Source organism: Schistocerca piceifrons, chromosome 4 (assembly GCF_021461385.2).
Source record: "Schistocerca piceifrons isolate TAMUIC-IGC-003096 chromosome 4, iqSchPice1.1, whole genome shotgun sequence".
In the NCBI taxonomy this organism is placed as follows: Eukaryota; Metazoa; Arthropoda; class Insecta; order Orthoptera; family Acrididae; genus Schistocerca; species Schistocerca piceifrons.
In genome coordinates this window covers 159,987,946-160,132,124 of record NC_060141.1, presented here as the reverse complement: position 1 = coordinate 160,132,124, position 144,179 = coordinate 159,987,946, and the positions used below count along the sequence as shown (strand labels likewise).

Genomic DNA, 144,179 nt, shown 5'->3' with positions numbered 1-144,179 from the left:
CAACGCCCCAGACGGGAAAACACGCGGTCAGCTCCGAAAGTTCTAGAGAACCAGATATTCCTATGCGTCATGAATGACTATGTCATACCGAGTAGAAGCACCCCTTAAAAGTCTGACGCCCTCTATTACGGACACACAACAGCGTGATTCCAATACAACATTAATTTATTTCTCTCCAAGGAACGTACATCATGGAATATAAAACATTAATTCACGGATAATCAATATTTCCAGAGTATCTATAATTACAAATATCAACCCGCAACACCTTCCCCACCCTGGTCAACTTCTAGAGAAATGACCAGTTGAACGGGACGTGAGATTATGGATCCTTCTGAAGTTCGTAAGGTTATAGTTCGTATTTTCCAATCTCTTCCTTCATGAAGATATTCTATCCGCGCCTTGCTCCAGATGTGTCGTGACGAACATCCTATTGTAGAAGAACGACATCACCCAGCTGGAGTCATCCTGAACCTGGCCTTGGTTGATGAGTTTGATGGAAGTTTTTGAGCAGGATCAGATATTCTTTCTTCCACCTGTTCCAGAAGTGTTCTACCATCTTAAGCAGCCGCTGAAATTCCTTGGACACGTCCTTTCTAACTGGTGATTCTGGACCAGTAGATAGTGTTGTGAGTCGATCACCTACAAGGAAATGTGCGGGCGTTAGTGGCTCAGATTCCTCTCCCCCTTGCGTAACTGGTCTAGAGTTCAGTGCTGCTTCTATGCTGACCAGGATTGTGTTGAGACCTCCTTCGTCCAACTTTGACTGTCCTAAAACTTTTCTCAGGCAGCGTTTGATAGATCCCACCATCCGTTCCCAGAATCCTCCCAACCAAGGCGCCTGTGGGGCGATGAATTTCCAAGTGATGGCTTGCTGGGCGAGGCACTTGTGCGTCTTGCTTGCCATGAGAGCCTGCCAGAGCGCCTTCAGCTCTAAGTGCGTGGCATGGAAGGTAGTAGCATTATCAGTGTAAATTGTGCTGGGCACTCCTCGTCTTCCGACAAACCTTTATAGGGCTTGAAGAAATCTGTCTGTTGACATATCTGAGCATAGTTCCAGGTGTATGACTCGTGTTGTTGCGCATGTGAATAGAGCAATATACGCTTTCTTCTTAATATGTCATTGTCTGACATATAATGGACCAGCAAAGTCAATATCTGTTACTGTAAATGGTTTCAGTGGTGAGACTCGTTCAGCTGGTAATGGAGCCTCAGTTTGTTGAACAACGTGAGCTTTCACCATTTTAAAAGGTAGGCAACGGTGTAGAACTTGTTTAATTGCCGGTCGAGCTCTAAGAATTCTGTTTTCAGTTCAGATAACACTATGTTTACTCCAAGGTGATGCAAACGAATGTGAGTCTGCTGCATCAGTAAACGTGTGAAATGATGGTGTCCTTCAAGAAGAATCGGGTGGTGTTGATCTCTGGGTAATTCTGCAAACTGCAGCCGTCCACCGAGAAGAATAAGACCACTATCCAAGAATGGGTTGTAGCGAGCTATCTGAGAATTACGTGGTAGAGGCATGTTGTTGTATAGTGCATGCAGTTCGGGCGCAAAATGTTGCTGTTGAACAACTTGAATCCAGTAGGTGCGTGCTTCGCCCAAATCTGTTGCTGTTAGTTCTCCAGATGTTCTGTTTTCTTTCAATAAGTGCCGTTTAAAGCGAAGTACCAATCCTGTAACTCTTAACAGCTTGAAGTAGTTACTGTACAGTGTAGTTGTTAAAATAGGAATCGTTGTTTGTACCATGAAGACTTGGTCTGTTAATTTCTTCTTTTCTGGCAAGGAGTGCTCTTCCGTCTGTAAAATTCGAGGCCACTGTGTTCTGTTCTTTGTTAACCAAGCAGGTCCATGGTACCATACAGAAGCATGGTGAAGTTTATCTGCTGTGGTACCTGTGTAGGTTAGATCAGCTGGATTTTCGTCACCAGGGCAGTGCCTCCACTGTGACGGATTCGTTAGTCGTCGTATTTCCGTAACACGCTTTGACACAAAGGTTTTCCATCGATTAGGGTAATGTTGTATCCATCCTAAGGCCACAGTTGAGTCAGTCCACAACGTTGCACGACTTGCATTATAGCTCGTGGCCTTACAGAAATAATGAAGTAGTCTTGATCCAAGACATACTATCTTCAACAAGTAAAGCAGCTTGCGGAAAATTCGTTTTGCGCATTACAGCAAGTTCTTTCAGCGTGGCTGCAGGAAGAAACGGACTGCAGGTAAGTCCGAAAGGTAGTCGGGTGAAGCGGTATGTAATCCTTCTGTCAGTTGTAATATAGTTTCCTTGTTGATCTACGATTACTTTGTAGCAAAAAACCCTCGTGAGATCTCTATCTTTCCTGTGAAGAACTAACTGTAGAAATGCTTGTTTGATGTCGGCAATTAAGGCTACTTGATGTAGACGATTTCTCAGTTATATTGAAAGAATACCAGGAAGTAAATTAGGACCTATTTCTAAAGAGACATTCAATGAACGTGCATTCTGGTCGTGCGACGAACCATCAAATACAATCCTCCATTTAATGACACTTTTCTTTATTTACTGCATGATGTGGCAGATAAAATGTGTCATGCAATTTCTGTGCAGAAGGGGTGACTTCCACATGTTTCTTCTTTATGTGTTCTATCATTGGCACCTCGTAAATTTGTTTCAGTTTCTTGTCCTTCGTAAATTTTTTTCTCTAGTGAAGCAAATCTCTTCTCTGCTTGCTGAAGATTATTAGATAAAATAACGTTTGGTTTTCTGGCGAAAGACAACACTCTTCTTTTGTCTTAGATGCAGTAGGATTTTGAGAAATCTTGCAATAACGCCAATTCCTTCTGATTCAGAGTTGTTGTTTCATCTTCTGTGATCCCCATTGTTTCTAAATTCCAGAAACGTCGTAGAATATCGGCTGTTTTCGCTGTCTCTAAACTGATGTAGTTTGCCGTCACAAGCTTAGCCGTGGTGCTTGATTTGCTTCCACTAAGAATCCAACCTAGAATGGAAGGTACCAGAACAACTGATGACGTTAGTCGAATCGGGGGGAATCTTTAACGATTTTCCAATAATAATCTGCTCCGATAAGAATCTCTATGGGAAGATCTTCTGTGCCATCCCTTAGGTGCGCAAACTGAAGTCCCCGTGTGCGTATAAAGGAGTATGTGCTTTCAAACGCAGTCATAGACGTCTTGGAATTAGTCCATATACCCTGTAGTGTGAATTCTACGGCTCTACGATGCGTTGAAGTCGCGGATGGCATTTCAAAGGAGTTGACAGATAGGTCACAACGTTCTATAGTTCTTAAATCTAGCTCATCAATCAGGAACTTGGAAATGAAGCTTGACTGACTACCGCTATCCAGAACGCAGCAAGTAAATTTGCTTAATCCTGCGGGTCCACTGACCCAAACTCAAGCTGTCTGAAGATAAGTAAAACCTGCTGAACTTACATCGATTCTCCCAACAGATGTAGAGCTAATATGCTGAGAAGATGAATAAGAGGCAGCAATGTCAGTACAGATAGCTTTTTGATGACTTTTCTTGCACTTAGAACACGAGACCTTGCCCTTCTCACTGCAGTTTCTAGCATTATGACCTCGATTTAGACATATAAAACAGCGATTATCTTGCTTTAGTTTATCGATACGTTGTTGGCTGTCAGTTACTATGTTGCAGTCTTGGGCCCAATGAGAGTGAGCTTCGCAAAATACGCAATATTGTTGTACCGGTACTTCTCGTTTAGGCTTACGCGGATTTATCGCTTGCTTTGAATTTATGTGAATCACTGCTGCAGTGGGCGTGAAGCTAGGAGATGACTGATATTCTGTACGAATCTTTTGTGCAGTGAGAGCACCACGAACTTCTTCCAAAAAGTTAAGTAGTTTCAGTACATCTGTTTCCGCTACTTCGTTTCTTCTAGCATGAATGACCCATTTCTGGCACCAAAATATTACGGACACACAACACCGTGATTCCAATACAACATTATTTCTCTCCAAGGAACGTACATCTTGGAATATAAAACATTAATTCAAGGATAATCAATATTTCTATAATTACAAATATCAACCCGCAACACCCTCTACGTCATCTGCATGTACACTATACTCTGCAATTCACAATGATGTGCTTGGCAGAGGATTTATCGAACCACTTTTAAGCTTTTTTTTCCACTACTCCACACACTAACAGCGAGTGGGGAAAATGAGCACTTAAATCGTTTCGTGCGAGCTCTGATTCATTATATTATGTTGATTATTTCTTCCTACATAGGTGGGCACCATTGAAACATTTTCGCAATCTGATGAGAAATTTCATAATATGATTCGGCCGCAACGAAAAACGCCTTTGTTTTAGTGATTGTCATTCCAACTCACGTATCATAACCTAGCAATCTCTGCTCTGTCTTATGATAGTAAAAACCAGCTATAGTTCTTTGGACTTCTTTAATGTACTCTGTCAGTCCCATGTGATGCCGATCCTACACTTCACGCGGAGGGCGGACAAGCGAAATGTATGCTGTCTCTTTAGTAGCCATGTTGCATTTTCTTAGTGTTGTGCCAATAAATCGCAGTCTCTTTATTTTCTTTACCCACAACGTTATCTATGTGATCGTTCCAATTTAAGTTACTCGTAATTGTAATCCCCAAGTATTTAAATGAGTTAACAGCCTTTAGATTTGTGTAACCGAAATTTAGCGGATTTTCTTTAGTACTCGTGTACTATAACATACGTTTCACGATTTAGAGTCAATTGCTTCTTTTCACAACTTAAGGATAGCTTGTCTTCATAATTTTGCGATTGGTTTTGATTATCTGATGACTTTAAAATATGGTAAATCACATTATTATCTGCAAACACACTAACAAGCTGCTCAGATTGTCTCCTATCTGGTTTATGTAGATCGGGAACAGCAGAGCCCTTTAACACCTCCTTGGGGAACGGCAGATATTACTTCTGTTTTACTAGTCAACTTTCAATCAGTTACTACAAAGTGTAACCTTTCTGACAAGAAATCACGAATCAAAAATGGCTCTGAGCACTATGGGACTCAACTGCTGTGGTCATAAGTCCCCTAGAACTTAGAACTACTTAAACCTAACTAACCTAAGGACAGCACACAACACCCAGCCATCACGAGGCAGAGAAAATCCCTGACCCCAAGAAATCACGAATCCAGTCGCGCAACTGAGGCGACACTCCAAAGGCACGCTATTTCATTAGAGGTCGCTTGTGAGGAACGGTTTCAAAAGCCTTCTGGAAGTCTAAAAATATGGAATCAATTTCACATTCCTTGTCATCAGCATTCATTCATTATTTGGTGAGAATAAAGAGCTAAATGTGTTACAAAAGAAAGATGTTTTCTGAATACATATGGACTATTTTTTAATAAATCGTTTCCTTCGAGGTAATTCATAACGTCCAAACACGATATGTGCTCCAAAATCCAACTGCAGATGAAAGTAAGTAATGTGTGTCTGTAATTCAGTGCAGGCTTTCGGAATTCGGCAGTAACTGACAGTGTTTGTTAGGTGAGTCGTGCGTTTCTTTGCCGTAAAGGTATGTGTTTAATTGTGAGCAAAACTTGCAGAAAAGTGGAAATATGTGCAGAAAAACAAATTCTTCTTTCTAATAAAAACTGTCAAGATTTTCACACGATACATTTTTGGTGAGAGGGGAGTGAAGGGAAGAGGGGACGGTGGGGTAGGAGCAGGATAGTGGGACAGGAGGGGGGAAGAGTGGAGGTAAAAGGATGTGTGAGGGAGGGGTGTGTAGATGGTGAGAAAGGGGGGCACGTGAGGAAGCGGGCCTGCGTGAGGAGGAGGAGGATATTAGTGTTTAACGTCCCGTCGACAACGAGGTCATTAGAGACGGAGCACAAGCTCGGATTAAGGAAGGATGGGGAAGGAAATCGGCCGTCCCCTTTCAAAGGAACCATCCCGACATTCGCCTGAAGCGAGGTAGGGAAATCACGGAAAACCTAAATCAGGATGGCCGGAAACGGGATTGAACCGTCGTCCTCCCGAATGCGAGTCCAGTGTGCTAACCACTGCGCCACCTCGCTCGGTGGGCCTGCGTGAGGAAGCGGGGTAAGCGAGAAGCGGGGTAATTGAGAAGTGAGAAAGTAGTAGGTGGAAGAGGGGAGAGGCAGAGTTTCAGGTGTGATATATATGTGTGAGTTTGTGTGTGGGGGGAGAGGGAGAGAGGAGGAGGGGGGGGAGAGAGAGAGATAGATAGATAAATAGATAGATAGAGAGAGAGAGAGAGATAAGTGTGGGGGGGGGGGAAGGGCGGAGCTTTATAGCGACAGTACGGTGATTACTTAAAATTTGACTGCTCTGCAACTGAAGCTTCGTCATTCTGAATTGGCTGAGACTCTAGTAATTAAAGATGGAACGAGTTAAGTTAGACGCTTGACTTTTAGTGGCGCCGTTATAACTTAAGCCCGAATGTACCTCTGTATACGGTCCAATAGTTCACTGCATGCTTAACACCAGTGGAGACGAACCGCAGAAACATTCAGCACTGAGAGGTATTATAAGAAGGCAGAAGCTCTAGATACCAAATGCAACTCACTAAATTTTTACTGAAGGCAGACACTCTGTAAACGACGGAACCTATCCAGTTCCAATAAAAATCTCTTCCGTTAAACAATCTGAAGCGTCGTCAAGTAATAGAGTCCATAACACAGCCAAAGTTTGCTTTTGTGCATTGACCACTTAATCGTCGTCGTGAAGGTCGATGGTTTTGTCGACACCATTTAGCGGACTAGCAGCTTCCTGGATTCTATTTTTTCGTTTTTTATTTTACTTGTTTTTTACCGAACCTCTAAATTCTGAAGCTTTTAGAGATGCACAATGAGAGTAAGTAAGAAGATTAATCTTCCTTTGATGTCTTGACACCAGGTTCTTTAACCAGGTAGTAGGTAAAGCTGAAGCCATCACCTGTAATGCTGGTTTTCCCACAACTGCAGAATGCATTAATACAGCCGTTTAAAGAGGAGAGGGCGAGGTGGAGAGGGCTACGGTTAACGTAGTCTCAGTAACAACGGCGCAACTGGGTATTTTTTTTTACATTTAGAAACTTTATTGAAAATGAAACAAGTGCTGTTTGACGAATATCCCGCGGACTCATAGGAGACTGAGTCCTAAAGCTTTGTATACTCTTACAGTTCTGCAGTTGAACCACTGCGCCAGACACAATACACTTGGGAAACTATGACAGCTTCTAAAGTAAATACCACTATTAATAACTTAGTCTTTTAGAGAGCGCCGCTATTTTTACGTGCTTCAACATAGTCAAACTTAGTACTTCATATTTAATTTTCCGACCAGTCACATTCACGGAAACAGTACTATGGCCCAGAGCACTATGGGACTCAACTGCTGAGGCAATTAGTCACGGAAACAGTACTGGCGTGGTTTACGAAACATAAATGTAGACCACTCCATCTGACCAACCATGTACCCCGTTTCACTATTCGGCTTGGATAGGGAATAGGAGAGTAAAATTTCACGTCCCCTCAAAACCGTAAGCTACTTGATACGGAACGGTACCTCAGTTATATCAAGACAGTGAAGGATATCAGCAGTGCTCCTTTAAAAGATCCATGTCGGATTTTATTTCTAATGCCTTCTATACAGTCAGTGCTGCGATGTTACAATAAAAGATTTCTCACCTTTGTGAAGTGAGACTGTACTGCACAGAAATGCTTTTTGTAACAATATCTACTAAGACGATGTACCCTCAGCGTTACTGATTCACTTCAGAGAACCTTGCATGACAATATTCCACCTGGTATTAAAAGCATGTCACACAGGAGAAATACTCTCAGATTTTAAAAAGAAAGTAATAACTACGATTCCAAAGAAGACAATTGCTGGAAGGACTGGATATTACCAAACCACCACTTAAGTAAGTCTTGGTTGCAAAATACTGAGACGAGTTATTTAAAGAAAAATTAAAATACTGGCAGAATTCAACCTTACGTGAGATTTTTGAGAAATGTACGAACACGCTATGCAACTGACTTAGACTGAAGGAAGAGAAACCTACGTTTATAACATTTGTACATTTAGAGAAAGCTTTGACAATATTGCAGGTATCACAGATAATGTACGGAAAGCGAAAGGCTATCTATAATATGCACAGAAACCAGACTGCAATTATAAAAGCTTAAGTATATGAGAAGCAGGCAGTAGAGAAGGAAAGACAGACAGGACTGCAATCTCTCCCTCTTTTTTATTCAGTCTGTACTTGGAGCAAACAGTCAAGGAAGCGAAGGAGAAATTGGTAGAAGGATTTAATGTTTATGGGATAGAAACAAATACTTTGAGGTTTGCTAGTGACAAAGGATCTGTAAGATCAATTGAACTGAATGCGTAATGTCTTGAAAAGTGGTTGTAAAATGAATAACAACAAAAGCGAAATACAGTTAATGAATTGTAGTTGAGTTAAATCAGGTGATTCTGTGGGAATTGATCAGGAAAAAGTAGTAAATTAAATTTGTTTATGGGTCAGTGCAATAACCGACGATGGCAGAAGTAGGATACGAAATTCAGAGTGTAAACAGCAAGAAAAGAGTTTCAGAAATGAGAATTACTTTAACACGAATATAAATTTAAACATTAGGAACTGTTTGTCGGAAGTGCTGCCTTGTAAAGTGGTGAAAGGTGGATAACACAAACTTAGACAAGAAGAAAATACTAGTATTTAAAATGTAATGCTACAGGAGACATTAAGGTGTTAAGACGACCACCACCACCATCACCACCAAAACCACAACCGACAACTTCCAACAAGTAATTCTAAGGTTTTTTCTGCGTGTTCTCAATTTTCATCGATATAGATTCCCTACTTCGAGGACTACAAACAACATTCTTTCTCAGAAATAAAAAAGGTATGTGTTAACTAGCAGCAGCGAAATTTATATTATGTAAGGTTTTAAGACTATTGTGTGATAGTATAGAGTTCATTAAGGATGTTCGCCGTTGGTTCCAGCGCGACTGTAGAAAGAAAGAAAGAAAGAAAGAAAGAAAGAAACAAGAAAAAGTTTGCATCGAGCTCATTTGAATAGAGCAGCAGCTCAGTAGGGTTAGGTTAGTGCAGAAAACAAGTGGTTTTGTCTCAGGTAACTTTCTTGTACGCAAGAAATGACGGAAAAATTAGATAAAAAGAATAGCACGGCAGCGGTCATCCTTTTACAAATACGACTCCAGTTTTTAAGTTGTTTTTCCCTTGATTTATAAAGCATCAAAATACCCATGTAAGACGCATTTTAGTTCTAAAGACAAAGAAAATGTAACAGTGAAAGCAAAAATAATCTTCGATAGGAGCTAACATTATTTACATTATCCTTACAATAGAGCTAACAGCGCTCATTCTACGTAAAAGTCTTAAGAATGGGAAAACAATAAAAAAGTAATACATTCGTTGACATGCAAATGAGCTGAGTCACATGCAAACCTGCACTTGTGTCCAGTGTACGCGTCATGCCCCCACTGTTGGGCGGTGACACATTAATATATATAGAATAGCATAGACGCTAAGTTGAAAACGATTTATCTTACCACTAAAGGTGCAAAGAAACGTAGAGGATTAACTTCCATGGCTCACTGGACTTTTTCTGAAAAAAAAGAGTAAATATTCATTATATATTAAACTTCGTGCAACTTGTGACAATAGCGTAGAAAATAAGTCTTAAATACAAACGATATACATACCAGTGCCTACAAGCAATGTTCACTGTGGCACAGTACACACATTTATTTAACAACCACATGACAATATACAAGAAGCCCACTTATTCAAAATGTAAAATTATAATCTACAGCTCACCTCCAATTCGAGAATGAGATACTTAACTGTCAGGAGTACTATATTATCCTACCTCTAAGAATCCCCATTACAATTCATTTTCAAAACTCTGTTGATGTAACAATTTGTAAAGCCTCTTTTTTTCCATCAAGGTCATCGGTGGTTTCCGCTATGCGTTAATGTTGCTCCCAAAGCGTACTGAATTTTTTTCTTTTGTATGTATACAGGATATCGGAAGAACTGACCTAGCACGAAATCAACGCCCCATTTAAAACCTTCCCTAATATGTGACTGTAATGGAAAGTTGGTGGACCCATCATTCAGCCACTGTTGCAAGGGATCGTCATTAGAGTAATGTAAACGTACGTCATATTCGTAAATTTCGACTCCGATAGTGTGCGAAACTGTAGTCTACAGAGCAACATATCAGTCGCATGGCCGTGTAAGTTTTAAAATGGTTCAAATGCCTCTCAACAATATGGGACTTAACATCTGATATCATCAGTCCCCTAGACTTAGAACTACTTAAACGTAACTAACCTAAGGGTATCACACACATCCATACCCGAGGCAGGATTCGAACCTGCAACCGTAGCAGCAGCGCGGTTCCGGACTGAAGCGCCTAGAACCGGTCGGTCACTTCGGCCGGCGTGTAAGTTTTATTGAGGTCAACGGCCACGGGTGATTACGACGTAAATGATTCTAAAGATACCAGCCGAGATTTAATTGAGGCTTAAAATACTATTGTCAAACTAATCCACCTGCTTGTTCTTGAAAACATGATGCTGAGAGCTGTCCATTCTCCCACGCACGTAATAATGACTTACGTTGGGCGTACTGTATTAGTGTTATCTGTCAATATTGGATGAGTAACTTTACAGGTTGGAGGGGCCGGCCACTCAGTGCTCTAATCAAACAAAAGCAATGACTGGATCTAATGCTTTCTTGGCAATACCTTTTCATAATGGAAATAGCAACAGCGGACTTCATTCAACTGCTGTGCAATCTGTATGACAGAATGCTTCACCTCACTGTTCTCTGTAACCATGCTCTGTTCAAACCTAATCGCTTCTCTTACTCATTCTCACATTAATCTTCTATCGTCGTGGCTCATTTTTCCTGTTCTTGTTTACATTTAGATCCGCAATCCGACACGTTACAGAAAACGGACGTTGAAGCCATAGGCCTCTAAACCATTCCGTTCCACATGATACTGTGTTATAAAAATACGTACCTATCATTCATATAATTCTAAACAAATTAGACCTCAGGACGGCAGCGTAATTGAATTAATTAGAAGAGAAACGCGGGAAGATTAACGATTGAAAGAAACGTCATGCAAATTAATCGTGAATTAATCTTACTTTGTGGCAGAGTGCGTGCTGTTTCAAATATTTCAGAAATATGAAAGCTGTATTATGTGCCTAAATGTCAGACCTTATCTTGCCATCATAATAAAAGTATTACGCCTTACGGCCCACAAAACTTTACAAGCCTCCTCCACACCTTAAATTTCGTTGCCTGGCTCACAGTTTTAATCCGTGGGTAAGTTCCAAGGAATCGTATATTACCAAAGTGAAATGTTCCTTAGAAAATGGGTCTCTAAGAGTCGTTCATATGAAGTGTGACATAAATGTTAAAATACGTTAAAACCGCGATTTACCCCTTGGAGCCTAGCGCATCCGAGCACTCGAATGCAGCCGATGTAATACGACAACAGTTACCGATGGAATAGGGGTCCTGCCAGGTTCATATAGCATCGCAGATGGAATTAGCATCAAGTAAAATACTATTCTCAAAGATATTTTCTTCGTAACCTGATTCGCTTGTAGTGAACAGTCAATGTACGTGCTTGTCTCTCGTCTGCTTAACTTGTCATTTCGCTTTCTTTATATGAAGCAAAACATGAGAGCTTAAAAACTACAAACATTTCTATAGAAAAGCTTCGAAAGTAATCCCAATCGTGCAAAAAACGCTTCTATTAGGAAGCGGAAGCCAGTAAATTGACATAATTTCGTCAAAATGAGAGTGAAGCAAAGCTCTGGCATTGCCGATTGAACTGGTGTCTAGTTTCAATATTAAAGAACGCAGCCTGAAATTTTAAACGTTTGCTATTTCCAAACATTTTTTTCACATTGGCGGGAACTGTAACACATGCAGTTTTATTAAACGTTTTCGTAACTTCAGAGTCTGCGTTTTTTCTACTGTAATAGGTAGTACTTTGCGACATATTTTAACTTTAATTTTTGGTGCAAGTTTTTATAACGTCATTTTCGTGGCTAACTGACTTATTTCTGAGTGCCGCCATTTCGTTAAAAACTATTTTTTAATGTCCCTATGTATTAAATTAGAAATTATCATCATTTTCAAAGCAGTTTTTGAAATGTTGTCCTAGACTGGAAACAGTGGCGTTGAGAGATCCTACTAACAGCCCTCTCACTCCGCGAAGGCCTTTCGTCGAAGTCGTGTGGTGTCCTCTGGATGCAAGTTTTTTTTTTCTTTAAAGAATTCATAATACAATCGTAAGGGTGTACGATAAAGTTCTAAGGTCAGTTTTGTAAATTGTTTGTTATTTTGTTGAAAACTTCGTGAGTGTCGGTTCCAAAATAGAGCTTCACCCTGGTCTACCCTTTCAAACAAAACTTTGTTGAACAGACAACTGATATTAAATGGAAGTGGCAGATTGTGTTATTCAGTAACTCACAACCGCTGCGAAGTAATTTCTCTGAACTTGAGACTGCGTGACAGTAGAACTGCTTAACGAACAAAATGTTTAATTTTTGCATCAGTTCTGACCTCATACACGGAGTGCACGTTTCATTTTTAATACTGAAGCAAGTTACTATCGAAAAGAAACAAGATTGTAAGACAGAATAAATGATATACTGATGAAAGCAATGGCAAAAATATTGTAATATGAGTGCCCTAAGGCTGAATAGGTGTCATACTATAAATACAAAGGGTCGGAGCTCCTTTCTCCACCCGTTCCGCCACTACTTCGTCTGATAGTGAATGCGACAGGTAGACTTGCGACGCGCTTCAGTCCACGCCAAACTGCGTCCTCCGGTCCAGTCATATTTAACAGAAGTCAGTATTCTTGTCGCAGGAATGGAAGGTCATACGATTTCTAATAAGGGTCTGTGCTTTGTAAATCTTCGGGTAGAGGACGCCTTCAGTTAGGGAAATCCAAGAATATGACTGACTAAAAAAAAAAAAAAAAAAAAAAGTTGGCATAGTGAAATTAGACGAAAACTGCCATCGGTGGGCGATAGCGCGGTAATAACTGAAGCATTGGAACAGTTCTTCGAGCAACACTGAAATGCAGACGGACAACACCACCAACAACGCGGACATCACATCACAATGCTTTAAATACACTAAGAGAAGAGTGACAATAACATCTAGGGCTACTTTAGTACTTTGCAATGTCTGTTTTATAGTAAAGTGAGAGCACTAAAGCCTCTCACTTATTTGGTGCTAAAAGTGTGTGTCACTTATTTTGGAGCATAATATTGTCATCAGATACATTATTATTGATAAAAGGTTGTGGCGCTTTCATGTACTAGTCAGACTGTTTAGAATATTTACTCGCGAAACGCCTGGATTGATCTGAAAGTGACTTCCAATAAGTAGATCATTGCGGTAATGTTAATGTGCCCGTAACGTCTCGTGAAAACTGTTCTGTGCCAATAAGTCTAAGGCAGAAAATATGTGACAAGAGATTTTCATGCCGTTGTGGTTAATGAAATGATAATAAGAAATGAAATTGTTGCTATTTACTGTATATATCTATTAGTCCTGACAAGATTAGAGCCATTAAGCACGTTTCTTGCAAATAACAAGGCATCCTACAAATTTTACATATTGAAAGTGGTCTACATGTAATATAGAATCCAACATTTAGAATTAACTGCGACACAAATAGTGAGAACAATAGCAGGTCCAGGAGAGAAAAACAGTTTTTATTCTTTGTTGAAATTTAGAACAAAGAAATTACAGGTGAGCACATTTAAACTATGAGCGTTAGTGGCAATGGATGTAAGAGAAGGTTTGAAAGAGGGAGAGAAACAAGTAATGAAGCTTAGGAGAGCAGGACGTGGCATGACTGACTATAAAATGTGAACGGAAGGCAGCATGACTGGGAGGAGATGACAGTATTTGCTTTACTGTTTGACAGAGTAAAACTTCCCTTAGTTATTCAATTTTAGGGAAAAATGCTATGAAGCTGAAAGGAGAAAGTGCTTTGGATGCCTATTAAACAGAGTTGGGAATCGCATTGTGCACAGCGGGCGGGGTAGATTGTTCCAGGGGCAGAGAGCCGCAACGAACTAGGAGAATGAGATATGAGAATGTTCTTGTTTTAACTATGGGCTTAGCTAGGGTTCTAGGTTATTACAAGCAAAGCGAGCACATGACAAAAAAAAAACAGTTCTCAATTTATCGTTTTCTGGTTCGGTTCTCCCTGGTGCAGGAACCTCTCTCTCTTTTGTCAGGTGACTGTCAACAGCATCGATATACCTGAAAAAACGCATGATACACACTGCGCTGTCTTACAGTGTATTTATTCACATCCGGGAGGTTACGATCACGAACCATCTTCACAGTGGAGAAATATCTATTGTGTCAGCTTCACATGTTATACATGCTATTCAACCAGAACAGTATACCCCGTGGCTGACTTGAAAACGTCAGAAAATTAACTCTCATGGCGGCTGATGGTTTAAAGTCAGCTATGGTGTATACTTTTCTGATTCAGTAACATATGTGACAAATTGTCACAATATATATTTTTCCACTCTGGAGATGGTCCGTGATCGAAACCGTTTGGCAATAAATATGTTGTAATACAGCATAGTGTGTATCATTCACTTCTCTACGTCTTTAATGTTGCGAGCATTACGTGATGAATTAAGTGGACTACGATGTAAGGATGTAGACAATGTGGTATGCGGAAGTTTGGGTCGGTCGAGGTAGCGTGAACGGATAGCCTAAGTGATTACGGTGACCGCTCGCGAAAATCGGGATATCCGGGTTAGAGTCCCGGTCCGCCACAAGTTTTCACATGCCACTATTGGATAGTAGATCTATACCTAATACAGTTGAAGTCAAGCAGTCTTGTTAGTGAATTAATTTCGAAGTATTTCGCAGAACATTATTATTATTATTATTATTATTATTATTATTATTATTATTATTATTATTAGTAGTAGTAGTAGTAGTAGTAGTAGTAGTAGAAAATCAAATGCTAATATTAACACTAGAATGCAACACGCTCCCATTATAAACTTACATGGGATTCATTTTTCTGCATACTGCAGAGCAATGCGTATTTGCCAAAGGTAAATGACCACCAAAACAGTATTAACAGAAGATAATTAAATGTTTTGTTATGGTCTTCAGTCCGAAGACTGGTTTGATGCAGCTGTCCATCCTATTCTATCCGTGAAAACATCATCTCCGAATAACTACTGCAACCTACATCCTGCTGAATCTGCTTGCTGTATTCATTTCTACGTCTCCCTGTATGGCTTTTATCTGCCCCCCCCCCCCCCAAAAAAAAAAACACTTTGTCTCTGTCTCTCTCTAATACTAAACTGGTGATGCTTTGATGTCTAAGAATGTGTCCTAACAATCCATCCCGTCTTGTAGTCAGGTTGTGATAGAAATTTCTTTTCTCCCCAATTCCATTCAGTACCTCATTATCAGTTATGTGATCCACCCGTCATATCAGCATTCTTCCGTAGCACCACATTTTAAAAGCTTCTATTCTCTTCTTATGTAAATTGATTATCGTCCTTGTTTCACTTCCATACGTGGGTACTCTCCATATTAATACCTTCAGAAAATACTTCCTGACAAATTTATGTTCGATGTTAACGAATTTATCTTTCTCCGAAACATTTTTCTTGCGATTGCCAATCTACGTTTTATACCCTATCTACTTCGGCTATCATCAGTTATTTTTCTGCTCAAAAAGTAAAACGCATCCACTACTTCAAGTTTCTCATTTCCTAATCTAACTCCCTCGGCATCACCTGATTTAATTCGACTGCATCCCGTTATACTTGTTTTGATATCTGATCTGAAGTTACAAATACGCACGATCTCGCTCGACAAATAATCTTTAATCAAAGGCTAATCTTACCAGAACAACAGCTGACTTCCGTTCGCATGCTATCACCAGTGATAAACAGCTGACTGCACTAGCGCCCGTTTGTTTGGAAGACAAGGAACTTGGGCACTTATCGAATGCTGTTGTAAGACTGACTGGTGGTGTATCACGTGAGTGCTAGTTGGATTTCCTCCAGTAGGGGAAGTTCCATCCACATCAGGAAACGGCGGCCAGTACGAGTATACTAATGTATATCACGCGGAATTCGAAGATGGTCAAAAGCTGATTCTGAAATACGAAACTCTTATTTCCTCGTTCGCCACTAATTGTATAAGAGGCTATTTCGAATCAGAGTCATCCATACCTCTGAGAGCGAAACCGAAGTTTGATTTGTCAACCAATGAATTCTTCAGCTGTCCTTTATAAATGAAAATTACGAGTAACAACCTTTTCTTTTTACCTTATGAATTTTCAGGTGGTGTCAACATGGTTTGTTAACATATGTATTATTATTTCCCTATATCTGATAGCAGTATTCCTGTTTATCCCTTACGCGTTATATGGCCTACAAACACGTCTGAAGAGATCAAAAATAGGCCGACGTATGTAGTGGGAGAGCCTACAGTAACAGGAAAAGTGAAAACGAAATTTGTTCAGAAGTTTTACTGGTAGTGCCGTGTACATCTCACAAAAGAGCAGAAGTACAACTGAGGCATTTTTAACAATGAAACACTTATTCCTATAGTTTCTTAGTGAATAAAATACTTATTTTGTGAAGCAATATTGGTATTTATTACCACGGGCACGTTTTCGTTTAGCTATGAGAAGTTTCCAGTGGATGATTTGAAATATTGCACAGTTTCCTCATATTAATTATTTATTCAAACCTGTTCATACCTTGATGTTTGCATAAAATGCAATGGTACAAAGAGTTAATTTTACATTTCCTGACGATCTAGTTTAGCAGGCATTCAGTATTTTAAGACCTTAATTGTGAAATTGCTTCTGAGGCGCTGGACACTTTTTTGCAAGATCGGGGCTGAAATCCTCTCCTGTCAAGTAGGTTTCTATGTTCTCGGTTTTCTTAAATCGATTACAGTTAATGGCGGGACTAACCCTTTGAAATGAACACAACCGATGTTTTTCTCAATTCTTGTCCTATACAATGTAGTGCTATGATTATACTGACCTCGTCGTCCGCGGGACTTTGTATTAAAAAAATCCTCTTACATTTCGCTTGCGAACGTTTGTCATTGTAATTATTCGGTTCTGTGAAGACTGTGTGCCGTTTATACGTCACTGAAGATCTGTTCGCAAGTATAATTTCAAGTGCAGATCAGTTGGTCTGATCACTAGTACAGTTTCCTTTTCATCCGCTCACAGTACATAAGAAAACCTCTTGTTACAAGAAAAACTAACAATTTCAGCGCCAATGAAGCAATATAGATCACAAATTGGAAATGTATGGTAAGGACTATGGGACCAAAATGCTGAGGTCATCGGTCCCTAGGCTTACGCACTACTTCATCTAACTGAAACTAACTTACGCTAAGGACACCACACATACACACCCATGCCCGAGGGAGGACTCGAACTTCCGACGGAGGGAGCCGCGCGAACCGTGTCAAGACGCTATAGATCGCAAGTCAAGCGCAAAACGCGTTTTCTGTCCATTAAAACTTTCATGTAGCTACTGTGTAAAATGTTCACCACGACTAATTTGTTGTTTTGATGCAGTAGTTTCAGTGTTCACTGACATTGTGTTAAGGAGCATAGAATAGTTCACAGATGTGTGCCACTCAACTCCCATTGAGCAACAATTTCGCCTTGTATGTGCACTGGAAGCATTATTTACATACTGCAGTAAATACTGTTAAACAGTGACCGCCCGCAGCTGCCACTAAATCTATATCATTTTATAAAGTGAAGTCCCCAGTCGCGTTTTTATGTCTGTATCTTAGGGATAATATCAGGAACTACAGTAGAGATTTTGATAAGACTTTCACTAATAGGCTAATTTACACCTAAGGTTTGTGTGTATAATTTATTACCGCCGCGCCAGTCAATTCGTTCGGGCGTAATTCGTTAGAGCTACCGTTGCGAAGCCGCATTGCGCATATATGTGAAAACTCTCTCTCTGCTTTTGTGAAGGCTTATTTTTAACTTTTTTGGTTATTTTGATAACCCAGTCTTTTTAAACTTTAAAACTTTTTTGCCCTTTCCTCCTTTTTCTCAGTTTTTCTACTTGAATGAAAAACTGTGGTAAATGACTTGAAATAAAATTTATGATAGGCCCTTTGCAGATGTTATGTTGCACACATTTATTCCCGTAAAGTTTATGTTATCATGATGCAGTCTTATAGAAGACTTTGGTGTACATCCAGCAGGAACTACAGCGATGAAGAAAGAGATCACAGGATCTGAAAATGTGAGACTGGATTTATCCAGGAGCTGGATAAATGCAGCAATCTCTTCTTTCCTTCAGTTACGACATTTCAAGTTATCTCGAATTATGTTACAAATCCGTATGTAAAAAAGCCTTCATGTTGACCATTTACAGGTTGTGTTTCGTTTATTAATACATGTATGAATTCGTAATCCCTACCCATTACTATTTACGTACTACGTAAATTGAGATTCTTCTACGGAATAGAAGCTGTCAAAGAAAAACATTTTGAGTTTGTTTTCAAATTTAACTTTGCTATCTGTTAGACGTTTTATATCACTGGGTAAGTTATGAGAAATTTTGGTGGCAGCGTTGTACACTAGAGTCTGTGGTGATGGCAACCTTCAAGTGCAATAATGAATGCCACTTTTTCTTCTGGTATTGTAATTATGGACGCCATTGTTCCATTTCAGCTATAGTTGTTTATTTACAACGAACTTAATGAGGGAATAAATATATTTAAAAAAAAACAACCACCGTCCGAACAGGTCTTGAAGGCCCAACGGTACCAACCGGCCGCCATATCATAGCCAAAAGTCGTCACCGGATGCAGATGAGCATGTGGTCAGCACACCGCTCTCCCGACCGTTGTGTTTTCGTGACTTGTGCCTCTACTTCTCAGTCAAGTTGCTCATCAATTGGCCTGACAAGGGCTGAGTGCTTCCCGCTTGCCAACATAACCCGGCAGACCCGAACGGTGACCCATCAGAGTGCTAGCCAAACCCGACAACGCTTGACTTCAGTGATCTTACGGAAACCGTTGTTATTATTGCGGCGGGGCCGTTGACAAATATACTGGAAAGCAGTAGTGAAAAAGGCTAACTCCTTAAGCAGACGTCTACAAGATGATCTTGGGTGAATACCACATATTATTCTTGGAAAGGCGACATTTATGATGAGTTGGAGACAGCAGGGCACCGTTGTTTTGAGAATAATTTAATTATCCAGTACAATTACATTTATTTCTAACGAAATTACCGGCTTCGGTAGGCATCGACCCGCCTCAACTTGTAAAATACAGGCCACGATTCAGTTCCACTATTGCAAAAACAACTGATAAAACCAGTAATTTCGTTAGAAAGAAATGTGATTTTCCAGAATAGTTATTCTCAATCATACCGCTCTTTTTCCGGCAACGAATTCTTTCTTAAAGCTGAGATGTTCCTCCAGACTATTTTCTGCATCATGCAGAGAATCGGAAAACGGTACGTTGCTTGATTTTTTTTGTTGGTATATATGCTTATTTAGGCTTTATTGACTTCATCAGTACCTCTACAAATAATCGCATTTATGTATAATTTACATAATTTATAAAGACCTATTTAAATTTGATGTTCTACTCATCTCCTGACGTTGTAGAAGGATTATACCTACGATATACTACATGAACAAACCTATTTCAGGCGCACATAGTTTAAAAAATTATTGAAGTTTTGTGTACTGACAACGGATAAGAATTCCAGAGATTACAAACACATCAATAACAGTTCCAAAGATACACGGCCCACAACCACAAAAATATCTTTTAGTAAACAACTAGCTGTCAAGTATGAATTTCTAAAACTATCGGATAGAAAAAAAATTATTATAATGTAAGCGCAAAAGCAAATTTTCGCACAGCTTTAAAACGTTGCTTAAAATAGTATTACGGTCAACACTTACAGACAACAGTAATGGTGTACGCGAAGTTGACACACTCCATCTACAAAGTCAGGACGTGAATACATCAAATATAAAAAAATCTTTATAAATTATATATTATGTAAATTACAAAGAAATGCGATTGTTTGCATATGTATTGATGAAGGCAACAAAGCTGAAATAGCTTATATACCATAATAAAAATCAAGCAACATACTGTTTTCCAGTTCTCTGCATAATATCCGACTGTTACATGATATAAGCTGCAGGCCCCACAATAAACAAAATTCTATATATCAATGGATGAAAAAAGGCAAAGTAAGTTAACTTGCTGGTGTGTTGCGTGCAAAGATATGCGATAACTCGAAGTGGAAATGTTGAGTGAACCGAGTTACTTTAGAAGTCAGTTTTTTGGAAATGAACAGGACGACCATGAATGTCAGTTGATATGGAGATGTGCCATCTCTGAACTGCTGTGAAGCACCGAAAACCATCACATATGAAACTGTTTATCGAGCGAGGTGGTATACTGGGAACACACCGAACTCGTATTCGGGACCGAGCGAGATGGCGCAGTGGTAATCACACAGGACTCGCATTCAGGGGGACGGCGGTTCAAAGCCACACAAAACCATCTTGATTTAGGTTTCCCATGATTTCCCTAAATCGCTCCAGACAATTCTCGAAATGGTTCCTATGAAATGGCACAGCCGATTTCCCCGTCCTTGACTCAATTCGAGATTGTGCTCCGCCTCTAATGACCTCGATCTCGACGGGACGTTAAATCCAATCTTCCTTCCCTCTTCCGTATTTGGGAGGGCAGCGATTCAAACCTCATACGGCAATGAAAACTTAGGTTTTCCATGATTTTTCTTAAATCCCTTAAGGCGAATACAAGGATGATTCGTCTGAAATGAGGATCCGCTTGCCCTCACCACCCTTCCCTAAACCCCTAAACTGAACTTGTGCCACTTTTCTAATGACCTTGTCGTCGGCTGAACGCTAAACCGTGATCTCCCTGCTTCTGCTGCTGCTTTCCATTGCATACTTCGACTACAGGTAGTGTTTCCAGGTGTCCCGATTTTCGGAGGATGTCCCGCTTCTGCGGGTGTGATGACCCTACCACCGAAAGCATTGTGAGGGACACAAAATGCTCAACTTTGCGGCAGTGCTAGCAATTTGACATACACTACTGGCCATTACAATTGCTACACCACGAAGATGACGTGCTACAGACGCGAAATTTAACCGACAAGAAGAAGATGCTGTGATATGCAAATGATTAGCTTTTCAGAGCATTCACACAAGGCTGGCGCCGGTGCCGACACTTACAACGTGCTGGCATGAGGAAAATTTCCAAACGATTTCTCATACACGAACAGCAGTTGACCAGCGTTGCCTGGTGAAACGTTGTTGTGATGCCTCGTGTAAGAAGGAGAAATACGTACCATCACGTTTCCGATTTTGATAAATGTCGGATTGTAGCCTATCGCGATTGCGGTTTATCGTATCGCGACATTGCTGCTCGCGTTGGTCGACATCCAATGAGTGTTAGCAGAATATGGAATCGGTGGGTTCAGGAGGGCAATACGGAACGCTGTGCTGGATCCCAACGGCATCGTATCACCAGCAGTCGAGATGACAGGCATCTTATCCGCATGGCTATAACAGATCGAGCAGCCACTTCTCGATCACTGAGTCAACAGATGGGGACGTTTGCAAGACAGTAACCATCTACACGAACAGTTCGACGACGATTGCAGCAGCATGTACTATCAGCTCGGAGACCATGGCTGTGGTTACCCTTGACGCTGCATCACAGACAGGAGCGTGTGCGACGGTGCACTCAACGACGAACCTGGGTGCACGAATGGCAAAACGTCATTTTTCCGGATAAATCCAGGTTCTGTTTACAGCATCATGATGGTCGCATCCGTCTTTGGCGACATCGCGGAGAGCGCACATTAGAAGTGTGTATTCGTCATCGCCATACTGGCGTATCATCCGGCGAGATGGTGTGGGGTACCATTTGTTACACGTGTCGGACACCTCTTGTTCGCGTCGACGGCACTTTGAACAGTGGACGTTACATTTCAGATGTGTTACGACCCGTGGCTCTATCCTTCATTCGATCCCTGCGAAACCCTACAGTTCAGCAGGATAACACGACCGGATCTGGCAGGTCCTGTACGGGCCTTTCTTGATACAGAAAATGTTCGAATGCTGCCTTGGCCAGCACATTCTCCAGATCTCTCACCAATTGAAAACGTCTGGTAAATGGTGGCCGAGCAACTGGCTCGTCACAATACTCTAGTCACTACTCTTGATGAACAGTGGTATCGTGTTGAAGTTGCATGGGCAGCTGTAAACGTACGCGCCATCCAAGCTCTGTTTGACTCAATGCGCAGGCGTATCAAGGCCTGAGGTAGTTGTTCAAATGGTTCAAATGGTTCTGAGCACTATGGGACTCAACTGCTGAGGTCATTAGCCCCTAGAACGTAGAACTAGTTAAACCTACCTAACCTAAGGACACCACAAACATCCATGCCCGAGGCAGGATTCGAACCTGCGACCGTAGCGGTCTTGCGGTTCCAGACTGCAGCGCCTTTAACCGCACGGCCACTTCGGCCGGCGAGGTAGTTGTTCTGGGTACCGTTTTCTCAGGATCTATGCACCCAAATTGCTTGAAAATGTTATCACATGTAAGTTCTAGTATAATATATTTGTCCAATTAATACCCGTTTGTCATCTGCATTTCTTCCTGGTGTAGCAATTTTAATGTCCAGTAGTGTATCAGATTAAACCATACGATTCTAAACACCTTTCCAAGTTTTATATCATACATTTTTGGGACTTGAAAAGGTCTCTGGAACATAGTTTCATCCGATTAAAGCTCTTGTGCGTTGGTTTCAGGCAGGACCTCCCATTTAATTCTGTGCTGAGGTTCAATTCCAATACAGTTATTGATCCTTTGCAATGCTCTATATTCGCTTCGCCGTACCGGCAACGCGTCATATGACGACGCGAGAAGTTTATTGCGTCCCTCAAAGGGCTCGACCCATGAATTGACCGAGTCGAAAAATCCATATGTCCGATGGAAGGTCGTGTGGGAAAAGATAAGGACGGGCCTGAATGACATTGATGTTCAGTGCAAGTGGTATGTAACTATCAGTCGCAAACAGGTGACGCAATCACCGGATCAACATGGCAGACTCAACCACCTCCGGCGGAACACTAGACATGGATGCACATCATCTTTCCTGTGGTGAGGCCGGTGGTATCTGGCACCTGTTTCGAAAAATCCTGGCCTATTTTTTCCGAATGTCGCCGGTAAAGATTGATCCACAGGCCCTCCTTCTTCGTGATCAGACCTACTACCGTCGTACGAAAGCCAATGTAGTCGCATGGATCAAAGGACACGGGGTTCTTTACCTGTTTCGGAATGATACCAAAGACGTCTTGGATTTCTGGAATTACTCGAAAGAAAGGAATACCAAAACTGTTCGCATCCCGAAGTATCAACAGTTATTTTCAAATGACCTAGGTAGTGCTTTCCGCGACCCTCCGTGTAACTGGAACCTCCGAGGCAGTAGACGACACCCGTCCGCGAACTGAAGACTCCGAACATGCAGAACTCCATTCTGGGGAACTAATGCATCTCCCCCTGAAGACGTACCAGACAGATACCCCCTTGAGAGGCTTTGTTTATTTCTTGTTCCTTCCATTCTATTGTCGTCGTACTGAGCATTTCGCCGTTAAGAAGCACATAAATGGAAATAAAACAAAAAAGATACTATCTATCTGTATTTTCAATATGCTTCACCCTTCCTTCACCAAAGGTCAGACCCGGCAGTTGGAGATACCGGGGAAAAGGTGGCCAGGCCTCGAGTCCAAATTAAAAGAAAGTTAAGCAGTATATCCGCGTTCTAATCCCGCCCTTGGTATAAATTTTCATCCGTCGCTTCAGCCTGCTTATATGCTCATACATGTTTGAGACTCGAAAAGGTCTCTGGAACGATACAGTTTCATTTGATGTTTGCAGTTGTTAGCAGCCCGGAAAATTCGAGCATCTGGCGTATTGGTTAGCGTATCTGCTTAGTGAGCAGGAACATGGGATTGAATCAAGGCGTTGGTACAAATTTACATTCGTCTTTACAGCCTTCATATAAATATGTTATTTCAAAAATGGTAGCGTAAATTGCAGTTTAAAAAAGAGCGCATAGATGGCAAACAATTAAGAAGGAATACGGTGCGCTCGAACGTCTCATTCATAAAACTAGTGATTATCTACACACGCCAATGAACTGAAAGGACGAAACAGCGCATATCGCAGTTGTACTCTTCGAAGACACTTATCCGTGTGGCTTCCATTGCGGTGTTATTACCGCCGCGCCCCTCTTTTCTGAGCAGTGTTTCAACTTCTGCACCCCTCTGCCCATTGACTGCCCGCAACTTCTTTTGGAGCAACAATTAGTAACCCCATTCCATGGCTGTGATTACTCATCTCTCCCGCCCATTTGTTCGTTTCGTGCTTTTGTTTACAGCGGGAAACAAAACGCCGGAGGGTTTTAGATATGTGCACGATGTCCGTCGATGTTTCCAAGTCATTCGGTGGCAACGCGATTGGTAAGTAATTTATAGAACTTTTATATGTTTGGAAACACGATAAATACAAACTATTTTAAAGTAGCTACATGTTGGTTAAAGACACTAACCTTAACATCGACCCGTCTTACGTTTCACTGGAGTTCTTAGTAAACGCAAATCTTACAATTCTGTACAACGCGATTGTTTCTTTACATTTTATCTTTTTATGAGAGTTTCTTGTATTTCTTTTTTTTCTTCTTTTTGTAGATGAACTTGCCATAGATGTCAGGACGACAAATCTTTCATTTCCTGGTCTTTATCCCGTATCGGTAACTTCCGGATTTGGTATTGTTTGAAGCAGAGGGGGGTCTTCCAGCTCATGGTACGTAATTTTGTGTACTCCAAGTACGTCTCCGTCTAGTGCAAATGTTTTCCAAAAGTTTCCGCATCGCGGGACCATTATTCACCTAATCGGACAACTCTCAAAATATCCATCCTAGCTGGCACACCGACCCTTCTCGTCGGACAGATTCCACCCGGAATCGGCGCACCTCCCTGAATCACGGAAGTGTCATGCTATCGCGCGAACCTGTCCGGGCGCGTGTCTGGAAGACTAATCATAGGTCTACTTTTCACATTTTTACAAAATATCTTTTATTACCAGCTAAAAGTTGATATTTTTGATGACCAAAAAATTCAAATGGCTCTGAGCACTATGGGACTTAATATCTGTGGTCATCAGTCCCCTAGAACTTAGAACTACTTAAACCTAACTAACCTAAGGAAATTACACACATCCATGCCCGAGGCAGGATTCGAACCTGCGACCGTAGCGGTCACGCGGTTCCAAACTGAAGCGCCTAGAGCCGCACGGCCACACCGGCCGGCTTTGATGACCAGAACAATACTTTTGCGTGTAGGTGTACCAATTTTGTTCATTATATACTACAAGAAAACATTAAATATAAATCTAAAGATCCCTCTCCAAGTCCCGATTTCCTGCAAATTGGATCTCTCAACACTAGCTGCAAGTCTCGACGAAAAATCTCGTTGACACTTGATGTAAGCGACATTCACATCTGTTAATGGGTACGAGACACGCAGTGTGATTTTTCTGTGCTAATGCGTTTTGTTTTAAGCTTGTTCGTCATCATCAAGCTTAATCTGTTGCCTTTTCTATGCATTTCTATCTACGTATATCTCATGGCCACGTGGATTAAGTGCACTTCTCAGTCCTTTTCCTTTTGGTGTTCCTGATTTATTTATAAGACTGGAGCTATAATTACTCTTGCAGATAATCGCTATTTTTACGAATATATCTACAATAGAGGAAAATATTGATTGGAAATATGTATAATTGAGGGAAAACGACGAAATATGTAATATCACGAAAAAGACATTCAAAATTACATAAACTGACTGAGAACACATAAAATTATAGTAAAAAGTACCATGAAATGCAGCGAATTGAGGTGGGTTGGGAATACCCAGACACTCAGAGAAAAGCTTAAAAATTTTGCTCTGGCTGCATTCAGTTTCAAGCGCCCCCCCCCCCTCCCCCCCTGAAAACTACGTAGGATTTCGTAACACATACTTCAATAAAGGCGACATACGCTTCACACAGATGCGCTATATTAAAGCAGGCGAACCGTATATATCCCAGTAACTGTTTCTCACACATGCAGTTGGATATAGAAATTACCGAATTACAGTTGGTTCTCACAAGCAATGTTATTCCTTACATACTAAGGAGAAGAATCAAAGCTTTTTCCACATTTAAGCCATTCCATAGAGTGTTCTGTAGGAGAGTGGACTGATGCCATATATATATCTCCCTTAATTTTGTGATTGCGGTGTGTTCGATAGACGTGGTGTTAGAAGGAAATTGTCATATTATCCTAACACGAGCAAAACTACTTAATATCAGATCAGGACTTCTTTGTAGAAGAGCAATGCTGCCAGATCCGTGTTTCTGCTACAGTTAACAGCAGGAATACTGTAACATTTCCTTTGGCTACTGATCGTGATGCTTACTTCCTCTTAAGAAGTTGCTGCCTCTTCGTGTGCATTTTCGTGTAGCATGGTGTGGGTGGTATCTCACTGTATGAGCTATAGAAAGTATTCATGTCGGTTTTTATTCGCTCTTTTTCCTAGTGAGACACTACTGCTATTAATGATAGCATGAATGACGCGTGAAGTGTGGTTGAGGGTACGGACGTTTCCGACTTAAAAAGGCATATAAAATCCATTAATTTCCTAAGAGACAGAACAGTTGGTTTTCAAGCAGTTCGAGCGGCGTATCTACACTTATGATGCCTTACTAAGACACCAGAATAGTGCAGGAGGAAGTAGTTTTATCATTTTAAGGTTTGTCACCATAGTGACTGTGGTAGGAAACTTGCAGGGTGGTTCAATATCCTAAGAGACATAGCAGTTGGTTTGTAAGCAGTTCGAGCGGCGGATATGCACTTATGATGCCTTCCTAAGACACCGGAGTAGAATAGGAAAAAGTAGTTCTATCATTTTAAAGTTTGTCACGATATTGACTGGGGTAGGAAACTTGCAGGGTGGTGGAATGTCTCATGTTGGGCAAATATATCCTGCATTAGAGTATTAAAAGTGTTAGATTCCTCACAACCAATATTTTGGAAACCGTATGGCTTTAATAATATAGGATTTTTAGGGGCAGAACCGTGTAGCCATAGGAGTGTGTGCTTATGCTCAATGATCATTTCTCTCATGCAGGTAACTTTCCGGTAGTGACTCCAGACAGAGGAATAATACTTCAGAATTGATAGCACAGTTAACATACATGAAATGTTTTAAACTCCATCTGTCTGGAGCTCCATCTTCTTAACCGTCTGGTATTTCACCACAACGCTATCATGTCTACTACACACCTATAAGAGGTGCTACCCTCCTCGACATGCACCTACCTGGAGAGACCTTGTGCATTTGCGGGGGGGGGGGGGGGGTGATGTGGGTAAGATTGGTGCGGAACTGTCTTCGCCGAACAGCAGTTATGGGCCCTGTTCCTTGACGAGGCGTGGAATGTAATGGGTGTAGGACCCTCACACGTCTGGTCAGTTGCAGATTAAATTGGCGACCGTTTTCCATGGAGGACTGGTCAAGGACAGTGTGGGAGGGATCTGTTCGTCTCAGACTTTATCCTACGAATACGAGAACACTGCGACACCCATCCACGCAGGAAAGATGGCCAGTCGCAATCGTAAATTCTGCACTATGATCGATGCGCGGGAAATATGTTGCATCGGTATAGGATGCTGTCTGTTATACTTTGGTGTATATAGCCGAACAGACGAACTGTACAGTCTATCAGGATTCGCACTCTAGTATATGGTATTTGCAAAGTAGAGTAGGAGTGATTTAGCGATGATACAGAAACTGGGAAGTACTGTGCTGTGTCATTGGCTGGCGTCGAAATTACAGAACAACTGGTAAATTTGCTAAAATTGATCGTGTTATCAAATGCAGTGCATATTACACTACGTCGGCCCATATCAACGGTGCCTTTCACGTCGCATTCGTCCACTGGTATGCTGTTCATTACCACATAATGATTGACTGATACCACTTGGTTGAGATGGAGAGAAACTTGGTGGAACACTGGACATCCGCTACTTGTCACTGTGGAGCTTGGGATTAAATGTACTTCGAACGTGGATTAGTCACTGGATACCTTCTGTGCAAGAAATCCATCTGTGATATTTCAACCCTTATAAAGCTATCCAAGACGACAGTTGATGATGTTGTTGTGAAATTGAAACGCAAATGAATAACCACAGATAAACCAAGACTAGGCAGCCATCTTGTTTGGAAGGAGAGGGACTGTCGAGCATTGCGAAGAGTGGTTGTAAGAAATGGCGTGAACCCGTGAGTTCCAAGGCGCTACCAGCAGTCCAGCTAGCACAATGACCGTGCGCAGGGAGTTAAAAAGATTAGCGTGCAGTGGTCGAGTAGCTCTTCATAAGCCCCACATTTCTGCAGTCAGCGCTAAGCGACGCATGAGGTGGTGTAAAGAGCGACGGCACCGGACTGTGGGTTTCTGGAAACGAGTGATTTGAAGGGCTGAATCACGGTGCACCTTGTAGTGGGTGGTGTCGTGTGACTAGGGCCTGCCGTAGGACAGACCGTTCGCCGGGCGTAAGTCTTTCGATCTGACGCCATTTCGGTGACTTGCGCGTCGATGTGGATGAAATGATGATGATTAGGACAACACAAAACCCAGTCCCTGAGCGGAGAAAATCTCAGACCCAGTCAGGAATCCAACCCGGGCCCTTACGATTGACATTCTGTCGCGCTGGCCACTCAGCTACCAGGGACGGACACACCTTGTAGTAATCCCACGGAAGGTTTTGTGTTTGGTAAATCTTACTTCAGCTGTCACGCGTATCTCTGTAATTTATATTTGTTTTGTACAGCTGTTTCCAATTGTACCGTTTCAAGTCAACATATGTCAAGAAGAAACTTGAGAATCATTTCATACACTACTGCTGTTACCGTCTGATAGACATCACTCAGTTTCTGCCCGATCTTCTCTTTTATGTACAGACAACTTAATAAATTCAACATATTTATAATAAAGCTCCCTGGTTGATTAAAATTGTGTGCCGGACCGAGACACGAACTCGGAACCTTTGCCTTTTGCGGGCAAGTGCTCTACCATCAAATTTCATTCTGTATATTTTTAATAGTTCAAATACTAGTAACCTGAATACACAATACTAATGTTCCACAATTAATTCAATACTAAACGTAAATTCAGTTAAAATTCATGGCTGTACGAAGATTGTTGTAAAACGACATGTGATATTTTATGTGGAAGAGCATGTATTTCCTGCTGGTAAAAGCTCTTGTCCTGTAGGCGTAACCATGTTTTCATTGCATGACTGACACTCTTGTCAGCTTCAAAGAGTGTTCCCCGTAGAGATGCAAGTTCCCCAAAGAGATGCAAGTCCGAGGGTGCCAGGTCTGGAACGTAGGGTGGATGAGGCAATGATGTGACTGGACGTCCCGAACGTGGCTGATCATGGAGGTCTGTTTCTGCATTTCCTGAGGCTGTAACTTTCTTTACCCATCGCCCAACTGTACTATCAACTGCAGCATCGCCATACATTGCACACAAACGTTTATGAATGTTCAGCACGGTTTCTTTTTCTGCACACAGAATTCAATAACAGCACGCTGCTTGTAACGTGAGTCGTATGTAGACGCCACTTTGACATTGTACTGCGGCCCTGCCGGCAGATGTGGCCGAGCAGTTCTAGGCGCTTCAGTCCGGAACCGTGCGACTGCTACGGTAGCAGGTTCGATTCCTGCCTCGGGCATGGATGTGTTTGAAGTGCTTAGTTAGTTAGGTTTAAGTAGTTCTAAGTTCTAGGGGACTGATTACCTCAGATGTTAAGTCCCATAGTGCTCAGAGCCATTTGAACCATTTGAATTACGGCTCTGCAATCTCCCAGAACGGTTCGAAACTCCACCGGCGCACAGAACGAACATCAAATGTGGAGCATCAAAAAGGACGTTTGTCTATGTATGTTAATGCCTTTTAAAAAAATGTGGTGCTTTACTTATTGAACAGCCCCCGTATCTAATTGTGAGAGAAATAATAATCGGTTACTGATACTTCAATAAGTGTGAGTGATTGACGTATGTTTGCTCATTAATGGCCAGGTCTGGATTTGTTGATTGGTGTTTATCAGTCTCCACAATTTCAAGTAATGTTAGTTTTCTGCATTTAGTTCCTTTATGGAGAACATTACGTTTGATGTCTTATTAATAACATTCATTTTGAGCATGTTCAGCTAAGGTGGAATCTTTCTATTTCCATCTCCAACTCCTTTCACGCTCAGTGAGTCTAGTAGCCGAAAGCCGATTCAATACGAACTACTACATCAATAATTGTGGAACATGAATACTAGGTATTCAAGTTGTCTATGTTCCTCCAAGAACCTACGGAATATTCCAAAAACAGTTAAAACATTCTTAATATTACACAAAAGATCCAGTGTAGTAACACCGATGCTTGACCAGGCAGAATTGAGGGTAACGACGTGTAGATTAGGCAAAAGTAATACTCTAGCACTGAATTATTTTGGCGAAACAGCAGCAACTTTAGAGCTAGCACTTTACGGGTGTTCATTGACAGTGACCTTTGGCCAATGATGTCCAGGCAGTCCGTCGTTTTAGTCATTTTACGTCAGTTTAGTCATTCAAGCATACTACATAAAGATTAGAGTATGATGCTGTACATTAGCGACCTAGCGCAAACGGTCAATTCAAGAAGATTTGGATATCTATTAGCGTAATGAAGTTTCCACAGTTAGAATAGTTGATTATTCTTGTAAAGTACTTCAGTTTTATTTGAAACTTAGCGAAGCGCAATAAACTTACACTGTTAAAGAACGTTTTGAACATTTTTCTGTTCTGGTTCTTGTTTTGGTTTTTCCTACTAATAAACAGCACACGGCTATCAAAGCACCAGACTTCTAGTAGCACCAATCCACTGCCAGATGCCGTTATCCGTCCCACGCAGCGCTTCAAGATTGGCAAGCAAACCTACCCAAGGGATACACTTCGATTTTGTCGACTTTCAATGTGTTGTAGTGTAGAGAGACACATATTTATTTGTAAGTACCCATATGGCCGTAAGGGGGATGAAACACCTCCTTAAAAAAAAACAAGGTTTAATATTTCCGAGTGAATACAGATATTAAGAAATAATTTTACATAAAAGTTCTGAGGTTTTTGATGTACGCTAAAATGTTGAAAAAGGCACTTTTTTTCGAAACCTCTCCACCCTATCCACTATTTTTTTAATTTAGATATTTGACTGATAGCAAAATGTATAGCATCGTTAATACCAAGTTCAATAGTATATGATTAAGTGGTATTAGAAAGACCCATTTGTCAGCATTAAGCTATAAATATCTCTATCACAGTACGTGTGCCCGATGTGTGTCCGCTTCAATGCGAATTGTCATGTTGCGTTGTTTAACAAGTCTTTCCCATATGGAAATATTTTAAATACGTGATCTACATATATTTTTCACGTATGTATTACACTAATTTTACGGGTTATAAAGTATCGTGTATTGTCTTTATGCTTTCTTTATATATTCGGTGTATTTTTTGTATTCATGTAGCAACCTTTTCAGATTTAATTGTTGTAATTGAATAACAAAGGCGCAGAACCGTTCGTGTAAAAAAAAAATAAAAAATTGCTGCCGCGCGGGATTAGCCGAGCGGTCTGGGGCGCTGCAGTCATGGACTGTGTGGCTGGTTCCAGCGGAGGTTCGAGTCCTCCCTCGGGCATGGGTGTGTGTGTGTTTTTCCTTAGGACAATTTAGGTTAAGTAGTGTGTAAAGCTTAGGGACTGATGACCTTAGTCCCATAAGATTTCACACACATCTGAACATTACAAAAAAAAAAAAAAAAAAAAATACAGAATGAGCTTTGATATAGAAATGCTGCTAGCTTACTTCTGGAAAATACGTCTCTCGAATTCCACTTCATCATACGAGGGGCGTTTGAAACGTCTGTGCAAAGTCCGAGTGATGGCACCACCGGGGTGTGTCGAGGTCATTTTTAAATAGTAGGATCTTTGCATAGAGCGCACACCAAGTTTCAGCCATACTGATCTATTTCTTTGTGTTTGGCATTCGTGTGAATCAAGGGAGTCGAGTGATTGCCAAAAAATGGACGAAAAAGAATTTCGTGTGGTGATTTAACATTACTTTATGAAAGGCAAAACGCCTCAGGAGACTAAAGAGAAGCTTGATAAACATCGCTTGGACTCTGCGCCTTCGATTAGAAGAGTTTATAAGTGGTTTAAAGATTTTCGGAGTGGCCATGTGGGCACAAGTGATGCTGAACGTTCTGGACGCCCTGTGGAGGTTATGACTCCAGAAATCATTGATAAAATCCATGATATGGTGATGGATGACAGAAGAACTAAGTTGCGTGAAACTGCTAGTGCTGTGTGCATCTCGAATGAACGGGTACATAATATTTTGCATAAACATTTGGACATGAGATATCCGCATGATGGGTTCCGCGATTGCTCACGCTTGACCAAAAACGGAATCGTGTGAAGTGTTGCAAGGATGGTTTGCAGCTGTTCAGGAAGAATCCACAGGACTTTAAGAGTCGTTTCGTCACTGTGGATGAAACATGGATACATTACTATACTATACTCCTGAGACCAAATAACAATCTAAACTATGGGTTACGAACGGAGATTCTGCACCAAAAATAGCTAAGACCATTCCTTCGGCCAGAAAGGTTATGGTGACTGTCTTTTGGGATAATCCTCATCGACTATCTAGAAAAGGGTAGAACTATTACAGGTGAATATTATTCATCCGATTGGACCGCAAAAAAGTCCTTTTCCGTCACGACATTGCACCAGCACACACCTCAGCAGTTGCGGTCGCAAAATTAATAGGAAAAGGATTCTAACTCTTTTCACGTTCCCCCTAATCTCCAGACTTAGCTCCCTCGGACTACTATTTGTAACACAATTTGAAAAAATGGCTGGCGGGACAAAGATTTTATTAAAACGAGTAGGTAATTGTAGCAACTAATAGCTATTTTGTAGACTTGGACAATTCCTATTATTCAGAAGGAATCAACAAATTAGCACAGCGTTGGACAAAGTATACAAGTCTAAAAGGAGACTACGTCGAAAAATTAAAATGGCTTACTCCAAACACGTAAGTAGTTTTTATTTTTGCACGGACTTTTCAAACGCCCTCGTATATAGTTTAATTTGTTATTACCGATGGAATACGTTTTAGCATTGGACAAACATCGAAATGAAAAGCAAAATGGTGAGTGAGAGGCGACTTCGAAAAAAAAAAAAAAATACTCCTTCGACAAATCTGGTTGCACCATTGTAACGGACATCAAAAATCATATAACTTTTATTTGAAGCTTTTTCCTTAATATGTGTTACCGTTTAAACGGTACTCATTCAGAAGTATTAAAGTCAGTCTTTTGAAGTGGGTTTTTCACCCACTTATAGGCCGTATACAAACATTTGTCTCTTTTTTTTTTTTTTTTTTTTTTTTTTTTTTTTTTTTTTTTTTTCTCTCTCTCTCTCTTCACTACAACATATCCAAAACAGATCAAAGTTGATGTTTATCCCTTGAGTAGAGTTACCGGTCAGCAGCCTGAGCTTTGCCTTTCCGACGGGGCAACAGACCGCGAGACTATCTGTATCAGATGCCAGCTTAATGGCGTCTGTTGGGATCCGAATTCTGGCAAAAGGGACAACTGACCTGCAGACACAAGCGACGTCCACTGCAACCCACTTCGTTCTTACACCTTGGATGTTTCACAGTGTAACTTGTTTGAAAGAAACGTTTGTTGCTGTAAACTGAACCGGATTCAATTCTTTAATTTGTGCGTGTTTATATTACAGTCCAGAACAATGCAAGTTGCGTAATTACGAAAAGCATCTGATAAAATGAAACCCCAAAATTATTTGAAACTGTATAATTGTTTTTGAATTAACTTTTATCAAATTAATTAGAAAACTGAAAATTGTATACTGAATGAGCTGTTCTGTGCAACTGTGTATCGCGAAGTGCGGTGAACAGTTCTACAATGCGCGATGTCATAGTGCTTGAGTTGCCGTTCCAACACACAAAGGTAACAGAATAACTCTTCATAAATTCACCGATCTAATTTTGAAAGAATAAATGTCCAAAATGCCTCTACCAGAAATGCCCTGTAAATTCATGTACGCAAACTGACAAAAAAAAGTTCCACACGTTAAGTGACGCACATGCGAATGTAACACTGCACTCTAAGAATTTCTGCATAAGGAATGAAATTTTAACTATATTTTACCTAAATTGAACCTGATGACAATTTTTAAATGCAAAGCTTAACTGTGAATGATCTCGTTGTATCCTTACTAATGTTAATCTGGCCCTAACAAATTTTCGTAGCTTTCCTGTGGCAACAAACTCTGTACTGCTCGTAGGCTGTGAACATTAAAATACAGCGCTGCAGCAGACAAGCTGGTAAGAAAGGATAGCCTTGTGCCATACAATGCAAGGACATTCAGCTATGATAGGCATGGATATGTGCCACTCAGAGTAATGTGGTGGCACAATTGCAAAAACAAAACTTGGATGAGGAGACGATGGAAGAAATTAAAATGATTGAATTCACAGAATGATTAGAAAGAGCCTAATATTCAAAAAGTATGTCGTAAAATTGTGATACCTTAACAGCTACACTATCTTTACAAAAATCACTTCTTATTAACAAAAACATTTCTCTGCTCGGAAATTATTACAGAAATGGAAACGGTGTGGTAAATCTACAGCTCCTGAGTGCAAACCATGTAAGCAGACAATTGTGCTTAATCACGTTTTGACAATCGAATTACCCCAAGCCAAAAAAGAAAATTCCTAAAACTTTTCCTTTCTCAAACACATCATAAATTAAGTGCAAGTAAGCAATTCAGCGACAATATTACCTGAAAATCTTCACACTTCTTACATTAAACTGTACAAAATCGTATTTCCAAAATTCAGCATCTTCTGCATTTGCATCTCTGGTCTCTACTAGCTATTCCCAGACCGTTCAGTAATGACAAAAGCCGACTCTCTCTCACTTCATTCTGAATGCTACCAAGAACGACAAAGGTACTAAGAACCAAAGATCACATTCCTTGCACTCAGGGCTTTTGCTGCGTAAAGTGTCGATTTCTGAAGACTTCTGTTTGAAAAATATCCAGTATAAAGATATGAAGTATGACATATCGACTGAAAATAGATCTCACATTACTTCTATTGCGTACCAAAGATAGGCTATAAACCTTTAAACTGCAGTTCCTTGCCATACCGTAGATGGGCACAAATGCAGTTTGTTGAATTGTGCCATAAGCTTAGAGCGTAATAGTACTTGGTAGGTTTCAACATACAAGACATAATTAAATACAAAATACAGTTCAGTAATTGTAATGACACGAAAAAAATAAATTTGAAAAGCAAATTACAGTTATTTGGGAAGCATCTCTAATGAAAATGGAAGTTTTGCTGGAAAATACTGATATCACAGAAAAAGGAAGACTTCAAAGCAGCCGGACAGAGTGGCCGAGCGGTTCTAGGCGCTTCAGTCTAGAACCGCGCGACAGCTACGGTCGCAGGTTCGAATCCTGCCTCGGGCATGGATGTGTGTGATGTCCGTAAGTTGTTAGGTTTAAGTAGTTTTAAGTTCTAGGGGCTGATGATCTCAGAAGTTAAATCCCATAGTGCTCAGAGCCATTTGAACCATTTGAACTTCAAAGCAAAGTTAAGGTATTTGTCAGGAACAGGTTTAACAAACATCTACAATCATCATTAAGTGTAGTGTAATATGACTCAGACTGATTATAATCTCTCTGAATCGTTGAGAAAACTGACCGGATAGACAGAAAGGAGTGATTAAGCATTCTAAAGAGTAAAAATGAAACTGGAGGCATCAGAAGGAAAGTGAATTAGGTCGCGGACCTTTAACGGCATACATTTTGAAAATCATTAAAGGGAAAACGAGATAGGAAAAGCAGAGATAGAAGATGTGGCTTTCGGACAGATGATAAGGTATATCCTAAGAAGAGCTAACCGAAAGAGTTGGGAACATGACCTCTTCGAACGCAATGTTCAGCTGAAAACTGTTCCGGCAGATATATATTTGTTACGTTTACATCATCCACCTTTACTATTCTGCTTTATAAGTGCGTCACGACGATAACTGAAGGCCTAACCTCGTATGATCACTAGCTTACGTCATTTGTTACATGTTACGTAGTCTCATTTTTAAACTCCAGAGGACTCTTTCTTCCTGCTTTTGTGATGATAGTAAATCTAAGTAAATTCATATACACTGTGCTTATATTTTACGAACGGCTGCCTTATACTGTCACATGAGGCAAAAGTGATAGTATGAATTCGATAATTCAAGTACATTTCTCGAAAATGCTGATTTGCAAGTGAGAATGGAGGTAGGTTTACAGAAAATGTTTTTTATGTATTCATGTTTACTCTGTTTCGGATAATAACACTATAAGCATGAAAAAATCCTTAAGAGACTTAGTAGATGTAAGTCTGTGAGATTTGGCTTACACAAATACAAAAGAAAGGGAAAATTTGAGGATATGGGATAGGAAAACAAGATATTTACTTCTGGTTTTAATCAGTTGTATTTAATATTATTTCACATGACAAAAGTTACCATTTTAGCTATTAGTCATTGACTGTCCTCAGAAAACGTTCGTGACGTTTTTGCGAGTTTGTGCCGATCATACAACTTTAAAAGTTATAGAATGTGTGGTTTAAAATTAGTGTCTATAATGACATACCAGACGTAATTCTACTTCAGTTAGTGTCTCTCCATTTTCTTTATTTCATAATTGTCAAAACGGTGTTGCGTTGTTACCCAGAGAAGTTACGACACTCGTGTCTTATTGCACGGAAAATGTGAAAGAATGCTATGTCATAAATTAAGTATAGCCTGACCATTAACTTGCGAAAATATAACCAAAATTTTCTTTTTTTACAAAGGATACGCTTATTGGTTTAATAAGCCATCTGCAACGTAAATGAATCTAAGAAATCTATCTTGATAAAAAACTTAATTTCGAAGAAAAAGTGTCGAAGATTGAGTTTAGGCACTGGAATGTATCTGGTGAACGAAGGAGGGAAGTACAATATCCTAGAGGACCTACCTACCACCAGCAACAAAATTTGAAAATCCGAAAATACCAAGCATTAGCATGACGACTTCAAATCATTTGTTTTGAACATTCGAGGTGGCTTGGGGCTGCTTGTTGTTCACCATAAATATGTTAGGTTTTGATATGCTGAAATGAGCAACTCTTGCTGCTCGTTTTAGTTAGTTATTAATCGTAATTAAAACCACCTTCTTTGTTTTCAAATGTGTATCATTTGATAACTTGTAATTGCTACAGTTTGGAAAAAATTTAGCTTTAGGACACATTAAAATTTTAATTTACAGTTCTAGCTGAATTATTTAAGCCGATCGATCACCATGTAACCTGAAACCCTCACCTGAGCCTTGTCAATGTGCGCTGACTTCAGTCGTTTCCTCTGCGACCTTATCTTTGGGTAACTCAGGGTGGTAGGATTGAACTACTTTTGGGTCCGTTGAGGAATAGTCTAGGTCTATAGGTTAAAGAGATAGTTAAAATTAAGACTATTATAATACATTTGAACATCATAATATCAGGAAAAAATAAATTGGAGTAGGCGAGCCACATTGACTATCATTGTTGCATACCATTTACTTTCCGCAAATGCTCCGAACTTTATTTCAATTCTAAAGTTTGCTTTTTCGTTTGTTTGCAATGATCAGGTTCTCTGGTTTGAAATATTTCACTGCCATTGTATTTTTATTATACAAGTAGCCAATATTATTCCTACAAACTCTATTGTTTGATATTTTACAAGCAACACAAAATACTGATAACAAATTAATGATGAGAGGCACTGCGCACCACATTTTTCGATAATACCGGAGCCTATAATGACTACAAGTAAAGCACGTTGCATGCTAAACCAATAAATTAGCAACTGTGTAGTGATTACAGAAACACTTTCTCGATGTAAGGGATTTCACCACCAATAATACACTCATCAAAAAAAGTTTTGCATCACCTCGATTCCGAGAGTTCCAGAATCTGTACAGAAAATTGGAATAGAAATCAACATAAACATTTCCGCTCTTTTTATTGCTCATGAAAATCAAACATTGCATGCTGTACCATCATACAGCGAGATCTTCAGAGGTGGTGGTCCAGAATGCTGAACACAGCAGTACCTCTAATACACAGTAGCATGTCCTCTTGCATTGATGCATACGTCGATTCGTCTTGGCATACTATCCACAAGTTCATCAAGGCACTAAAGTTCCAGATTGTCCCACTCCTCAACGGCGATTAGGCGTGGATCCCTCAGAGTGGTTGATTGGTCACGTCGTCCATAAACAGCCCTTTTCAATCTATCCAGGGATGTTCGATGGGGTTCATGTCTGGAGAACATGCTGGCCACTCTAGTCGAGCGATGTCGTTATCCTGAAGGAAGTCCTTCACAAGATGTGCACTATGAGGTCTCGCATTGTCGTCCATGAAGACGAATGCCTCGGCAATATGCGGCCTATATGGTTGCACTATCGGCCGGAGGATGGCATTCACGTATCGTACAGCCATTACGACGCCTTTCATGATCAACAGTGGCGGTCAGCCTGACCGGGTTGCTCCAAACACGTCTCCGATGACTGTCTGGTTGAAGGCATGTGCGACACTCATCGGTGAAGAAAACGTGATGCCAATCCTGAGCGGTCCATTCGGCATGTTATTGGGCCCATCTGTACCGCGCTGCATTGTTTCGTGGTTGCAAAGATGGACTTCGCCATGGACGCCGGGAGTGAAATTAAGCGTCGTGCAGCCTATTGCGCACACTTTGGGTTGTAAAACGACGTCCTGTGTCTGCACGAAAAGCATTATTCAACACGATGGCGTTGCTATCAGGGTTCCTCCGAACCACAATCCGTAGGTAACGGTAATCCACTGCAGTAGTAGCCCTTTGGCGGCCTGAGAGAGACGTGTCATCGGCAGTTCCTGTCTCTCTGTATCTTCTCCATGCCCGAACAACATAGCTTTGAAACTTCGTGGCAGATTAAAACTGTGTGCCGGACCGAGACTCGAACACGGGACCTTTGCCTTTCGCGGGCAAGTGCTCTACCAACTGAGCTACCCAAGTACGACTCACGCCCCGTCCTCACAGCTTTACTTCTGCCAGTATCTCATCTCCTACCTTCCAAACTTTACAGAAGCAGGAGAGCTTCTGTAAAGTTTGGAAGGTAGGAGACGAGATACCGGCAGAAGTAAAGCTGTGAGGACGGGGCGTGAGTCGTACTTGGGTAGCTCAGTTGGTAGAGCACTTGCCCGCGAAAGGCAAAGGTCCTGAGTTCGAGTCTCGGTACGGCACACAGTTTTAATCTGCCAGGAAGTTTCATATCAGCGCACATTCCGCTGCAGAGTGAAAATCTCATTCTGGAATCATAGCTTTGGTTCACTTCATGACGCCTGGACACTTCCCTTTTTGAGAGCCCTTCCTGGCACAAAGTAGACGCGATCGAAACGCGGTATTGACCGTCTAGGCATGGTTGAACTACAGACAACATGAGCCGTGCACCTCTTTCCTGGTGGAATGACTGGAACTGATTGGCTGTCAAACCCCCTCCGTCTAATAAGCGCTACTCATGCATGGTTGATAACATCTTTGGGCGGGTTTAGTGACATCTCTGATCAGTCAAAGGGACTGCCTGTGATACAATATCCACAGTCAACGTCTATCATCAGGAGTTCTGGGAACTGGGGTGATGCAAAACTGTTTTTATGTGTGTACATCCCTTTAACCACATGTCCTACTACTTCCCTATTCACACTCAAGACGTATTAATGTTAGCATAAGAAAGTGTAGAACAGGCATACTATGGCTCCACCCCAAGACACTGTCCCGCTCAGAGAAGACAGCAGCGGCTAAGGCTTGCTTTGGGGCGGGTGAAAAAGAATCGTTCGTCGTACTGTTCAAAATAGAGGTCCACCTACCTAAGTACGGCTTCTACTCGACGTCCCTTCACTCTGCAACGTAGATACTTAGTAGACGCCGGAAAGCAGCGTTGAAGAAAACGCCGCCTAATATCTGTCCTGCAAAGTTCTCTTAAACTCTAGTAGTATTTCAGATCCTGCAATCTCACATATATCAAGATTTCGGGTAGTAATATGGTACATTTTTTCTCGCAGTAAATGTTCAAAAAATTTGTAGATAAGCCTTTTTATTGCTTCCAGCGCACACGAAAATGGGTCATCAATTTCGCATTTACCTAACTAACGTATCTATAGCTCTCTGTTCACAGGTCATACAACTAATTTCACACGCAAAACAGCCAGAAATTTACTACGTCCGACCTGATTGATGACGCGATCTCACAGTCACAGATCCGCTACTATAAACGAGTTTCACATTCGGTCCTGTTCAGTGGGTTTCTTTAAAAGAAACTGCTCGTCAAATACTCCATAACTGAATACAGAATATGCCACACGGAATTTTCATAAGGGCCGAAAGTTCACATGCGACTGACTTTCCAACAAAACACTCCAGAAACTCCAAACTTATCAAACTGTTCGTAGATACATCAGCGTTAATCATGACACGTATTAAACGCGAGGAATTCAATATGCTTGAATTTTACACATAATGAGAATCATCACATTTAACATGTCTTTCTGCGTCCGAAGATGGCGAGCGACTCTCTCGATACTGCCTCACTCACAGTGTAACTAGCTGTGCACGGGAACTACTTAATTCTGATTGACTGATCAGTCTGAAGGACCAATCAGAATGATCCCTTGAGATCATTCCCGCCTAACCCAATCGCTGTTCAGAAAATAATTTGTCATCCCAAAATGCAATTACTAACACAATGTTTAATAAAACGAAACGAAATAAAATTAATCTTGGAAATAATTTAGAAAACGATTGCACTTTAAACTAATAGTCTGGATTCCTTCTTAAAAAGCAATCACCCCTGGACATACGTTGTCGGGAGTGTGGGTAAATTACATCTTTCCCACGTTTCAACTACGTAATGTTGTACATAATATAATATTGAATTTTTTCGTATGTCCCACGTATATACTCTCACTCATTCTCATGTATTCACACAACAACATAATTAACAGATACTATTTTTTTCTGAATTTTTATAATACGAAATGAAGAATAATTAAAGTTTTGAAAATAAAAATCCAAATTAATTGATGTGATGCACTGATAACTCTGCGAATGGTTTCAAATGATAACAAAAGACAAACTGTAACCGCTCCTAACTTAATTTTTCACCTTCAGTGTCGGTTTGGTGGGTTTTAGGTAATTTTCTGGATCTCAGAACTACTGCACGTACAGCTTTCAAATTTGGAGATATTCTTCTGAAAAACAAAAAATAATATGCCAAGTTTGAAAATAATAGGTTAATGTTTAATACAGTACGTTTTATTTAGATTTGTAGGGCGGTATGAATATACGGTCGTTCTAAGTGACACAGAAGCCCATTCTCATGCTGACTAATAGCGACAGCTGTGCTATGAGTCATGGCTAAGACACAGGTTTGCAGCCTCCTGTATGTTCACCGGGCTCCATGTCTAGGTATCTTACTGCAATAAATGTTATCCCATAATGACTTGCGATGTCACAGGCTTAGCTTACCAAGCCCCAGGGTCCGAACGCTACCTTGTTGACTAAGTTTACTAGCTCATCTGGCCACTGTATTCAAAAAATTATGTTTTTCCAGGATTTTGGACATTCTGCCGAATTTTTATTTTTTGTTAGACATAGAAAACATAAGATTTTTTTACCATGAAGCTAATTTTAATACGATGTCCCATACTGATCTGGATTTTTAGCAACCTGTTTAGTCTAGTTTGAGAATTTTTTAAAATTTTGTTCTGTTAGGGAAGAATCCTTCAGTGTAGGGTAGTTTGGTGTTGGATTAATCATGTAAATAAATTCTGGGATGACGAGTTTAAATCATTTTCAAACGAGTTATTCGGTATGAACAACAGGTTTGTGCGGTTAAGAATGACTGGTAGCTCCATTTCATAAAATGGATCGTTAGATGTAACAATGTAAACCACTGCTGTTTTTGTAAATTTTAACATCTTTTTTCCAGGTGTCTCAATTTATCGATGGGGAGTGAGCTCAGCCCTCGATGCAGCCGTGGAGTCAGAAATGGGATACCGACTCCAGCATCCCATTGCTATACACCCCAGTTACATCCTTTGGCGTTTCCTACTTTTAGTCAAGGATGTAGCTTTTCCTGAAGCATACTTCAGTACAGTGTGTGACAAAATTGGTGTAAGATACGTGAATCTGGTTACAAGCAACTGATATACGACTTAATCTGGTGTAATTAGTTGTCTTTTGTTCATTGTTCGTGCTCTAACGGACATACCGAGGAAGTGGTTCTGTACTTAATCTTTGGTAACATTCTTAATAACTAGAATTTTGTTTCATTCCTTTCTTAATAATTATGAACTGTCCTAATTGTGAACCTTTTATGTTTCCAGCTTATTACCCCGGAGGAGGTGATAGAGGTGGTGAAGCGAGGATCGCGTGCCATCATCGCACTGTTGAATATAGATCAACATTTTCAGAAGTAGAGCCCGCTCCCGTATTTTCTTTCCACGAAATCCAAGTACCTTTGCTATTTTCATGTGGATCATTTATTAAATTCCAATTTGCTATTTTCATGGTCCTGTGTCACGAAGTTTTTCCGCTTTCCCCGACTTTTACACGAACTTAAAATATTAGGTGAATGAATATTCATTGACGCCGTAGGAGTTGCAGTTGTATGATTAACATGAAATTCTATGTCACCATTAAATTCCTGCTGTCATCAATGTGATGTGTCCCACCTTCTAAATAACTGATCACGTAAGTTCACTTCTTACATTTATTTCGTATTTTTGTGGGATGTATTTCATGCCGATCTTCTCTTGCTATACATGGTACACAAAAACAACAACTAAGTCCGCCCGTACTTGAACAGTGCTTGTAAGCGGTCCGGCTAAAATAACCGCGTAGGTAATAGGAGAAAGTTGTCGACTGTGGTCCATACCACGCATCTGAAGCTTCAATATATATGAAGATAGTAACTGTTCTCGAAAGAACAGATACCATTGATGATCGTGCAGCTTCTATAGAATAAATGACAATTAATTGAAACCCTCAGCTGCCGACAGGTGTTGTTGATATACCTCGATGGGGCAGCTGAAAATGTGTGTCCCGACCGGGACTCAAACACTGGATCTCCTGCTTACATGGCAGATGCTCATCTATCTGAGCCACGGAGGACACAGATGAATAACGCGACTGCAGGCAGTTATCCCTTGCACACCTCCCGTGAGACCCACAATCCCAACAGTCCTCCACAGTCTACATACGTAATGTACCTAACAGATATTTGCCCATCCACTCATTACTCGCGCACTCTAACGTGACGATTCCCGTAAGAGTTCGGGCATCCTGTGCTCATTCGCACGGACGAAGATCAATGTCTCGGTAGCCTTTGACTATATATATGAAGATAGTAACTTTTCTCGAAAGAACAGATAACATTGATGACCTTGCAGCTTCCCTAGAATAAATGGTAATTAATTTCAATTAACTGCTAGGTCATGACTCCCTTTGTCCTCAAACAAACAGGTCTATATGACGGTAAAACAGATAACGCTACTGCACAATACCCACAGGAAGAAAACCCACATGTCTACCAATATCAACGAATCTGAGGTAAGGGACAAAAAGGAGGGGGACAGAGAAACAAAGGCAAGGAAGGTGCACCGCCAAATAAGCAGCCAGAAGGCCCTGAAAGCAGAGTGCAATGAGGGGACATACACCCACAGCCCCTGCCGCTTACAAGAGGTATTCTACTTGGAGATTGCCTTGGAGAGACTAGCAACATGGATAGGGCAAGACAAGTACAGAGATACTAAAAAATCTAACGGACCACACAAGATGGGGGTTGGGGGGGGGGGGGGGGGTCGAAGAAAAGTAAAAGATAAGGTACTGTTCCGGCCGGTGTCGCCGAGCGTTTCTAGGCGCGTTAGTCTGGAAACGCGCGACCGCTATGGTTGCAGGGTCGAATGCTGCCTCGGTCATGGATGTGTGTGATGTCCTTAATTTAGTTAGGTTTAAGTAGTTCTAGGGGACTGATGACCTCAGATGTTAAGTCCCATAGTGCTCAGAGCCATTTGAACCATTTAGAAGGTACTGTGGCGACTGGGCTGGACCACTGAGCCCAGGCAGCTGCAGTCTGGTCTGGGCACAGGCAGCAAAAGAGTGTTCGGCCAATCCTTCAGTGGGCTAATGACATCAAATTGTTGAAGATAATGTAAAAGCCCATTTCCTGAATAGAACATAGAACTAAGTCAGCCACTGGGGCATCATCTAACACCAGGGGTTGCTAGTCAGGGACATTAAGAATGCACCACAGTGTAGCTAGGTTGTAACAGTCCAGCAAAATGTAGACCACCATCAAACAGGAGCCACAATGAGAATTGGGTGGTTCTCACTACAGAGAAGATGTCAATGATTCAGCGAAGTATGGCTGATGCAGAATCGGCAAAGGATGATAGAGTGCTTGCGAGAGGATGTATGGAGGACCTCCTTTATCAACCTGTTTAGTGTAGTTAAGTCAGAATGAGCCATTCAGTATTCCATGCACCTGAAACTTGAGGGCGTAATACCGATACGAGGTCTGTTACCAGACTAATGATCTCAAGACTCACTTCGCTGGTAGCCAGTTTGGCCAGGCTACCGCGAGTTCATTGCCTATGATCCTGATGTGGCCCAGCGTCGAGACTGTCACTGAGCGTCCACACTCTTCAAGGGCATACAGGGAATCCTGGATAGCAATGACCAAGGGATAGCGAGGGTAGCGCTGGTCTTGAGGTTTCCAATAGCTCAAGTAGCCACTGCTGATCGGGAAGGACCGATCAAGGCACGAATAGGTATGTTCCAGAGCTTGAGATATGGCTACCAACTCCGCAGCGAAGTTATTACAGCCGTATGGCAAGGAGAGCAGTTCAGCATGTCCCACATGAGTACAAGCAAAGCCAACATTGCTGGCTGCCATCGAACTATCGGTGTAGACAACTTCTGAATCATGGAACTCGCCAAGGATGTTTGGTTGGTTGGTTGGTTGGCTGGCTGGCTGGCAGTTTAAAGAGACTAAACTTCGTGGTTATCAGTCCCTGTTTACTCAGTCACACAGACCTAGGATTAAAAACATACCCCAAAATAATTCTACCGCCTGCGATCTGGGGAAGGAACAAAATGCGTCGAACTATGTGTGTAGCCCCACTGAAGAAGAAAACGAAAGTAGGAAGCCGAACTGAGAACATTAACTAAAATAAAAAAGAAATATAAAGTGTTAAAACAATTTAGCAGACAACCTTGGCTGGCTGCATCATGGATGGAGGTAAACGCACCAAGGAAGGTGTCCTCGCCAAAGAGATGGAGAATGAGCGGAAGGGACGACATCCAAACAAAATCGATTTTCAGAAAATTGTTATGTCGAATATAGGGATTCGTTATACTTAGCTACGAGTGCGCTCTCTGACCGAATGGAGCACTAACCGTTAAACACAGATTCGAAACTACGTGGTACTGAATACCAAAAAGGATAAAGGATACATTCAAACTATCTGTGTGTTCCCTTTTCACCTAATGCTTTATTTGTAGAACCTTACGTATCGGCTGTGGAGAATATGCACTTTTTTCGAGAGCTCCCTTTAAGTGTGAGAACTCATTCAGCAGAATGTTGTCGGCAGCAATACTACGTGCTATGTGAACCAGTTGTAATAGTACGCGCCTGTAAATGATGGTGGCTGCTATTTGCATGTAAATATAAGTCGACATCCGAGAAATTGCATATTGAAATTCTAGCATCAACTTCGTCTTTTTTTTTTTTTTTTTTTTATTAAAGCAACTGAAATTTGCTTACCGAAGAATTTAATTAACGTAGATAGTGGTTTCAGCCTGGAGTTCGGCGTTTGTTTAACAAATAAGCTACAGTGCAGCGTGAATCGACCGCGTAGCCACTCATTAAATTTATTTTGACGCCGATCAACTTCCCTGGAACTTTTATGGGGGTAACAGTCGTTGCACAACACTTCTTGCAAACTTGACGTCATTTTGACGTTAAACACAACATCGACGATCGCATGGTAGGCTATCGACTTTATGACGGGGAAGAACATGTATGTAATTGCTTCTCGATTCACTCGCAGCAATTTATGCTCTCCTCTTAGGTTCCTGCTTAACCGCACACACTGAGTCGCCACCTATTTGGAAATAAAGAGCCAAATATTTATGAGAAGAAAGAATACGAATTGCTCCCCGTTACAGTCGCAGCTCTTTAAGCTGTTTTCTTAAGTTCCTGCACTGGGAAATTGTTGAAGATTTACCGGTATTTTGCCAGCTGTTGTGGCCGTGCGGTTCTAGGCGCTACTGTTTGGAACCGCGTGACCGCTACGGTCGCAGGTTCGAATCCTGCCTCGGGCATGGATGTGTGTGCTGTCTTTAGGTTAGTTAGGTTTAACTAGTTCTAAGTTCTAGGGGACTGATGACCACAGATGTTAAGTCCCGTAGTGCTCAGAGCCATTTGAACAATTTTTACCGGTATTTTATCCTTCGTTCTTAAGTCAGACATAATAGAAGCAACACCGAATACTGGAGAACATGCTCGTAAGGAAGTCCCAAAATGTCTTAACAACGCTAACATGAAAAAACAAAGATATTTGCATGAGGCAATACGCGAACCCACACATTTCAGCTCCCGAATCCACAAATTATTCATTGCACTAGCACATAGTAAAGTGATTTTTGTTTCTTGTATTGATTATCATAGTCTCTCTCTAAGGCTTATGTCGCTGATATGTTATTAAGTGACCATGGCAAGGGCGACGTCCCGTTACTTTCAAACGGCATATTGCAAATTATAATGCAAGGGTGTTTCAAGCTTAATTTGTGAATTATTGACAAGAACTCATTCCTGAGCGAGCACTCTGATATGTTGGCATTAACTTTCGATAAATCATTATGTGACAATTAATTATAGCAGGAATCATAAAAATATAATTCCAAGAGTGACGTGTTTTTGTAAATCTCCGATACGCATGCATGAAGTCTTGTGAGAAGTTCGTATTGAACGCTAACGAAAGTCCATAGTCGATGATGCGGTCGTCGATATTTGCAGGAACGAGGCCTACGAGAAAGACAGGCTGCCGTGCGTACGTCACAGCATGTGACCCTGCATGTCATCGGCGGGGAGCGACTAACTGCTTCGGACGAGTTTAATAATTCGTGACTGCGGTTTTAAATACATGCAAGTTCTCGATAGCACACGAGAAAATTAAGACCTTTTGTGAGTATATTTTCAATTAAATACTGATCTCCCGTGGGTCCTGCACAGAAGCGAGCATTCACGAAGTGTGGCGGATAAGCCGATTAGTGTGACATCACGACCTCGTTGCACCGCCCGCATATCTCGTTGACCCAGTGCAGTTAGTGTTGTGAAACGAATGTTGACCCTTGTGTGTCTGTGGTTTAAAATGACGGAACGCGTATTGTAGCTTCAGACTGACGGCTCACTTCGAAAATTGCCGGAAAGTATACGGTCGAAATATTTGGAGATGATATTTAGTGGATCAGTTGTTGCTCCGCGAAAACACGATGATGCACTTCGGAACACAGGGTGATTAGCAGGAGGGGGTGGGGGGTGCAAACACGAGGCTTACCCCTGGCAGCAAGTAACCCCGTTTCGCAGGTGGCACCTCTTTATGTCATCTGGCGGCCGTCGGCATGATGGCCGACCGCACGTTGGGCAAACCGAGTGCCACCATTGCATTCGCCTGCGGCTGGACACGTGGGACATTCCAACTGCGGGTTCGTGTAGGCACCGGGGTTTTCACGCCCCACCGTTTGGAGGCTGTATCGCAAGCATACCTCGTTTCGAGAAACCCGCTCCCGCCAGAGTCAACGGATGACCGTCAACTATCGTGGAGTGATTGACGGCATTAGAAGTTAAGGGGCTCCGGAAAGGCTCAAAATCATGAAAAGTTCAATTTTTACTTTTTTGCGTTCTCTGAATCTGCAGACTATTACCTTTTAATAGATATATAATTTATTCAATTCCGAAGACTACAACTATTTTTAAATTTTTTTTTGAAATGTGTTCTACATGGGCGTGACCCACTGTGGCGCTGTTAAACTGCTGTCAAATGGTGTTATTATTAACGTCCGTGTTCATCAGGTACATTTTAGTGATGTGAGATAAAGTATGTGTTGTGGCTAACCTGTGATAGTTCAATATATATCGCTGGTGTGATTGTCGATTGTTTCATGTTTATTTACTCTGTCGTTATCTCGAAAATATTCGTAATTAATTCTGTTTCTTGAGTCTGTTTTGTTGAAGTATAATAATGAGTAAAAGTAACGTTATTAGAAATCCTCTGAAGGCTTTTAAGAAAAGGAGAAATTTTGGAAAGCCAAAGGTATGTGTTATTACTGTAAACAATAAAAACGATAACCAAGTGAGTGAACCTAACCTCTCAAGTACACCTGCCCATAGCAGTCAAAGTGGGAAAGAAAATACTTCACAGAAGAAGCTTGGTTCAATGAGTGAAAACTATGAATGTTTTATGGGCGAATCGGATGTGAATGAAATATTTGATATGTCGGTTCTCAAAGGAATTTTTTCAAACTGTGTAAGATGTATTCATTGTATTGAAGTTGGTCTGGAACTCTCCATAATAAAGCACGTAGGACTTGCTAGTGAAATACAACTGAAATGTGATAAGTGTTCATACATGATCACCTTTTGGAACAGTGTTGCAGTAACTGCAACTGAAGAAAATGGTAGCAAAATCTACGAACACAACAACGAGCGATGCTTGCTTTAGACAAGGAACGCCTTCGGGCTGCAGACAGGGCTGTAAAGAGTCTAGAAATACAAGCAAGAGTAAACAGGAGGAGGAACAAGAGGAAGCTGGAGGAGGAGTTTGCAGAGGATGAAGATAATCCATCCTATGGACCTGGAATGCACTAAAAAGTTAATCCAATCTTTGTCGCTCGATTCCCAAAACTTTTATTTTCTCATACAAATTACATGTTTTCTAAGGATCTTCCAAACATATTTGTTTCAAACTTTCAGTAAATGTTACACAGTACCTTCTGCATTATTTAACACAGCCTTTTTCCAAAAAACTGTATATTTTTGAATATATAAATAAAAAATTGCAAAAAAATGTTGTGAATTTTCATTACAATTGAAAAAAAAATAATCTTTAATAACTGAACTAAAATTTTGTAAAATCCCTGTGTTTAGTTGTAGCCCATATTCCAATAAATAATCTGTAAAAAGTTCAACTTCCTACCTCAAATACTTTGTGAGGAAAGATGTAATTTATAAGCGTTATTTTAACATTGCAAGTATAGGGCGTTCCGGAGCCCCTTAAGCCTGCTGGGTTTGGTGTGCCGTTGGCCACTCAACCACAGCCTTTTGTTTGTTTTTAAAGTGTTTCTAGCAGCTCAACTTGTTGGGAGGTAAACTTAAATGAGTAGAAAGTAAAGCTCTAAAATACTTACTGAGAAATGGAATGGCAAAGCTTCTACGATTTTGTTTGACAGATGCACCTACTGAGCCGTGGCTGGCTCGTGTTACGCTCCGCATTAAACCTTGGTTGCGATTCTGTGATTAGTCTCCCGCGGTTATCGCGACTATGCTGTTATCCTCTCTATCCGCGAGTCGCAGGAGTAGCGTGAATCAATATTCGCACCCTTGTACTATCTGTGGTCTCGCGCTTATATGAGGGTAATCTCAAAAGTAAGGTCTCCTATTTTTTTTATGAGTACAGATCTCTGTGTGGCAATTGGTCACACTGTTATGAAGAGTGCTTCACGTGCTGTGTGTAAACATGCGCACGCCGCGCTGTGGCGCTGTCTTGACTTGGCAGCCGTTGAGAATGGAGCTTCCGTTGGATGTAACCGCCAAGTGCGAATTGCGCGCAGTTATTCGGTTTTTGAACGCAAAGGGCACTGCGCCGATTGAAATCCATTGCCAATTGACGGAAGTGTGTGGTGAGTCGTGCATGGATGTCAAAAATGTTCGTAAGTAGTGTAGAGAGTTTGCAGCTGGTCGGACCGAAATTCACGACGAACAAACGAGCGGGAGACCGTCAGTTTCTGAGGAGACAGTGTTGAAGGTTGAGCAAAGCATGCGTGAAGATCGGCGGATCACCCTGGATGATCTGTGAACATTGATTCCTGAGGTTTCACAAAACACCGCTCACAAAATTTTAACGAAAACGTTGAATTACCGGAAGCTGTCTTTTCACAACATATATAAATGACCTAGTAGATAGTTTCGGAAGTTCCATGCGGCTTTTCGCGGATGATGCTGTAGTATACAGAGAAGTTGCAGCATTAGAAAATTGTAGCGAAATGCAGGAAGATCTGCAGCGGATAGGCACTTGGTGCAGGGAGTGGCAGCTGACCCTTAACATAGACAAATGTAATGTATTGCGAATACATAGGAAGAAGGATCCTTTATTGTATGATTATATGATAGCGGAACAAACACTGGTAGCAGTTACTTCTGTAAAATATCTGGGAGTAGGCGTGTGGAACGATTTGAAGTGGAATGATCATATAAAATTAATTGTTGGTAAGGCGGGTACCAGGTTGAAATTCATTGGGAGAGTCCTTAGAAAATGTAGTCCATCAACAAAGGAGGTGGCTTACAAAACACTCGTTCGACCTATACTTGAGAATTGCTCATCAGTGTGGGATTCGTACCAGAGCGGGTTGACGGAGGAGATAGAGAAGATCTAAAGAAGAGCGGCGCGTTTCGTCACAGGGTTATTTGGTAACCGTGATAGCGTTACGGAGATGTTTAACAAACTCAAGTGGCAGACTCTGCAAGAGAGGCGCTCTGCATCGCGGTGTAGCTTGCTCGCCAGGTTTCGAGATGGTGCGTTTCTGGATGAGGTATCGAATATATTGCTTCCCCTACTTATACCTCCCGAGGAGATTACGAATGTAAAATTAGAGAGATTAGAGCGCGCACGGAGGCTTTCAGACAGTCGTTCTTCCCGCGAACCATACGCGACTGGAATAGGAATGGAAGGTAATGACAGTGGCACGTAAAGTGCCCTCCGCCACACACCATTGGGTGGCTTGCGGAGTATGAATGTAGATGTAGATGTAGAAGATGGGTGCCACGCATGCTGACTGAGGACCACACGCGGCAACAAGATGATGCTTCCCGCGCATTTCTTCACCGCCTTGAAGCCGAACAGGACAACTTTCTGCACTCAGTTGTCACGTGTGGCGAAACCTGGGCATACCACTTTACACCTCAAACCAAGCAACAATCACGCCAGTTCGGAACTTCCTGAATAGCATGGCTGCGAGCTGGTATGACATGAGCATACAGAAACTGCAACAGCGTCTACAAACTTGCATCGACAGAAATGGTGATTATGTCGAAAAATAGCTAAATGTTCAAGCTGTAAACTGATGTAAACCATTGTAGAAATAAACAGAGCTATGTACTTATAAACAAATAGGAGACCTTACTTTTGGGATTACCCTCTCAGTTTCCGGCTGCACCGTGTGCGGGCAGTTGGTCAGTTGGCGTGGAGCACTGAGGAAGTCTCCGTGGCGCGTGTCTGGCCGGGGGCCGCTGGCGACATCCACGCGCGGTCGGAGTGTGGTGGTGCTGTTCCCATTGCTACGAGGTCCGTGGCTCACCGATCCCGGACACGAAAGTTGAGTCTTTACTGAATCTACCAGCCAGCACCAACTGTTCACACTGTGTCGTTTGAATTTCATTGTGGGCTGTTGGGACATTCCCGCGAGCAACAAGGTGTGTTTTCAAGTTGGCGAAATTCTAGCCGCCCTCCTGTGTAGTTTAAGATGATTATTTTGAATTGAAGTGCACCAGCGGAATCTTCTGCCTCGTGGCCGTTAACGTACCGGTTACCTGCCCTAGGCGTTGACGTAAATTCAGGCAGTGTATTTTCCTCGTCGTGTTGTGGCTGTCCAGCACGGCGTGTACTTAGACAGCTGAATGTGGAACTCGTTGTGGGCGCCGATACCTTCTGCGTTGTTCCATTGAACTCCCTGTTGTGTGCTGGTCGGGTGGAGCGGAAGTTGTCCAGTCGCGTGGTCCGTTGACTGACTGTCGCTTGGATTGCCGTCGGATTGAGAATTTGTTCGGCCGACTGCTTGTGTCACCTAAGTGAGTGTTATTGTTTGAATTCAAGGCCGACCCTTGGAAGCTTATGAGGGCCGTTTGATGTGCTGCCTTTTCTTATTTGCCCTTGTTGTTTATGTAAGACTTGTAGCCGATTTTAAAATGAAGTTGTTTTGCCCTTAATGCGTGAGACTGAATGGCGCATTTGGGCAGGAATCAAGTTCTAAAATTAATGTTTGGCTTGCTCTGTTTTTAACGTTTCCTTTACTCTTGTAATGTTCATCAAATGAATAAAGTAGTATGTTCGAGTGCAACTGACAGCCACTCATTTTGGCCCCTTTCCACAAATTAAACTATCTGTCCTGTCCTGCGGATATAGCAGGGGATCTCACTGGTAGCAGAGCGTGGTTTCGCTTGTGCTTGCCATTCCAGTTACTGTCAGTTTCACTCTTGTTCTGTTTTTGTGTTGGTGTGACACCATACTGTCTTGGCTGTTACTTGTTTCAGGTGCTTGTATTAATGGCAGTTAGCGTGGGGGAATCGGCCTGCTGGGAAAAGACCACCTTGTTTAAAAGTTGGCAATAAGGCGCCAGCCGATTGAGGGCAGTGTTCCGGAATTTGTAGGTCGTTTACGCGCTGCCGTTCTTCAACCGGTTGACGTCACGTCGGCGGTGGTGAGACGGGAGCGGCAATCGAATTTTTATTTGAAGGTGTTAGAGGCCTTGAGCAACCTATTTGTGTTTTGGTGGGAATCCAACCTAGTGACAGTAAGCTGGATAAGGTGCGGGCACAGTTAATGCATTTAACCAATCGGATAGCGGATTTAGCCACGTTAGCTTTCGTTGATAATCACAGAAAATTAACCGTTGAGTTCGAAACTTTGGTGAGCGCATTACAGTTTAAGCTTACGTGTTTGGAGTTGGATGGGAGGAGGATTGAAAATCGGGACTTGCTCTGTCAGGGAGAGGGTGAGAGCCAGCCCTGGGGCGGTACTGTTACATCGTCTGTTAAGTTAGATGCTGTATTTGCCAAGTTGCCTAATCCTCTGGCCTATTTCTTCCGAGATATTACTGAATTGGTTGTGGAGCGACCTGATCAGGTGGAATAACTATTATAGCTTGAGTGTCGTTACATTTGGGAAGCACAGCGGGATGAGGAGCAGTTACATCAGTATGTCAATGGAGTTCAAACAGCCTCCTTGGCCTTATTAATTGATTTACCTGAACAAGAGTTGGTCTCTATCGTTCTTAGGGGAAGGCGCGCGGCTGATAAGTCGCATTTTGTCTCCCGTAAGCAGCCTTCAACCTGGGAAGAGCTCCGTGACGTGGTCGTAGCAGTATCCGCATTACCAGTTGACAACAATGTACGTCACGAGGTTAAGGGGCAGCTCGTCGGCGCTGATTCCGGATTATATACGAGGGGCGTTCAGAAAGTAAGCTCCGATCGGTCGCGAAATGGAAACGACTATGAAAATCCGATAAAGCTTTGCACAGATGTGTTGGGTAGTGTCTGTAGTATAACCCCAGTTAGCATCACGTCGCTCTTCTCATTTCTGAGCTCGCAGTGAGTGCGTAAAGATGTCTAGAAAATAGTGTCTGCCGCCAAGTACGAGGGCCTGGTGAGAAATTTCGCCTGAAGCTATGCAGCTAACATTACATAACTGTCGTGCTATTTCTTCTTCAAGACAATTCTCAGCCGCATTCTGCAGGGGCAATGAAGATGCTCCTGCATCGTTTTCAAATGGAAATGTTAGATTACCCACAATACAGTCCGCAATTGTCTCCCCCTGAGTTTCATCTCTGGTCACATGAACCGCTGTCTTTGAAGACAACATTTTGACACAGACAACGAGGTGTAGGCCAGCGTGGAGAATTGGTGGAAAGCACTGGCGGCTGCCTTCTATGATGAGGCTATTGAAAAGTTGGTACAACGCTATGACGAAAGTCTAAGTCAGAACGGCGATTACGTAGAGAAGTAGCTGAAAGGTGTAGCTAATTGTTACAAGTAAAACATTTCTGATGTTCACTGTGGTTTCAATTTGGCAATCAATCGGAGCTTACTTTCTGAACAGGCCTCGTACATCCGCTGAAGCTATCAGAAGGGAGCCCCGGCACTGTTTCAGGTGCGGCAGTACGGCTCATTTGGTGCACTCTTGTCTTCAGCCTCGTGCACCCAGAGCCGATAAATGAAGCCGGGCTGGGCCGCGAACTCGGTAACGAGAATTCAGACCTTGGCGTACTCGTGTGGTCGCTCCCTCATCACCGACCTTGCCCTACGTTTGTTCTCAGGTAGTGTAAGGTTGATGCATTAAGTTGTTCTGAAAGCAGTGCTGATATTCAAGATAATAAAACCGCGTTAAAAGCTGTGAGCTATCTGGGGAAGTTATCCCTGCATTACTGAGCAACTGTTTCACCAGGTATCCAGTCTAGTTTACCAAAGTGCCAACCAGGCTAACATTAATTATAATCTTTTAATAGTCATCTTACGACAACCGGTGATTATAAATCAGTTTATATTTCGACATTTATTTTAACATTGATCATTGTTGCTTTAAAATTTCAGCATATAAAACTTGACTCGTAACTAAACTGGTGCCTTATTTAGGACTGTGAAAATGTGAGTTTGTAATCTTACAGAACACATCAAATATGGAGCCAAGATTGGGAGACTGCATACAACACTGCATTCATAAAATAACACATGAAGAACGTTGAAACATATGCAAGAGGAAATTAACAACAACCAACCGATTCAATTTTCACCCAAAGAAGTTACGGTCGTAGTGCAGTCCTGTCCCTCATGAAATTACCACACACTGGTATACTAAATTCATACTAACTCTCTGTGAAATCTTCCCGAAAAGAATAGCTGAGGGCTACATTGATGATTACACCACATGCTTCACGTGGTCAACTTGGTTTACACAAGGAGTGTAACTCCACAATAATTTTGATAATTAAAATAAATTGCATCGAAACGGAATTTACAAAAGAAAAACCTCGAACTGGTTACTATCGTCATACTATTAACCTGATGGGTCAAACAATTATATAAGCACGTGGTACTGTTCTCTCAGATTACACCCCAAGTTGCTATATTGAAAAATATTGTCAAGACGAGACGTTATAATCTCACGCACATTCGCATTTAAGATTGATGATCTTAGTTAGAGTTACGGATCATCCACAGGTGGTTCCACTTTACTCACAAACTAGTGACAGAGCAACTACTGGAGGATATTCTGAACTTCACACTCGAATTACACTGCGTTGCAATTTAAGATAACATTAGATATTTTACATCTAAACCTGAAACAAAGGTGATTAAATTTTCAGTTAAGCTGAACTTAAGAAATCCATTGTCCTACGGTCTTAGCAGAGACGCGCTTAGCCAGAGATCTTACCACTTCAGACGCTCGCCGCGGACAGACTGCGGTGGGCCTCTAACGAGGGTGCCTCACAGATACAATCGGAAGTGACCAGAGAGGCAGCATCCTATACCACCATGACAAGGGACAGACAGGGCCATACCAAGAACAGAAATCTCTTTGCTTTTTGAAAGCATAGCCACCTGTTCCGACGTTGGTCCTACTGTTCTCTAGCTGACCGGCTTGTCTGCTCCCATCAAGCATGCAACTAGAAACACATTTGCTCATTCATCCTTTCACACAGAAGGGAAGGGAAGGGAGATGACAGTATCTTATCATATACACTATATAAAAGAAAGCGGATGTAGGTTCCATATGAGACTGTGTGACATGAATTACATATAAACCGTGTTTTAAAGTGTAGTAGTGTTACAGATCGTTCTTGTTGGTGTAAAAGTAACACATTCCACTGCTCATTCTCCTCCCAGATAGTCAGAAACACCATAGTAAATTTAGAAGTGGAATGTATGCCGTAAATGACAACAGATTTAAGAAATTAACATGAAAGGAATTCAACGGAGGCCTTTCAGTAGGTGCCGAGCTGATTTGTGCTCTTTTGGATTCTGGTAATTCCTTTACATTATTGAGCTTCGAGTGGTTTTTGGAACTTGAGCATCTTACGAAACTTCTGTCAGTCCCTTCGCCAGTCCAGAGATGTCGTGTGGCCAACGGCCAAGTGTTGCCTCTGCATGGTTTGCTCTGGGGAAGTATATCGGTCGGCGAATTTTCCTGGTCTATGTCTTTAGCCGTGGTTAAGGAACTGCCGGATGATCTAATTTTGGGGTGTGAGTTCATCAATGAAACCGGGTTGGTCTTGGATTATTCCGGGCACACCTTTTCCTTTAAGTACACCCCTGAGGAGAAGTTTGGTTTTTTGCGAATGCGCTAAACCTTTTGGGCATCGAATTGTCGGCGCGTTGGCCGTTGCTAACGAGTTTGATCTGGCCCACCTATTGTCCAATCAGACTTCTCAGTTACGCGATTTGTTGCACAGTTTTCCCCAGCTCCTGAGTGATAACTTGGGTGTTACTAACGTTCTTGATTATCACATCCTTCTGTCCGACAATATTCAAGTTATGAAGTCCCCAAATCGCCTCTCACCCACTAAGGTGAAGATACTCAAGGCTAAAATATCTCAGATGCTCCAACAAGGAGTGATTAGGCCTTCTACATCTGCTTATGGCCGGCCGGAGTGGCCGTGCGGTTCTAGGCGCTACAGTCTGGAGCCGAGCGACCGCTACGGTCACAGGTTCGAATCCTGCCTCGGGTATGGATGTGTGAGATGTCCTTAGGTTAGTTAGGTTTAATTAGTTCTAGGGGACTGATGACCTCAGTTGTTAAGTCGCATAGTGCTCTGAGCCATTTTAACCATTTCTGCTTATGCTTCCCCAATATTTCTTGTACCTAAAGATCAGGGGTGCGATTTCAGACCTGTGGTTGACTACCACCGCTAAACGCTAAGGTTGTCCTTGAATCGGTACCCCTACTTGATCTACATAATTCTTTTACTTTGTTTGCCATCGCTAATCGGTTTATGGTCCTCGATTTGAATCAGGCCTATTATCAGATTCCCTTGGCTGAAGACTGTAAGAATGTTACCGCATTTTGTACTGATTGGAACTTGTTTGAGTTTAACAGAGTGCCTTTTGGGCTAGCGACTGGTGCGGTTGTGCTTACTTGTTTGCTGGATAATATCCTTGGCGACTTTAAGTTAGTTTGTGTGTATAATGATTTGGTGCTAGCATTCCGTTGCAACTAATGAAACTTAAACTTTTGCCATTCAAGGTTGCCACCGACGGCAATCCTTATGTTTCACAACGGCCTCACCACGTCACAACAAAACAAGTAGAACCAAATGCAGCATCTCTAGAATGGTAGCAGCTACTCAGTAACGGTTGTTTCCGTCACTTTACTTAGGTGGGCACGCTTTTGTGTTTCTCCTTACCAACAAGCAGCTTATCCAACGCAACTGTTGTCGGAGCCAATTCTTGCAGTAACTCACAACTGCCGCATCACAAAACAAGGCTAGGAAAACAGCACATCGCACTCAGTTGAAGAGTAACGCTAACAATTCGCAGAAGCTAAGGAGCCAACGTAACTGTCTTAGTTCTCGTGGCAACATCACATACCTTCTTATCGTCGACATGGTCCAACGGCGTTGTCTTCTTCAGGTAGAACAGCGTTACGGGTGCGCTATTCACCACTTAACCGAACCCGGCTGGCAACGTTGAAGAAAAACAGGAGCGATCAACCGAGCCTTCCCACAAATCTTGGGTACGAATTACTCTCTCTAGTCTCCTGACTGAATCCAGCTAATAATCAAACTTGGTGAACAGCAACGTGGAACTAAAGCACCACAAACATATTTCAACACTTACGCAGAGTTTAACGCCAACGGACACACTTGCTGTTGGCAGTCACGACCCTGACCAACACAGCTCTGCCTCGTCGCTGCGGTGCCCCTACGCAACGCTGCGACCGTAAACACCGGTAGTCGATAATTGGTCGCCCGGCCTAGCTTGCACTACTCTATGCCGTCACCTCTGACGCCGCTAGCGCCACCGCACCGAACCGCACCGACACTTGCGGTCCTAGGCATAGCCAACACTCCGCAGAAAGCAGAGGTACAGTGGTAGAACAGCAACGGCGCGAAATACAAATTGCCGGAGGAGGAAGCCAACCGGAACAGATGAGACAGTATTCTGTCTCGCTGCTACAACATTGTGGTCACTAATTCCTATATGCGTCATGATTCTATCTATTTTCTCAGGATTATTTGTTGGCAAGAGGCCAAGTATTTTTTCGCAGCCATTTACGCTTCGAGTGGGCTCCTGAAATAAGTGTTCAAAATAATTTTCTGCCACTGGATTCAGAACGATTATGGACAAAGTTGTATGCCTATCTCCGACTTTAAACATGTATTTTCGCCAACACATGGAGGGTAGATTGAAGGAGGAGGAGGAGGAGATGATTTGTGTTTAACGTTCTGTCAACAGCGAGATAATCAGAGACGGAGTAACAGCTCAGAATGGGGAAGGTAGGAGAAGGAAAGCGGCCGTGCCATTCCGAAGGAACCGTCCTGGCGTTTACCTTAATTTTAGGAAACTCAGGATGGTCAAACGCAGGTCTGAAACGTTGTCCTCTCCAGTTCGAGTCCAGTGTGCTAACCACTGCGCTACCCCGCTCGGTGGTAGGTTGAAGTCACCACCAACTATCTGTATGATTGGAATAGCAATTTGAAATGAGGCTCAAGTTTTCTTTCAACTGTTCAGAAACTATCATCTGAGTGGTGGGGGAGGGACTAAAAGGAACAAATTATTAATTTATTCCGGTTATCAAGTGTACCCTCTACCCATAATAATTTACAGAAACTATCTACCTCGATTTCAAAACAAGGTAAACTACTTATGACAGCAATAAACACTCCACCACCAACTGTATTTAATCTATCCTTTCTGAGCACGGTTAGGTCCTTTGTAAAAGTTTCGTGTGGACTTATTTTTTTGCTTTAGCCAGCTTCCCGTACCTATAACGTTTTAAGCTTCAGTGTTTTGTATTAGCGCTTGGAGCTCTGGTTGTTTTCCAATACAGCTATGACAGTTTACAGCTACAATACGGAATTTTTCTACGTCTACTGTCCTGTGTTTGACCTGCACCCTTTTAGGCTGATGCCCTCTCTGTAGTTTCCCAAGAGCATTTAACCTAAAAAAACCGGCCAGTCCCCTCCACATTGCCGTTGCTGTCTTTGTAGCCGGTTCCTCTGTGTAATGATCTCCTGACCTATTAAGCTGACTTCACCGGAAATGTACTATATCAAAAGCAAAGATAGCATAGGCCACAGCGTCTCGATAAAAAACATTGTCTGTATACCACTGGTGGTGTAAACAAAATAAAATTCCTTTCATAGTCGTTTTCCTAGAGCTTTCCGGCGTACAACAATATTAAGTACATTGAACTACCAAAAGTATATCTGTTTTAAGGTAACAATGTGAGTTCGCAGGAAGGCGAATTTCTGATAAGCGGATAAGTGCTGATCTCTATACATAAATTATCCCACGGGTAGGATGAGCAGCAATCTGCAACTATTTGGCTATGACGCTGTAGTATGCGGGAAAATATCGTCGTTAAGTTACTTTACAGGGATACAGGACGACTGATGGGCGGCAACTTGCTCCAAATGTATAAAAATGTAATTTCAGGCAGAATAGTAGGAAAACTATCGTGTGATCTTCCAGAACAATATTAGTGTTATGCTGCCTGACACAGTCATGTCGATTACATTCTCGCGTTAGTGTTTCAAAAGAGAGATGAGATGTAGCGAGCACTTAAGGACGTTAGCACGGGAGAGAAATAACCAATTTCGGATAAATTGGGAGAATTTTAGGAAAGTTTAGCTCATCCATTAACAAGAGAGCGTTTAGAACACTAGTGTGACCCATTCTTGAGTACTGCTCGAGGGTTTGGGAACCCCACTAGGGTGGATCAAACCTCCGTCGTAGCAGTTAGGAGGCGTGCTTCTAGATTTGTTATCGGTAGGTTCGATCAACACACGAGTGCAGAGGGATGCTTGGGGCACTCATATGGGAATCCCTGGAGGGTAGACGACGCTCTTTTCGCAGGGCATTATTGCGGAAACTTGCAGAAACGTCATCTGAGACCGCCAATGTACATTTCGCGTAAAGATCACGAAGATAAGTGGATGGAAATTAGGATTCGTACGAGGCTTATAGACAAACCACTTTATATTTCTTAATTTGCTAGTGAAACAAGAAAGCAGATGACTAGCACTGGTACAAGGTACCGTCTGCCATGCCCAGTCCGGTGACTTGAGTATTCTATGGTTGCGGGTGTAGATGTACTGTAAAGCGAATCACAGTATTGCCTGAGTTCGGCCCCGACCCTAACTTCTTCAACCAGCAGAAAAAACGGGCAGGCATAATTGCAATCTGCTTCCGCTCCCAGTATGCTTCATACTGTCTTCCTTTCACAGTCTAATTCTGAACAGAAAATCCGTACCTCATATTCCATAGTTACAAATTTTTCCACCTTTCCTTGAACGCCCCACTCTGCATGTCTGCGACAAAACTGAGCTGTTGACACAAGGGGATCCACACATTAGCCACGGACAGGAGCATGTGTTGCCAGATAACTCGATCCGTGAGCCACACGTGTAAGCGTAAATCACTGATCGCAGCGATGGATCGCTGATCCACCTAGTTCCTATGTAGTCCGATTAATCTCAAACTATATATTGCCTATGCAATATTGATATTTAGTTGTTTTAGTGATCACAAATTAAGTCTGGCCTTCTCTGGATATCGACCGTTTTCCTCTTCTTGATCTTTCGCCGTCGGTTGTGACTCGAGCACGAGGTGGTGCTCTCTGACGCAGAAAAGGGGGTAGCCGGAGAGAGGTGAGAGCAGTTGGTGACTCGCTAAGTAGTCGCAGATTTGACTGGCGTCGGCAGTATTTTACGGTGTGTTGTGGACCAGCAGGGAAGCCTAGGCATTTGAGAGCCGTTGACAGCTATTACTGTGTGGATCTGGTTCACTTACCAGACAATTTATGCTTTCTCTTGTGGATTCTTGGTAACGTTTTTAAGTGTTTACGTGTTCTAATTTGAACATAGTTCCTGGCCTATGTGTCTGCAGGTGTGTTAATCTTTCAGTTCTCTTAAGACGTTTGCTCTGTGCTCCTGAACTCTGAATTCATATTCAGGATTCATTGCGTTGGTCGTTGTTACTCTCCGTTAAGTTCAGAGTGGTGCTGAACAATAATTCAAGGTTTCAATGGCAGGGTTTGAGTTGTTACACGGACTTCATTACGGTGAAATTTTGTGATCATTGTTGGTGTTTGTTATTTTACCCTCTCCCAGCACTTGGTCTGTTCCAGGCCACATTGCGTATTGCCGAGCAGGGGTCGTATTCGACAGCCTTTTTATTCCACCAGATACTTTCAGGTTAGTTTCGTGTGTTGCTTCTGCCCCAGGTAGACAATGACGGTAAGGCAGATTTATAATTGGATATCTTTTGATTTGGCAAATTTGATTTGGTTTTGACCCGAGCATATTAAGATTTAAATTTCTTGCTCACTTGATTTGGCTGTATTCCCTATGTGTTCGTAAATCAAATTTAGTACACTCAGTTGAAATGGTGTCACAGCATAGGGGTTCTTTGGAGTGTTATGGGCTTAGTTGTGTTAATTTAAGTTGTTGTGCACGTTGTTGGGGGGGGGGGGGGTCCGTAATATTTAATAATGCATGCTCCGTACTCCGGGTATCTACGCTGAACTTGATTGCTTGTGGGTCTTATACTGCTATGTGCGAGTGTGAGTGTTGAAGCCTGGTTGGGACTTGTGGTTCTCTCTCACATGCCCGTAGTCTATCGGTACACTGATTGTACTTTCGGTGGCTGTCGAGCTGTCACGTTAGCGAGGCATTAACTGTGGCTACTGCACTGTGCGACGGTGTTATCGGAGCCCAATAAGTGCACGGAATTCACATCCAAAATAAGTTTCATTCGCTTTGTACTACCCTCAGACTCTGACACAGTTTTGGAGAGTTGCTTTAGCTTCTGCTCCCCAAAGCATCACTGAATTCCACGTCAAAGAAACGCATTTTAATTCTGTACGTTACCCATCGCTTCTAGTTGTATACATAGTGATGTATTTTTATATTTCTAAAAGAAGAAATGTTCATATCATAATGTTTTCCTAAAAATGTTGGAGGTTATGAAGAAGTTCGCCCATGGGATTCACTAAGAATATGAGGATCTCTCGTCCCCGCTAACAACAGTTATGACACAGTGTTCTAATAAGCAAGGTTTTGATCCCCTCAGTTTCATGGATCGAGTTCTTGCCGATTATTGCCATAATCTTGTTCTTTCTATAGAAAATTATTATTATTATTAGAATGGCTGCCGCCCCTTGGGTCCTATTTTCTGATGTAAATAAACTGTGGGAATTGTCATTATTCGTTCGACCCTTTGTTAATTGTTAAAATTGTTAATGGTTTCATGTGAAATGACGCGATACTTACTTATGTCTTGCCGACTAAGGAGTTGTTTCCAAAGTTATTCAAACAAATTTGGAAATTCGTTTCGATCAAATTGTCTTTCTATCCGAAAGCTGTATATTGTATTATTTTAAAATACTAAACCTGGTTGGAGTTTAGAGAACCTTTAAATATTCATGTAAAGTTCATGTTTAATTCTGAAACTTTTTATGAACAGATAATTGCGTGTTCTATAAATAGTGAATGATGATCCAAAATATTGGGGTGTAGCCGATCCTCTAGGATCTTTACCCTCGATTTTAGGGCGCTGAGGTTTCCCCATTATATTGTAGAACTAATACGTTAGTATTTTAGAGTAACAGCAACATTTTTCAGGCACATCAGGAATGAAAAGTTGTAGTGTAAATGTATCTAGCTGAACTACAACGCTAGTAAATGAAAAACGATCTGAGGACGTCGATTAATGTTTGAGGAATTAAGACATTAAAAGTTGTACTGTAAAATTCTAAGCAAATTCTTAATAGATTCTTAATACACATATTTTCAAGAAGAAATGAGTTAATCCAGTAGCAAGTTAAAATGTTTGGAATATAGTAAGAAGCAGTACAGGTAAAAATAAAATTAATAGCCGGTAGTTCTCAAGAAAAGGCCACCGAAAAAAAAAAGTTGCACAGATTAGCTGCCACAACAAGTTCAGTAAGCATTAATTCCCTTTTCTTCCAAAGTATTAATGGACATATGCGTATCTACTGCCACTGCTGCTGAACGAAGCGCTTCATTGCTCATAGCAAAACATGACAACAATGGCGTTAAAAATACGTTTTAAAATTGCTTGGTAATTCGCTCGAATGTTCTGGGGCGAAAGAGGGCGACCATTAGCGAGCGATATTAATACCGACGCTGCCAGTAAAACGTCAGTCGTGTGAGGGGCACGTATATATGCTGCAGGAGAGTAAGCATTAATATTGCATTTCGGTATTTGATGGCGAGTTTTTCCAGTAGTTGGTAAGCATACCAGTGGGCCTCTAGGACGGTTGTCACGTTTTCAGTTACAGTACCTGCGTCTACTGGAACCGTATACTCACACATTGAACGCTACCAATTATTTGTCATCGGTTGAAAGTAATGACACCTTCCTTCCATTAGCTTATTCTCTCGCTCTCCCATTTGTCACGCATGTGTCAGGTCAACTGCTCCGTTGCCTACGTACCGGTTGATTCTTCGATGTAGGGTTCTGCCCCCGCTCCAGTCTTTTTTAACAACTTATTTAATGTTTTCTACACAACATGGTAATAAATTGATTTGTCATTTAAAATGCTTTCATTTTAAGTATTTTTGGAACTGCTGGAACATTTTTCTGTGCAAAAATCAAGCTGACGCACCATGCCAGGATATGTTGACCTTTTCTCAACCCTAAACGGGTAAAACATACTAAAATGTGGTTGGTAATGAAGCGAAAGAGTAGCTAGAAGACGAAGAAGAAACTGGCATGTTCATTCGGATTTTTATGTACCCATTTGTCTATCATGTTGCTATATGAGACAGAAAGGAAAAATAAAAGCCATCAGTTGCCAGTGGGCATCGATTTATATTGCTCGGAGCGGGCGTCCCATGACATCCATCAAAGTTCATCGGTGATCCATTCATTCAGTTGTTTTATTAAAGAAGGCAGCTGAACCTCTGACCGAACACGCTGACCTACTGTGTTGGATGGGATTCAAACCCGGGTATCCTGCTTACTAGGGACGAATGCACAACAGCGCTTAAAAGTCACTCGAAACCATGGTCAGAACGTTGCAAGACTTGCGAGGAAACACTGAAGTGATGGGAGGAGCTACACTCATTCTCTCAGGAGCTTTTCGACAAACGCTTCCAGTTCTCTTCTAGTCAACACCAGCAGCCGAGATCAAAACATGCTAAAAAGAATCACGTCTTTGGCCGCACACAAAAATACGACTAACAAAATATGAGAGTTGAACTATCGAAAGACGGAACGACAGCAAATTTTTCTCAATAACTTTTACAAATAGGCGAAGGCACATATCCTGCTGACACGACGACCGGCCACATTAAACTCAACAGTGATATCTGAAACATAGCCACTGCCGAAAACGAACTCGTCGACGTAATTTATCCGAACATTGTTCACAAATATACCATCCGGATTGACTAATTGAAATATCGGCTACTAAAAGTAATATTGTCTAAACCCTTTGCAAGTACCAGTAATTACATTACACAGCCTCAGACTTAAAACTGGATCTCCGACCGTACTACTCAGAAATCTCAACTCACCAAAACTATAATGGAAGAAGGATGATCATCAACCACCTACCGAGTAACATCATGAAAGCCGACCTGGAAAGTACAAAGGACACACTATTTCTCCCCAGAATACCAGTGATCTCTATTGAATTGCCATTTCAAATTAAGACTGCAATTTCCAATCAAATTAGCCCACACTTTTACAATTTCCAAAGCGCAAGGACAAAGTTTAAAATATTGCGGCATGAACCTCAAAGACTCCTGCGTGTCTGGAGCAGGAAATTTGAAAAATTTGTACATACAAAGGCCGGATAAGAAAATGAAAATTGTTAATAAACAAGTATCGTAAATATGTTTAATATGTTTTCAATAAAAAATTTCATCTCATACTTTAAGAACTACTGTAAATATTTAGGATATGTTTTGAATAAATTGTTTTGCCTCTTATACTTTAAACTTTATCCTTTTATTCGAACAACCACGAACCGTCATATTAACCCCCTGAGCGAAGGGGGTGCCCAGCTAGTGCTAAATATAGTTACTAATAAAATTTTCGAAGATTGAATCACCCAAATGTATGTATAACAATGCCCTGTGAATTTACATGCGAAATTGACTCAAAATTCTAGACGCTGAATACTACACAAGCTCATCTAACACTACACTGTGAAAGTAAAACTATCTGCATGAGAAATGAAAACCTAAAAGAAATATAAATCATAAATTTTACTGTGACAATTATTGCACATAATTGCCACTATTAGTTTACATACGTAAACAGAACGTTTATTCTCTTGGGAGTGTGAGGAGAAACTGAGTGACAGATTGGAAGCTTCCAAAAGAAGATGATTTGAAGAAACTGGAGAAAGAAATGTGTGTTAGCAGTTGAAGGTGTTGAAATCTCCAGTGCTGTGTGTAAATACAGCAAAACTTACGTTTCTTTCTACTCTTGCCGGAAAGCAAGACTTCGGGAAATACGAAAACATGTCCACGACTGATAATGTTACGAAACAAATATGTGGGAGCTGTTGATTTATTATACATCATCGGCAGACACAGAATGAGCTCTCAGAAGTGGTGCCTCAGAATATTCTACCATCTCTTAGACATGGGTATTAGTAAATGATTTTTTCTATTTTACAAAAGATCAGCAGAACGTAAAGGGACTCATAAGACCGTAAAGCTAAGCAAACTTTGCGTGGAAGTTGCTGAATGGTTATGCCAGTATGCTGCCAGAAGCACAAGAACGATGGAGATCAAGCAATGAAGTGGGACAACAAATCCGAGCAAAGAAGAGTATGGGACCAACAGCTCAATTGCATCAAAGAACGTAAGACAGAATCAAGTGTGTCATTTCCCATTTCACTTCAAAATTACCAGGGTGTAAGGGGTTACCCCGGATTTATCATCAATAGTGTGTACTACCATTAAGCTTCCACAAAAACAAAACTTGCTTTAATGCATTTCAAATGCAACAGGATGAAATTGTTACACCTAAAATGAGTTGAAAAATGCTCTGGTCTTGCTGTATTTAAATAAATTGTGCTTTTATCATAATTTCCTGAAACTTGTTTACTATTTTGTTTAATTTTTCCTTTATTTAATATCAATTAAGAAGCCTCTGTGTGTGTACTTTTCTGGAGTACTGCTGCGTGGTCTGGGATCCTCATCAGATAAGACTGACGGTGGACATCGAAAGTGTTCAAAGAAGCACAACTCGTATCATCGAGAAATAGGTGAGACGTTTATTCCGTGTGTGGTTCTACAGTGTAACGGTAGAGAAATAACTGTAAGGCTGACTGATGAAACCTTTGACACGCACTTGACTCGAATTGCAAAGTAACCATGTAGACGTAGATGTAGACGTGTACACATGATCTGCGAGTCAGAGCAGTAAGACGTATGACCTTGTAAGACAGTCTGCAACAGTAACAGCTGGACTGTGCTGTCTGCCCATAAATGTCTTTCAAAGTTAGTGACTGTCTCCACTGAACGTTTCTCAATCAGCAAAGAGTACGGATGAAAAAGAGACTGGATCAGCAGCTTGATCGCGGAGCCAGCATTCGTTAGGTATGTATGTATGTATGTATGTATGTATGTATGTATGTGCTACCCATTTCGAAAGGATTAAAATTTATGTCCAGCCATTCGCAACCCTTGTAGAGTGTTCTTCAGTATAGCCTGGCTGTGCAAAAGTCCGCCACTTTTATTTTATCATTTTTCATGTAGTTTGATTAATTTTGTGAACTCCATTTGGTTTTCTTCTCAGTATTAATTTACCTCTTTCATTATTATGGTTCTGACTATCATATCAGTAAATCTGATTACACCAGTATTGGCACTACGGCGTTCAAGTGCCCGAGTATGGTGATTCAGAGACAACGCGATTTTCATGTGTTTTGCACGATCTTTTAAGTGACAGAATCTGGTAGAACATGTACACAACCCTACAAAGAAAACGTCGACACACTTCCTCCTCACAATCTGATTGAAAATTACATGTTTTCTGCATGGTATCGAACGATACTGGACGAATAGTGGATTCCTGGCGTGTCAACCGATGTCTCCAAATGTAACACATTTCGTGTCACTTTGACACTGCGTCTTATTTTAACTGAATGATGTTTGTATGCTGATTAGAGGGTACTAATCGGTTTGACTAGACATGTGCCGTCTATTTAAGCGGTCAATGGACGGGTTTTGGACGGATTTTTTAGTAACTGAGTGGTTGGCTCCTTTCCGAATCTTATATGTGTGGTCAGCACACCTGGTGAAATATTTACTGGTTATATCCAAATACTCTTAATTTTTGCAAGTAAAATTTTATGTTAGTATTACCACAATTTTATTTAAGCGCGAGGCATGTGCTCCTGCTTTTGAGGTTTCATGCAAACAATCATAAAAACTTTGTTTTGATCAAAATAAACGCGTTAAAAATAATGCTGAACATTCCTGGGATGTTAAAACTCTGTACTTGACCTAAACTCCATCCTAGGACTTCTGCCTTTTCCGATCAAGTGCACTACCGACTTACGTATCCAAGCACGACTCACGAACCGCCCTCACGGCCGTGCTTTCGCCAGTATCTCTTCTCCTCCCTCAGTACAGGCTCTCTCTCAGCAGACAGTACTGTCAACGTTATTCGGGACAAATAATTTAGGTATTTAAAAAGACGTTAAATGCGTTTGGACTCCCTTTTTTTACTATAGTTTTTAACTGCGGCAGTTTCGGTTATGGTGTGCACCTGCTCTACCATCAGCGATCTCCCAAAAAGAGATATTACCACATTTAGTCAGAAAAACTGTTTCCATCGAACTCTACCACTGTAACGCTGTTTTTGACGAAAGCACTCTTCGATCAATACTTAAGTCGTTGAGCGCCATAAAACATCGTCGTCGTCAATATTCAAGGAGTGAATGATCGCCGAACTTCATGAGCCCTGAAATGGCGCCTGGCTTTCTATGTAGACACTAGAATCAGTACCTAATGAACGAGTTAAAGCAACGATAACAAACGATAGCCAGAGAGTCCTCATTTTATTCGTTAATGACCTGACCGAGTTGAAAATGGTAGCTGCATTATTCCTGGACGACACTGCTTTGCTCTTCAGCAGTTGTCGAGTAAACGCGGCGATAACCCACCTTCGGTGCTAGTTGACGGCCACGGAACAGTGGGCAAAAAAACAACAAGGTTAAACGCAGACAGAATACACACAGTGATGTTTACTCGCAGAACACGACTTGAGAGACAGGCTGTTAATTATCAACACAGATGTCCAGTGGGCCTGCCAGGTTAGGTACCTAGCAGTGGTACCCGATAAAAAGCCCATATTGAAACGAAGTGGGGGGGGGGGGGAAGATGATCCAGCTAATTTACACCATGCGTACCTTACTGTGAAGTGTAAAATAAAAGTAAACAGAGGTTCGAATTTATAATGCAGTCGTTCTACCAGCTATGCTATACAGATGTCCCTTCTGGAGCACAGACTGCCAAAAACAAGCATCATCCAGGTAATCCAAACAGATGCTTGAGACTAATACTGAGAGAGCCAGATGGAGCAGAACCAGGGCTGACACGAAGAACTGAACAATCGCCATCAGCAACATTTCTTTTTTTGTTTTACAGCAAAACAACTAGTGCCGTGCCGTAAGGGCCCGTGCCGTAAGGGCCCGTGCCGTAAGGGCCCGTGCCGTAAGGGCCCGTGCCGTAAGGGCCCGTGCCGTAAGGGCCCGTGCCGTAAGGGCCCGTGCCGTAAGGGCCCGTGCCGTAAGGGCCCGTGCCGTAAGGGCCCGTGCCGTAAGGGCCCGTGCCGTAAGGGCCCGTGCCGTAAGGGCCCGTGCCGTAACCTTAGATAATCAAGAAGTTAAACTTAAACGCGACTATATGTGAAGCAAAGTCGACGGAAGGAAAGCGAGCTAAGAAAAAGGACTTCTTTATGGAGAAAGGTCCACGTAGCACGCTGTATAGACAGCGGAGGTCCCAAACCAAAGATTAAATGTGCTTCGCCAGACATACGATGGATAAAAAGTAAAATGCATTCGACAGACGGTGCGTCGTTCGCTGAAACAGTCGTTAACTCAGACAGCATATGTAAAGAGAAATTAAGTACTTCCAAAAAAGCATGTACTTTAAAAAAGGCATTCGGTCAGGAAAGCCTGACGATAATGAGCAGAAAGTGGTGGGGGAGATCACCTAACAAATGGAAATGGATAAAACGACAGTGCCCAATATGCACTTAGTTAAAATGACCTCACGGCGAGAGGGCAGAGATGAGGTTGGCCAAGCCTCTGGGAGAGGTTTAATTTCCCGGGGCTTGTTCGCGTGAAGAAAAGGTTAGTGGTGAAGCCCAAGTGACACCACCTGCCGACAGCCATCAACACGGAGATCATCCGAAGGGATGAAAGAACTGGTGGACCGAAGTAGGACGACTGCAGCCTTGGCAGCAGCGTCAGCAGCCTCATTTCCCGTCAGACCGACGTGACGTAGAACCCACGTGAATATCACAGTGGCTCCATCAACAGCGAGCAAATGGAAGCTTCTTGCACCCGTTGGACTAAGTGATGGACTGTCTACAGTACACAGACTCTGAAGGGCACAGAGAATGGGAGCATATGACTAAAAGCCTGTGTCGCCGGATGTATTTGGTGGCTCGATAATACTGATCAGCGTGTTGGAAGCCGATAACGAAAATTGTTTGTACCTTCGACGAAGGTACACCCGACACCAAGATCTGTCTCAGAGGTTTCAGTGTACACGAAGGTACTACCGCTAAGATTCGTGCGAAGGTCGAGAAACAGCGATAAATCGAATCCGGAGTAGTTTCCTTTGGAAGTGAATGAAGCCTAAGATGAACACGGGGCGCCGCTCGAAGCCAAGGTCGTGAAGGGTTCAGTCCCATCAGGGACGTGGCAGGTAGCGTGACCATAAGCCGCCGGAGCAAGAGCCGAAAGCGAACTCCGGGAGATAACAGAAGGACGTGCCCTATACTGGCAGTCATTTTCTGAAATTACTAAATATATGTGTGCTGAGAAACTCCTTTTAGTGTAATTAAAAAGTAACATACATAGTAAATAAAACGTGTAACAGTCATGGGAGTTTATTTTTTATGAAACATTTTAAAACAGTGTTTTTCCATTGTAAGGCAAGGAAAATCTTACCACTTTCGGTCAACTGGATTACAGCCAAATCCTTGGTTAGTATTATAAGGGTATGTGGTCTTCCCCTGATAAAACGTAAAGTCTATGAAGTCCATTGGGATTTGTAAGAGCAAACTCTTTCAGACCAACAGGATTTGGCTTGTTTGGGCATTACTGCTTCAGACTACTTGTACTGGAAAACGGTACAATCATCTCATCTACTGCCACGTCTGCCTCTTTCTTGCTTCAAACACACTTCTCTAATTTTTGTGATCAGTGGGCGTAATTTTCATAGCCTGTCCATTTTTCTTACTTCTTTACATCAAACTCAACTTTAAAACTGATCCTAATTACGAAGAATCTGTTTCTAGTCATGTTATCACTTACCACAGGTTTTCTCCATCTGTTATTTCAATACACACGGATAATGGGGTACTGTAAGCAGCTCGTGATTAGGCATATGCCAGTAAACATTCTCAGTTCAGCCACATCTAAACCTAAAGGGCTTCCATTCACTTTATCGAAAGTTGGACAGTTTTTCTCAACTATTGGTTGCAATATGTCATCGTCCAGACACTGTCTAAAATAATCAACGTATTTGTAGTTCTAGTGTCTGTTGGAGGTAGTGCTGGTTGGGAAATTTTTGTTACTGAAGCTGGGTTGGAAGATCTTCCTCGACAGTGACACCTCGGTACAATCTGAAGACTAAACTGAAATTTAAAATAGATTTATTTGATTTATTTGAATACATGTTGATTCTTTGTTATCTGTTAATACATTAGCACTTATTACAGGAAGTAGAAAATGTTTGCAAATCTCTGCAAAATTTTGGAACAGTAAAATTGTTTAGTTGGTGTTCTACAAATTTGTTGACTCAGATTCCTCCTCTGATTCGTCTTTGTCAGATTCGTTTTCATTTATCTTCTGTAGCAGTGGCGGAGTCACTATTGCGCTGGTGTTACCATTTTCTGAAACATCATCGCCGTAAAAAATATCTCCTTCAGACTCATCACGGCAGTCTATCGATCCTCCAGATAAGGTAAAATTTCTGAAATAAAAGTAATTACCTCTGTTATATTTAGATATTTTAATGTAATGGTCACTATTATGATCATTAACAATATTAGTAACATTATTAATGAATGTACTGTTCCATAAATTAAACAAGCAGTTTTTGGATATGAAACAGTAATGTCAAATTTTATTAATGACATCAGTTAAGCTGGCTCATGAAGTGAAGGATACTGAGCCTCTCGATTTTGGTCATTACCTCAACTAAAATTGAACACAAAATTGTTTTTTCCTTCGTAAAATACTCATATTTATAACTAATTCTTCCTTTGTTAGATGTGCTATAACGAAAGCGATAACTTGTAATTCACACTTACCTCAGAGGATGTTTCTTTCACGGCGTGAACTGGTCGCTGCCATTTCCTAAAATGATGGTTTAGAGAGACGTGTGCAGAAGATCAGGTTCAAGTACACAAAATGCTTCCTAGATGTCAGCAGCAACCGTTGAGCAAAGAAAGAATATTTCATGCTGCCATCTGGCGGAGAATTTTTTAAACTTTAAGTACATTATACCGTACTAGGGGCCCCAAAAGGATAGGATGGATGCCTGGGCATGGCAGACAAGCAACACGCGTATCAGCTGAGGAGAACATCACGCCGGTAGTTCGGCAGTAACACGATCAAGCAACATACCAGGAAACTCCTTGGGAAAGTCGAAAATCTGAGACCAACTTCACGTCACCTACAGTGCATGTAAACAGTGAACTCTGAACGATGGCACTGTCCGATTTCCACGCATGGTCATAGGGGACCCTGTGTAGGAATAAAGCGAAACCAGCATCTGAACAGTCCATAAGGCTAGAGCCCAAATGTCCTGTTAACGACTGACAGATGTCAAAATGATTGTGAGGTGTAATGTTAAGAAGTCCGGCTTCAAAGAAGGCAGTACTTCTCATTTCTATCTATATTATAAAAGCGCTCTTTATATTAAGAAAGCGTGTAGCTACATAGATGGGTGTGTTGCCTAAGTACAGGAGCCTTTAGTCTGCACTGCCATAGCAGTCAACAACCACACAGCGAAGATGAGGTTGGCGGTACTCTTGCGTGACACTGAAAGAAGCGGGCTGCTTTAAAGGTGTACGCGCAGCTCTCTGCTTGCCACGGTTTGTCTTTATCGTTTTGGTGTGTCACAATTCTTAAAGCAGCTTAGAAACGGAGTGAAAATTCTTTCGGGACGAAGTCTGCTTTGAAACAAAAAACCAACTGCGGCATTTTTAACTTTGTTATCAACCCACCATCTATACGCCTCAAATAGCGTATTAAACGTATAAATTGCAAGCGCACAGACAAGAGATTGTTTCACAGCTGCCTGCATTTGAATTTGATTTCGGCGAAGAGTTCAAATGTGTCACAGAATACGAAGCGCCAAACAGAGAGAAAACTTAGCCTAACTTACCTCCTCACGGTATCATCAAGGTATACCTGCAACAGAGAGTTTAAGCTGTTAGCTGCCTTCCAAGCCCCCGTATTTGGAATCTGAACCTTTGTATTATGTCGAGTACCTCGCAGGTACTGTAAATCAGTTCACAAAGGAAGTACATGGTTTGTTCCAGAATATTATGCCGATTACGTTGGGTGATCTGCACTATAAATCAGAAACTCTTCGCTCTGAAATAACGTATGCGATCCTTAATTCAATGTGCTACATGTTTTGCAGTCGACAGTGGGTTATCATTGTTATACATATCCTAGTATAAAAATAGCTGCCAAATTGTAAACGGGTGTCTTAATGAAACGTCACAAGTACGTAGGTGTGGCAGCCTTAACCTTCTAATTATGATCTGAAAAAAATAAAGTACTTTGTCTGCTATTACAGGGCTGTAGTCCTGCTACACAAAAAAGTCACCGGTCCACAATCGCGTAGCTACAGGAGCCGTAGAGAAATTGGCACAACCCATTAATTCAGTGGAGTATCGTGAGGTAATTCGTTCTATGGAGTTGAAGGTGTAAAACACCGCAACAGCCAGTGCTGACTAGGAAGTAAACAGAAACAGTTCACCATCGTTATGACACAGTGGTCACTGATCAGGGACTGAGGATTGGGAACCGCAACGGAAGAGAGACCCTTGTACTTGAAGGCTGGCGTGTACTCAGGCAGGCGTATCGACATTAAAGCTATAATGGAAAAGTGAAAAGTCATGGGTCAGCTTTGAACGTCTTCCACAACAAGAAAGGTCACCCTCCACTGAATTCCACGGCTTCACGGGCCACAGTGACACATGCAGTCTCTTTCGGCTATCAAACTTTGTCTCACAGTATTCTCCTGTTATGTCAATCACGACACCGTACGACCACCCTGGTATCACTGCTAGTAGCCACTTCATTTCTTGTTCCATTCGCAAGTACAGCGAGGAAGAAACATCAATCTGCATGCCTCTGTACGAGACTTATCTCGGTGCTCATCCGTAAAATGTATTAGGTGCAGTCAAAGAAGACAAAGGCGATGCAGGAAGCAAACTTCATTATTTCGAAAGTAGTCTAATTTCTTGATATGTCTTTCCCACAGAGAGACAAGGCGGTCGTGTCTCGATCTTCACCTTTTCCATTACCGATCCGATTGCTATACGCCAGTCTTCGTATAACAGCTCCTCCGCATGTCTTGTTATTCCCAATCCTACACAGAGAGAGTGCCAATTCGACCTTCCTCATTCGGACTTGACTGATCACACAAAGTATCTGTGTCAACTGACGATTGTGTCATGACAAAGGTGAACTCTCGCCGTGTACTTGCACTAACTCAGCACGGACTGTTGCGGCGGCTTTCCCCTTAAACTGTAGAAAACTAATTACTGCACAGTTCTCCACTTTATCGGTGGTTTGCACTCTTTTTTCTCCTTTATGTTCGAGATTGTGGCGTGGAGATATCAGTGTCTACCGGGACTAAAGAAACCAACAAAATATTTTTTTGGAGACGATAATTACAACTTTATGACTATCTCACATACATTCCTGTGTGGGATACTTGTGTGGCTTTTAAGAAAATGGTTTTCTGTGCACTTTATATTGTTAGTGCCCTAATATCCTTTTTCCACATGGGCCCTTAGTCCGGTGAGATTAAGTTTCAGTACTGCGAAAAGTTACGCTAATAGTACGTAGGAGTACCTTTACTCTAAAAGAAACATCAATCTGCAGGTCGGTCGCGAATGATTTCGTGTGTTACTATGATCACTTCAGGTGTTCCTTTCACAGTCACTCGATTTTGTACACAGGACTATTAATGCCGCCACTAATAGAAATCTAGTGATCTGGCGATCGTGTTGGACACGTTACTGCCCAGCGAGTGCTTATACACTTGTCCTGGAAAATGTCACTGCAGTTGTGATATTACAACTCAAAAAGCAGTCTTGCTTACACATTGTGACTCGAACGTCTATCTTGCTTAGCCATATGGTTTCTCCTGTGTTTAGGGGTGTACTGTCCAGAAAAGCTTGAGAGGTGTCTGCTTTTGGTATCGAAAGTAGACAAATGGCAACACGCAATCAGTACCTTCACTGGGCGACACCAATGATATTCTTATCAATGACAGTGCCACTGAAGCAGGATTACTAAAAACGATTTTCCGACATTCCTTCGCCAAAGAAGTAAATATTTCAGAATTCGAATCCCTGACCACGTGATCCACTTACAAATAGCTCTCAGTGCAGCGGACTATATACAGGGAAGTCTTCTGCTCCAGATTCTACAACAGTCAGGTTCGTGTCAGAGTATACTGAAACTCTGGTTCCATACTTAGCAACCATATGCAACCCCTCACTCGTCGAAAGATCCGTACCTACAGACTGGAAAGTTGCACAAGTCTCACCAGTAACCAAGACTGATAATAGGAGTAACCCACTCAATTATAGAACCATATTGCTAACACTTTGCTTGCTGCAGGGAACGGTGTAAGATTTACGGCAAAATATGTCATGTATCACGTCCATGTGGTATACATTTATTATGACAAGTTTTTCCTCAGTTAAGACAGGACTGCACCATCCCACTGACCCTACTTAAAATATGTATGTAGCATATATTGAAACGGTGTAATCAGTCCTGCAGTGGTATGGTATTTTCTTTCCAGCATGCTACTATTTACTCTTTATCTGCCGATCAGGTACTGATAGAACGAAGTAGAGAGGCTGTCAAATTTATGATGAAGTTAATGCAAGAATTTGAACGAGAAAGGCTTAGAATAAATACAATCAAAACATAATATCCAGAAGTTTGAGCAGATAGAAGGGATTTAGTACTGTCGCGGGGAACTATCGAAGCTGTAAAACAGATTAAAAACTTTGGATGCATTATCCATTCCTCGGGAAGCTGTGAAGCAAATGTGGTACGCAGATTGCAACACGCAAGATGAGCAATTAAAATGCTAAATGGAGATCTGTGGAGCCGGGAAATATCAAAAGAAACAAGGACGACGATTCTGCAAACAGAAATGAGAAGTATATTAACGTACGCCGCAGAAGGCTGGACTCTGATGGAGAGGCAGAGAAGCAGATGGATTAAGGAGGGCAGCCAGGATATCCAGAACAGAGCGGAGAAGGAATGAGGACATTAGGGAGATAATGGATATGGAAAGAACCAGTCGTGCAAACAATTGAGAATTGAGCTGTGTAGTGATATGGTCATAAACGGCAAAAGGAGCAAGGACGATGGCCAAAAGAAATCCTGGAATTGTCGCTGCCACGATTGAGGAGATGTGAACGTCCGAGGTTAACCTGGAGAGCGGTGGTTACTGGAATGATGAAGAGAAATCTTGAAGAGGAAGACTACCATGATCGTAAAAACTGTCTAACGGTGGTGCAGAGCAACTGCTGAAGAGTGGAGAAGCCCTTAAAAGTAAGTAGTTTTTCCTAAAAAACACGTCAGTATTTCAAAAGTATCACACTTTAGATTCTTAATCTAATTACTGTTACGTATCCAGCTAAGAAGATTCCATTGCTTTATTAGGTGTATATGCTTTGCTATTGTCATTTTCAGCATAGCGACCTAGATATGCGAGTACGTACCTTCATTATGTCACTGCTGCCGGGATGTAGGCAACCCGTTACACAACAGAAAGTAAGAAACGCAGCGTTGGCTAGATTGCACCCACTTGTAATTCAGGGCCCCTTGGCCCTCTACGATTCAGCACTTACGGAAGATATGAACGGAACAGCAGGAGTGCAAATGCTGTTTCTCTTCCCTTTAGTGGAGCAATTCGGACTGTGACCCACGTCCAGTTGTTTGCTGCGCTCGCCTCACGTGTAGGTTGAAGGCCTGGGTCAGCTACTGCCGGAAACGTGGCAGGGGGGGGGGGGGGGGGGCGACCCCTTTCGACGACCATGACGTTCTCATTGTCTGATTGGGGTGGCTTCTATAACAACCCCACACACTATTCATGTTAACTTTTTATCTGTTTTGTATTTTCAAATGTTTATTAATGTGTCCGATCTTCTCTAAGGCGGAGGCGACCTTCCGTGGCCCAAGCAAGGTCGCTTTTTCCGTGGTGATCATGCCGCATTTCCGGACCCAGGTTGGTCTCATTTGAGCCGAGGTGGAGTCGCTGGCGCCAATGATTCTATCTAGTAGGGGCAGTAATCCCGTTCGAGTTGGCATGCACGTTTTCTGTTTGGTTTTCCTCTTCTGGCCGCTATTTAAGCGCCGCACTTCCGGCGATGGTTCTCTCGCTTTTCCGCTACGGGGCCCCTGTGGTCGTGCTTGCCCATTGCTTGGGCACATGTGTTGAGTCTGGGAGTGACCGTTACGGAGGAGCGTTGGTTGCTCGCGGCGTTGTGCTTTGATTTGAGGAGTGTGTCGGCGGCGGGCTGGTGGTGATGACTTCCAATACACTAGGAAGTGTGTATATTGTACTGCCTTATGCTGGATGCCTATGTACGTTGTGTGGATTCTCATCGTTTGCCGCCATACACGGTGGGCATCAGTTATTTCTCTGAAGTTGTGTTTGTGATCAATCTGATCGTAATTTGTGTTCATCGCCGGAAACAGTTTTCGTATTTAATTATCCCCAGCGGGGCGGGAATAAGGAATTCACTCTTGGTTCCGGTATGTGTTTAGTGGTGTTAAAGACTGTAAAACATTGCTCAGTGACGGGAGCAGTAAGCAAGAATAGCGTGAAGTCTGCATGAGTCATTCTAGGGTAGTGCACAGGCCATGTTCAGTGTTACGACAGTGTGCTTGTAATGTTACTTGAGTATGTTGATTCATTCTGTGGTCTCCGTTTGAATGGGCCGTGACTTTGGTGTCTTGTACTATGGGTTTTTATGCTCTTGCTTCGGCAGGCCGTTAACTTCTCCGGACTTATGCTTGTTGGGGGTCTGCCTGTAAACGTAAAAAATTGTGAGCTGTAAGAAGTGAATAGTTTTCCATGCTACTTGTTTGAGGTCTTTCATGTGTTGAGGGTATTAAATTTAAAGGTAGGGGGGCATAACTCTAAAATAAGAGGGTTTGTGTTATGTTCTTTGGTTTGGTTGTCTATGTTACAGTGTACAACGAACAGCGGGCACAATCAGTTCCCTATTGACCAATACAGGGGAAGGCGCCTTGATTGAAATATATTCGGCGTTAGCTCGGCCGATTAGGTCTTGGTGACGCTCGGCGCTACTTGGCTGTATCCTGTCAGAGTCGCTGCTCGCCCCAGCAGTTGACAGAGGTTGAGTATTGTATCTCTTAACTATTGGAGATTCCCCTTGTTAGCGTGCTCGGGCGGCACCAAGGTGCGTTCCCTGTGCCTAGTAGATTGGTCACACTTGTTTCAGGTTGGGTCATCCGTGGGGCTGTGCCCGCTGTTGCGTGAAACTTTAACTGACTATTAAGATAACTGTCTTCTGCCTAAATATTGTGTTGTACTTGAAAAGAATTTCATGAGTGATTTCAGTGGAAAAAGTAGCTATACAATTGGTGGAATTCAGTTTATTTATTATCTGTTAATTGGTCTAAGGTTCCTGTTGGGCATTTGCCTTTTTACTTAAAATTTGTTATTTAATATTCCGTGCTGTTGCTTGTTTTCCCATTGGGGATGTAGTTCCGGTACGTTTCTGTTAAATTCTTCAGAAATTATGCTTGTCATCTATATTCATCTGCTGCTCTTTGTAATTTAGTTAAAAGGAAGAATCTTAACTTGCTTCATGCCATACACTCTTGTGAAGACTGTATAAAGTTTTTAATTATATTTCTTATTGGTGGCATTGTTAGGTCGGTTTTGTAAAAGATTTTGTAAAAATCTGTTTGGGGATGTGTGTAATAAATCTTTGTGAACTAGAAGCTTTTGTCTGCGTTGACTGGCGAATCACGTGAAATCATCCTTCCGAGGTTGTACCCTGGTGGAGAAACTGCGCAGTATTTTTCTTCATATGCGTTATCCCTGCGAGAGCGAGCTTCAGTGGAAAGCTCCATGCAGCAACACTTTCCATTAAGCCCTGTCTCCCTCATGTGTCCTGCCTTCAATAGGACAACAATTTAACTCTTCAATGAGGAATTGATCTACGCTGGAAAGAAAATTAGTTGCAATTTTGACTACGAAGTGTAAATCTGGCGCTGTTAATGCAATAAAGGCGTATAGAAATGTCTTCTTATGTAATTGTTTATGAAACGGACGTGGGCAAAAAAGGGGAAATAGGAAGGCATGATGTTCATTTTGTTATTAACTGCTGCTTACAGCGGAAACGCCGACGACATGCTGCATCCTTAAAACGACGAGATGAACAGTTGCTCGCAGCAGTGCGGATGGAATCTGAGTAACGTGTTCCTGTATTATACTAACCATCAGGTGAGGTAGAGTGCGAACGTGTCCTTGGTATACACGTTCTTTAGATATCCCCAGAGTCAAGTCATATGGATTCAGATCATGTGGTCTTGTAGGCCATTCTTCTGGAAAGCGGTGCTTTCCACACAACTGCGATCTTCCACAACAGGAATCACTTGCTGCACAAGGAGGTCTCGATAACGTGCAGACATCGCGGTACACCTGACAGGCCCTCTGGGTGTCTTCTCTTAAAAAGAGGAATGGACCGAAAACGAAGGTGCTTTTGAATCAGCACCACACAGACACATACCGCAAGTTCAATGGCTCTTCGTGCGCGAAACGCGATTTAAAAGAGCCCGCAATTCAGAGTTCCGTCTATCACGGCACCCTGGAATATAGAATGTAAAATGAGAGTCGTCACTCCATAGAATATTTCCCGGCCATATGTCAACTTCGACCCGTGGCAAAAACCGAAGACCTAATTCAGGACGGTGCTGCGGATCGTCAGGTTTCACTTGTTGCACCGTCTGGGCTTTGTACGGGTACGAGTGTAAAATAGACCGCAAAGCTTTCTGTACCGTTTATCATGGAATGACAATTCTCGTGAGACTGCGCGAGCACTACCACTACCTGGGGCACGTGTTCCATGGTCAGTTACAGCAACAGCAACCTAGTCAATAACTTCTACCGGGATAGGACGACTTTCTCTTTCAGATGCCACACCAAGCTGACCCGTGTTTTCGAGTTTTATCACCACCACCACCACCACCACCACCACCACCACCACCACCACCACACCAGTCGGTGATACTCTCTCAGTCCAACACTAATTGATAACGTTCACGTAAAACAGTTTCGCTAACAGCGCACAGGCTCTTCTCCATAGCCACTGTTATGGTATGTCAAATGACAATGTGGTTCTTACACCGTCATATAAACAATGAACAACGCCAGATTTGCATTTAATGGCCAGAATCTGAAATAATTTGTTTTCCAGCGTAAATTGGTTTCTCATTTCGATATCTAACAGGTTTCGCTGCCATACGATGGTGACAGCTTACTCTACATCCGTGAGCACCTGCACTTTAATTACAACTACCCGGTATGTAGGTTTGGCACAGGCTGTTTCGTATTCCAAATACACACTGTATTTTATTTGCACCTAGGTAATTTCTTTCTCTTGGGTAGAAACAGAAATGACGGTAATAAACGTACGTTGCGTCAGCTTCAAACAAAGAAAGGAAGGAAGGAAGGAAGAAACAGACAAAAATGTAGTATGACTTTTTTGCCTTGCGAGAATGTTAGTGCATTTACATACAGTTTGTTAGCGTATCTACCGCCTTTTTGTTGCAGAAGAGACATTACATGTTGCTTTTTCCTTTTTCCATACTGTTCCCTACACGTGTAAGAATGTAATGTAATTTTTTGTGAGACGTATCTAGGACGTATGTTATTTCTTTTTCATCTGAAACTCTCCACAATTTATGTCGTTAGTCGTATCATTAAGTTGCTTGAAAATGCTTTAAGTAGCGAAATTAACTGGAAACGAGATAAAGTGTTTATTTCGAATGAAAAAACTGCCTAACGCTGGAAATTCATTTAACATTCCTCAAAAGAAATGTAATGCGGCCGTAGATCCAAGCGTAAAGAATGCTGGGGAAGACAATTTCGCTCAAAATCTAGCGTCCATTACCAAAAACAGTACAAATCAGTGATGAGCGAAGAAAGCTTGCGAAAATTTATTTGCAAAGGTACTTGGAATAATGGGGTCAGGATCTATCCGGCGCCGAATGAAGGAGTCATTTGACCATATTGGTAGAAGAGAATGGACACAGAAATAACGAATGTGTGTCACATGAAGTGGGTACAGGAGAAAGGCTGGTCGACTACTTTTGGAGGCAGTGTCACGTATGGATTTTTTGTTTTGTTTTGGTTTTAGGGCGCAAAACTGCTATGGTCGTTAGCGCCCTGTCTGTGACTTAGGAAACGTTAAAAAACGAAAATGGAAAGCAGCAGCAATGGGAACGAAACTCAAAAAACTGGAGAAACTAAAAGCAGAAGAAAAGCTTAAAAATCCACTACAGAAAGGGGTTGGTTGTCCCCAAAAAGAGCTGCAAATGACTGACATCTCACTGGCACTAATAAACTCGAGAACGCGATCGGCCGAGCGCGTGTCATCTGCTAAAATGGACGATATATCAGGCGACAGCTGTAGACGGGCGCGTAACGGAGTAAAATAGGGGCACTCAATTAAAAGGCGTCTTACCGTCCACAGATGAGAGCAGTGGGGACAGAGTGGGGGAGGATCGCCGCTTAAAAGATGTCGATGGCTAAAGAGACAGTGCCCTATCGGGAGTCTCGTTAAAATTACCACCTCCCGACGACGCTTTCGGGAGGAAGAGGTCCAAGCACAGGGAAGAGCTTTCACGTCCCGCAATTTATTATTGGGAAGTGTCGATCAATGTGAGTGCCATAAAAGAGTAACACGATGACATAAAATGCTCCGTAGATCGGCGAAGGGAATCGATCGAATAGCTTGTCGAAGAAGAGGGACTTGCAGCCTTGGCCGCTATATCGGCCGCCTCATTGCCACAGATACCAACGTGTCCTGGGAGCCAGAGGAACGCCACAGAGACGCCCCCGAAATGGAGCAAGCGTAGGCAGTCCTGAATCCGGTGGACCAGAGGGTGGACAGGGTAGAGAGCTTGGAGACTGAGGAGAGAGCTGAGAGAATCTGAACAGATAACATACTGTATCCGCTGATGGCGGCGGATGTATTGGACAGCCTGAAGAACAGCGTAAAGCTCCGCAGTATAAACCGAACACTGGTCGGGAAGCTGAAATCGATTTGGGGTGTCGCCAACAATATAGGCACTCCCTACACCTAACGATGTTTTCGAGCCATCAGTGTAAATAAATGTGGCTTCTTTCATTTTTGCACAGAGCAGCAAATGCCCGACAAACAAGTGAAGGGGTATCATCCTTGGGAAATCGACAAAGGTCACGGAGCAGGCAGATCCGGGGACGGAGCCAAGGCGGTGCTGTACACCAAGTTGTCAAGAAGGTTGTAGGAAAGCGGAAGGAAAGGGAATGGAGCAGTTGACGGAAGCTGACTCCCGGTGGTAGTAGGGAGGAAGGGCGGCCTGCATACCCTACATCCAAGGAGGCGTCGAAAAAAATGTCATGGGCCGGATTAGCAGGCACGGAAGACAGATGGCTAGCATAACGACTCAAAAGGACAGTTCGCCGATTGGACAGCGGAGGTTAGGCAGTCTCAGCATAAAGGCTTTCCACAGGGCTGGTGTAAAAAGCTCCAGACACTAAACGTAATCCACGGTGGTGGATAGAGTCGAGACGCCGAAGAGCAGACGGCCGAGCAGAGGAGTAAACTATGCTTCCATAGCCCAATTTCGAGCGCACTAAGGTGCGATAGAGGCGGAGAAGGACCACTCGGTCCGCTCCCCAGAAGGTACCATTCAGGACACAGAGGGTGTTGAGGGATCGCAGACAGGGAGCCGAAAGATAGGAAACGTGGGAGGACCAGCACAGTTTTCTGCCAAACATAAGACCCAAGAATTTAGCGACGTCCGAAAACGGAAGGTTGACAGGTCCAAGATGTAAGGAGGGTGGAAGAAACTCCTTACGTTGCCAAAAATTAACACAAACGGTCTTACTGGGAGAAAAACGGAAGCCGGTTTCGATGCTCCAAGAGTGGAGGTGATCGAGACATCCTTGAAGACGTTCAAGAAGGCTGGTCCGTTGAGAGCTGTAGTAGATCGCAAAATCGTCCACAAAGAGGGAGCCCGAGACATCAGGAAGGAGACAACACATAATTGGATTTATGGCAATGGCAAACAGTACAACACTCAGTACGGAGCCCTGGGGTACCCCGTTTTCTTGGGAGAAAGTACGGGAGAAAGTAGTGTTCAACCGCACCCTAAATGTGCGCTCTGCCATAAATTCGCGAAGAAAAAGGGGCAGCCGACCTCGAAAGCCCCAAGAGAACAGTGTGCGGAGGATGCCTGTCCTCCAACAGGTATCGTATGCTCTCTCCTGATCAAAAATATTGCTACTGTTTGGAGTTTCCGGAGAAAATTGTTCATGATGTAAGTGGAGAGAGCAACAAGATGTTTAACTGCAGAACGATGCTTTCGGAAACCGCATTGGGCAGGTGTTAGACTGCGGGACTCCAGCCACCAAGCTAAACGGCAATTCACCATACGCTCCAAAACCTTACATACACTACTCATGAGAAATGGGGGCGATAGCTAGAGGGGAGATGTTTGTCCTTTCCAGGTTTCGGAACAAGAACGACGATAGCTTCCCGCCATCGTCTGGGAAAAGTACTGTCGGTCCAAATTCGATTATAAAGGCGAAGGAGTTAAAGCAGACTATGGTATGATAAATGCAGCAACATTTGGACATGGATACCATCCGGTCCTGGGGCGGAGGAGCGAGAAGAAGAGAGGGCATGTTGGAGTTCCCGCATGGAGAAAACAGTATTGCAGCTTTCGCGATTTTGAGATAAAAAAGCAAGAGGTCGCACTTCCGCCGCACGTTTCTTCGGGGGAAACGCTGGCGGGTAATTTGAAGAGCTCGAAATCTCAGCAAAGTGTTGACCCATTGAGTTAGAAATAGCGACGGGGTCCACTAAGGTATCATGCGCGACAGCAGCCCAGAGACCGGGGAGGACCTAGGCGCGCCTGAGAACCGTCGAAGCCGACTCCAAACTTCCGAGGAGGGAGTGAAGGTGTTAAATGAGCTAGTAAAGAATTTCCAGCTTTCCTTCTTGCTATCGCGGATGACGCGACGGCATCGCGCTCGGAACTGCTTATAGCGGATACAGTTGTCCAATGTAGGATGGTGGCGGAAAACGCGAAGAGCACGTCGCCGCTCACGTATTGCGTCACGGCATGCCGCGTTCCACCAAGGAACTGGGGGCGCCGGGGCAATGCGGAGGTGCGTGTCATTGAACGTTTCGCAGCTGTAAGAATAACGTCTGTAATATGTGTGACCTCATCGTCGACACTGGGAAAGTGACGGTCATCGAATGTCGCTAGAGACGAAAAAAGTGTCCAATCGGCTTGGCCAATCTTCCAGCGAAGCTGGCGCATATATGGCTGTTGAGGCTGCAGTCTAAGGACACATGGAAAGTGGTCACTCGAGTGTGTATCAACAAGGGCGAACCATTCGAAGCGCCGAGCTAGCGGAACAGTACCCACCGAAAGGTCCAAATGAGATAAATTTGTCGTGGAGGCAGACAAAAATGTAGGGTCCCCCAGTGTTGAGGCAAACTAGATCCGCTTGGTGGAAGACGTCTAACAATAGTGAGCCCCACAGACAAGGATGTGGAGATCCCCAAAGCGGGTGGTGGGCATTGAAGTCCCCAACCAGCAAGTAGGGGGGTGGAAGCTGGCCAAGAAGATGAAGGAGATCAGCTCGTGCCATTGGTGTGGACGATGGAATGTATACGGTACAAAGAAAAATGGTATATCCATAAGGGGAAAGACAGACAGCGACAGCTTGGAAAGAAGTGTTTAATGGGATTGGGTGATAATGGAGAGTATCATGGAGAAAAATCATGAGTCCATGTGCTGGAGTGCCTTCAACAGAGGGGAGATCAAATCGGACAGACTGAGAATGGGAGAGAACAAAGCGGTCATGGGAACGCAGCTTTGTTTCCTGAAGACAGAAGATGACCGGCGAGTAGGATCGTAAGAGGATCGACAATTCATCCCGATTGGCTCGAAGGCCGCGGATATTCCAGTGGATAATGGACATAGGGTGAACAGAAAATGGAGGAACGTGACCAAGGGTGCTGTCAACTCAACGACTGCTCAGAGCTTGCGACCGACATTATGGAATGGCATTCAGCCGAAGGCAGAAGATCCTGATCCATAGGTTGTTCAGGAGCAGCTCCTGCCACCAGCGATCGGCCGGTTGATGGGCCACCAGCAATGCGCCTCGGCGACACAGAAGACAGCTGAGGGCATTTACCGCCAGGTGGTGCTGTAGATGAGACGCCTTGGCGGAGAAGGAGATGAACTGTGTTTCTTACTAGCCTTCTTGGAAACATGTTTAGATGAAGGAGGAACCGATGGTTGTGAAGTTAAGGTACGTAAAAAATCTTCACGAGTATGCTCTTTTTTCGATGTCTTGGTGTCTGACTTTTGGGCTCGAGATTTAGCAGAACCCGATGAAGGGTGAGCCATAGAGTGAGCAGGCGAAAGTGGTGAGGTTAAACGGGCGATCTTTGAGCTGGCCGATCTGACGACCGTGGCACTAAAGGTAAGGTCACACGTCTGCGTGGCTGCCTCCTTTGTTGGCCGAGGAGAGGCAAGGACAGTGCTGTATTTTCCTGTCTGAGGTATGGTCGGCTGTCGACTGGCGAATAATTTTCGAGCAGCGAAGTTCGACACCTTTTCCTTCACTCTGATTTCCTGAATTAGCTTTTCGTCTTTAAAAATGGGGCAATCTCGAGAGGAAGCAGCGTGGTCACCTATACAGTTGATGCAACGAGGGGATGGAGGTGGACAAGCACCCTCATGGGCATCTTTGCCACACGTAACACATTTGGCCGGATTGGAACAGGACTGGCTGATGTGATTGAACCGCTGACACTGATAGCAACACGGAGGGTTTGGGATGTAAGGGCGAACGGAAATTATCTCATAGCCTGTTTTGATTTTCGATGGGAGTTGAACTTTGTCAAATGTCAAGAAAACAGTACGGGTTGGAATGATGTTCGTGTCAAACCTTTTCATGACTATGAACTCCCGTTACGCCCTGGTCAGACAGGTAGTGTTGAATTTCCTCGTCGGACAATCCGTCTAGGGAGCTAGTATAAACGACCCCACGTGATGAATTTAAAGTACGGTGCGGTTCCACACGGACAGGGAAGGTGTGTAGCAGTTAAATACGCAGCAATTTTTGTGCCTGGAGGGCACTGTGTGTTTCCAACAACAAGGTGCCATTTCGTAATCTGGAACAAGACTTTACAGGACCTGCAATTGCGTCGACACCTTTCTGAATAATGAAAGGGTTGACTGTGGAGAAGTCATGACCTTCGTCAGACCGAGAAACCAAGGAACTGTGGCAACAATGGAAGGACTGTTTGTGGCTGAGACTCATTGAACTTGCGCTTGTGAGCAGACATAGTAGAAGATGAGGAAAACATTGCCAAAGTATCCCCCATGATTACCGGCGTCTCCGATGGCGCGCTCCTTCCTTGAGGGGGCCCCCTCTGAGGGCAATCCCGCCTTAGGTGATTGTTCACACCTTGGGTCACACCTCCCGACAAACGGACGGAGGGACCAATCGGCACTTTCGGAAGGTATCAGCTCGGGTAATCACCCCTCCCTGGGCCTGGTCGTTACCAGGGGGTACATGTGTCCTACCTGTCTATCCGGGGTGGGGAATTACGCGTTACCCCGTCACCGGCTATGCATGAAAATGCGTGGGTCGGCCTTCAGACACGCATAGGGAGGAAAAAAGAGAAAGGGAAAGTAAAGAAGAGAGGTCTCAAACGCCGCAGCGGAGAAAAGGGCAATGGGAAAAGGTAAGGGAAAGAGAAGGACAAATGAAGGACTAAGACTTGCAAGCGGAGAAAGCTAAGAATTTGTTACAGTTTCGAGCGTCCGTTTCTGGACGTAGGTACAAAACAGGCTCCCAGAGGGGGAGAAAGGGAAGGAAAGAGGCGGAGGTGAGGGGGGCGAGCGAAGATGGGGGATGGGTAAGGATGCGGAAAGGGAAGGTATGCAGGCCGGAAAGGAAGGAAGGCCACATTAGCTCGGGGTCCCATGCTCGCTACACACGTATCCACAAAAAAGTTTTGAACCCCCAGGGGGTCACGTATGGATGAACGTCGCCTCTCGTCGCTACCGACGTGAATGTCAGTGCTGTGTAGTGTAGGAAAACGATGCTCTTGTTCTCATTACAAACGAAATATATAACTTATAATTTTATCCTGAAAATGTACAGAATGATTTGAAATTTGTGCAGTGAGACATTCTTTCCAATTACGGCTGCCGACACATAGCAAAAAATAACAATCAGTATTTCCAAAAGCGGACTCCTTAGACTTTTTCATGGAGCGTATTGTACATCACTGGTTCGAGGTTGCTCTAACGATTGTCCAAAAAAATCACTATTCAGACAATTTGTTTATAAAGAGTCAAAATGACACTTCTTGTTAACACTGGCCGTCGTGTCAGAGACGCCCTTGACACTCTTCCTGCTGACTGCATCCACAAAAAACTGGGGTAAAGTTGAATACGCCTTTAGGAACTTCAAGAAAGGTCATTTCACAAGTATCTGAAAGGGTTTGCATTGTGACGAAAGATACGTACTTTAAGTGTACAGCGAGTACACATCAAGATTGAGAGATTTCAGAAATCTCTAACATGACTTTTCAGGTGGGATCAGAAACGTATGGAGAGGAGTGTGTTCCGTACTACTACTATTGTTTTCGAACAGCGTAAGACTTTTCCCTAGACAGGAGCTCTCCAAAATATCATGACTAGAAAGGTTGGCCACGTTTATCAATAATCGACAAAAACATTGTGAAATTTCTAGAAGCAACATGGAAATTCCTAAGTTTGAATGCAAGTGTTACAGCTGATATGTAGTGTGTGGATGAGAAGGTGTTCGACACGTAAGGTGATATACGTATTTAACACGGAAGTGTACGAAAATAGGGTAGCATAGTGTTTGTAAACAGAAACAATGATTATTCTAACTTTTCCGAATGGACTAAGTAAAGAGGAAATTTTTAAAATAATATTAAACGTATGATAACACGTGGAATTTTCTGTGTAACCTAAAAACCAAGAAGCCTGTGTGTGTGTGTGTGTGTGTGTGTGTGTGTGTGTGTGTGTGTGTGGTGTGCGCGCGCACGCACTTTTGTACGGCTGTCTGAAACCAAGCAATATTGGCGTACTTACAGTTCCGTCCGTTTTTTAGGAGGTGCGTAGAGAGTAGTACTGAGAGGAAAATAAGTTGTTTCCTTCACGAAGCTTCTCAACTTCGCTGCAACCTAGGCTGACCAATAATGGGACTTAAACCTGGACGAGGACTTACAGTCCCACAACCGCTAGCGAGGCAACAAGATGGGTTAGCTCCGCCATTCTGGGTGGACTTCAATGTCTGGCCCACATCCCAGTCAGGAGATCACAGCATAAAACGGGAAACAAGAGAGCGGCCTTGGGAGGGGCTTTGAGACTTTTAGATTGTGAACTTTTAATGGAACAATACAGAATTTCGCATCATATGATTATAGGAAGCCATAAAATAAAAAGATAAGAACGTCCATCTCGTTCCTTCCGGTTACGATTCTGCTAGTTCAGCTCCTGTCGCAGGTCTGACGTTAAAACGATGTATACAATGAGGTTTTGCCAGTTCAAATACTTTTTGAAAATGAGGCAAGTACTGGCATTAACCTAGAGTGTCCGAAAAGATTAATACGCGACGTCTGGGAAAGTATTTTCAAGTTACCAAACATGGATCTGGCGAATATAAGCTGAAAGTATTCCTCTCAGATGGAAAATATAAAACTCAATGGTTAAAGAAATATACCTTTCATCGTTTGGTAGACCGTGAAATGCAGTATACTATTGTAGCACGTAGCGAAAATAATAATAGACAATGGGAGAAGCAATGACGTCAGCGGTCGTTTCCGGGGAAATCACTCACTGTATTGTCGTACAACTATAAAAGAGAAAGCGCTGGATATTTTACACCAGAGAGTCACACGCTCAGTGATGGGAGAAGAGCCTGTAGTAGGGTACAACCAAACCAAAGAGGACATCGCGTCATTGGTTTCTAGTAGTGTACACGGAAGCCAAGAGGACATCGCGTCATTGGTTTCTAGTAGTGTACACGGAAGCCAAGAGGACATCGCGTCGTTCGCTTCTAGTAGTGTACACGGAAGCCAAGAGGACATCGCGTCGTTCGCTTCTAGTAGTGTACAACCAAACCAAAGAGGACATCGCGTCGTTCGCTTCTAGTAGTGTACAACCAAACCAAAGAGGACATCGCGTCGTTCGCTTCTAGTAGTGTACAACCAAACCAAAGAGGACATCGCGTCGTTCGCTTCTAGTAGTGTACAACCAAACCAAAGAGGACATCGCGTCGTTCGCTTCTAGTAGTGTACAACCAAACCAAAGAGGACATCGCGTCGTTCGTTTCTAGTAGTGTACAAGGAAGCCAAGAGGACATCGCGTCGTTCGTTTCTAGTAGTGTACAAGGAAATCAAGAGGACATCGCGTCTCTAGCTTGTAGCGATGAACTCGTTAGCCAAATGGACATCGCATCGTTGGCTTGTAATATACAACCAAGCTAAGAGGGCATCCCATAGTCACAAACAGAAGAGGTGGTGAAAAAGTAAGAAGTGCTAAAGCTTATGCCAATGTCGAAGCTGTGTGCAGTACTTCCTCAGGTCAGTAAGTACCGATGGTATTTCGCTACATAGGAGCTCCCATCTCTCTTAAAAACTCATCTCATTTCGTGACCCATTTGCAGATCGACACCACTGCTTTGTATTCGCAGGTTGGAGCGGAGGTGTTTGCATCAAGTCGTGCTAACTTTCACTTCTGGGGGAAGACGCTGCAACTTCGTCAGTCGTGGACAGCCACGTTTACTGAGAATACAAGCTGCGACGGTACCGGGCGTGTTTGTCGTGCACGGGGCCTCTCGAGTTCCCGGGGATCCTCTACGAAAATTCCTGATGGCGCTACTGTTGCTGAGTCTTTCCTTCGAGTCCAATAAACCGAATGTTACAATGTTGTATACCGAATAAATGTAATGAAACTGGATACATCATCTTGAGTTTTCTCAGTGCAGTTTTCTCGCACGTTGTCTAGGCTCAGTGCAGATTTATCTGGCGCACTGTGAGTGTGATAAACGTGAATACTGACTTGAGATTTTTGTAACTACTGGATTCAGATCTATTTGAAGTATTAAGACTGAGTAACTTTCACATGATGCAAATGTCAAAGGTAGTGTAACGCTCTACCTGCCTCGTTGAACTGGTCGTAAACGATCAAACTTTCATACGGATTACGTGAAATAATTCTAAAAATCGCCGCTTATATTCTACGCTGGGTATGAGTGCTCTTTCCTCTCAAACAAGCAAAATTGATGTCTAGCCAAACGAATATATTGCGTAAATACAGGCGATGGGTTTGACTCCAATACTTCGGAGTAGGACTACTGCCAGTTTTTTTAACACTGCCTACCAGCAAGATTGCTGCATCTCACCAACTGACCAACTAGCATCTAAAACAACTGCCTCAGCCAAATGTATGTCATATTACAGCTCTCTTCAGTGAGATATCCCGTACTGTCAACTGACCAGCGACGATAGAATAGGACAAAGTAGTGGTTGTTCTGAACACAGGCAAATACCTGCGGCTCCCAAAGAGTTATCAGACTCCGAAATAGTTATCAAGCAATCAGCGTCCTGTTGGCAGCTTCAAAACAGGGTGAGAAGCTGTACTTCAGAGGATGGACAGTGTTACTGTAATTTTTTGGTGATTTGTAGGTACGTAGTCCTGACTGGCATCGAATTCGCCGAGGACACTACCGTAATATTTGGGTACATTTTCGCCGAGGACACTACCGTAATATTTGGGTACATTATCCAGACGAGAATGCCGCTGCTAATCTCCAGTTTAGCAAATGTTTCCAAATGATGAAATATATATGGCCTAGACATTTAGTTAGTGATCTGCACACATTTGGTTTTCTTGTCAGGATTCCTGTAACTCCTTTCTTCAGCTTCTGATCACCGACTCTGGATTTTTTGTATGGTATTGGTACAGCGTTGTCCGAGTGCCTAGATGTGGTAATTCTGGGACACACTGATTCTCACAAAAACGAGCATACGCAAGTGAGACACCATACCCCGTGTATCATTTTGGGTTTTATAACGGCCAGTCCACGATGCAACAGTGTGGCTGGTGCAGAATACAAGAGACGTAATGGAACTCTGGGAAGTCTTCCACGCCTTCTTCCAGCATGTCTGCTTTACACTACGTATGAGGTTCGTGTGCCACATACACTTATTTTGCGGCGCACTTACATGATACTGCAGAGAAAAGTAGCTCACAGTTAAGGTGTATGTGCTGTTTTCCTTACTACTTATACTACGTCATTATTGTTTTGTTGTAATATGTTTCTCTAAGAAGCATAGAAAGGGACGCAGACTGCTCTAAGGCAGAAAGAAATAGTGACGTTTTCCACTATATTGTATTAACTCCTCAGCAACCACGCTTCTCATAGCGCCTAAAACGTGTACGTTACTGGCATACAGACCTCACTTTCTTATTACGATAGCTGCTTTACTACGAATATGGTTTCCGCGAACAGATACTGCATTTCATGTTATGCGAAGCGCCATCCAGAGTCAGGCACATACTTCGTTGTATTATGCTCAGGCAACCTGCGCAACAGAGAATTTAAACGGATGGCTTCTTCCACGTGTCCACGTTTGGGGTCTGAGCCTTTATATTGTATAGAGTACCTCGCAGTGACTGTAAATCACTTCAAAAGTGCAGTAGTTGGTTTGTTGCAGTACATTATGCCGATTACCTAGCTTGCTATTTGTTATACCTCAGAAGCTGTTCTGTTTGAAATGACGTTTCTGTAATATCTGAAATGTTATGTATTTTCTTCTTCTGCTTATTCTTCAGTTTCCGTAAACTCTTCCAAGCGTTGGGGTGATACGTAGTTTCCTCAAAATATCGGTGCCAGGTTATAAAGACAAATTTCGCCTCTTTCAGCATGTTTCATCAAGCACTGCGTATTAATTTTAGTGAATGCTTGTGTGCAAAAGTAAATTTTGTAAAATAGAGTTACATACTATCTGAAAATGTACTTTGATATCTATTACAGAAATACACTGCCTGACGAAAGTATTCATTACCCGAAGGCACCACAGGATGTCTAACTTTCTACATGTACACATCGAGGAGGGTACGTAATGATTGTAGCTTCAGTTCTGTGACATTTAGAACGGTAACCATAGCGCATTACTGTTCTCCGCCTTTAGTGTTGCTGCCACACCTGCTTGTGTATGTAAGACGCGGGAACATCGCCACATGTTAAGCGATCACTTTGAATGACAAGTGGGGCAGTCAGATGTGAGAGTAGCCCAGTGCTGGACTGTATGGGGACGTGAGGGTTAGAGCAGTCGTCAAACTTCGGATCGAGCACGTATGTCCACCACAATGTAGGATCGCTGTATTGCGCACCGATCACATCGTAACCCCTTCACAACTGCGCTTGCCATCCGAGAACAAGTAATGGACCCCGTGCAACGTCCAGTGTCATCCCGCCCCACTGATCAGGGGGACAGACTAGGGAAACGTCATCCCATGCGTAGGCTGTCGGTAACACCACGACACAAACGCCTGCGTTTGAAGTGGTGTCCTGACGGGGTAGCGTGGATCGCTGATTAATGGCGTCACACTGTGCTCTGCGATGAATCGCGGTGCTTCAAAACCGCACATGAGCATCGATGGTGAAGATGGCGGAGACCTGGGGAGATGTTCCTTTCTCCCAAGATTTTAGAGACGCACAAAATTGATTCACATGGCTCTAACACTATGGGACTTCACATCTGACGTCATCAGTCCCCTAGACTTACAACTACTTAAATCTAGCTAACCCAAGGACATCACACACATCCATGCCCGAGTCAGGCTTCGAACCTGGGACCATAGCGCTCACGTGGTTCCGGACTGAAGCGCCTAGAATCGCTCGGCCACAGCGGCCGGCAGAGAGACGCATCGGCACTACTCCTGGAGTCGTCGTGTGGGGAGCCTTCGGGTATGACTTCCAGGTAGGGTTAACAGTGGTTGAGGGAACTGTGACACCACAACGGTACGTCACAAACAACCTGCATGCTCACGTGTAACCTCTCATGCGACAGTATCACGGCACCATCTTTCAACAGGACAATGTTCATCTATACATGACCGTGTCTCTGACCTTTCAATGTGACTGAGGCACTGCCGTGGCCAGCGAGATCCAACATCCATATCAAGAACCAGTTGTGTGCCAGCTTGTCTCTGGACAGGATACAACCGTTGCAGGACACCCATCCCAACGGAATTAGAGCATGCATGCAGGATGGGGACTGCACAACTTCATACCGGTAAGTGGACAAATCCTGTCAAGATTTTTGTGAATTTTTCTGTGTTATGTAAACACTGAAATACCATCACACACTCATTTTCGGTATCGTCTTTCACAACACTGCTCGATTCTTACCGCATAACTCTTCGCACTGTTTTAGGGCACCAAGTACAGTCTCTGTGTCGTATGCTCCGATTCCCTCACTGCCCTCCTGAGCTTATGTTTGCTGTACACTGAGCATTCTTTAGTTGAAGGGTTCAAGAACGCTTACGTTTGCTCGCTGTTGAGGCAGTCACCGTGATTTTCTTGTGCGTCCAGCGTGATGTTCATATTGCTCGACGTCACGTCGGTCTGACGGGAAATGAGGCTGCTGACCCTGCTGCCAAGGCTACAGTCCTCCTACCTCTTCCCTTCATTCAGGTGATGTCTGTGTTTCTGTCGGTCGGAATTCGGTGTAACTTCGGCATCGCCACTGGTCCTCCCATCACGTTGACAAGCTACGGCGAATTAAATCCCTCCCAAACGCTTGGCCGACTTCTCATCGACTCGTCGTTAGGGGAACATTTAACAAAGGTCTGCATTGGTCACTGCCTTTTTAGTTATCACCATTTGTTAAGTGGTGATCCCAGCACTTTGTGCTCATTTTCATTAACGTCTGACGGTTCGCTATTTCCTGATCCGATGCTCTTTCTTTGACCGCTTGCGTCTGGTATACGTTTGCCGTCGGAGTTATCGGTCGTTTTATCGAATGAGGCGCCAGCTTTCGATCGCGCTTTACTTTTCTATCTGTCGAAGCAATATGGCGAAATACATTTAATCTTTGGCTGGGGAACTTCGATGTGTCTACGGCGTATTTTGTGCACCTTCCTGCACGAGGAAGTCCTTGCTGTTAGCTCTCTTCCCTTCTGTCGATTGTGATTAACGTGCGGTCGCTTTTAATTCCTTTTTACTTATTGGCGTTGTAAGGTTATCACTTGGGCGCTTACCCATTTCCTCTTCCTTTTCTCCTCTTCTGAGCACTTCAGTTTCCTTGCCAGGCAGTGCACTGATAAAACCGTTGCGCTGCAAGACGGGATATAGGTAACGAAAATTATTTTTATTCGTCACATTTGAACGTCTTTAGTAATGAAGTAGCTACTAATTACTCCCACGAGATACTTAGTAGTTTGAAAACGAAGGACAAGTCTCACATTTTTCCATTTTCTTTCATGGGTTTACTTTATTCTAACAGAAGGTTTGAGATCGACTTTCCGAGTGCAAGCACCTCTTTGCTATGAGCCAACTTGCAGATAAATTTACAACACTAGATTGGTAACGAAGAGACGAGGGGTCAAGCTGGGAGCAAAGAAGTTGAGGATTTGGCTGAGCTGCTGTGGAAAGTATGCTTATATCGTCGATGCGGATCTCAAAACTGTCTAAAGTTTTTTCCTGAAGATAGTTACACGCTGAGCCTCTGAGCGATTTATTTACCGGTGCAGAAGGCTCTGCCAATGCGAGTCTAAGGATTCTAAGCGATGTGGCATAATCTCGGTGATCGGAGGGAAACTTCAGTACGTGATGGTTGTTTCATGAGTAAAACTACTGTTTATTGGCAAACAATCGCATTTCTGATCTTTCAACTACACTAATCAGACTTGAAGTAAAAAGTAATCACCACACGCGTTAGTACATTTATCTCACTAGGAGACGAGACGATCAATTTCTAATTCATAGAGCGCGGCCAGTCGCCGATGCATACACAACCGCACCCAGTCTTGTATTTTCGCGTCCGACTAAAACGACGTCCACGCAAGTCTTTCTACAGTCCGCAAAATACGTGACTATCACACTAGTAAGAGAGCCCTTCTGTACAGAGGTACTGCAGTGCTTCCCATTGAAATCCCCGTAGCGTAGCTTTCGTCCGATTGGCAGTGTGGGGCGGGCGTTATCGTGCAACATGGTGATTCCGTCAGACAGCATTGTGACAGCCGGAGAAGTGACAGGAAAATGGGGAAGTGGTCGCTACCACACAGGTCGTCATGTGTTCCCCAGTGGATATATGGGAAAAGTTCTGGGCTGCAAATTGATAAATCAATGGTAGAGTTGTAAGGTGTCAGGCAAATCCAACACCTTCCATGAAAACCCTGACATAAGCAAATCCAGTGGTATGTCACATAGCTCCGAATAAATCGTGACATTAAATTAACCAAAGTAATACGAGTAACGAGTAAGCAAATGGAATACCACAGACTAACACAAGAATGCCTAAATGCATGTCATACCTTCCCACCGTGAGACAGACTCAGTTCCGAGGGGAGAAACGAGAACAGAAGCCGAGAGCAGAGCCGTGTTAAGCTAGAAGGCCCTACGATAAGGGAAGGACTGGACACCCACGTCACCAGCTAGCTAACCACTAGGACCACCCCAGCTGCAAGTTTTAGCGTGAGACTTTTTCGCGTCTCTGTTACGTTGCAAACTTTAAAAACATTGCCCCACCACGAAAAGTATAACGTTTCTCATTGGATAGACAGAATTTTTGTAGGCGGAGCTGAAGGTTAACATTGAGACCCTGATTGGTCAAATGAAAACACAGCCAGATAGTTTTTTTAAACCAACTATGGCAAATTGTAGGAACGAGAAGTTCGGAGATAGTTGCTTCCGAGACGGCGAGGTGAGCGGAGCTGTGCTGCCCGCCGCCCCCTGACAAACACTGACAAGGTAATGAACGCACGCGATGCCGCATAACAGCACAAAGCTTCACTCAGAACTGCAGAAGTCTCATCTGTAACACCCCCTTTTTGCGTAATACTAGTGTCGATCGTCAATTGAAGCTCATGGTGTTCACATTTGCCACTAAGTAAAAATCTGAAACGCGATGATTTTTCTGTTATATAGTTATTGAGAAGCCTCATTAGCCACTGTTAGATAAGTAATTAAAGATAATTGAGGGTCACTGTAGACCATTTTGATGGTTTTCTCTTTTGTGAAACAATTTATACCTGCGTATCCTGACAGTCACAGTTTCAAGAAGAGTTTGAAGGGGCACAGTTTCACTACATAATGAGTTCAGGACATTAACGCAGACTCCACCTCACACCCTATTATATTCGCTATGGTTCTTGTAGTATCCCCTGCAACTGCGAAGGGTAAGTGTCCGCATTACAGGGAACCAGGTTTACTGGAGCGCAATGCAGAGAGCAGGTGTAAAGCTTAACAGTTGCTGTAACTCAGGCAGGTGGTGGAAAAAACCGCCTCAATTCCACTGGAGGATGACTATCATGAGACTGCGAAGGCATAAAAAAATGAGGCAGTCTATGCCTCAGGGTCACCTACTGCCACCGACTTATAGCTAGGTCCTCAGCAGATACCAGAATCTCTTCCTCGGACACAGAGCTTGTAGGTAGCGGTGGTGTGGGTGCCACCTAGTTACCTTGGTCTTTGATTTCTTCCTGGGTTTCTCACGCTAATCCGTGAGTTTCTCTGGCTGGGAGGGTTTCACTAATTCTATCTCCAGGAATGAGGATGATCATGAAGCCCTACAACTAGCTGCTTTTGGGCACTTCAGCCATTGGCGCGTGACCTATTTCCCACTAGCAGAAACCTGGGAAGGGAGTGAACCAAGCGACCCATTCCTAGAGGAGCCAAAGAAGAATTACGCTTCTCCAGCTGAGAAGGGTGGACTGGTGTCCCTGATGGTTGGTGGGACAGTGCTCCTGAGGTAGGTGGTGTGGGATCAACAGGGAGAGTAGTGCCCACCACCATCAACGGGGCAGTTGTAGTCTTCCAGCTCAGAGCAGACTGGATGGTGGGTTCTTTGATTAGGGTTTAAGGGACCAGACAGCATGGTCATCAGACCCTTTTTTCAATGTTGGTCCAGTTGTACAGATTTACATCTCAGATGAATCATAACGATAAAAGGTAAAAGGCTAAAAACCGAAAGTGCAGTCGTGTTGTCAATGGTGAAAACAAAAGGAGGAAAGTCAGCAAGTGGGCAACCTCAGCAAGTGGGCAACCCCAAGGCTATGCTAGGGACAGGAAATATACCACCTCCAATGCAGTACAGGCAAAACCACATGCTATTCAAAAGCGTTCAACCGCTAGAATTTAGAAGTGTGTATTGTGAAAGGAGAATAATTTTTTTTCGTCATCAGTCTACTGACTGGTTTGATGCGGCCCGCCACGAATTCCTTTCCTGTGCTAACCTCTTCATCTCAGAGTAGCACTTGCAACCTGCGTCCTCAATTATTTGCTTGACGTATTCCAATCTGTCTTCCTCTACAGTTTTTGCCCTCTACAGCTCCCTCTAGTACCATGGACGTCTTTCCTTATGTCTTAGCAGATATACTATCATCCTGTCCCTTCTCCGTATCAGTGTTTTCCACATATTCCTTTCCTCTCCGATTCTGCGTAGAACCTCCTCATTCCTTACCTTATCAGTCCACCTAATTTTGAACATTCGTCTATAGCATCACATCTCAAATGCTTCGATTCTCTTCTGTTCGTTTTCCCACAGTCCATGTTTCACTACCATACAATGCTGTACTCCAGACGTACATCCCCAGAAATTTCTTCCTCAAATTGAGGCCGGTATTTGATATTAGTAGACTTCTCTTGGCCAGAAATGCCTTTTTTGCCATAGCGAGTCTGCTTTAGATGTCCTCCTTGCTCCGTCTGTCATTGGTTATTTTACTGCCTAGGTAGCGGAATTCTTTAACTTCATTGACTTCATGACCATCAATCCTGATGTTAAGTTTCTCGCTGTTCTCATTTCTACTACTTCTCAATACCTTCGTCTTTCTCCGATTTACTCTCAAACCATACTGTGTACTCATTAGACTGTTCATTCCGTTCAGCAGATCATTTAATTGTTCTTCACTTTCACTCAGGATAGCAATGTCATCAGCGAATCTTATCATTGATATCCTTTCACCTTGTATATTAATTCCACTCCTGAACCTTTCTTTTATTTCCATCGTTGCTTCCTCGATGTACAGATTGAAGAGTAGGGGCGAAAGGCTACAGCCTTATTCCCTATTGGTTGTTGTACATATTGTATATGAGCCGTCTGTCCGTATAGCTTACCCCTACTTTTTTCAGAATCTCGAACAGTTTGCATCATTTTATATTGTCGAACGCTTTTTCCAGGTCGACAAATCCTATGAAAGTGTCTTGATTTTTCTTTAGCCTTGCTTCCATTATTAGCTGTAACGTCAGAATTGCCTCTCTCGTCCCTTTACTTTTCCTAAAGGGAAACTTATCGTCACGTAGCGCATTTTCAATTTTCTTTTCCGTTCTTCTGTATATTATTCTTGTAAGCAGCTTCGATGCATGAGCTGTTAAGCTGATTGTGCGATAATTCTCGCACTTGTTTGCTCTTGCCGTCTTCGGAATTGTGTGGATGATGCTTTTCCGAAAGTCAGATGGTATATCGCCAGACTCATATTCTACACACCAACGTGAATAGTCGTTCTGTTGCCACCTCCCCCAATGATTTTAGAAATTCCGACGGAATATTATCTATCCCTTCTGCCTTATTTGACCGTAAGTCCTCCAAAGCTCTTTTAAATTCCGATTCTAATACTGGATCCCCTATCTCTTCTAAATCGACTCCTGTTTCTTATATAACATCCGACAAATCTTCACCCTCAGAGACTTTCAATGTATTCTTTCCACCTATCTGCTCTCTCCTCTGCATTTAACAGTGGAATTCCCGTTGCACTCTTAATGTTACCACCGTTGCCTTTAGTGTCACCGAAGGTTGTTTTGACTTTCCTGTATGCTGAGTCTGTCCTTCCGACAATCATATCTTTTTCGATGTCTTCACATTTTTCCTGCAGTCATTTCGTCTTCGCTTCCCTGCACTTCCTATTTATTTCATTCCTCAGCGACTTTTATTTCTGTATCCCTGATTTTCCCGAAACATGTTTGTACTTCCTCCTTTCATCAATCAACTGAAGTATTTCTTCTGTTACCCATGGTTTCTTCGCAGCTACCTTCTTTGTACCTATGTTTTCCTTCCCAACTTCTGTGATGGCCCTTTTTAGAGATGTCCATTCCTCTTCAACTGTACTGCCTACTGCGCTATTCCTTATTGCTGTATCTATAGCGTTAGAGAACTTCAAACGTATCTCGTCATTCCTTAGTACTACCGTATCCCACTTCTTTGCGTATTGATTCTTCCTGACTAATGTCTTGAACTTCAGCCTACTTTTCATCACTACTATATTCTGATCTGAGTCTATATCTGCTCCTGGGTACGCCTTACAGTCCAGTATCTGATTTCGGAATCTCTGTCTGACCATGATGTAATGTAATTGAAATCTTCCCGTATCTGCCGGCGTTTTCCAAGTATACCTCCTCCTCTTGTGATTCTTGAACAGGGTATTCGCTATTACTAGCTGAAACTTCTTACTTTTTTTTTTGATGGGGTTTAAGGGCGCTCAACTGCTGAGGTCATTAGCGCCCAGTCACTGTTAGAGCACATGGAATCTAGTAAAACTCAAGGGGATGGGGGACACCAAAAGGACCTGACAAAGATGCAGATAAAATAAGTAAGAAGGTTAGATGTCTTTGGACAAACCAGTTAAAGTTATAAAACGCAGAATACGAGCAGCTGCTCAAGCGTCATCAGCTAAAACATCTGGTAAAGTAGATGGCAGGGACAGGACAACACGAAATTGACTAAAACGGGGACACGACAATAAAACATGGCGCAGTGTTAATGCCTGACCACAAGGGCACTGCAGGGCTGGGTCACCGGAGAACAGGTAGCGGTGGCTAAACCGGCAATGCCCAATCCGCAACCTGGTCAGAAGGACCTCCTCTCGCCGAGATGGTCGGGAGGAGGTTGTACAAGCAGTTGGGAGCAGTTTTACTGCCCGGAGCTTTTTTTTTTGTGGTTTTAGGGCGCAAAACTTCTGGTCATTAGCGCCCAGCCCGTGACGTAGGAAACAGGAAAAAAACGAAATTTAAAATCGACAGCAAGGGGAACAAAGTCATAAAATTTGAGAAACTAAAGGCAGAAGGAATGCTTAAAAATCCACTATAGAAAGGGGTTGGTTGTCCCCAAAAAAAAACAAATGTGTGACGTCATTTCACTGTCACTAATAAACTGTAGAACGCGGTCAGCTGAGCGCGTGTCATCTGCTAAAATCAACGATAGATCAGGCGATAGCTGTAGACGGGAGCGTAACGGATTAAAATAGGGGCATTCAATTAAAAGGTGTCTGACCGTCCACAGCTGAGAGCAGTGGTGACAGAGTGGGGGAGGATCACCGCTTAAAAGATGTCGATGACTAAAAAGACAGTGCCCTATCCGGAGTCTAGCTAAAATTACCTCCTCCCGACGACGCGTTCGGGAGGAAGAGTTCCAAGCGCAAGGAAGGACTTTCACTTCCCGCAATTTATTGTGGGGAAGTGTTGACCAATGCGCATGCCATAAATGAGCAACTTGGCGACATAAACCGCTCCGTAGATCGGTAAACGGAAGAGACGGAATAGCTGGCCGAGGAAGAGAGACTGCAGCCTTGGCCGCTATATCGGCCGCCTCATTCCCACAGATACCAGCGTGTCCCGGGAGCCAGAGGAACGCCACTGAGACGCCCCCCAGGTGGAGCAAGCGCAGACAGTCTTGAATCCGGTGGACCAGAGGGTGCACAGGGTAAAGAGCTTGGAGACTTAGGAGAGAGCTGAGAGAATCTGAGCAGATTACGTACTGTATCCGCTGATGGCGGCGGATGTAGTGGACAGCCTGGAGAACAGCGTAAAGCTCCGCAGTATAAACCGAACACTGGTCGGGAAGCCGAAAGTGATTTGGGGTATCGCCAACAATATAGGCACTCCCTACACCTAACGATGTTGTCGGTGTAAATAAATGTGGCTTCCGTCATTTGTGCACATAGAGCAGCAAATGCCCGACGGTAGACAAGTGTAGGGGTACCATCCTTGGGAAATTGACATAGGTCTCTGAGCAAGTCGATCGGGGGACGGAGCCAAGGCGGTGCTGTACCCCAAGTTGTCAAGAAGGTTTTAGGAAAGCGGAAGGAGAGAGAATGGAGCAGTTGACGGAAGCGGACTCCCGGGGGTAGTAGGGAGGAGGAGCGGCCTGCATACCGACATCAAAGGAGCTGTCGAAAAAAAGGTCATGGGCTGGATTAGCAGGCATGGAAGACAGATGGCCAGCATAACGACTCAGAAGGACTGCCCGCCGATTGGACAGCGGAGGTTCAGCAGTCTCAGCATAAAGGCTTTCCACAGGGCTGGTGTAAAAAGCTCCAGACACTAAACGTAATCCACGGTGGTGGATAGAGTCGAGACGCCGAAGAATAGACGGCCGAGCAGAGGAGTAGACTATGCTTCCATAATCCAATTTCGAGCGCACTAAGGCGCGATAGAGGCGGGGAAGGACCACTCGGTCCGCTCCCCAGGAGGTACCATCCAGGACACGGAGGGTGTTAAGGGAACGCAGACAGCGAGCCGAAAGATAGGAAACGTGGGAGGACCAGCACAGTTTTCTGTCAAACATAAGACCCAAGAATTTAGCGACGTCGGAAAACGGAAGGTTGACAGGACCTAGATGTAAGGAGGGCGGAAGAAACTCCTTACGTCGCCAAAAATTAACACAAACGGTCTTACTGGGTGAGAAACGGAAGCCGGTTTCGATGCTCCACGAGTGGAGGCGATCGAGACATCCTTGAAGACGTCTTTCAAGCAGGCTGGTCCGTTTAGAGCTGTAGAAGATCGCAAAATCGTCCACAAAGAGGGAGCCCGAGACACCAGGAAGGAGACAATCCATAATTGGATTAATGGCGATGGCAAATACTACGACACTCAGCACGGAGCCCTGGGGTACCCCGTTTTCTTGGGAGAAAGTACGGGAGAAAGTAGTGTTCAACCGCACCCTAAATGTACGCTCTGCCATAAATTCGCGAAGAAAAAGGGGCAGCCGGCCTCGAAAGCCCCAAGAGAACAGTGTGCGGAGGATGCCTGTCCTCCAACAGGTATCGTATGCTCTCTCCAGATCAAAAAATGTTGCTACCGTTTGGCGTTTCCGGAGAAAATTGTTCATGATGTAAGTGGAGAGAGCAACAAGATGGTCAACTGCAGAACGATGCTTTCGGAATCCGCATTGGACAGGTGTTAGACTGCGGGACTCCAGCCACCAAGCTAAACGGCAATTCACCATACGCTATAAAACCTTACATACACTACTCGTGAGAAATGGGGGCGATAGCTAGAGGGGAGATGTGTGTCCTTTCCAGGTTTCGGAACGGGAACGACAATAGCTTCCCGCCATCGCCTGGGAAAGGTACTGTCGGTCCAAATTCGATTGTAAAGGCGAAGGAGGTAACGCAGGCTATGGGTTGATAAATGCAGCAACATTTGGACATGGATACCATCCGGTCCTGGGGCGGAGGAGCGAGAAGAAGAGAGGGCATGTTGGAGTTCCCGCATGGAGAAAACAGTATTGTAGCTTTCGCGATTTTGAGAGGAGAAAGCAATATGTCGCACTTCCGCTGCACGTTTCTTCGGGAGAAACGCTGGCGGGTAATTTGAAGAGCTCGAAATCTCAGCAAAGTGCTGACCCAATGAGTTAGAAATTGCGACGGGGTCCACTAAGGTATCATGCGCAACAGTGAGCCCAGAGACCGGGGAGGACCTAGGCGCGCCTGAGAACCGTCGAAGCCGACTCCAAACTTCCGAGGAGGGAGTGAAGGTGTTAAATGAGCTAGTAAAGAATTTCCAGCTTTCCTTCTTGCTATCGCGGATGACGCGACGGCATCGCGCTCGGAACTGCTTATAGCGGATACAGTTGTCCAATGTAGGATGGTGGCGGAAAACGCGAAGAGCACGTCGCCGCTCACGTATTGCGTCACGGCATGCCGCGTTCCACCAAGGAACTGGGGGCGCCGGGGCAATTCGGAGGTGCGTGGTATTGAACGTTCCGCAGCTGTGAGAATAACGTCGGTAATATGTGTGACCTCATCGTCGACGCTGGGAAAGCGACGGTCATCGAATGTCGCTAGAGACGAAAAAAATGTCCAATCGGCTTGGGCAAACTTCCAGCGTCGCGAGCGCATATATGGCAGTTGAGGCTGCAGTCTAAGAACACATGGAAAGTGGTCACTCGAGTGTGTATCATCAAGGGCGAACCATTCGAAGCGCCGAGCTAGCGGAACAGTACCGACCGCAAGGTCCAAATGAGATAAATTTGTCGTGGAGGCAGAAAAAAATGTGGGGACCCCAGTGTTGAGGCAGACTAGATCCGCTTGGTGGAAGACTTCTAGCAGTAGTGAGCCACGTGGACAAGGATGTGGAGATCCCCAAAGCGGGTGGTGGGCACTGAAGTCCCCAACCAGCAAATAGGGGGGTGGAAGCTGACCAAGAAGATGGAGATCAGCTCGTGCCATTGGTGTGGACGATGGAATGTATACCGTACAAAGAACGTGTATCCAGAAAGGGAAAGACGGACGGCGACAGCTTGGAAGGAACTGTTTAAGGGGATTTGGTGATAATGGAGAGTATCGTGGAGCAGAATCATGAGTCCTCCATGGGCTGGAGTGTCGTCAACAGAGGGGAGGTCATATCGGACGGACTGAAAATGAGGGAGAACAAAGCGGTCATGGGGACGCAGCTTTGTTTCCTGAAGACAGAAGATGACCGGCGAGTAGGATCGTAAGAGGATCGACAATTCATCCCGATTGGCTCGAATGCCGCGGATATTCCAGTGGATAATGGACATAGGGTGAACAGAAAATGGAGGAACGTGACCAAGGGTGCTGTCAACTCAACGACTGCTCAGAGCTTGCGACCGACAGCATGGAATGGCATTCAGTCGAAGGCAGAAGATCCTGATCCATAGGTTGGTCAGGAGCAGCTCCAGCCACCTACGATCGGCCAGTTGACCGGCCACCAGCAGTGCGCCTCGGCGACACAGAAGACGGCCGAGAGCGATTTCCGCCAGGTGGTGCTGTAGATGAGACACGCCTTGGTGGAGAAGGAGAGGAACTGTTTCTTCGTAGCCTTCTTGGACGTATGATGTTTAGATGAAGGAGGAACCGATGGTTGTGAAGTTGCGGTACGTAGAAACTCTTCACGAGAATGCTCTTTTTTCGAAGACTTGGCGTCTGACTTTTGGGCTCGAGATTTAGCAGAACCCGACGAAGGGTGAGCCATTGAGTGGGCAGGCGAAAGTGGTGAGGTTGAACGGGCGATCTTTGCGCTGGCCGATCTGACGACCGTGGTACTAAAGGTGAGGTCGCAGGTCTGCATGGCCGCCTCCTTTGTTGGCCGAGGAGAAGCAAGGACAGTGCTGTATTTTCCTTTCTGAGGCACAGTGGGCTGTCGACTGGCGAGTAATTTTCGAGCAGCAAAGGTCGACACTTTTTCCTTCACTCTTATTTCCTGGATGAGTTTTTCGTCCTTAAAAACGGGGCAATCTCGAGAGGAAGCAGCGTGGTCACCCATACAGTTGATGCAGCTTGGGGATGGAGCTGGAGAAGCACCCTCATGGGCATCCTTGCCACACGTAACACATTTGGCCGGATTGGAACAGGACTGGCTGGTGTGATTGAACCGCTGACATCGATAGCAACGCGTAGGGTTTGGGATGTAAGGGCGAACGGAAATTATCTCATAGCCTGCATTGATTTTTGATGGGAGTTGAACTTTGTCAAATGTCAAGAAGACAGTGCGGGTTGGAATGATGTTCGAGTCAAACCTTTTCATAACCCGATGAACAGCTGTGACGCCCTGGTCAGACAGGTAGTGCTGAATTTCTTCGTCAGACAATCCATCGAGGGAGCGTGTATAAACGACTCCACACGAGGAATTTAAGGTACGGTGCGGTTCCACCCGGACAGGGAAGGTGTGGAGCAGAGAAGTACGCAGCAATTTTTGAGCCTGGAGGGCACTGTGTGTTTCCAACAACAGGGTGCCATTCCGTAATCTGGAACAAGACTTTACAGGACCTGCAATTACGTCGACACCTTTCTGAATAATGAAAGGGTTGACCGTGGAAAAGTCGTGACCTTCGTCAGACCGAGAAACAACAAGGAACTGTGGCAATGATGGAAGAACTGACTGTGGCTGGGACTCAGTGAACTTACGTTTGTGAGCAGACATAATGGAAGGTGAGGAAACCATTGCGGAAGAATCCCCCATGATTACCGGCGTCTCCGATGGCGCGCTCCTTCCTTGTGGGGGCCCTCACCAAGGGCACACCCGCCTTAGGTGATTGTTCACACCTCAGGTCACACCTCCCGACAAACGGACGGAGGGACCAATCGGCACTTTCGGAAAGTATCAGCTGGGGTAATCACCCCTCCCTGGGCCTGGCCGTTACCAGGGGGTATATACGTGTCCTACCTGTCTACCTGGGGCGGGGAATTACGCGTTACCCCGTCACCGGCTACGCATGGAAGTGCGTGGGTCGGCCTTCAGACACGCACAGGGAGGAAGAAAGAGAAAGGGAAAGGAAAGAAGAGAGGTCTCAAACGCCGCAGCGGAGAAAAGGGTAAAGAGAAGAGGTAAAGAGAAGAGGTAAGGAAAAGAGAAGGACGAAGAAAGATGAAGACATACAAGCAAGGAAGGCGAAGAGTGCGGTACATTTACAAGCGTCCGTCTCCGGACGTAGGCACAAACCATACTCCCAGAGGGGGAGAAAGGGAAGGAAAGAGCCAAAGGTGAGGGGGGGGCGAAGATGGGGGATGGGGAAGGATACGGAAAGGGGGGGTATGCGGCCCGGAAAAGAAGGAAGTCCACATTAGCTCGGGGTCCCGTGCTCGCTACACACATATCCACAAAAGAGTTATGGATCCCTTGGGGGGGAAGAGGAATCCATGTGCTAGCAAACGTCCCTATGGACCAACGTACAAACGCCACCAGAGGCCCGCAGGGGCCGACTGATTTCGACAGGAAGCATAAAAACCATGGAGGGTCGGTGAGTGATCAGACATACAAGCTGCAGAGTAAAACGAAATAAGGGATTTCAACTGCAGAAGGTGACAGTAATATCCAATACAATTCCATTGGAAAACCACAGAACGATGATACAAATATGACACGAACAGGCTAAAGTTAGTCATGCCACCAGGTCACCATTCATCACTAAAAAGGGGGTGACGTCTGAACAGCAGGTCAGAGTCAGGACCCATGGCGACACCAGAAGCTTCTTGTCCCGGGACTTACGTTTCTTCTTCTGTTCTGTTTGAGATCGAAAAGGAGCAACTGCAGCTAGATATGCAACAGAAAGAGAGTAGGTGACCTGGGGGCGCAAAGACTGTGGTCCTTGTGGTCGTTGTGTGGCAGCAGACCTTTGGCCTGGAAGGTGCCGGGAAGGGGGGTTCCAGGAGTGGCTCCCTTGAATGGCAGACGAAGAAGTAGGACACTTCTCTGGCTGGGGAGGGGGAACGGCACCCAGAGGATGGAGGGGAGAAGGGTTTAGGACTTGGGTGAGGATGGGGGAGGAAGGGGTGAAAATGTAACTAAAGCATAGCTAGACGTCATTGACACAGGATGAAGACGTGCATACTTCTTACAAGCCTCAGTGTACATTAGATGATCAAAGGACATATACTCCTGTATCTTCTTTTGCTTCTTATAAGCTGGGCAATCCGGTGAACATGGGGAGTGATTGCCAAGATAATTAACACACACAGGAGGGGGAACACTGGAACCCCCCCCCCCCCTCATGGAGTAGACGTCCTCAGTCACCACTGAGAGGTGTCTGAACAGCAGGAAGTCGTGTCCAAAATGCAAGCACTGATCTCATAGGTGGTGGAACGTACGGCTTCACATCACATCGATAAACCATAATCTTTATCTTCTCAGGGAGGGTATCCCTTCAAAGGCCAGGATAAAGGCACCAGAATCAGTGTGATTGTCCCTTGGACCCTTCTGAACATGCCAAACAAAGTGAACACCCTGCAGTCCTAGATTTTCCCCAAGTTCATCAGTTTGTAGGATGAGGTACCTGTGAAAACTTACACCTTGAACCATATTCGAAGACTGATGGGGTGTAACGGACACAGGAATTGTGCCAAGATGGTCACAGGCACGATGCGCCACAGACTAGGCAGCTAAATCAATTTTGATCAACAACGATCCCGACCGCAACTTGCTTAGAGAGTCCACTTGGCCAAACTTGCCTTCAATGTTTTCCACAAAAAAATAAAGGTTGGTATTGGTGAAAGTATCAACATCACTCCTGGTGCAAACCAAATAGCAGGGGAAAGGTTTCACCTTTAACCGATGAACCTGACCCTCCTCCCAGGGGTTAGCCGTGGAAGGGAAGGCTGAAGGAGCGGAAGAAGCAATTCTAAACGAATCCATTCGAAGAGATGACTAGAGGAACCACTAGAGTTCTGGACCTGTACACGTATCATTTGCCTAGCGTCTGCCCTGATACCACCCACTCCTATCAGGGGCACTCCCCATGGGCGCCATCCAGCCACAGCAAGGGCCATCTAGCATGGCGACCCTTGCCGGGAGTTAAAAACCAGGATGGCAAGCAACCACTCAGTCTTACATGAGGTCACAGTTCAGGTATCAGAAGCTTGATACCTGTGTTTTCATGGGGCTCAACCAAAAGAGTACATAGCGACGCCACCACACTGGTTGGCTACCTTGCTGGCTATGTACCCTAGCATCAGACTACGTGAACTAAAAGTTGGAAGGAACTAGGAGGGCACACCAGAGACACTAGGGATAAGGCGCTCTTCCCCAAATGGCTCCCACTACGGAATTGAAATTTAGTAAAGGAAGTCAAACCCCAGAGTGGGACGAGAGAATGCGAAAAGGATGAGATAATTACTCAACAAAACCAAATCGCAAAGCTAACATAACCAGGAGGATAGCGGGGCCAACATTAACAAGGACACAAGGAGAGGGCAGAGGGGAAAGAGCAAGGACAGGAAAGGAGGGGAATGGAAAGGAAATGCAGCCCAGGAAAGAAGGAAGGGTGCAATAGCTCAAGGCCCTGTGCTCGCCACGCACGTACTCACGAAAGGACCTTGAGCCTCTTGGGGGTGGGGAATAAGGAAATAGACAAGCTGTTGTCGGCACCTGATCTGCAGTGGTGATATCCCAGCCTCCCTGAGTAAGCTGTTGATAGGGCTAATTTGAAAGGCTCCTGTCAAGTCGTACCCGACAGTGGTGTGTCAGGTCCAGTATCCACAGTGCTGAGGGGTGATGCCGAACCGTATGCCAGGCTCCCATAATCGAAGTAGGATATTGTCAGGGCAGAAGGGTAGTGCGATCTGCATCCCAGCTGGTGTTACGCAGCGAAGTGTATTAAGGTGCAGCCAGTATTTTCGCTTAAGCTGACAAAGATGGGGAACCCATGTCAACTGAGAATCGAAGACCAGTTCTAAAAAGCAGTAAGTCTCCGCAGCATTGAATAGTTGATCGTCGAAGTAAAATTCTGGTTGTGTGTGAACAGTACAAAGTCGAATGAAGTGCTTGACGAGTCTTGGCAGCAGAAAATCCAAAGCCGTGAGTGAGAGCCCATGCCTGTACATTTCCTATGTCGCCTTGCAGTCTACATTCAGCGACACCCACGCTAGAGGAGGAATAAGGAGTAGGAGTAGTAGAGGATGATACTGAGGAAAGCACTGCTACATAATTGATGGGTACTACACAGAGGGACAGGACCCCATTCTCTTGGATATGAGGGGTACTGTGGGAAGCATCTACTTGAACCTGGAACGTGTTCTGCGACGAAGTACTGGCTGAAAATCTGGAGAGGATCATGGAGACCCCACTCATGGACAAGGATATGATATCGCCAAGTGGTGTCATAAACCTCTCGCAGGTGAAAGAAAACACTTATAACGTTTTGACATTGGGCAAAAGTTGTCTGGATGGCAGACTCCAGGGAAACCAGGTTACCAGTAGTGGAACGGCCTTGGCGAAAACCATCCTGGGACAGAGCCAGAAGACACAGATTCAGGGAGCCAACACAGCCATGTGCTCAAGCAACTTCCAGATAACATTGCTGAGACCTATTGGGTGATAACTCCATTTGTAGAGGGTAGCTGGAAATGACGCTTTCTCGCCATTGCGATCGGAACTCCTCACTCCACATGCGGTTGAAGATGTGAAGGATATGACTGCGACAATCCACCAGTAGTTGTTTATTTGGTTGTGGTGTGAATACTAGAAATATCGCCCCAGTAAGTGTTGCAGTGCGGATCACGAAACAGGAACGTCTCAATAACACGGTGTCTGGCAGTCCCTGACAGCCTCTTACAAATTTCCCATACGTTTTACTCTATGTAACAGCTTCTTACTACACAAGCATCATCCATCTAGGGCTGTGAGAGGGTACACAGACATTCCCATTCACTGAATGGAGCAGCATGTGGCTTCACGTGGAATGTGGTAGAAGATAATTGCTTTCGCTTCAACCGCTGTTTCAGGAAAGGAAGTTTGGTAACACTCAGACGCTGAATCTTGAGTATAGTGCAGAGCAAAATGTTCAGCGACAGCGCCTGGGTCAGTGTACAGTGCCACCCAAAGTAATACGAAGTACACCTGCAGGTGTCTGGGATCCACAGATATGTCTGATCTTAGGCCAAACCTGCGAAGGAGAGGTAGGTGGCCCGATGGTATCGTCCCCAGTATTCTTGCTCCATTCTTCATTAGGTGGTGGATCAGGCACCGAGCCACTTAAAGGCATCTTATGCACACACACACACACACACACACACACACACACACACACACACACACACATTATATATATATATATATTATTTATTTATTGCCGAACGTGCTTTAAGCTTTTATGTATTTCCGTTAGGACAAACTTTTTATAATTTTGTGACTTGTCCACCTGACAACCTGATTTGAGGTTCAACGTAAAATGAATGTCTCGCAACAAAAAGATTTTTAGCATTCAAGATGACAGCGAAGTCTGAGGAAACTGGTTTTCTTAAATATTTTATGCGATCTACGCTGATCACCGTTTTTTTATCGAAATCACTCCTTCAGTACTTTCCAAATGAGAATATTCAATTTCGTAAGTATTTGCTCTTTTCACGAATTCGAACCAGCGAACATGTTTATAGCCTGAGGTGAATTCAGCTAGCGGCACAGAAAGTCATTCGCTACCTCAAGTTACAAACAATAATCGCAACCTGCGACATTGTCGCGAATAAAACAGTAACCAGAATATAGAATAAATTTCCTTTACGTCTATGTTCACAAACTTTTTGTTAACAGCTTAAAACAATAAAATAAACCATTATGAAAAGTGCTACTGACACATACATTAGTGTTCTGTAAGTATGAAGAGAGATACCTACATCTATATCTACATTGATACTCCGCAAATCACATCTAAGTGCCTGGCAGAGGGTTCATCGAAGCACCTTCACAATTTTCTATTATTCCAATCTCGTATAGCGGGCGGAAAGATTGAACACATCTTTCCACACGAGCTCTCATTTCCCTTATTTTATCGTGGTGATCGTTCCGCCCTGTATAGGTCGGTGTCAACAAAATATTTTCGCATTCGGAGGAGAAAGTTGGTGACTGGAATTTCGTGAGAAGATTCCGTCGCAATGAAAAACGCCTTTATTTTAATGATTTCCAGCCCAAATCCTGTATAATTTCGGTGACACACACTCCCATATACCGTGATAAAACGTGCTGCCTTTCTTTGAACTTTTTCGATGTACTCCGTCAGTGCTAGCTGGTGAGGATCCCACACCACGCAGCAGTGTTCTAAAAGAGTACGGACAAACGTAGTGTAGGCAGTCTCCTTAGTAGGTCTGTTACATTTTTTGAGTGTCTTGCCAATAAAACGCAGCCTTTGGTTAGCCTTCCCCACAACATTTTGTGTGTTCTTTCCAATTTAAGTTGTTCGTAATTGTAATACCTAGGTATTTAGTTTAATTTACTGCTTTTAGATTAGACTGATTTATCGTGTAACCGAAGTTTAACGGGTTCCTTTTAGCACTCATGTGGATAACCTCACAATTTTCATTATTTAGGGTCAACTTTTCGCACCATTCAGATGTTTTTTTCTAAATCGTTTTGCAGTTTGTTTTGATCTTCTGATGACTATTAGTCGATAAACGAAAACGTCATCTGCAAACAACCGAAGACGGCTGCTCAGATTGTCTCCCAAATCTGTTTATATAGATAAGGAACAACAAAGGGCCTATAACACTACCTTGGGGAGCTCCTGAAATCACTTCTGTTTTAGGCGATGACTTTCCGTCAATTACTATGAACTGTGACCTCTGACAGGAAATCGCAAATCCAGTCACGTAACATACAATATTCCAGAAGCACGCAATTTTACTACGAGCCGCTTGTGTGGTAGTGTCAAAAGCCTTCCGGAAATCCAGGAATACGGTACCTATCTGAAATCCCTTGTCAATAGCACTCAGCACTTCATGTGAATAAAGAGCTACTTGTGTTTCACAGGAACGATGTTTTCTAAACCCAAGTTGACTGTGTGAATAGACCGTTTCCTTCGAGGTAATTCATAATGTTCGAACACAATATATGTTCAAAAATCCTGCTGCATATCGACGTTAACGATATGGACCTGTAATTTAGTGTATTACTCCTACCTTTCCTGAATATTGGTGTGACCTGTGCAACTTCCCAGTCTGGGTACGGATCTTTCGTCGAGCGAACGGTTGTATATGATAAATATGGAGCTAATGCATCAGCATACTCCGAAAGGAACCTAATTGGTATACAGTCTGGACCAGGAGACTTGCTTTTATTAAGTGATTTGAGTTGCTTCACTACTCCTAGGATATTTACTTCTAACGTTACTCATGTTGGCAGCTGTTCTCGATTCGAATTCTGGAATATTTACTTTTGTGAAGGCATTCCGGAAGGCAGTGTTTACTAAATCTGCTTTGGCAGCACTGTCTTCGATAGTATCTCCATTGTTATCGCGCACAGAATGCATTAATTGTTTCTTGCCGCTAACATACTTCACATAAGACCAGAATCTCTCTGGATTTTCTGCCATGTTTCGAGATAAAGTTTCGTTGTGGAAACTGTTGTAGGCGTATCGCATTGAACTCCGCTCTAAGTTTCGAGCTTCTGTAAAAGATCGCCAATCTTGGGGATTTCCCGTCTGTTTAAATTTGGCATGTTTGTTTCGTTGTTTCTGCAACAGTGTTCTAACTCGTTTTGTGTACCAAGGAGGATCAGCTCCGTGGTTTGTTAGTTTATTTAGTATAAACCTCTCGATTGCTGCCGATATTTCTTTGAATTTTAGCCACATCTGGTCTACACTTATTAATTTGGAATGAGTGCAGATTGTCTCTCAGGTAGGCGTAAAGTGAATTTTTATCTGCTTTTATGAATAGGCATATTTTTCGCTTATTTTTCGAGGATTTGGGGATTACAATGTTCATTCTCGCTACGACAACCCTGTGTTCACTAATTCCTATATCGGTTTTGATGCTGGTTATTAACTCAGGATTATTTGTTGCTAAGAGGTCTAGTGTGCTTGCACAACCGTTTACTATTCGCGTGCGTTCATGATCCATATGCTCGAAATAATTTTCAGAGAATGCGTTTAGCACAATTTCGGATCATATTTTATGCGTACTTCCGGAATTAAACATGTATTTTCGCCAACATATTGAGGGTAAATTAAAGTCACCAACTATTATCGTATGAGTCGGGTACGTGTTTGAAATCAAACAAGTTCTCTTTGAACCTTTCAGCAACTGTATCATCTGAACTGGGAGGTCGGTAAAAGTATCCAATTATTTTATTCCGGTTGCCAATAATTACCTCTGCCCATACTAACTCACAGGAAGTATCTACTTCAATTTCGTGACAAGTTAAACTACTTCTAACAGCAACAAACACGCCACCGCCAACCTTGTTTAGCTAATCTTTTCGGAACATCGTTAGGTTCTTCGCAAAAATTTCGGCTGAGCTCATATCCGGCTTTAGCCAGCTTTCAGTGCCTACAACGTTTGATCATCAGTGCTTTTTATTAGCGCTTGGAGATCTGGTACTTTCCGAACACAGCTACGATAGTTTACAACTGTTATACCAATGGTTCTTGTATCTATGTTTCTGTGTTCAGCCTGCACCCTTTTTGACTGAAGCCCTTATGTTTTCCCGAGACCCTCTAACCTAAGAAACCGCCCACTACAAGCCACACAGCCCCTGCTACCCGTGTAGCCGCCTCCTGCGTGTAGTGGACACCTGACCTATTCAGCGTAACCCGAAACCCAACCACCTTTTGGCGCAAGTCGAGGAATCGGCAGCCTACACGGTCACAGAACCGTCTGAGCCTCTGATTCAGACCCTCCACTCGGCTCTGTACCAGAGGTCCGCAATGGGTTCTGTCGACTATGCTGCAAATGGTCAGCTCTGCTTTCATCTTGCAAGCAAGAGTGGCAGCCTTTACCACTTCTGTTAGGCGCTCGAAACCAGAGAGAATCTCTTTTGATCCAAACCGACACATCATTGGTACCGACGTGAGCAACCACCTGCAGTTGGCTGCACACTGTGCTCTTTATGGCATCCCGGAGGACCCTTTGAACATCTGGAATGACTCCACCCGGTATGCACACGGAGAGCACATTGGGTTTTCTTACCCTCCTTGTCAGCCAAGTCCCTAGGGGGCCCTATAACGCGGCTAACGTTCGAGCTCCAAACTACCAATAGTCCCACACTCTGCGATTGCCTGGATCTTGCAGGCAGAGTGGTTTCCTCTGAAACAGGACAGGCGACTGCATCCAGCTCAGCGACAGTGTCAGCCACAGACAGCAACTGGATCCTGATTGTCAGACTGACTGGGGAGGCCTTACGTGCCGCCGTCTTTGAAGTCTTTCGCCGCCTGCCTCGCCCCAGGGCGACCTCCCACTCGACCACAGGTGAGGGGTCAGCCTCAATACGAGCAGTAACTGGTTTGGCCACCGGTGAGGACCGATCGGAGGACTGACGCGCTGGACGTCTGTTGGATCCCCACAGCCAGCCCACAACAGTGGTGCCCATCCACTGCAGCCTCAAGCCGTGTAACCGAAGCCATCACAGCCTGAAGCTGAGAGCAAAGTGTCGCTAACTCGGCTCGCATCCGCACATAATCGCAGTCCGTCCATACCAAAGACCGTGGAAAATTAAACTATGCAGATAAACAGACCATCGACTCGCGCTAAGAAAATCTACTGCAGACCCTGACGAAAACGCACGAGCTGTGTCTAGTAATACACAGATATTCAAGAACCTAACTACCAAGCACTCAGGTGAAACTGAATTTGCCCCTGATAAGGAACTTAATATACCACAAAACCGGTTTACTTTGACGGAAACGGAAACGCGGGAACTGTGGCTATTAGATTTCAAATTTACACGCAGAAAATCAGGAAACTAAACTGTTAAAGCACACAGACGATATAAAACTCGCTCCTGGTTAGGAACTCGTAAATGTCACAAAAGCGGTTTACTTATCTGTTGCTGCGTCTGTCGCGGTCGGCTACTACTGCCTGATTGTTTTTATGACAATGTCCTTATGTACTGCAGCCATAGTGGTATCGTCACATGTAAATTACAAAATCAGCACCAGCATCGTCAAATATATATAAATGACAGCATCATCATAATAGTCAATTTGCTGGTGTATGTTTTCCCAAATTTTGCTGCAGACCTGAGGATGGTCATTATAGACCGAAACTGGTAATGTTGACAGTCTACGACCATAGACGCAAAGGAAATTTACACAGCAATTATTTGCAGCCATTTGTCAGAACAGTATAGTGTAGTGTTTCTGCAAATCTGGGTTTACAAATTGCTGAAGTCGTTAAATTTGAATAAAATTTCAAGTCCTGGTGGAATCTGTATCCGATTCTATTCAGAATGTGGTAGTCATTCCCTCTTTTGATCATAATATACCGCAGATTCCTGTAACATAGCTGTGCCCACTAGTATGAATGAATGACATGTCACATCCGTCTAGAATTACTGAAGTGTTGGATCATAATCTGTACTCTAACAAAGTACCCTTAATATCAACCAGCTCGAATCCCGGAAAAATTAGCTATTTAAAACCTAAGTATCACTTTTCTCATTTAAAATCCTGAAAGACATGCATCAAAGCAATCAGAGATGCATTATTTCTTGACTTCCGGAAACCTTTTGACTGAACAGTTAACGCTTACCAACGAAACTACGGTCGTAACAGGTACCAATCGAGATTTGTGACTGAATTGAGGATTTGTAGCTATGGAAGACTTAGCATGATTTCTTGGACGGAGATTGTCGACAGATGAAATTACTTCATGTATACGTTAGGGAAGCATGTTGTGGCCTGGCAGACGTAATAGTAATGTAAGACACTTCGAGACGCAGTCGTCTACAATGAAGTATCGTCTGGAAAAAACTGCAGAAATATTAAATTAGACATTAAGATTTCAAATGTATACAAAACTCAGCCACTTGCTTTGAATTTTCATAAATGTAAAACGTGCCCCTCGAAAAAAAATTCTAACATGCTAACTAGTAGCAGCAGCTGGGATCGGTAAATAAATACCTGTCACCAACAATCTATAGAATCAAAATATGATTTCCCAAGCTCATAGGTAAAGCAGGTGGTATACTTGGTTCATTGTTACTGGGAAAATTTAATTTATCTACAAAGGAGATTCCTTACTCTTGCGACCCATCTTAGATTATTGCTGAAGTGTGTGGGACGTATCGACATGCGTAAGATGTGGGGACATGAATATTAACATAGGTGTTGAGGTTAAAATAAGTAACTTCCTAAACATTGAGCACTTTAGCGTAGCACAAGTGGTAAATATCGCTACGGGGGTTCAAAAAGTTACACTTTTGTTTTAAAGCAACTACGCCAAGATATTTATGGGAAAAACAGTAAAATATTTCTAAGAAAGTAGCCGTTTCCCGCGGCTGCGCTCACACATCAGGTTTTTCTTTGTGATGAGTGACGGCGAGTAAGCAAGCTCTTAAATGCAGTAACGTCAGTTGCCCTCACATCTGTCTGACCTGTCTAGCATAGCTTGTGATTGCGATTTTGCAGTGTTGTAAATTAACGCCGAACATAAATCTGACATTATTTACTTCAGAGTAGAGAAAGGGCTGTCACATTTAACAGACATTAATACACAGATTGGGTAACATTCAAAGTTTTTGGTCGGATGAACATTGTCATCTAATATGGAATGAACACGAAGATACTGGGAAAAGGAATGTCATCAGCTTGTTATGCTCTTAGGTTTAGCGTTAGTTTGTAACAGCCTATGTCCTTTGACGTACGATGCCTAAGTAACTCAGTTCTTATCTATGGGATTAGCTTCGGCGGATCGAAGGCACAAAACGGACAGTTTTTGAAATGGAGAAGAGGCCCATAAGAATATCAAAGTAATGGCCGGACCCACTATAAAGGGATACTTAAAAAAAAATTGGCGTCCTTATTGCACTAAGTGAGTTCATCTACCAATCTTGTTACCTATAAGGGAAAATTATAGAATACTTTTGCAATTACGCCAACTGACGAAAATCTCAACAGCTGAGAATTTATTAATGACGACTAGATTCGACAGAAACATCTTCAGCTTACTCATTATGGAGTCTTAAGCGCAACTAAGAGAAGTCTTCGAGTACGATGTCTTAGTACAAAACTGGCGCCATAATCTACGTAACACTATTGAATGATATGACCAGATGGACGTCACCAGGACATACGTGGAATAACTGAGGCAGTGGCCGGATACACTTCGGTACTGGAAGATAGGGTACTTTAATTAGCCTTACGGAGTTTTGAGGACGTTATGAAGTTGAAGGTCAACAGTTTTAACTGAAGATTTGACTGCCATTTAACTAATCGTGAGTTATTAACCATTCTGAGCAGCTCCTGCTGTCTTCACTAACTGAAATGTATCCTCACAGCTGTGGTTTCCCCCTACCAAGTGATTTGTATCTTCACTAATACTTTTTCCAGGTCATAACGGGAGTGGTAGAGCAACCAGTGCGTGTGATATGAAGAAACAAGCCGTCTTCGTTACAGTCTTAAGATTTTTTATTCCCTCCCACTGACATTTCACTTTTATTTAGGCGTCTTCGGATTGTCCAACGGAAGAAAACATTTCACAACAGTGGCGTCACACCATTTAGCGAGATTAGATTACCAAGATGAATATTAAACTTACTAATATTTGGTAACAATGGGAACATGGGGTACGGCGTATAAAATATCCCAGCAGATAATTGCCCCTTGTCAATTTTTTTAAAAAAATACCTTTCAGTTTTCTGTTGTGTAAGACAGCGCGCAATGTTTTTAAAGCTTTAAGAGAGCATTTACCTGCTGAGATATTTTGTGTGAGGTATCCCACGTACCCATCCCTACCAAATATCACTAAGTTGTTTAATATTTTCTTGCTAATCTACTTACTGAACGAGTTCACGACATTATAATGAAATTTTTGTATTTCTTCCATAGGCCAATCCGAAGATGCCTAAAAGTTGAAACGCTTCATTGGGGAATAAATTTTAACACTGCAACCAAGATTGCTTGTTTCTTCATACTTCGCTAATAGTTCACACAGCGATGTGACAGAAGCCAGTATAACGTTACTTCGCGGGCAGGCGTGTCAATTAGCATCATGTTAATTAAAATGTGGGATGAATAGACTATTTTGGAAGAATTAAAAAAAGGGGAGTAATACGAAACTTTAGTAACTGCACAGTATTACTGAAAAAAAATGGAAATGAAGTCCTATGCTTCTTTACAGAGCGTAGGGGAAACATGCGGGAGACTCGCACCGCTTTACTAGGCAAGGTCCTAGTGGAGGTGGTTTGCCATTGCCTTCCTCCGACCGTAATGGGAATGAATGATGATGAGGAGTACACAACAACACCCAGTCATCTCGAGGCAGGAAAAATTCCTGATCCCGCCGGGAATCGAACCCAGGACCACGTGCTCGGGAGGCGAGAACGCTACCGCGAGACCACGAGCAGCGGACAACAGTATTACTAAGAAGCAATATAATGAAAAGTAATAAAGAGCAAAGTAGCAAAGACCAAGCGGGACAAAGGTAGGTGCGCGTTTGTTTTTCAATACATGTAAAAGAACATGTAACATTATTGAGCGCTCTACCTTCAGTTATCGCGATCGGGCTAGTCGATGAAAAAGTGGTAAGCGACTGCGAAAATCGTTAAGGAGATTAAAGACTATTCAAGCACGTTTAAAATACATTACGAGTGACGAAGTGAGCACAGGCGTTTATTGTCGGCTGGAGCGGAAATGAATCCGACAACATAATTGAACTTTGTGTTAGCTGGGAAAAATACTCTTGGGAAACTATTATGGTTGTGGAAACCACGAAAGTTGTGTGCAACGGAAAGCTATAGTTTACGTAATTCTTTTTTATAAAATGGTGAAACGCGTGTGAGCGGAACATTAATAAAATTGTTCTTACAGCGGATGTATAATGCATGCGTGTGACGAACTATATAGAGAAACTGAACATCCATTACGTACTTGCATGTTTATCTGCGAAAATGGTCGTTGTCGGTACATCAGCATGTAGTTCGAATAGAACCGCTGGAACATTGCAAACCATTCAGACTAATCGAATATCTAAATACGCATAATGCTAGTACCACCAGGATGTGTTCTTTCTCCTCACCCCTGTGGCAGTAATTGAATTAAGAGTCAGCCGGGAAATACATTTAAATCAATTGAGGACCATTGAGCTAGCGTCACGAATTTTCAAACGTCCACTGCCATGTATGAAGGCGAGTGACACCACGAGTGTTAACGTCGATCGAGGGGTGTCGTCGTGATCGTATTGAATGACATTGAGCGGTTACACACGCAGAAAGGAGAAAAAGTTTGGCAGTACATAGGTCAATAAAAACCGAACAAGAGTCAAGAAACAGCATTATGTATCAAGGAATGAAATTTTACAACAGAAATTAAAATAAGTATTAAAATATGTTTAAAAAGGCAGCTAAGACGTTGACTGACAGGGGTTATGGGAATAAACGGCGAGATGACCAGTCCCGCGAGTCCAAAGAGAGGGGGGGGTCCGCTAAAAGTGGAGAGCAGTCAAAGCACAAAACGAGGAAGCTACAAAGCAGAGGAGAAGGTAGAGAAGGGTAGCCTAAACCTAGAAACTGGGGAAACAGGTAAGAGAGCTGTCTTTGCAAGGGCGAGTGGTCATGAAGAGAGGCCCCAACAACAACAACCACCCTACCCCTGCTACATCTACATTTACATTTATTCTCCGCAAGCCACCCAACGGTGTGTGGCGGAGGGCACTTTACGTGTCACTGTCATTACCTCCCTTTCCTCTTCCAGTGGCGTATGGTTCGCTGGAAGAACGACTGTCTGAAAGCCTCCGTGCGCGCTCGAATCTCTAATTTTACATTCGTTATCTCCCCGGGAGTTATAAGTAGGGGGAAGCAATATATTCGATACCTCATCCAAAAACGCACCCTCTCGAAACCTGGACAGCAAGCTACACCGCGATGCAGAGCGCCTCTCTTGCAGAGTCTGCCACTTGAGTTTGCTAAACATCTCCGTAACGCTATCACGGTTACCAAACCTGTGACGAAACGCGCCGCTCTTCTTTGGATCTTCTCTATCTCCTGCGTCAACCCGATCTGGTACGGATCCCACACTGATGAGCAATACTCAAATACAGGTCGAACGAGTTTTGTAAGTCAACTTTGTTGATGGGCTAGATTTTCTAAGGACTCTCCCAATGAATCTCAATCTGGTACCCGCCTTACCAACAATTAATTTTATATGATCATTCCACTTCAAATCGTTCCGCACGCATACTCCCAGATATTTTACAGAAGTAACTGCTACCAGTGTTTGTTCCGCTATCATATAATCATACAATAAAGGATCCTTTCTATGTATTCGCAATACATTACATTTGTCTATGTTAAAGGTCAGTTGCCACTCCCTGCACAAAGTGCCTATCCGCTGCAGATCTTCCTGCATTTCGCTACAATTTTCTAATACTGTAACTTCTCTGATTACTACAGCACTATCCGCGAAAAGCCGCATGGAATTCCCGACACTATCTACTAGGTCATTTATATATATTGTGAAAAGCAATGGTCCCATAACACTCCCCTGTGGCACGCCAGAGGTTACTTTAACGTCTGTAGACGTCTCTCCATTGGTAACAACATGCTGTGTTCTGTTTGCTAAAAACTCTTCAATCCAGCCACACAGCTGGTCTGATATTCCGTAGGCTCATACTTTATCAGGCGACAGTGCGGAACTGTATCGAACGGAAGTCAAGGAAAATAGCATCTACCTGGGAGCTCCAGGAGTAAAGCACATCCTTGTACTGGAATATAAAACCCATTTTCCAGGAGGAAACAGGACCACTTCAACCATCCGAGAATCGTCTGCTAACATTAAATTTTAAGGAATCTAGGACTATACTTCGTACGAAGGGCCAAAAGAAGGGGACATTCCACCTATATATGGGATACCATCAGTCTGGTTCCACAACACACATTGTCGGGGTGGTTTGTTACGGAAGAGGAAACAGTGAGTGAGCCAGGTATGACTAATGCGTAGACGGCATAAGATAGTGGACTCCCAACGAGAGGAGCTGACGGGAGAGCAAACCGCAGGACACGTTCTGATTCTACGGAGTTTATTAGTGTGGACAGTAGTGCACCAGATATCATTCCACTTTCGGGCAAAGAGATTTGGCGGAGATCCGCGTATCCGTAGCTGAAAACAGGAAAGGGAAATGGGTAAGTATCTGCTTCTCTAGCCAAACGGTCAGTCAGTTTATTCCATGGAATGCCCACGTGACTTGGGACCCAAAGGCAACTAAGCAGGCGGCAGGCCAATGGCAGAGGGGTGGTCATGGATAGAGACCGAAGGGTGAAGAGAGCGGCATCGATCGATAGCCTAAAGGCTGCTCATTTAGTCGGTACACATTAAAACACAATGAAGGGAGGCCTGAGAAACAAAATGGAGGGCTCTTAAATGGCTAGGAGCTCTGCTGTGAGCGCACTACAGGATTCCGGCAATAAGTGGTGTTCTAAGCCAGTAGGAGACGAAAGCGTATCCCGCCTTAGCTAAGATGTTAGTAAAGGCATACTACAAAGATTAGAGGACAGTAGTTGGTAGTAACAAAAGGAGATAACTACAACACCTCGTCGCATTGAATACATGGTCGTAATTCATTGCTTCTGTAAAAAAATTGTGTAAATGTGTAAAATGCGTAACAGTACTATCTGCTGATTCAGTTTTTGAGCTGGAGTGACAAGCATGCTTGAATATGCGGGAATGCAGTGCAAGAGGAACAGCTATACCTTCACGAGTTCATCAGTGGTTATTTTCAAGGCAGTGAAGAACGAAAGTTTTGTACTACAAGTCACCTGCAAAAACATGTATCTAGGAACGTTATACAATATGGATTAACCAAATCAGGCAGTGCAGCTGTTAATACACTGGCCTCATATTCGGGAGAACAGTTGCTCTGTCCCTTGTTTTCGTAGTTCGATAAGTTAAATGCCAGGAAGGCTCCTTAACTGCCCTAAACACGCAGCAAACAATCGACCGACAAACTTGTGTAGACTTGACCGACCACCCCACCACTTCAACCAACAAACTGTACGTATGTAGTGATGTATCAACCGCCCGACGAAAATTTTTGTCACTACGTAAATGCGGTTCTAATATACATTAAAAGTGCGCGGCAGATTCGACTTTAAGGGCAGAATTTCGAGAGAAATTTAAAGCCTGCTGATATTTGTGGGACACGTGCTTGCATAGCAATATAGCAAGAAATGAAGCACTTTGCATTTTTAACGAATTCATAATGGTTTAGTGTAGTACGTAGAAAAAAGTTCGTCGACTTTCTGTATTTCTGTTTTTAGGTTTTACTTCCGATATTTACAGGAAACCATATCTAAAAATCGAAATACTACATTCAGTGAACGTTAATTGATAAATGTAATTCCTTCACTGTTTCGTGAGTTGTTAAAGTCAAGTCTATATGCAGATCCTCTGCTATGAAGAGCAAAATGTGGGACTAGTTTTTGCCGTTTTGACAGTTGCTAAATGCTTGATTTCTCATGTATCTGATGTATTTATTAGATGTGCGCCAGCATCCTATGTAGTCTAATTTGAAATGAGTTTCTGAAACTTACAGGTCATCTTTTATAATAACGTTTACATGAACGTCTTTTATTTATATTGCTTTAGCATGAAGTATTTACTTAGTCGACTGCAAAACAATTTGCAGGTATCAGGAATCATTTTAAGCAATAATTATGGGAACACAAGAGCACTGAAACAGAGGTCCTCTTCTGCCATTGGCTAGAATTCGTGGGGTAACCAACACCCTCTTCTTGCACGTTACAGACTCATGAATATTCACTTTCGTGAAGAACGGTTTGTTGATGTTCACCAGCTCCGAAATGCATTGTTCGCCCATTCTGGGGTTTATAATTACGAAAATTGGTAGCGCCAAGTTGATTAAGTATCATGTGTGTAAATTCTTTCCTTGTATTAACGACTTGTTTGTCCAAAGCTTTCTCTACTTTTTGAGCTTGTTACCTCAAAAACAGTCAAGGAAAAGTCAATTTTTTAAAAACCAGGCGAGATTTCGTAGAACAAACTCATTGAACTTAAACACATCACAACAGGGTGGCCCTGCAATCGCCGAATGCAGTCGGTCGGGACGCGTGTAGGCTGACACGAAATTGGTCCGCATCCCCTGTACGCAGTTCCGTATGGATCGGAGCAGCAGTCACTGTGGTACGCTTTGTTCTTGACCCACGCACTACACTGGAATCTCGCAGTTTTTAAATAACATACCGGCTTTCAGAAGTGTGTTGTTTTGACTTACGACTGTTGGGAAAAAAGATTCCGAGCTTTTCCGCTGTAATATTTTAATCGTATGTTCACCTAAAGATGTGGCTTTTAGCGCCACGAAACCGGTAGTGATATGGTAATAAAGGACCAAATACAGCTGAAGCTGTTAATACCCAACATGAATAATCATCGCTGTGGTTGCCCCACCTGAGGTTATGTTCGACGACATGTGGCTTGGGTTTAGGCAGAATTGAATATGAGTAGTCTTGAACGATCTGTGACAAACCCGAAAAACTGGAGATTTACGTATTACGACACGCATTGATACTATGAAATAGTGCACTAATAATGGCTAGGCACTAGCCGAAATCTAGATTTGCCTAGTAAAACCTGAAAGAAAAGGACTACTGACTGCTGGGCTCTATCACTTTAAAGTCTTAACAGTCGTTGAGTGCACACACATTCCTAATGGAAGGTAACTTGAATTTGCTTTGGCTGTTTTAGAACTAATAAGGCCAAAAAATCAGAAAAGCTGCAGGCAAAGAAGTGGCCAACGCAAATAAATACATCGACGCGCTGTTACTGAAGGTGGGGGATTATTTTCGCTATTCTGTAAGAATAGATGAAACCTGATTTTCGGAATTGCTGAACTTCGAACGATGTTGTTGTGGTCTTCAGTCGTGAGACTGGTTTGATGCGGCTCTCCATGCTACTCTACCCTGTGCAAGATTCCTCATCTCCCAGTACTTACTGCAACCTACATCCTTCTGAAACTGCTTAGTGTATTCATATCTTCGTCTCTCTACGATTTTTACCCTCCACACTGTCCTCCAAAGCTAAATTTGTGATCCCCTGATGCCTCAAAACATGTCCTACCAACCGGTCCCTTCCTGTCAAGTTGTGCCACAAACTTCTCTTCTCCCTAATTCCATTCAATACCTCATTAGTTATGTGATCTACCCATCTAATCTTCAGCATTCTGTAGCACCACATTTCGAAAGCTTCTATTCTCTTCTTGTCCAAACTATTTATCGTCCATGTTTCACTTCCATACATGGCTACACTCCATACAAATACTTTCAGAAACGACTTCCTGACAAATCTATACTCGATGTTAAATTTTTCTTCAGAAACGCTTTCCTTGCCATTGCTGGTCTACATTTTATATCCTGTCTACTTCGACCACCATCAGTTATTTTGCTCCCCAAATAGTAAAACTCCTTTACTACTTTAAGTGTCATTTCCTAATCTAATTCCCTCAGCATCGCCCGACTTAATTTGACTACATTCCATTATCCTCGTTTTGCTTTTGTTGATCATCTTATATCTTACTTTCAAGACACTGTCCATTCCGTTCAACTGCTCTTCCAAGTCCTTTGCTGTCTGACAGAATTACAATGTCATCAGTAAACCTCAAAGTTTATTTCTTCTCCATGGATTTTAATACCTACACCAAATTTTTCTTTTGTTTCCTTTACTGCTTGCTCAATATACAGATTGAATAACATTGGGGAGAGGCTACGACCCTGTCTCACGCCCTTCCCAACCACTGCTTCCCTTTCATGTCCCTCGACTCCTAACTGCCATCTGGTTTCTGTACAAATTGTAAATAGCCTTTCGCTCCCTGTATTTTACCCCTGCCACCTTTAGAATTTTAAAGAGTATTCCAGTCAACATTGTCAAAAGCTTTCTCTAAGTCTACAAATGCTAGAAACGTAGGTTTGCCTTTCCTTAACCTTTCTTCTAAGATAAGTCGTAAGGTCAGTACTGCCTCACGTGTTCCAACATTTCTACGGAACCCAAACTGATCTTCCCCGAGGTCGGCATCTACAAGTGTTTCCATTCGTCTGTAAAGAATTCGTGTTAGTATTTTGCAGCCATGACTTATTGAACTGATAGTTCGGTAATTTTCACATCTGTCAACACCTGCTTTCTTTGGGATTGGAATTACTATATTCTTCTTGAAGTCTGAGGGTATTTCCCCTGTCTCATACATCTTGCACACCAGATAGTATTGTTTTGTCAGGACTGGCTCTCCCAAGGCCGTCAGTAGTACTAATGGAATGTTTTCTACTCCCGGGGCCTTGTTTCGACTTAGGTCTTTCAGAGCTCTGTCAAACTCATCACGCAGTATCTTATCTCCCATTTCATCTTCATCTACATCCTCTTCCTTTTCTATAATATGGTCCTCACGTACATCGCCCTTATATAGACCCTCTATATACTGCATCCGCTTTTCTGCTTTCCCTTCTTTGCTTAGAACTGCGTTTCCATCTGAGCCCTTGATGTTCATACAAGTGGCTCTCTTTTCTCCAAAGGTCTAATTTTCCTGTAGGCAGTATATTTTGCCCCTAGTGAGATAAGCCTCTACATCCTTACATTTGTCCTCTAGCGATCCCTGCTTAGCGATTTTGCACTTCCTGTTCTCATTTTTGATACGTTTGTATTCTTTTTTGCCTGTTTCATTGACTGCATTTTTATATTTTCTCCTTTCATCAATTAAATTCAATATTTCTGCTGTTACCCAAGGATTTCTACTAGCCCTCGTCTTCTTACCTACTTGATCCTCTGCTGCCTTCACTACTTCATCCCTCAGAGCTACCCATTCTTCCTTTACTGTATTTCTTTCCCCAATTCCTGTCAATTGCTCCCTTATGCTCTCCCTGAAACTCTGTATAACCTCTGGTTCTTTCAGTTTATCCAGGTCCCATCTCCTTAAATTCCCACCTTTTTGCAGTTTCTTCAGCTTTAATCTACAGTTCCTAACCAATAGATTGTGGTCAGAGTCCACATCTGCCCCTGGAAATGTCTTACAATTTAAAACCTGGTTCCTAAATCTGTCTTACCATTATATAATCTATCTGATACCTACTAGTATCTCCAGGATTCTTCCATGTATACAACCTTCTTTCGTGATTCTTGAACCAAGTTTTTAAGTTATGCTCTGTGCAAAATTCTACCAGGCGGCTTCCTCTTTCAATTCTTAACCTCAATCCATATTCACCTACTATGTTTCCTTCTCTCCATTTTCCTACTCTCAAATTCCAGTCACCCATGACTTAAATTTTCATCTCCTTTCACTACCTGAATAATTTCTTTTACCTCATCCTACATTTCATCAATTTCTTCATCCTGTGCAGAGCTAGTTGGCACATAAACTTGTACTACTGTAGTAGGCATGGGCTTCGTGTCTACCTTAGCCACAATAATGCGTTCACTATGCTGTTTGTAGTAGCTTACCCGAACACCTATCTTTTTATTCATTATTAAATCTACTCCTGCATTACCCCTATTTGATTTTGTATTTAGAACCCTGTATTCACCTGACCAGAAGTCTTTTTCCTCCTGTCACCGAACTTCACTAATTCCCACTATATATAACTAACCTATCCATTTCCCTTTTTAAATTTTCTAACCTACCTGCCCGATTAAGGGATCTGACATTCCACGCTCCGATCCGTAGAATGCCAGTTTTCTTTCTCCTGATAACGACGTCCTCTTGAGTAGTCCCCGCCCGGAGATCCGAATGGAGGACTATTTTACCTCCGGAATATTTTACCCAATAGGACGCTATCATTTGACCATACAGTAAAGCTGCATGCCCTCGTGAAAAATTACGGCTGTAGTTTCCCCTTGCTTTCAGCCGTTCGCAGTACCAGCACAGCAAGGCCGTTTTGGTTATTGTTACAAGGCCAGATCAGTCAATCATCCAGACTGTTGCCCCTGCAACTATTGAAAAGGCTGCTGCCCTTCTTCAGGAACCACATGTTTGTCTGGCCTCTCAACAGATACCCCTCCGTTGTGGGTGCACCTACGGTACGGCCATCTGTATCGCTGAGATACGCAAGCCTCTCCACCAACGGCAAGGTCCATTGTTCGGGGGGGGGGGGGGGGGGGGGGGGGTTTCGAACGATACTAAACGAGAAAGAATGCAGCTGCGAGAGGGGCTGTAATCTGCAAGAAGAGGCAGGTCACCTACATTACGCCTTCTAACTACTTGCAGTAGTTGCGGGGTCAAATTTAGTTTGTATCTCCGAAGTATAATAGAAAACGAGAACTGAAACCAACGTGATTTACAGATGCCAGAGGAAATACTTCATGGTAAAGCAAAATAAATGAAATACGATGTTCGTGTAAACGTTAATTTACTTATGTGGAACAAAAATGTCCCCTGGAAGTTTAACAAGTTCAGTTCAAATTAGAAGAAAGACTACAAACAGTGGTTGCGTGCACCTAATACAGCAGATAAAAAATGAAGCATTTACTAACGGTTGAAACAAACATCTAGACATTCTTCATAGCAGAAGGCTTGGAAATAGGCTGGATTCTTTCACAACTTCCAAAAAAGAATCGAGTGTAGTCCACGAACAAAAGTAACTACTGTCTATATTTCGGTTTTTAGGTTTTATGTCCTATACGTAAGGATAATGGAATTAAAGTGATCTATTTCAGTTTTTAGATCAGAAACAAAACCTTAAAACGAGATACAAAAGGCCGACGGACGTATTCGTAAAATATATACCTTTTTCTCTGTGCCACATGTAACTCATGGATTCCTTAATGAAACAAGTGCTTCATTTCTTCCATCTACATTGGTACACTCACACGGCGTGTCCCACAAAGATCTGCAGTTTCTAAATTTCTCCAGAAACTCAGTTATACCCGCCTCTCACTCGTGTGCATATTAAACATTTAATCCTGCTCAGTTATACGAGACAAATTTGTCTGGTGGTTGGCACGACAGCGCTACACAGGGCACGATCTGTAAGATTGAACAGTGGTGAAGGGGGTCGACCTGTCCTGTGCTCATACCCAACCGACAGACCGACCAAAAATGTCGGTCGGTGGTGGTGGTGCCAACGTACTGTTTTCCCAGCTCCAGAAACCATGTCTCTAAACGCTCTTCTGTAAAGTATTGCAAAAAGTGGGTAAACAGCTAGTGAATTCTTCCCAGAGAAAGGAACTGCAGGAGCGCACGCTTTAATGAAACTGCTGCTGCAGGGCTAATTTGAAACGTTGTTCGTCGCGAAAAATGTTAGCTTCCGTTAAAGGGAATTTGATTCCACTTTGGGTAACTTTTCATTTGACCACTCATTAAGCCGAGGGCAGACAGGTAAACAAAAACACATCACAGCGAATTTAGAGCGTTCTCAGCACATACCACATTTTCATTTAAAATGCACGTAACCGCAAACAGTTTAGCCCTTAATCATAACTAAGAGCGGACTGGGCGCTTCACTGTATTCACGTCATCTCACTTGCTCACGTTAAGATAACTAAATATTAAGCGATATGTTGCTGTATCGCATTCGGAGGAAATTTAAATTGTCCTGTCAGTGTGATAGTTTTTTCCAGCCTATGTCTAAACAGAAGAATATCTCAATATTTCGTAAAAGGAAATTTTGTTCGTTGAAGGCTGTACATAGACCTTATTTGCTGTGCTATCCGCCAAGTTACACTTACTCCTTATCAAGCACATATACGTTAACAGTACGCACCACTCAAGAGATTTGGCATACAAATCAAATTATTAATCCACATCTGAAGCCACGCGTGAACAACAGTATGTTCTATTTGATGTGTGTGATTCCCTACAGAACCATGTACGTGCGAACCACAATCCACTAGTGATAACACTTGTTACATGTGTGGTTCGCTTATAATGTATTTCTGTAGCCAATAGACGAAATGTTCGTCAATTTACACTTCATAGTTCTGATTTACACATTGTCCTTTCATTTGTATTAGAGACGAAGCATACTGTTGAGTGGCTTCACGTGATAAAGTGATGGGTTTGCCATATTTCGTGTCAGTTGGCGCAAACTCTTCGTTTATATGTGATTGATGACGTCTTAGTCGAAATTGGCCAACAGCACAGCAAATAAATGATGTAAATATACAGCCTACGGGAGTAAAACGATTTTTTACGAAATATTCGGAGGTTGTGAATTCGCATATAAACAAAAATATCGCAGCAGTTGTCAGAGCGACGACTGTTTCCACCTTAGTCGGTAACTAACCTTTTATGCAGCTTATGAGGAAGATAAGCTGTCCTTTACGTAAGTCTTCAGTAAATTACATACATAGTGAAGTGTGTATCAATTTTTTTTACATCTTTCAAAAATATTACGTTGATGTCAAATCAGGTATCAAAATTAACAGAAATTGCCCAATTAGGAGCCAACAGCTGTTTCAATCCAGTGCTGCGAACATGAATCAGCATTTGATGTTACTCCACATAATGGGCCACTTATAAAATTTCGTGTTCGTTTCCAAATGAACGAACGTGTGTGGCAAGCTACGACGGTGTGCCAGATCGGGAGTCGAAGCCACAGTGGGCTATCACCTGCACTATCCGAACACCTGAGGAACAGATTCAAAACAGAATATTGCTCCACACCTTATGTGCTAAGGTGCAGAGGCTCTCACGATGCACACCTATGACACCGCAGTGGCCAGCGACAAGCTGAATATCAATGGACGCGTCATTCGTATTCGGTTTTTAAGTCCTGTAGCGCACTGCCTGCTAAAGGAAGGAGGTCCGGGTTCAGGTCACGTCCCATGACAATTTTAAGTTGTTACAGATGCCTGAAACAGCTGGAACACTCCGACAAATAGCTGAACTCGCCTCTACATGAAAATGCGATGGTCTGATGACAGTACGGAAAGGAGGAATGATTTTCTACTTTTTTTAATAGGAAGGGTTTCTACAGTTCTACATCTCGGAAAGATTCCGAAAACATGTCACATGCGCGGTATCGAATCATCACAAAAATGAGAGTAAAATACTTCCAGGTTGTAACTTATTGACGTAGTTCGGCAGGTTTGCTAAGAAATTAAAGCTAAAGTGCACAATAGCTCCAGACCTATAGTTCAGCCTCTGATCTACTTTATTCTAGACTACGAAATGTGTTGCGTCAAGTACTCCTTATAGCTGAATTCTGTAATGAGTCCGTCGGCTCACTAGCCGTTTATGGGCTATTAATTACTTGCGACTTTGTAAAGCCACTGCAGAGTTTGTGTGACCATTTGAAAAGCCATGTAGCCTTTGTTTGAACGAAGTTCTCGATTCCTTAAAGATATTCGATTCAGTAGAGAAAAACTTTAGTAACTACTTTGACAGAACGAATCCTTTCGTTCTCCATACAAAAAAATGAGCAAAAATTAAGTTTCTGCACAGTATGAAATACATGTTTGCGTGATACAGCTTTTGTATTTTGAAAAATGATTTTTTCTACACCTGAAACAGTTATGTAAGTTACAAATTTCAAGTTTAATGCACCTCAATTAAAATTAGATTTTTTTTTAGTTCGACGAGATCAAGAGTACTCTAATACGTATATAAGTGTCAACCACGTAAGTGTGCATTATCTGCACCACTTCTGAATTAAACCGGTTACATGAAACTGGAATTGCCGAAACATTCAAACTTTTAAACATACCTTCGAATCCGACACACGTACATTGCCTGTACGAAACTGCAGAACTGAACCTCTTTATCTGTAAAATGTCTTAGTTTAAAAGACATGCCAAGACCTCATTTCCAATGCCAAAAACTCCTGTTCATGTGTAATCGCAGCCTCAGACATGCTGTACATGTACTAATCGAGACAAAGTACTGAATTAGTATTGGAATTCAGTGTGACGAAATCAGGGAGGTTATCGAAAAGTTTTGTAAAGCCCTAGAGGAAATCACAAATGATGAAATATGTCCTGTGAATCCATTCGATTCACCCCGTCTTTAATCTTAAGTTTTGTAAAAGTTACTGAATAATAAGCAGACACTAATCGCGTTATCAGAACGTAATGAACGTATCACGGACATTTCACGATGCCGAAAGGCCTGTACCGCACTTAACGGAAGATAATAGCACCCCACAACAGCGTTAAAGATTTTTTTATAAAATGTCTTGAAATATAAACAGTGTATAGAGGCATAAATAGTCAATTGTTACTATGATTCACTCGGGGGAGAAAAATAAAATTCGAAATACGAGTAGTATATGAAAACATCCCAGAGGAAAGAAAAAGAGTCGGCAACATTGACAGCGTAATCACAAGAAGACAGAATACTTCACCCATGTTATCCCTTGGCCGGGACAGACTGAAGGCCCACAGCAACCCGTTGTCGGCAGCCGCTACATGTGAGTGCAACGCGGGCAATTGCGGCCGTTGTGCTGTCTGGGGGGCGACACCTGTTGTGTTTTGACGGAATGCCTGGCGTCGCCGTCACATGACAACCTTCCGGCCAATACGTTCTGGTAGTGGCCGCATTCCCGACACGCCCACAGACCACGTTCTTATAAGAGAGCGCACAGGGCTCCGTATCATTAGTTGCATCTTGGAGTCCTGTGAGGTTATGTAAGTATGTATATTGACGTAACTGTAGACGTTTGTGGACTGTGTTCATAGTCTATACTTGTCCTGGGTTGGAGTAAGAAGCTTGAATGGTGTTAGACACTCTTGTCCAGACGTAGCATTCTGACTACGCTTAAGACGTACATTAAAGTGTACAAGCCATTCAGTGGAAGTGATGTAAATGAATTTCGTGGGTTTTTTCGAAAAATATTGATCGCAGTTCCACGTAAAGTAAGCCAGCTCAATTTGTTTCTACATAGTTCAGAAGTCTTAAACACGGAAATTTTATGTCTTCATGAAAAATCTCAGGTAAAAATGTGTTCATCTAGTTCTAAATTCTTTTTTTTGTTCGCAGCTGGTAACATTCGGCCATGGATATGTTTCCGCTTCAGTTCACTGCACCCCTTGTGGTAAGATGGAAATTAAATACCACTAATTTCGTGTAATAAGTTCAATAAAACTCGCCAACTGCTACATAACCTATCTACCGATTTAGAATAGGTAGACTTAATTCTTACCTTATCGGACTCGGTTGTTACCGACTCTTTAGACTGTCGGTATGAAAGCTTAACTCAACAGTAGGATAGTTACTGTCAAATAACCCTAAACATGAAAACATTTTTGTGAGTTGACAATATCCAGTAACTGTAGGGGCTTGAAAGTGCGGAATAACCTGAAAGGAGATACATTTGCCCCCGATATGTCACTGAAGTCAATGTCTCACTGGAGTAATTTTTCTTACTTTCTTAAAGTAAGACTTAATAAAATTCCTATATAGCCTTCCATATGCTGCTTAACTTTTACTAACATTCGGATATATCTTTAATCGTGGCTAAGATTACTAGTCTCAGCCTCCATAGTATAAAATGTTTCAGAAAACGCGAACTGTATTTTACTTCTGAAATTAACTGGCAGTAACAATGTGTAGACCCCATATTCTGAAATGTATGGGGTGCTTAACAAGAATAACAATGTCGGTCACTTTAGTTTTCTCGGTAGATATTATCATTTTAATTGCTAGCAGTACTGGTAACTAATACAATCCATAACTAGCCGCAATAAGTGAAGAATGCAGAATTTGTCGTTCAACCATTACAAAGCTGGCTGTCGACATTCACAGCTCCAAACACATATTACATAGCAAAATTAATCTCTACTTACTTGGCCTTTTTGTCTTCCAGGATGTAGAATCAGAAGAAAACCATATGGTGCCCTCAGTTACACTTAACGGGCATGGAGCAATCAACAGGATAAAGGTAAATCATGAAATGTACCAAAATTTAGATTATCAAATTTCTAGTGTAAAAACTAAAATTTGGTGAAAGTTTATTCACTTCAGAAATATTCGCAGCAAGTTTTATTCCCGTGGTGGCTAAATGTCATCCTAACATAAACATGTTCGAATAACCTGAGATAAATTTGTCCGTAATTGCAACTCAGTTTGCAGCTTCAGAATACTCTCCCAAACGACCCGTAAAGCTATTTCCAAATTAATGAATAGGAAATTGAGTCTGCAACTGTACTCTGCATCGTCACTTTGCAAACATTTTCAGTTAACGCAAACACCGAAGTTCAAGGATTATATTGAACTTAACCTATCCGGCTCGTAAATATGACGAAAGTCAGTTTTACGAACTAGCATCTGGATGATAGAAAAACGTACAACTTAAAATACAGTAAGGGAGCTACTGTGAAGTCTCATCTTGATATTTGCTGTTAAGAACTCAAATCGTCCCACGGTTTGCTGAAATTCTCCAGCAAAAACATTTTCAAGAGAATTAAACTGAATAAAACGAAGTCATGCATGGGCCGCGTTCATCCAAAAGTATGGTTAGACGTACTTAACCAATCGCTTCTTAGTCTCCCTCGGCTTTCCTTTAGGTTGGATCATCTACATCATCCAGTTTCAGAACTAGAAGTGATAAAAAATCACGACCAATAAATGTCTTTCGTTAAATTGTATGACATTTCTCCTGTTAACTGTTTCGTGACGCTACAAAGCGCAGGTGTTCTGGTCGTAGCGTGTTCTTCAGAATCTATAGCAGATAGTGTAGATAAGCTTTAGGACTCTCTTAATATGCAAGGAAATGTTTTTCTTAACCTCAACTTATCTCCATATTAAAATGTAGAATACCAGCCACCACGATGCCAGTCATACTACGGTTTCGGCAATAACTTTACAACAATGCGTGTGCTCCAAAGTTTAAAACATGACACGTACTGTTGCCTCTGGCTATAGATCATTCGACCCTAATGACTAGACATAAAAATCTAATTTCATATAAATTTAATATAGAATCAACGCGTATATTCACACTAAAAGGAGTGGTCCAGCCATCGCGTTGCTAGCACTGATAGCGATAAATTTTCGTTGCACGTATTCCTCGCTTCAGTGACTAGAAATTATTCTAACAGAACAGTCCACGCAATTTTTCAGTGGAGTCAAATTGCGTTACAAGGAAATCTGTACAGAATTTCACGTGCCATACATGAAAATTACGAAAATACGGTGCCCTTCGGTCCCATTGTCTTGAATATTGTCTCTGAAAGCGGAAACGCCAGTCCAATTTTTTCATAATTGGAAAACAGCCTATAAGTTTCTATGAAACATTGCTAAACTTAATGTTAGTCAACTTAAGAGCTGTTCGACCACATTACCTTCTATTCACTTTGACTCGAAACAATTTAAGCAAAATTTTTTTGGAAGAGGTTACAGCTTTTAAATTACAAACTAAATAAGGTTAACATTTACCTAATGGTTGCGAACACTTCGTGCTTTAACGCAGTTCGCGACTAATACAAATTAGATGTGCTGCCAATTTTTTATAAAAGGTAAATCTTCATTAATTCCGATGAGCTTCCCTTACATTAATGGGAATTTCCAAAGCTGCCAGACCATTGCTTCCACATACTCGTCACCAGTGACATTACCTCCTGTTAATACAGTGTTACAGGTTGATTTTCATCGCCTATATGTAAATTCCAATAGTTTGCCTTATCTTACGTATAGCTTCGGACTGTTGCTACAGTTTTAGTCTAAAAGTAACAGCTGTCACTGTTCCTAAAGTGGCAATACGTCTTTAAAACACTTCATCGTATCAAAACGCTTGACGTGTTGACAAAACTTAAACTTTTACAGGTCGAAGATTCGCCCCTTAACAATGCTCTTAAAAGCGACTACGTCGAAGTGGAAGTAGAATACTGCGGTATGAACTTCACGGACAACTACCTGCGTTTGGGCATAATAAGAAATTACAAATTCCCCGTCGTCATGGGCAGTGAATGCTGCGGCGTTGTGACGCGTGTCGGAAATGCTGTTACCGACCTGAAGGTGAGTTTGACTGAATTCGCAGAATAACGGTGACATTTCCGACGTAGATGTTGAGCAATCGGTTTGTTGCAGGCCGGGCAGAAGGTGCTGTGCTTGAAAATGCAAGGCGGCCTGTTCAGACGAATGGTCCACGTCCCGCGGAAAAACTGCTTTCTGGTGCCAGCCGATATAAGCCTCCAGGATGCCATTGGTCTTGGTCTCAACTACTTGGTAGCTAACATCTGCTTGTTCGAACTGGGCTGCATCAAAGCAGACGACGTAATTTTCATGCAGTCCATTGCAGGTATAAAGCTCAAATACTAAACAGTTAACGTAACATCTTGATTTGAGGAACTGAAACTTTAGTGCCTTTTTGTAAATGTAAACACTTAAGCACCTGGATTGTTTAATGCTGTGAAACCGTGAACTGTCTCCATAAAATCACTTAAACTTCGCACCACACAACTTGTAAGATTCAAAACAATTTTAAGGCTAATGGCTATGGTAATAAACAAATTGTTACCTGAATCCAGGTGGTGTTGGAACGGCTGTTACCCAGCTTAGTCAGACGCTACAAAATGTTAAACTCCTGGGAACCGCTTCAGAATCAAAGTTCGCTGATCTAAAATCTCATGGAGTGGACCGTGTTTTCCGCCACGGCGAAGATTACGTACAAGAAATTCTCAAAACATATCCTGAAGGAGTAGATATCATCATAAACAGCGACGGTGGAACGGACGTTGAAAGGTGCTTTAAAATGCTGAAACGTTGTGGCACGTTGATCCTGATAGGTAAGTAATGAAATGACAATTCACGACCCACTATGTATACTAAACTTCCATAGCATCAATGACTACATTTTCAAACATGAAGGTATCTTTCAATGGTTAATACTTAATGACTAGGCTTGTGTACCTAAATCAAGTAAAAAAGCTAACTCCTGTAGCACCACTTTGTTAGTCTGTCCACCTGTCAAACCTTTTCGTCAAACTAAGAGTATCGAAACTTCAGCAGTGTTAGTCTATAATCAATTGGCGCTTCAAATTTCAGTACAGGATGACCGTGTAAAACTTGAGCACTCAACCTACTGTAATACCCGTCGACCTACAATGGAATTAGAGCGATGTGGCGCAGTGGTTAGCACACTGGACTCGCATTCGGGAGGACGACGGTTCAATCCCGTCTCTGGCCATCCTGAATTAAGTTTTCCGTGATTTCCCTAAATCGTATCAGGCAAATGCCGGGATGGTTCCTTTGAAAGGGCACGGCCGATTTCCTTCCCAATACTTTCCTAACTCGAGCTTGCGTTCCGTCTCTAATGACCTCGTTGTCGACGGGACGTTAAACACTAACCACCACCTACAATGAAATTCAGCAACAAAGATTCAAAGCACAGTGAAGTCCGAAGCTGTCAATTGGAAATTACAGCACGAAAAAGTTTGTTACCTGACTTAAGACAAACTTTATCCAAACATCTAGAACCTGGAACCGATGTCTTAACAGTATCAATGTCGATGAAGCAAACATCACTAGTGTTCCTAGAACACATATCGATACAGCCTGAAACTTGAGACGCTCTTAGAGCGTACATTCCCAAACATGAGGAGAAATGCAGTGCAAACTAATTCAAAATTTAGTGAATTACTCTGCCATACGCTTTTGCTCAGATATAGTTCGCTTAATATTTCGATAAATACGCTTAGCATTTAGAAACAAGACGTCACTACTCCCACAACTTACCTTATCACTGCAAATGTTCTGCCGATTTGAAAGTGCAAATCTGCAGAACTTTTTTTTGGAACCTGGATCGCTTAATAGGCCTGAAACTGAGATGGATATAAATTAGAGCAAAATATCTGACAATATTCTTCGCCAATTCATTCAGGCGTAACTTCCTTGTGCATAATTTTAAACGAGTTAAACATTAAACATTACTGTAGCCTAAGATGTTAACAACTTAGAATACTGAAATGATCATTCTGTGCGACAAAACATTTTTGCCACATAGATACCTCCTTAGTCACTCAGATCTTCCCTATAATCGTAAAATTCTGGTATTTTATGCTCAAATTACTTACGGGTTTCTGTGAAGCATACTTCTAAATACAGGCAGAGGTGGTGGTTGATAGTGAGAACAGAGGCGGAGCGTGTGGGAGAGTGCTTTTCAGGCTATAAACCAGTGAAGTTGACTTGTTACCATAGCACTTGAGATCCGACAAATGATTCCATGTAACTGATCCTTGGAATATTGACAGGTTCCAACTGCACTGCTTCGTATCCCAAAACTAAAGCCTGGGGCATGATCAGGCCAACGTGGGATACCCAGACGGTGTCGTCAGCTGAGCTGATTAGCAAAAACCACACTGTGGCGGGCGTAAATATTGGGCTGTTGCTGCAAACTGAACAGGAAATGATGCAGGCCATAGTCGCAGAGATATTTGAACTACGATCCAGTGGGAAAATTGAACCCCGTATTCATTCAGTTCTGCCTTTCGAAAAGGTAAGGTTCCTTTTTGTACGGGCTGTCAAGTGCGAGTTACCACTAAAACTGGTGTCTAACGCGTAATTCTATGTTGCAGGTCACTGAGGGTATGATCGAGCTATGCGAGAGAAAGAACTACGGGAAGATTATCTTGGATGTGAAGCGAAAAACGGCCACGCCAGACGAGCCTGATGTTCCCGTCGCAGCGGAATCAGAAGAGCAGCCTCCTCTTGCATATGAGGAACAGGGCCGGGTGGAGACAAATGAGAAGGGCGTCGAGACACAGGAACCTAGTCTGGAAGCGGCAGCGGAAGCAGAGCCTGAGCTAGCTCGTACTGAAGATACTGAGGATACTGAAGCATCAAAAGAAACAGAACCAGTCGAAGAGAAACAGCAATCCGAAGAAAAGATCGCCGAGGAGCCGAAGGATGCCAGTGGATCTCAGTGAGAAAGATGCAGCTAAAGATGTGATGTACTATTTATACTGCTGTTAAATTATTCTCTTAAATTCTTTTAAACTTGTTAAAGATTCTTAATTATGCTTGCTATAACACTTTAAAAAAGTTTTGAACGTAATTTAAACTTGAAGAAATAAGAAATTTTATTGTAATTTTCGTATTTATAAACAATAAAACGTTGAATGCATAATTCATTTAATTTATTCCATTTAGAAACGAATTAAACATGAACACAACTCGGCTCATAATACATGCCACAGGTCAGAGTGCGAAAACTATTTCATTGAGCTTGATTACTGCGTGTTGCTTATTCAGTTGACTACTAGATTAGTAGCAACCTGTACATCAGACTTGCGCATGTGAGTGAAACATGAGATATTTCACAAACAGGCTGCCATCTTCCATTCCTCATGGAAGTTGCGCACGTGAATACTGCACAGAAGAAAGTTCCGTGCAGGTATGAAATTTGAAAACACACGTCGTTCCTCATTTAACTCCACATTTAACGGAGATTGAGAGGGTTATGATGCAAACGTTCGTACACTTAAGATAACTAAATTATGCAAATAGTTTAATAATGGTTAAGTCAAACGTTTCATAATTGGACATATTAGGTAACAGACCTTCCCCTAAATGTCGGTAAGCAACGTTCAGAATACGTATACAAAGATGTAGCCACAAGAAATTATTTACATTAAAGAATTTCATAATTATTGCTGGTTCATCAATCCGGACAGGTCCCGAAATAGAGTTAAGCAAGTTACACTCTTCACTCATTCGTAGCATATACATCAGCTTTACTAACAAATCACTTGCAGAATCTCTAAAATTTCAATCACATGGACTCACACGTTCTTTACTCCACCCTTATACCCATTTCTCGATGTCAGTACTAGTCGTTCAACTACTCAGTCAACATTCTAGTTCCAGGAAATGTCATACTAACCCTCTTTACCCTCCCTTCTTCAACGTTAAACAGCAGTTTCCTCTGCTTCTACACAATTAAAGCAGCATCTAGACAAGAGGAAACATACAGGGATAATACACATTTAAGAAATTTGGGGAGATGTGTCAAGAGTACCTATTTTGAGGTTTTATTTATTGTAGCCTAAACATAAATTTAAAGTTATTTAATCAGTCTTCAACTGTAGGATGATGGTATGATTTAAAAATGGAAATTCGGAGAAACATAACCAATATTTAAATTTCTAAACAAGAGGTGCAGAGTAGATATCTGGCCACTTAACTTCTACTAGCGCATGTAAATCTTATACCACCCTTAAAAGCTATATCCCTGAGTTTATAGATACGTGCAATTCTAACTATAGCGAAGTGTTCCATACTTTGTCAAATCATTTTCAGGCACTGCAATAGGTTTTTTCACTTCCTTAAAAGACCCTATTCACTTTGCATGAATTCACATTTTGAATTTCATGCAGATGATTATTTCTTCCATTAGGTCATCCTCGCACAACTCGTTATGCCATTGCTCTGCTTCGTGAATTTTTGTGGCGGTATTCCCGAGAAGTCTCAACAATTCCTCTTTCAAGGTGGTTCTGTAGCTCCAGATTTCTTCCCCCGTTACTTCGGTTAGTTTTTCTTTTGCATGCGCTGTTCGTCAGCTCACAGGTCCCCCTATTATTTCCCTTAGATTCGGCAATATTTATTTCGTGGACATCTTCAGCCCACTTGCCAGCGATGGGTTCTTCTGCAGTCAGGTTATGAGGCAGTTCTTTCGTTCTGCAATGTCTAACGTGAGTTTTTTAGTTCGACGTACTCTAATGTAAGAAAGTACTCTTCCAATTCATTTTCGACGTTGTTGGATGACTACTGCAGTCAAATACTTTTGCATCACATTTTGGATTTTCCTTTTATTTTCAGAATACTTTTAATTGTGACTTAAAAATTTATATTTGTGCACATTAATTTAAATCATGATCCTCATTTCAGGACACAGTTACAGCTAAACGTAATTCACCTGCACTCCACTTTCCATAACACTGTTTGTTTCCATACTGTAATTAATATCTTAAAATGAATGTTACAAAATTCGTATAACTTCTGACATTATGCTGAACTAATTGCATGCATTTTTAAAGTTCACTATACGAGCTAATTTCATCAAATTGTATCGGTACAATATCGAAAATTTACTGCTAGTTATAGGCGAGGTCTCACTTTTCGTCACTGTCAACATCCTACTCACGAACTAAACTAATACAGATTTGTGACTATCTGAAGACAAGTTTTCATGGATACTCACCCATAAAGGAAACATGTTGCCTCTTATCGTACAATAATTCTATTCGCCACGTAGATAATAAGTTCGATGGAAACAACAAAATCAACGCCATCATCAGACGATCTGTTCAACATGCATAACTCATGGCTGGCAATATGGCTCCAAGATGGACACAGTTCTGGCTGACGTCACTAAATGTCGGCTGGTGCAAATTGTATGCGTTTATTTGGTAGTGGTACCTATTTTATGTAACATATCTCAATTAAATTCATATATCAAAGAAAAAAATTAACACGCTAAGAAAATTACCTAAAAAAAATAACGTCCATTTGATTGCAGGAGGCGTTTGGTGTAAAATACCGCTTTCCCAGCTGCATGTTGAAATTGAAGGGCCGGATCAAACGACTTATTGTTTCTTCCGAGTTATCAGGGCACTAGTGCTTATTTTCACGATACTATATGCTTGTTATTTGCATTACAGACACCAGCGGCATCTCTAACTGGAAGATGTTATGCTCTTTTGTAACGCAAGTATCGAAGTTTGCGGGCCGGCCGGAGTGGCCGAGTGGTTCTAGGCGCTAGTCTGGAACCGCGAGACCGATGCGGTCGCAGGTTAGAATCCTGCCTCGGGCATGAATGAATGTGTGATGTCCTTAGGTTAGTTAGGTTTAAGTAGTTCTAAGTTCTAGGGGACTGATGACCTCAGATGTTAAGTCCCATAGTGCTCAGAGCCATTTGAACCATGTTTTTTATTTTTATTTTTTATTTTCTTTATTTTTATTAGTTTGCGGTACCCACTTTAATTACCTCAGAGCCGCCAATAACGTGGATCTCAAACTAGAAAGGCAATAGTGCTGCTAACTGGTTGTAAGTTAATTATGAACAGTGCGCAGGAAAGGCCAGGAATACCGGTATTTCAAAAGGACGGAAGGAAAATTAGGGTTTAACGTCTCCCTCAGCGAATGGCCGTTTCTGTGGCCTTGCTTTCGTCAATGCTATCATGTCACGAAATGTCTGTGACATCTGTTTACATGGACAGCTCAGACGGATCGTGATGTCACTTGGAAAACACTGGTAAAAGCAGTGACTCTGAAAGTTTCACAGCCTGCTGGCTCCTTTAGCTTTTCTTGATATGCGACTCCTCCCGCTACTACTGTGATTAAAATGCTTCTAATGAAATTACACCTGTCTAAACAGGTTTCACTCTCTGTAGAACACTAGCTGCATTCTGAATAAACGCTAAATAAACGCCTAAAGAGACAAGGTCTTGTAAACTCATCCCGCTGTGTCTGGGCGATTCTTAGTTGAAACACCTTTCTTTGCGGCGATCGGTCGTGGGTGATGGATGGTTAACAAAGAGAACACGCTTCGTAAGGGACCTGATCGTGTTGCCTAAAACTAAAGCTTGTCTATTTCCATTAATGATATTGAAGTCTTCAGTTTCGTTTATATTCATAAGCATACTTCCAATCAACGTTTTGGCTCAGCCGTACTCACATAGAGTTAAATTTAGTTCCATATTCGAGTGAAGTTTCCCATTGTTGTATTGCTTCAAGTAAAGCAATCACGCTTAAAGTTCGTGGTAACCTGCATCATAATGTTCAAGTAATTATCTAGTCCGCTAACAGACGCTACTACTAATAGTGACGATACTGTTTCGTCCACTGATTTCGTTTGTGATTACGTGCAGCACCATAAACTGATTCATTTGGATTAATCAATCCAAATGAAAACTTCCAAACCCACGACAGTTCAAGCGAAGCCCGAGCGAAAACTGTCCCCGCCTCGCATACAGTGACATAAACGGTAACGCTGGAAACTTTCCTTCCTGCCGATAAATACCTGCTCAGTTCCGACTGTTCCGGAGAACCAGCGATGTTTGAGCGGTAAAGTTTCCTGCATCTGTCGGTAGCAGTACCCATTACGGGGGATCTATACTGCAGCGTAATTCAAAAGAAAGAACAGATTTCAGTTGTTTATTACAAACTATGAATGATAGAAACATTTTGAGCATGTCACTGGATAGAGGAAGGTTCAAAGTTTTATGTTCGCGCAGGCACTATACCGTACACTCAACATGAGCACCATGTGTTTCTCGGGAAACATCGAAAACGTAGTCAATTTCATACCACACACGAATCAGAAGGTCCCTCTTTATTCAATCGATAGCGTCAACAGTTCGATTTTTCGGCTCTAGAAGGATAGCCGCCATAGTTAGGATAAAGACTCTTTTTACGTATCCCCCACAGAAAAAAATCGCAAGGTATCAGGTCTGGTGACCTGGAAGGGCAATAGATGAACAAGATCTTGTTGTCCATCTCTTCCAATCAAACGTTGTGAGTTGGTATTATTAAGATAACGCCGTATCTCAAGGTGAAACAGCATACAAACGACATTGTAATCGGCGTGAAGTTGAGGAAGCAGCTGAATTCGCAGCATGCCCAGGTGTGACATTTCTGTCAGTCTCCTCCACAAAAAGAATGGCCTATGAACTTTGTCAACAGAAACAGCACAGAACACATTGAGCTTCGGTGAGTCTCTTTCGTTGTCGACGACGAAGTCACGATTTTGTTACCCTCAAATTCTTTTCCCGATAGATGAGAAGTCGATTCGTCTGAAAACACATTTCATTCCTAGAGAAATGAAATGCAGAATTCTTACCTTCTGTTATGGTCGCCGAGATGAAACTGCTGCAGTAACTGCATCTTGTAAGGCTCCATATGCAGGTATCATTTCACGACACGCCACACCCTTGTTTGAGGAACGGTTTCGTGACACTAAACATGTCACCTTCAGGTTATATGTTCACATCAAGATGTGGCTTTTAGTGCCACGAAACCAACAGTGATCTAATAATAAAGGACTAAATATAGCTGAAGCGGTTTATTAATACCCAAGATGTTACCACAGCCTCTATTTCGCATTCACTTTCGTTGGATTCATCGACTCAGTCTGACCTAGACATCGGGCTAATATATACATATCAGTCTCTCACCGCAGCCAAATTTCACCGATTTCAACTGAACGCCATTTATATCATACTCATTTTACGACTCAAGAGAAATATTAATAGCTAAAGTGCACAAAACAAGTTGTCACGTGTAGATAGCAATAGTCAAAGTAATTTTTGAATAGTTCTCTCTCGTAGGTAGAGAAAAAAAGAAATTAGAGGAAATATCGCCGACGAAATTACCTGGATGTTTCCTATATTCATTTTGCTGCACCACAGGGCTCTGAAAGATAACAAACTGGTACGATACGTCGAAATATGGCATACCTTGGAATCTGTACTAAACTAATTAACGAAATGCAATAGTACAACTTTGTGATACTATCGCATTCTGTAAAGTTTATTTACAGGTGCCAGTCCCGGGTATATCCATGAATCATGTATGTGCATTGCGAATGCAGTTTTGCTATAGAAGTAAAGTTAAGCGGGGGGAGGACATTAGAGATGGGGGTAAAATAAAGAACACCTGATCAACTAAATCTTTCTCAGCATTTTCATTTGAGTCATGGGTCTTTGCTATGGTTTGCTTATTCTTTATCATATCATTCGAGGATCTTCGCCGGAAAGAAGTTCAGTGAAAAATACCATCCTAGTCTGTAAAAGAAATGTATAGAAACCTTTTTGCAGATCTGACAGAGTCGCCTGTAGACTCAGAAGCTCTTCACTGAGACTGGAGTCCTTACTTTACACCATTCCAAAACCATATATCCACATGAATTTCTACACGGCACAACGGTTCAAAGTTCTAAAAAGATGACTCAAGAGCAAGAGCATTTAATCTAGACAATTTTACAATACTTAATGAAA

The 144,179-nt window shown here is 42.8% G+C and overlaps 1 protein-coding gene across 1 annotated transcript; it reads left to right on the top strand.

The window, feature by feature from the left end:
- Nucleotides 1-66,364: 66,364 nt before the first annotated feature.
- On the top strand, nt 66,365-138,110 carry LOC124795691 (synaptic vesicle membrane protein VAT-1 homolog). The gene is made up of 9 exons (XM_047259772.1): nt 66,365-66,476; nt 69,272-69,487; nt 78,538-78,557; nt 133,052-133,126; nt 135,010-135,201; nt 135,274-135,484; nt 135,714-135,971; nt 137,436-137,680; nt 137,760-138,110. Exons 1-9 carry the CDS (start codon nt 66,365-66,367, stop codon nt 138,108-138,110), a joined length of 1,680 nt encoding a protein of 559 aa, XP_047115728.1.
- The last annotated feature ends 6,069 nt before the right edge of the window (nt 138,111-144,179 follow it).

Bases quoted from the DNA above. Each gene is read 5' to 3' on its own strand.
- LOC124795691 (XM_047259772.1), top strand. From the start codon at position 66,365: ATGCCAGTATGCTGCCAGAAGCACAAGAACGATGGAGATCAAGCAATG. The intron at 133,127-135,009 runs GTAAATCATGAA...AAACTTTTACAG, and splicing joins GAGCAATCAACAGGATAAAG to GTCGAAGATTCGCCCCTTAA. The intron at 137,681-137,759 runs GTAAGGTTCCTT...TCTATGTTGCAG, and splicing joins CAGTTCTGCCTTTCGAAAAG to GTCACTGAGGGTATGATCGA.